At 44.1% G+C, this 143,688-nt stretch overlaps 1 protein-coding gene across 2 annotated transcripts; it reads left to right on the top strand.

The window, feature by feature from the left end:
- The first annotated feature begins 72,350 nt into the window (after positions 1–72,350).
- Positions 72,351–137,532, top strand: NEXMIF (neurite extension and migration factor). Of its 2 annotated transcripts, XM_074882775.1 has the most exons (5): positions 72,351–72,407; positions 79,279–79,413; positions 121,481–121,605; positions 125,221–129,523; positions 130,201–137,532. In XM_074882775.1, the coding sequence occupies exons 3-5, from the start codon at positions 121,530–121,532 to the stop codon at positions 130,376–130,378; spliced, it is 4,557 nt and encodes a 1,518-aa protein (XP_074738876.1). In that variant the 5' UTR covers positions 72,351–72,407; positions 79,279–79,413; positions 121,481–121,529; the 3' UTR covers positions 130,379–137,532. The 2 variants fall into 2 exon arrangements, with proteins under 2 accessions (XP_074738876.1, XP_074738875.1); XM_074882774.1 differs by lacking the exon at positions 72,351–72,407 and having other exon boundaries at positions 79,115–79,413.
- Positions 137,533–143,688: the final 6,156 nt, after the last annotated feature.

Below are 143,688 nucleotides of genomic sequence, written 5' to 3'. Positions count from 1 at the left end.
CTGCCGACAGAACTTGTTACTGAATCAGGCAGAGATTGACAAGACTTTTCCCGTTTGTTTTGCCTCACTTGCTGCTTCCCATCAAACCAACGAGCCGGAGGAGGCAGGGGTCCTGCAGGAAAAGAAGTATGTGATCTCTTAAAGACTGAATAGCAGTGCGTGTACACAGGGGACAGCACTGCATTGCACAAGTGGGCTCTGCTTAGATGCCGTCAGATGTGGAGTCTTTAAACTTGGACTTTTTTTTCATGGAATTCTTCAGGGTTTTAAAAGGGGGGAAAAAATGCACTATCTTGTGGAGCTCTGTGCTAGACAGCAAAAAAGATGCTGTGTTTTAATAAGAAGCTGCTCCCTTTCTTCTTTGCCTCATAGAGTATGCTCATCTCGTGTTGATTGAGCCGTAACTCTCTTGGGCACCTTTGCAAATAGAGTCTTGTTTCGGGGGAATTATCCTGTGCTTCTTCTCATCCCCATCCACTCACCTCCTTCTATATGATGTAGTCATAGAAAATGATGCCTACCCCAGGGGCCGACCTGCTTGGGCCACAAACTACCTTGTGAGTACAAGGCATGATGTGTCTTCAGAGATGTGATCCACATAGCGAGCGAGATATTCATGTTCTGTTATTTTGCAGAGTCTCGAAGGCAGGATGTGCTGTTTCATGTTTTGGAAAACCCAGGCTTCCCAGTGTAAAGGTGTTTACTGTGATTTCTGAGATGCAAATGTTCATGAGATAGCCGTCTTTCAAAAATGAGCCTGGAACAAAATTTCAGGCTAATGAAACCTTTCCATCCCGCTCTCCACCCCAGGCATCAGGCTCCTTCCAGCCTCTGGAGGAGCTTAGCTGCTCTGGGCTCAGCCCGTCATGCATTCAGGGCACCTTAGGGGATGGGGGGAGCGATTTAGTGAATACTACACTTCTAAATTCCATCGCTAGTCCCTTGCCAAGGTTTGTGGATGTACAGGAGAACGGATTAGGAAATAAAAGAGTGCTGGTGAAAATAGCAACTTCCATCATGCTGCAGCTTATTTTGCTGACATGCAGGATGCTTAAAAACAAAGGGTCGTCCCCCCAAGTTTCAAGCATTGCCATGTAATCTTTTCACTGTTGAATTGATTTGCTCCCACGGTCTCTAATGGGAGTTGTGTGGCTAACTCCCCTGCACTGAGCTTTGATGAACAAGCAGGGGTTAATACTGAAGCAGAGCATGCTGCTTTAGATATGGGGAAGAGTAGATGCAAATTACTGTGAATGCTAATTGTTTCTATTTGAAAATTCTTGTAGTGTTTTTCTGAAAACACTTCCATTAAGTAAGCATTAGGTGGATAGCTGAACTGTTTGCAGAAAATCTCAGTCATGTGCAGAGGGGCACGGTTGTGTAAGAAGATGAAAAATACGTATGGAGCCTTCTGGTCTATTATATACTCTTCTTTGGGAGCTTGTAGCTGCGTGTATCACACAAGGAGAGTCTGGACTTCAGGCATTTGGGTAAAAAGAGGAGGGGGAACAGTTTCCTAAAAAGTTGGTGGGGGGATCCAAAATCCTGGTGCAGGCAGGTAGTGCTGGGGTGTCTGTTACTCTGGGGCAGAGCAGGGTAGGGAAATAAGTCTCCTGTTTATGAGAGACACAGGCAGGTATCCCTATCTGAGGCAGCCTTCCCAGTGGCTGCACGGCTGGTTTTGTAGGCATCACTGAGGCTTTTTGTGCAATGAAGGCCTGATCCCAGCCTATTAAGTAAATGAAGATCTCTTCATTGATCGCAGCATACGAGGGTACTGGCCCTAAGAAATGAGCACGATGCTTGTGAGCTCTCAGGATCAATCATCTGGGTAGGTAGGGCCGGCAGTGGTGAAAATAGCTCTTGCTGGTCCCCAAATGCTGGGTTTTAATTGGATCAGAAGTTGGGTCCCATCAAATTAACTGGGAGCTGCCATAGCCTCTCCATGCTCCCGGGCCCCCTCTCTTCCCTCCTACGTGCGCTCAGGTGAATCCGGTAATTAGATTGAAAGGGAAGCGGGGTATTGCTTCTGTGTCATGCTTCAAACCTTTCATCTGGATTGAGCCTTGGCAGCTGTGCTGAACATATGAAAGGTAAGAGGGCAGCTGGCAAGGTTTGCTGTGAAAGAGTGGGAGGAATAAAAACATGCCTGCCTTCCCTCCCTGCGCTCCGCTGCCGCCTGCGAGGGCGGTGCCTGTGCATGCGTGTGCATGTGTGTACATGCATGTGTGCCTGTCTCTGCTCACCTGCCAGCATGTGTGAACGCCCAGGGGTGCTTTTTCTGGCAAACACCTGTCCAGCGGTTACTGTGTTTAAGAGGCAAAGTCGTGCTTTAAAATGCAGACTTCGGGAGAGCGTCAGGCAGCAGAGACGGCTCCAGGATCAGTCTCTCTTTGCTTTAGCTCTCCTCTAATGCAACGGAGGTTGTTGCAGATTGCATTTTCAGGGCTGTTCTGGCTTCCCAGTCCTGAGGCTCTACAGGAGAGTGTTTCAGCTTTGGCCTTGTTCACACAAGTAAAGCTGACAAAATGAAAGGGGGATTTGAATGCAACTGTGTGTTTGCCTTCAGCTACATTGTGATTTAGTGGCGGGTTGGGTTTTTTTCCTGCTGCTTGAATGTGGCAAAGGGCGAGAAGTTTCCCTCTGGAAGAGGGCGAGGGTGGACAGGAGCTTCAGCACTAGTACCTGACTTCTACCCCTGTGGCCGGCTGCTGGATGGAGATGGTGCAGTTTCTTTGGCATTTGCAGTTAAATTAGCTGCTGCCATACACTTCCTACGCTGGTTAGTTTAAACCATAAACAAATACTTTGTTTAAAGCAAGAATTTTACAATCAATAACTTTTTATTGGATCCTCAGGTTCTTTAATCTCCCTGCCATAGTCTCAGATTAATACATGAGAATTAAGTTTCAGGGACTGATGGTTTTGCTTGTATTTATCCTTTTGTTTGTGTTGACAGATAATCCCATTACTGCTCTTCTTAGTAGTTTGTTGACTGTGATTGCTTTTGTTACGGATGTCTTGCTTTAAAACTCCTAAGCCTATCTGAGTGCTTGATTATACCTTTGGTGCTGAACACCTACCCATCCTCCCAAGGAGTGGACAGAATGATGATGAATATTCTTGACTTTAATATATTTAAAAAAGAAAAAGACACACAAAAAAGCACAAAGCATGCAGTTATGTGGTTTCAGGGAAATACTTGCTTTGACTTCAGAGGGTTTCATATCTATTTAAAAATTGACTGCAAAATGGTCTGAGCTCCTGGCAGTGTGTCCATTTAGTGAACTGTGCCTTATTCTGGACATCGAGGGGTGTAGCCCAGAGCATGAAATGATGAAAAAGAGCTCTGGCTCTGGGTTGTCTCTCCTTGCCTCTGCAAGGATGAATTTTGGACAAGTCATGTTAGCTCACTCTCTTAGCTTTGCGGTTTGTAAAATGGAGCTAATGATGCCATCCTCTCTGGTCCCGCCATGCGTCCGGACTGGCAGATGAAAAGCACCAGCTGAGGAGCCGGGCATTATTTTTATCAATGAGCTATGCATGTGAATATGGCTCATGCCGAGTTCAGTAGATGCTGAGATCTCTTGATCTCTGGAAGCAGACCCTTTAACTGAGCAACCTTCATGCAGTTTTGGGATTTGACATCGTATTAGCCTGAGAAAATAGTAGATCGTATTGCCTGGAGAGGGGTGTATCTCCCAGGTAACTGAGCCACTCCAGCTTTCCATTTCTGGTCCTTCCTTCCCCTGCTCTTCCTTGCTCTGTTTGAATTCCTTGTCCTTGGTATGAATTTTGTTTCATCCCCAGGGAGGTTTTATTTTGGCCATTGTGCTTTTAATTCTATACATTGGAAATATGCAAATCATGTATGATCAGCTAATGCTTTGAATTATTCCTGCAAGGGGACTGGTTGTGAAGAAAACCAGTTAGTGCAGCTGAACCAAACCCCAGCAGCCTGTGGCCACCACCCTGCAGCACAGCTCTGCTCCGGGTAGCCATAGCAGTGTGAATTACCCTGGATAAACCTTCGCCACTGGGAGCTGCCACCTGTCCCCCAGGGCAAGGAGAAGGCTGTCCATCCATCTGTCCCTCTGGTGGGGTTAGCATCCAAGTGCTCAGCTTTGGGTCCTTCAGCAGGACATGAGGCTGCACCAGTTTTTTACTCCGCCGCAGAGGCTGGGGAGAGATGATGGCAGTCCCTGCACGGCTGGCAAGCTGAATTTGGCTCCTGCAGCAGTAATGGTAGGGAACCTCTGTAACGTCAGCATGAGTATATAAATGTGCCCTGCGGGATTTCAGCAGGCACCTGCTTCTCAATTAAATTAAATTAAAATGAGGAAAAAAATGTTTTCAGTGCAAGTTTGCAAATACAGGTCAGTGAAAGGAGAGTTACCAGCTTTATGGCTAAATCCTCACATGACTGAATATTGGTGACTATTGAAATGTGTTTCTGAAGAGTTTCCCCTCTTCGCCTCAGCACAAAGCAAACTGGATGTTGTTTGTTTTGTGTGGATGGGCAGGTGATGAAGCAGTGTGTCTATTCTTACAAGCCTTTCATATGTGTGGCACAACAGATTTTGAGCTGTGATACTGTCGTATGCTGTGAGCCTATAAAAATGGAGCTTTAAACATTGTAGAAAAATCCAAGATGTTGCCTTTAAATGAGTTGTAAGGCTTCCTAAGGTGTAAAAACCAAAAAGGTGGTTTGCGGATGGGTCCATCAAGCATGTGTTGCCCCAGCTTCAATGCACTTCCCATGGGAGGGAAATGGGTCCTGGACAAGCTTTTGTGGAGCTCATCCTGGCCGAGCATCTGCTCCAAGGCCATGCGGCTGAGCCAGGTTGGGGCCGTCCTGGAGCACGGGCAGCCCGACCTCAGTGAACAGAGGTGCCCACGTATTTGTGTGGATCTCTGTACTTCCCTGCTGGTTTTCTACTGTTTGAAACTGTAGAGGTGCTTGAAAGGATGGGGTAGGTTTGCATGAAGCGTTCAGATGCGGAAAATCTTAATTTGGCTGGTGCAATGCCTGGGAGAGCCATGTGGAAAGGTAGGCTGTGTTTCAGTTATCTTCTGGCCTCCTGGGATCTCTCAGAAACATAAACAAGAAAAACCTGAACTTTGTGTTGGTAAAACACAAGTCAGTGGAGAAGCTGCTTGCTGTGCCAGAGTTTTGTTCCATGTTAACTGTGGTGAAGTTTCTTCCCTCTGGCCAGGGTTGGTTTTGTTCTGTCAATCCAAGCTGGAACCATGCAGAAGCATAATTGCATCTTCTGTGAGGTTTTTTTGCTCAGGAATAAACTTTATAATTAAGCATTTGGAGGTACCTTTACACACAAAATGGTGCAAAACGATCTTCTCCCTTCCAGCCTTCTGAAAGGTTGGAAGCAAACGGGCCAGAAGCAAACATCTTACTTTGCTTTTGACCTGTCATACTCTGGTGTGTGATATGCTTGTCCTCCATCAGTCTTTTTTTCTTCAAATTCCACCTTTAAATATAGTTTTTATATTAATTTGTAGCTGTTCAGAAGCATACTCCCATCAGTTTAAACCAGTGAATTTTCTTTCTTCTTCTTCTGTCTCCTTTATCTGATTGTTTTACAGACATCAAGAGGAGAACTGCATTTTTGCCTTTAAGTTATGTACCTGCTGTGGCTTCACCCAAAATATAAGCTTACTGTGATTTAAAGAAATTAGCAAGTTTTTTTAATTAGCCAATGCTTTTGACAGCTCTTTTTTGTACAAAATTTTTATTGTCCTGGATAGTCAGTAGGTTTTTTTTCCCTTCTAAAGGGCTCTTATAAAAATCAAGAGAGTCATAAAAACCCTTATACATTTTTTAAAATGGATTCAGGAAAAATAAAACCAGGATTTTTACTCAAAAGGAAATCTTGGGAAAGTAGTTTTGGGTTTTTTGGTTGGGCTTTTTTTTTTTTTTTTTTTTCCAATAGGAGCATTCTTAAAGAAACCAGATTGAGACACCCAAATTTTACTGACACACTTGCTCTGTTCTGCCGATCCAGCCTGAATTAGTCAAAACAGTGTGGCCTGCACTCCCAAAATGTACAAATGCATCAAAAATCTGTGGTGCTGTGGTGGAGTGTTGCATGAGCTGTGATGGTGCCCAGAAGCCCTTCAGGACCGTGGACGTGTTCCTGAGTCAGCGGGCTCTGGGCTTGGGATCTGCGGCATGGAATAAGGAAAGGGAGAGAAGAAGGGAAAAGGGAGTGGAGTTATTTAAACGGCTCTTGAATGACTTGGTTTTCAGGTAGTTTTTTTTTTTTTTTTTTAAATAATAATTTGATGTTCCCTTGTTTCATCCCTTTGGATAATTTAATGTAAAGTTTTAGCGAATGGGTTTTCAGGACAGTTTGTAAGAAAGAGAAAGTAACGGCCACAGAGATTGTTGGCAAGAGATGTCATCTAAGGAAATATAGCTATCATTTCATAACAGAAAGTAAGTGGTGTTTTGTATTGCATCTCTCAACAGAACATTTTTTGTTCTGTCATTGACACCATTCCAGAGTTTTTCACAGAAATCTTTCATGAGTTTTCCTATACTGCTTTTATTAAGCGTGGAGGAGATGGGGTTTTTGTAGAAAGCCTGTGAGTGGACAGATGAAGATGGCGTTTTGGGGGGAATGGAGTGGGTTGGGATAGATGGGGTGTGACAGGAGGTGATCTTTCTTCTTCCTGAAGAATAACATGTGCATGTTATGGGATTGGGTTTTTTGACACACAGAGGAACCTTGTTTAAATGGATTATCAATCTTGTCAAAAGGTGGCTTGTTAACCATTACCAGTGTATTTATTTATCTACCAGTGTATTTATCTAGAGCTAACCTAAAAAAAATGTGAAGTTTCAAACACAATAGGGAGTGATTGTTTGAACAAGAAAGAAAACATGTTCCTGTGTTTCTTCTTAGCCCCATTTGCAAGTCAGCTCTAGCACAATATTCTTTCATAAAGTAGAAAAAGCGTTAGTTTTTTAATGTGCAGTAAGCTCTGCTTATCATACACACGATTATAGTAAACCAGCAGAAATTAGTATCCTTGTGCAATCTCTGCAGATCCATCAGGGATCCCAGACTGGATCGGTGCTGTACTCTGGTGGGTGCTGACTGTGGGGGTGTCAGGTCGTGCTGGGGTCCTGGTGGAGGAGAGCCTATGAGCTGTACTGCTACGGCCAATTCAAGAGGTCCTTCTGCATAGAAAGAAACATTTTGATTTTATGTTTTGGTCTGGTTTGGGTTTTTTTCCCTGATCTGTTGTTGAAAAGCTGGGCAAAATTTTGCAGCATAGAGAAGCTGGATAATGCATTGAGATAATGTCACCAACTTGTTGAGTGGTGAAGTCTTTGGCAATCGGCATTTATCATGCTCCCTCATGCCTGCGTGCTGCAAGGCAGGGATCATGGATTTTGCTATGCTCAGAAGCCACCTTACTTTCAGCAATGTGTTTAAGGGCCTGCTAACAACAACTAAGCTCGTGAGTGCTGGCCAGGGCCATGGTGGGCTCGGCTGGCCTGGAGCTTTGTTTGTAGCTCATGCCCCTTTCCCTGGTCCTGGGGCTGCAGACATAAGGGGACATGGCTGATCTGCTGGACTTTACTGTGTAAGAGACAACTTGTAACTCCCCAAAAACAGGGCCTGAGAGAAACAGGCCTGCAAGAAAAAACAGCCTGAGAAAGAGATAAGAGATTGGGGGGGGAGTGGAGGCTCTCCAAGCTGAGGAATGTCTCAAACACTTAGCAAAACTATAGTCACGGGATGGATAGTGTGGAGTTTGGAGCTGATAAGGCTGCCTGGACAGCACATGATGCAGCTGGAGGAGGGAGCCGTGTGAAGGCAGGATGGTTCTGCTCCGGTGCATCTTGTAAAGTTTCAAGGGCCATCTGTCCGGTGAACGACCTTTGCTTCATTATCCATGAGATGCATATTAAAGTTGACACCCCTGAATATGCTAATAAAGATTAACAAGATCATGCTAATTACATCATCCCATGAAGCACCTTACCCCTCCCCATACATGGGGTATGTAGGTATGTGGATCGACCTAGGGGATGGACCCAAGGAAAGTGTGTCCTAAATTGAAGGCAGGGGTGAGGCGTGAAAGGGAAGAAGGAAAAAAGAAAAAAAGACATGAGGAAGTAAGAAGATGGATGCATCCCTGATGAACTCTGACAGGATCAACGCAGGAGCCCGCACTGGTGATCTCTATTTCTCTATTCTCTCTATCTCCCTCCTTTCCTTTTTCCCCTTTTCCTTCACTATCATTAAGTAATGCAAGGCATAATATATTGCATATATATATATATAACTCGTAATATACTTAGCCAATTATCGTGTATCCAGTTAGTACATTGTGGGAAGTTAATAAATGTCTGAACTGTGAGACTTGTCTCACTGTTGTCCACTCTGTTGGGGATTTATGAATCTAAGTCACTTGTCTCCCTCGCCTGAGCAGGATGTGACATACTGCTAGACAGTGTTTAAGTAACCAAAACTGCTTAAATTGAGTCCCCAGCTGTGAGGTGCCTGGGGTGCCAGTTCTGCTCAGGCCTTCATGAATGCATGTAGTATCAAAGAAACTCCATTTACTGTGCTACCTACAGCCCAGGATGGAGGTAGCCAAGCTGGGTTGGCTATCCAACTATCCTTGTATAGCCTTGAACCCAAGGCAGGTATCTTTCCATGGACTTGCTGTTGTACAGGACAAGCATACCCTTTGCTAGCAGGCTCTGTGTGTCTGCTCAGGTCTCTGTTGTCCAAGAATGACTTCAAGTGTGCTAATAGAGCCTCCAAAATGTACATGTGATCAGAGCTTTGCTCTTGGGAAGAGGCTGACTGCTGCTGTCTTCTGACCCAGCAGCAGAAGAGCCAGGGTGACGTCTCTGGCAGTCAAACCTCATGCTGCTTTGAAGTTGCCTAAGATGGTTGAAGAGATGTCTTGGAGAAAGTCTGCTTTGGTAATTTTGGCCAAGTGCAAGCACCTGAAGTCTGATGATATGATGTTGGAACTGTTTGTGTTAAAAACCTTGAAAATGCCAATCTTTGGCCTGTCTCTGAGTGGGAGGGCACACAGTCTGTGTCTTGTGGCTCAGGAACTGCAGCTGAAAAAGAAGAAAAAAGCATTTGTGTGAATGGGAGGTGAGGACAGAGGAAGAAAGCCGTGTTATCCTTTAGACTTGGCTTATCTAAACAAGCATAAACCCACTCAGACATGAAAACCCTTTCACCTCTCAGGAATATTATCAGGGGTTGGGGGCCTTAGGAAATTGTGTAGACAGTGACTCATTTAGATTTAAAAAGAATAAATGCCACCAGTTTAAAAGATGTAATTCTAATTTTTATTTTTAACCACTGTAAGCATTAAGTGCTACAGTCTCTTAAGTAGGTGAATGTCTCCACGCTGCTGGGTTCCCAGTGCCTTGCCAGGGTAACTAAGTTCTTCCTTCTGTTCCTGGAGGACATTCACGTGCGAACATGAGGAAGGAGGGAAAAAACCCCCAAAAAGTGATTGTGACAGCACAAAAACTTGGCAGAGAGATTTGGGTCAAATGTAGGATCTGAAAAAATCTTTAAAAATTTTTTTGGTGGGATTTCAGTCATGGACATCCCCTTTCCTTACACTTTTACACAGACCGTGGTGCTTTATGTGTGGGGTGATGCCCTGTGCTGCACTTTGGCCGCTTCAGGCGAAGCAGAAGTGCTCAGCTAGAGGGCATCACTCTTGGGGGTGCAGAGGCCAGCAGTCCCACCCTGTCTCCAAAAGCCTTTTGCACAGCCCCTGCTGCTGGGAGCATCCCCAGGAGGAAGCTTGCTCTGGGTGGGACCATGCAAGCCGTGCTGCGGAGGACCACTGCAAGGCAGGCATCCCTCCAGGACTGTCTGCGGCTGCAGTTCTCCAAATACCTGCAGCCAACTGTGCTGCTGCTCCCCCTCCCCAAAGCACCGCATTTTAGCACAGATTTAGTTCTCCAGTCCTGCGTTGTGCCTTGGCCTGTCTTCCATGTTTCTCATGTTTGACTGATGTCACATGTTGCTGTGGTGATGATGCAGGTGCTGTATAGACCACTTCCATGTCTGCTCGTTCGAACTGTTTTGGAATTTTTTACTTTTTAATGGGCTAATGCAGAAAGCATGTATTTATATATTTTTAGTTGATCATATTGTATGTTGCTTCTTTTAAACTAGGGACACTGAACATACCCATTCTTTAAAATAGGGAGCAGCAATCAGTTTTGCATAATTTCTAAATCCTCTGGACACACGTTGCTTAAAAAAAAAAAACCAAAAAAAACCCACAACAAAACCACCAAAACCCCTACTATAAAAGTAAAATGGCAAATCGAGATACTAAACTACAAAGTATTCTGGATAATTGGGGATTATCCTTTAATTTCTTGAATTGAGGAAGAAGTAAATCTTTTTCTTTTTGTGCAAACTCTGTATTTCACCCTTGATGATGATTACTAGGACTGGGGATTAAATGTTGAGAATTTATTCTAAAAACTTTACTCTGGTACTTGTGGCACCAGCATACATGGCACTGTATGAAATCACAGAAACGTAGGTGGCAGCTGCTTTTGGTGCTGGCTGGGAAGTCACGAGGAGGGTTTGGACTCCGTTGGCTTAGAGTTACCGTAAACTGGCCCTGGGAAATGCTGTGGAGTAGCAGGTTGTCAGAAATGTATTTAAACTTTTTTTTGTTTTCTTCCTGCTGAAATCTTGTGTAGCTGAGATGTATTGTGCCAGCTCAAGACAGTTTCAAGAAGCAAAGAATGGACTATTCGGTGAACAGCCATTGATGAAAAGTGAGGTTACTTTTAATTTCTTGTACCATAAGTATTTCGTTTATATTTTGTCCTTAATGGCATTCTGGCTCGTTATAGGAATTAAGCGCTGTGAGTTAAAATAACAAATCTGCACTATGCTTTGCTGGGTTTTAAATCAAAATGGCATTCTCTTTTTGTGAGCCCGTAATCCTTTCTTTTATACAGTTTGATGCTAGCCAGCTCTTGCTTCCTGAGGCAGAACCATTAGATATCAAAAATATAATTGCTCTCTATATGAGTGCTCCTTTGTAGCCCATCCCTTTCATGTTTTGAGGCTGCAGCACTTTTATTTCTTTAAAAATATTCTATTAAGTTCTTCTGAATTGTGTATCCCAGCCTCTGCAGGTAAGAGGTCAGCGCCTTGTTGGGATACAGCGGAGAAGTGGAGGTTCATGGTTAGGATTTGCTTTCTGGTGTGGCAGTTCAGCTGGAAATAGTGAAATCCAGAGACAGGCGAGTATAATTATCCCATCAATGCCAGTTGGGAGTTAATTAATCTATAGTTCCCCACCTGGCATCCAAAGTGGAAACTGTTTTGGGTGAGGGAGAGAATAGTAATGGCTTATCTTGCACTTGCTCAAGTGTGTGAGAGGTTTGGAATACACAGATGTTGAGATATATACGTCACCTTCGTTAATGTATTACAGGAGCATTGCTTTGCCTTATTCTGTACCTAAATATGTAGAGGTGTCTTATTTGTATGGACAGGTGTTTTAAAACCCCAGGGCATTTTTTTTTTCTTGCTTCTTTCCATTCTGTATCTGTAATTAAAAGCTCTGCAGAGACCTGCAAAATACACCTCCCCACCCATCCTTCTGTCCCCTGGGAATCATGGTGTCACTGGATGAGGAGAGACAGAAGAGGGAAGGATGTAGGAAGTTCAGCTGACCTGTTCTGGAGACCCACAATTGCTCCTCGCTTTCTGAAGGTTAGAATTATAAAAGCCCAAATACATAGACATTTCCTTTAATAATACAAACCCGTTTTCTCTAGTCTGCCAGAATTCAGAGCGTCTGGTGGTTTCCATGGAGAAGTATATTTCTTACAGGTCCCAGCTATTTTTGCAGACTATTTTGTAATGTATTTGAACTTGCAGTCTTGTGCCATTTCTGTTCTCCTGCTCCCTGAGCAGTGCAGGGAAATACTGCCAAATTTCTGTTAAGATCTGGGGAAGGAGCAGGCCAAGGGCCTGTATCCCCGATGGTTTTGAGGGTCAAGACACTGTCTTTGTACTGTTCCCCCAGTTTTATCATATTTTGAAGGAAAGTCCCTGTGCAGGTGGGAGAGGTGAGGCTTCTGCTTTGCACCACCAAAGGGATGCCACTAAGACCTCATGAAGTTTTGCTTTGGGAAAGGTAATTTTGCTGCTGCAGTGAAGTTGTATGGCTTGTTCTGAATTTTACATGGACTACGTTTAAGCTGTTTTTTAATTGACAGCTAGGCTTTCTCTGGATTTGTGATAATATATAAAGTTTTGTCTAACAAATACCATTTCTTCTTCCTTGTTTGTCTAATTAGAACTTAAACTGCACTACTGGTGCACAGTTCCTTCACTGCTTTCTTCGTGTGGCTGCAAGAAGAGAAACCTCAGAAAGACGTGACTAGACAACATACTTTTTCTGGAGCTTGTCTCCTATTGCTTCGGTGTTGTCCACTACAAGTTTAATTACTGTGTGAGAAATACTTTTCTCAAGTGGAGCCAAAATCTAGGATTTAAGCCAAAGTAAATTAACAGTTCTCAGAAAACCTGGAGTCCCAAAGCCAAGAATTTCAAGGCTTTTAGGCATCTCTCTGTTATTGGCAGGCATCTTGTGATGTCATGTGGTAGAACAAATGGACACCAAAAAGCTGAAGTCAATGTTGTGCCAGTTTAGCAGGGAAGATTAAAACCAATTTAATTTAGGGAGGCCAAACTGGAAATAATGATTATACACAGAAATGGTGGGTCTATTTCATAAGCCGTGTCCGTTCTTTTCCATTAGTGGCAGATTTCCAAGCTTCATTCTTGGTTTCCTAAATTTGCTCTCTAGTTTTTCTTTTTTTTTTGTTTTGGGGGCAGAGGGACTACTTATTTGTGAAGTTGTATCTGACTATTTGTATTTCCAAGTGTGTTAAATGTAGTATTCTCTCTTTTTTTTTCTTTTTTTTTTCATAAATTGCCATACTACTTAGTCCAAACATTGATTTTTGCATAAAATAACCAGCATTCAAGAACTAAGCAGGAAAGTTGTACTGGTTGATGGAGTAAGGTTGACATGCACATTTTCTTTTGAAGAAAATTGATGATGCTTAATTTTACCTTGTGTGTGCAATCAGGAGGACTGTGTATATCTAATTCAGTGCAGAGCAGGTAATAAAGAGTTCCTCTTTGTATCTGATTCTTGCAATACACAAAGCCCTCAGAAAGGGAGTTGTGGTGCAGCTCAGACTGCGACAGTTGCTTTCTCCAAGGTGGCCAGATCACATCCTGCACAGCTGCTTACTTGGATGTTGTTGGGTGTCAGGGAGGCAGGAGATCTGGTTTCTATGTATTTGTGTGCCCATGAGAGCTGTTAGGAGCTGTGTGGGTCTTTTTTGCTGTTATGCTGGCCATCTTCATGAAGGGGCCAAACGCAGCAGTGCTGGAAGCTCTCCCCTGTTGCCCCTGCTGTGTGTTGGCCCCCTGACTTGAGCCAGCTCCTCCTCGCGGACTACGGTCTCACCTGCAGTGCAGTTCCAAGGGGAGGGAGGTGTGTGTGGCTTCTCTGGTGCTGCTGCGCATCCTTTCCTCCTCCCCAGCATCTCCCGTGTCTGATCGGCTGTCACCTGCCACAGCTTTGCTGCTTAATACTTGCATTGTGTTCTGTGCTAAAGATATACTGTGACTAAAAATGCTTCAGAGGTTATACACATCCGCTATGCCTAGTTGTCATCAGGCGGTAGTAGAGATGCCGAGGCTGGTTAGTGTACTTCCCTGCAGCGGCCCGTGCACCAAGCAGAGACACCTGGCTACGTTTCATTTGTATTTCTGTGCAAGGTGTGCAGCCACCGCATGCATCTGGCTGTGCTTCTCGTTCTGTCCTTGGTCTGTGTGGTGATGTGTTCCTGGTGTGTGTGTGCATGCGTCGTCTTATAATTTTTTAAAAAGGGGGAATTCTATCTCTAAATTTGTTTGTTAAAGTATCCAGTTTAAGCGTTCAAGGAGGGAAATGCTGAAAGCAAAGCAAGTCCTGCTATGTACCAGTTTTGCCCCCTGGGTGCTGGGAAGGAGTCACCCAGCAGTTGGCTGGGATAGTAGCATCCTGTACCAGCCCTGCATGGGCTGACATGCTCCAGGTCTCGCCGTGTGGGAGAGGCTGTGGTGGTGTCTGACTCCTCCACCGCCAGCACCTCCGCTGCCATCCCCAGCATGTGAATGCACATCAGAGCTGCACCATTTACTGCAGCTGGTGGGCAAACGGTGTAGTGTGCTGAGAGTGAGGAGAGGAGGCACCGTGCGGTACCAGAACAAAGAAAGCAGGTAGCTTTGTGTTTGGTCAAGACTAAGAAAGAAAACATTTGCTCTATTTTTTTAATGTATTTTTTCTGTACAAATAAATTATTGAATACATGTAAGTGTATTGTCACAAAATGCCTTTGCTCATGCAGGAAAGCAAGGTGAACTGAGAAGAGTCCCCATAAAGTGGACATGTGTGCCTGTATATATGTATACCTATATAATATAAAAGATGCTGCTGAAGGAGTTTGCTGGGTGTAGCTGTGACAGAATCCACAGAGAAAAGAGAAATTATGTATTACAACCAATGTGAGTGACTGAATTCCTTGTTTTGATGTTTACTGTGGGTGTCAAGGATGTATAAATGCAAACAGCACATTCATGAATTATTTTGGGTTGCTAGTAGGTTTCTGAAGAAAATAATTTGTAATGAGCTTTATTTATGCACTAGAAATAAAGATGGGATTAGGAGAATATTGAACTGTAAATGCACTGGTGATTTTTGGCTTTTGTGCATAGCACAGAGAATCTCATCATCTATCTCCGCTCTGATCTTGAATATGCAGAGCTGGCTGTGCCTTTTATGCAGCAGCTATTTTAGTTTGCAGCAGTCTGGCCTTGAGTCTGTAAGGCGTGCTCGTTGCAGAGTAGGCAACATACCTCCCTGGGCCTCTCCCTGTGGTCCTGCCGATGGCTCTGAAGCTTTGCCGTGCTTTGTTAGCATACGTGACCCAGATAGTTCCTCCTCTGCCTTTGTCGGTGTTCAGCTCTCTAACTAATGTTCTGGTCTCATGGCCTGATTTACCTACTTCTGGGCTGTAGATGTGGTCATGCATTTAGTTTTACTCTCCAGCTTCTTCAAGGCTGGAAGAGATCTTGCAGGTGAGGAGGACAATTGGCCTGTGTGAAGGCTGGGCTGCAGAGGGGATCGAGCCAGAAGCTGCTGAGGCAATTCCGACACAAGGAGTCTGTTTTGGCAGGAGGAGGAGGTATCATACCTGGAGATTTTGCTTTCCAGATCTCCTGCTGGGATTAGAGTGCTGTGAAGATCCAGCAATGACTTGCTAAGGCTACCTTCAGTCTTTCACTTGCCATGTCATTTTAAGGATGCTGGTTTTAGACAAACTGAAAGGCTCATGTGCGGTGAACTGGAGTGTCAAGGACAGTCTTGATGTATGTGAAGAACACTTCTATCTGAGGTGATTTATCATGTGAAAAAACTGAAAATATGCTTTAGCACCTCTAGAATAGCGTGCATCCACACAGTACATGTGGCCGGTGTTCACACTGGGGCATGGGCTAATTTACTGAAATCTTAGTTTAAAGTCCCCATATTGACAAGCCCTTGTTTTGCTGCAAAGGAAATCTTTGGAGTCGTGTCAGATTAGGAAATTTGCTCTTCACTGTCGCATTTTAACAGGACTGCTAAACATCCTTCAATGATTAGTATATTGGTGCCATAGCATGCATAGTGTTGAGAGCACTTACAGCCGCAATCTCAATTTCACACAGGTGCAGACAGCAAATATTTTTTCTTAGCAATTTCAGGCTCATACACTTAAAATGAATGTAGATATGTTTTTCATTGCCTGTTTATATGCACCACGCATACTGGTTTTGGAAGTGCTGGGGTCAGTGGCAAGCCATGTGTTTTGGGCTGACCCATTGCATTGCTTGACAAGATCTGAACTAGTTGTGTTTATATAAATCAGCTTCACAGAGGAAGCAGCTTCTTAAACTCTGCTCATGTCCTTGACCATTAAATGTGAGGTGTTTTGAATGAATCCAATTCAGGAGGTTTGCTGTGGGTTTCTCCTGGCTGGTGTAATCTTACCACTTCCGAAATTACCAGTGACATTCCCAGAGCAGCATGGATGATGTTGGTTTGGGGGTTTTTTTTGGTTTTGTTGTTGTTGTGGTTTGTTGGGGTTTTTTTGTTGTTGTTTTTTTGTTTTTTGTTTTTTTTTTTTAATGAGCTAATTCTTTAGCTTGAAGGTCTGCTTCATCTTATTTAGCCTTTTAGATTTTGCAGAACAGCCTTGCCCCTTGTTGGGCTGCCTGGAACTGTACTTTCACTTTAATTTAGTCACCTTGAAAGGGGACTGCCAAAAACAAAGGCAGGATTCAGTGATACGGATCAGCTTACACCAAATCAGCATTGTTGCCTGAGAATATCTCTTGCAGTGAGAGAAGCTTGAAACCTGCAGGGTGTCTTTTTATGAAAAAAGCAAAATATATACTTATTTGTATGCATAGACCACCTAGGGGAGTTTCTTTTGAATTTTGCACTGTTTTAAACACTCACTGATGTGAGTGCTTATTGCAGAAGCAAGGACAAATAAGATGTACGGTAGCTGAAGGGCCATTTTTGTCTGGAGGCGCACAGGAGCGGAGTAAACAAGATTCATTAGAATAAGAGGAAGGAGGAATAACTGTGGGGACATGTCACCTGCCAGCACCGTGGTCCAGGACCTCAGAAATTGGAGCGGCGTTGTCTTACACCTTTTCATAGATGACAGATCTGCTTTTGTAAGGTGTTTCCTGAGCTATGTAGAATAGAGATTGTATGTGGGGTAAGTATGAGTTTACAAATATTTGTGTATTGCTTATTAGAAGATTAATATATGATAGCTTCTCTTTGTCCTCCGTCCCATCATGGATGTCCAGCTCTAGCATGTTACTCGCTGATGCTTTCACAGACAGCCAGTAACAATTCCTTCTAGGCTTGACTAACCGTCTTGGATGGTTGGACAGGCAGGGCAAGGCACAGTGTCTTGTTGGGTTGACTTTTGGGGTGGAGGAGTTGCTGTTTCTTTGTGATGTTCACAAGAATCCCTGAAACATGATCAGAACGGAGGAAAATATTTAAATCTGGACTCTAATACATTTTATCGAAGAGAAAGTAAGTACTTTATAGCTTTTGTGGAAAGTTTTGTGTTTCAAATTGACCAGTGTAAGAGTATAATTGTTTTACTGAAGTCTCGCAGAGAGATGAAATAGATCTACAAGAATTTCTGAAGAAGTATTTGATGTAACTTCTAGAAATGAGAGGTACCTGTGGTCCTTTTAGGACCTACTTAGGACCTTGGACCACTTAATTTTGCTAGTGCAGTTAAATGTAAAACTTAGGCAGAACTTTTTAACTCAAAGGCTCGCAGGGTGTTGTAGGATTTCTGTGCCCAGCACGCTGAATTGAAACTCACGCTAGGGTGGATTGTAACAGGTTTTTCAGACTTGAGGTACCTCAAAAGTAATTTGATACATTCAAAAGCAGCAAAAGGAGGCAATGTTAGTTCAGCAAATTATGGACACTAATGTGGTGTGAAAAGGTCACTTTATGCCAAGGTAACCTGAAAGTTTTGTTAAAATTTATGAATAGCCTTTAAAAAAAAATATTGTAAGAGTTGAGAGGTTGCTGTGTGCCTAGATGCCCTCCCTAACCATGAGTTTGAATTTAGAGTTTTATTATCTTTCAGTGCAGATTTCTGCTAATGAGTTTAAGAGCAGCTGTAGGCTTTACCTGCAGGTGGAAGCTTTCCTCCCGCCCCTATGCCCTCCCCTCCTCTCTTAGGAAGCCATTCAGAGGCTCAGATTTGAAACACTTTGATTCTTCTTAAAGATGGCTGAGAGCAGTGGTGCCATGGAGTGGGATGGTTTTGCTTTTACACTGAGGGCGAGGCTTGTAGGCTGGATATATCTTTATATCAGCTACCAGTAAGTGTTGGCATAACTTGCTTCCAGGCATTACTTCAGCCTTTTCTTCTCCCCCACCCTGCCCTTTCCCAAGGCCCCTGTAGGGATGATGGCCCTGCACCATTAGCTCAGACCACTTAGCCAGAGTAAGTCCTGGGTCTGCTCTCCTTGCCCTGAAGTTGACTAGAGAGAAACGTTCTTCCAGAAGTAACGTGAAGCCTTGGAGGCAGCAGCTGTGGATTCAGAGTATGTGCGGGCATACAGGGATGGGAAATGCGGCAGTGAGGTGCCAGATGCGCTGCTGCAAGGATGATCTGCTCTTGTGGCTATCAGATGCTTTAGAGGATGGTTCTTTGAATTGTTGTGAAAGGTTTGATTGTTTTTGTTGTTTTTTAAATGGCCTCAATCACCGTGGTTTGTAGAATTGATTCCTTGCTGCCTTTTCCCCAGAAGGTACTATTACACGTGAATAGACCTTTCAAATTCAGCTCCATTGAAAATAATGGAATTAGTCTGTGCTGTTGTTCCCATTAAGGAAATCAATCTTGTTTTGAAAACCCCTGTGCTTTTGAGAAGAGCAGAACTTGACAGAAGGATCTACCTTTCTGCTAGGCAGAATTCCCCTGGAGACATCTGCTCTTGGTGGGCATCCCTTGATGTTTGCTTTGGTCTTTGGGGGGAGATTTGCTGTGATTTTGGAACTGGCATTTCCTTGAGTAGTTTTATGCTGTTGCTTTTGTTAGTTTTTAATGTCGATCTCTTTCCACTCTTCCTTTATCTTTTATGACATTTATGTCAGGTCATGGACAAATAGTTATGTACTCCACGGTTTTATTTTTGGTAGTGCTATCCTCACTGAGCATAACTAGCAGACTGTATTTCAAAATTGTCTCCTGCTTTTCCTCTGCCAGAACTGTTAACTGCTCCTCTCTGTTCATTCAGAAGAGCTTATTACTGCTGTTGGGTCTTTGATGGCCTCTTTCCAGAGCTTCTTAGCTCTTTTAGAGCCAATTCTTTGCTTTCCCTTGTTGGACACTGAGTCGTTGGGATGTCCTCGATGATTTGTTGACTAGAGGCCGTGGAAGCCATGGATTTCTTCTTGACAATCCTGAGTAATGCAATATTGTGTTGGCCGCTTTGCTTTTCTTATTTCCCTATCTGTTCTGCTATATTTTTATATATTAAAAATATACATATATAAAACAAACAAGGAAGTTTCTGTAGAAAATAAATCATTGTTGAGAGAGGGCAAAATGACACTAAATTGGCAGCTTTACAGAAGGTATGATGCCTTTGATTGATTAGTTGTCAAAGAAATGTAATGTACTAAACATGATGAAGATTAAGGATGTTAAGATGGTTAAAATTCAAGTTGCATAAGTGTTTGGTGTTAGGTTTAGAGCCTCTTCCAGAATTTTAATTTTGAAAATGCAAAGTATTTGTTTTATGCTATTCCTTAGGAGCCCTCTAGATGTTTTGGAAAATTTGAGTTCTTAAAAAAAAAACAACACAACAAACAAAAGCCAGTCTGAAAGTATTTAGTATTCACAGTTTATGAATTAGGTAGTGAGACATTATTTTTTTTGTGATTAATAGTGAGCTTCTGAGATGCATTAGACACTATTTACAGAAACTGAGCACCAGAAATAATAGTAGCATTATCCTGAACCTCATAATTACTCTCAGGGTCCGATTTTACATTGTATCTAATGTTCAAGAAATAATAGCAGCGTATTTTTCAGCAAATGATTATTTAGGTATTTAGATAGATGCATGTACAGCAGGAGAAAATATTAGTTAAACTAAACAATGCCTTTTGAAGGGACTAGGAATTTTTTTTTTTTTCGCTTTTCTCTTTCCTTTGTAACCACACCTTCCTCTCCCATTGTCTCATTCCTCCTTTTCTTCTAGGAGGCAGGAGTTCACAGAAGCAAATACCCGAGCTTTGTACCAAATCCCTGTTGGAGTCCTCCTCAATGCTCTGCATAAGTAACCTTTCAGAGCCTTTTATTGCTCTTATCTCCCTATTGGGGGATGCCTGGTTTGGCCTCCATCCGCTCCACTTCCCCTCTTTCCAGCTGCTAATAAATCCTAGTTTACTTAAAGCGGAACAGAAGGGAGCCTGCAGACAACTCGAGAGGTTGCTCAGTCCCCTCTGAGATTCCGGCCCATTTGCCTACTGCAGGGAGCCATCAAGTGTACTTCTCCAGGAGAAGCACTCCTTCCTTGGCCTGGGTGATGTGCAGCACCATCCATCTCAGCCCCTCTTCCCTTACGTGAGGCACGGCTTGCCTCCACTTTAGTGTCCAATTCTCGTCTTGGCAGTCATCTTTCTAACAAGCCCTCCTTGAGCTTGCACTGTCAACTTTCATTGCTCCTTTCCTAAATGCTCAAATAAACATCTTGCTTTCTCTCCTGGGGAGACTTCTCTCCATATCTGCAGTACTCTTTCTTCAGCATCATGGCAAAGGAGATGATTAAGAGGTGAAAAAAATGAAATGCCCCAAACCTGACAACAGTTAAGCTGGTGACAAATGACTGTCATACTGTAGTATGTAGTGTAGTGTAGTCTTCTTGTTTCTATTCCCCTCTCCCTTAAGCAGCAATATGAAGTTGGACTGCAAGCTGTTTGAAATCATCTCTCTGTTCTGTGCTTTCACAGCACCAGTAGCTGGGACTTGTGGTCATCACCGCCACAAGCTGCACGTCTAGGGAAAACCGAGGAATGTGTTTTCAGATGTGTTGGCAGATGATAGGGACCCCCAGGCTTGACTGACCATGGTCATTTGTCAAAAACTGCAACCTTCGTTGGGATTTTGCTTTTGATAGCTGTCCTGCCCTAGTGAAAGTGAGGTGATGAGAGCCCTTGTTTTCCTTGCAAAGACAAACTGAGAAGTTTTAGGCAAGGATTTTGTTGTTAGGCCCTGCCAATGCAACAGGTTTTTGTGCCGTCCAGGCACACTCCTTGCTGTGAAAACACAGAAGGTGAACTTTAAATTTGCATTTCTGTAGCTGTATTTTCTTATTCTATTCCGCATGTGGAAGGGAGGCTTTATCTGCAAAACACTCAGCAGCCCCATCGCGGGTACTTCGTGTGCTGCAGACCTCACGCACAGGGACTGCATGGAAAGGGTAACCCTGAAGGAGAAGGTTGGCTGTGGGTGGAGGAGCCTGTCCATGGGTCCTGCTCCCAGATGTGTCACCAACTGCCATGAATCAAACAATTCTTTGTCCTCTTTTTTCTATCTTTTGCCTTTAAAGTTTTTTGGATGTTGATTGTGTCTTTTGCTTGGGCGGTGGACCCTAGCTGACACAAAAGCCCTTCCGCGCTACCTAAGCATGCTCTACCCATGTGGTCAGCCCTAGTGATGGCTTTTTACCATCGTGCTGGGGCAGAATGAGCCAACTTCTGCATCTGTTGCTGCTTCAGCACGTAATTCGTAGGCAGTCCTTACCACTGTGTTGGTGGAAGTGGCATCAGGACAACTAAAAGCTCATCTTGCACATTGGTGTCTAGGCTGAGTTTGTCAAGGGGCTTCATGACTTGCAAGCAGAGCAGACTTGAGATGGAAGTCACTAAGCTACAATAAATGGGGAGCTCCAAGGTATCACTTTTAGAACTGCATTTCAGAGTATGGCAGCTCTTTAAACTGATTTCAGTAATGAATAATTAAAGCATAAAACACAAGAACAGTAAATACTTAATTAAAATACTGAACAGAAACTACAAAATCTCTTGAAGACAAAGGAAGCTTTATTTTCTGTTCTCCTCCCCTCCCCCTGCCTCATTATTCTCCTACATGGAGAAACCTGGTCTGGGCAGAAGGAAGCAGGGGGATGTGCAGCCATCAAACCACTGTCGGAGATTAGAAATTCCTCCTTACTTATTAACCACTCTCTTCTGAATCGTCCTTCATAGATTAACTTGTGGGTATAATGATTCAGATAATATCACATGTATTCCTTTCCTGGAAATGTTTGTGGACCTTGTAAACACAAGAGGCTGGGAAGCTTTGTAGCTGTTCTATTGAGAAAAAAAATGTGTTCAAGCTCCAGTCAGAAGTTATGTGTTCAATAGTAGTTAATTAGTGGCTAAACCACATGAAATATGGAGTTGCATTGTGTATTTGCTATTAAAATTAATAAAACCTTCACAAGAAATGGCTGATTAAGAAATTGAATGATACCAGATAGTAAATAAAAAAATAAAGCAAGCCCTTAGAGTAGTATTTCCAGATTTACACACACACACCATTTTCTGGACTTTTAAAAAATGTAATATTATGTAGGGTCTCTATGGTTAGAAGTCAAATTAGATATTGGTTGAGGCTGTGTTTATTAATCAAGACTAGTAATTACAAAGTGCTGTTCATTTCCAAGAGGTATTCAAGCAATCCTCGCTAAAGCCCAGCAAGAATGAATAGATAATATGTATAACTGGTAGACGGAGAATGAGCATTCAAGGTTGATGAAGCTCTAATTTCCATTTAAAAATGAAACCAAATCTAATCTGAGGAATTAGAAGCAGTAAAAATGATGTGTTAAAGGGTATTTATAGGTAATGTTGATCTTTCTTCTGCATTGTGAAGTCTCCCAGGCCCCCAGGTCAGGGGGACCTGGCTCATACCTGGTCAGATGTGGCAGAAGCAGATGTGAATGTCATTGCTGACATGGACTCTCTGTCCGTGATGACCTTACCTGTGAGGTAACCTTCTCTAACCACTGGTTTTCTTATATTTGAACAAAAGACACTAGTGATTACACAGTCATCACTCTGCCATCCCTCCCAAGGATCAGTGTGGGTAACATGCAGTGGACCAGGTTTCCACAAGACTGAAATCCTGAGATTGTTTCTGATCTTTTTTTCCCATGATTGTACTGAGTGCTGACCAAAGATGTTCACTGATAATTGCTTGATTAGTCACCATGGTTCTGATGTCAGAGGTCACTTGGAATTAAATTTAATAAAAGACTTGGCTGCTGCAGCATCATAGTTTTAAGTGTTTGGATCCCAGAATGGAGCCCCAAGCTCTGAGATAAATGCAGAGTGCATAGAAGAGTTTTAACACTGGACAAGGTGGTGATTTAAAAAAAAAAAACAAAAAAACAACAAAACAAACGAGCAATGAAACCAACAGAGCTGAATGTGAATGTGAAATCCTGTTGGTCTGACTGCTTGGGGCCTGGGAGCCTGGATGACCTTCTAGAGTTGCCCAGGCAGGAGGAGACCAAGGGGACAATTCTTTTTTTATATCCAGAGGCACGAGGGGCACAGAGTTGAAGAGATGCAAAGGGAAGATTCAGGCTCAACGGCATAGGGAAAGTGGCTGTGAGCCTAGGTGCCTGCAGATCTAGGGGGCTGCTACACATGTGGGCTTTTTGGATCAGGTTTCTTGACTTTTTGTCCGTTTGTTTGTTTCTTATGCCTGAAGTCTGCCCAAGCCCTATTCTAGGCACTGAGTCCGGCTCTGTGCTCAGCCTCTTAACCTGAGCGCTTAAGTTGCTCCTTCAGAGAAGTCCCAAGGGAGTTCTGAGTATTGGCTGATGCTTGTCAAGCATTTTGTCCTGGTTTAGCTAGGATAGGGTTAAGTTTCCCGAGCAGTGGGGGGGGAAGCTCTAGCCCTTATTCATCTACCATGCTGACCTCACGTCCTGGCGCTTGTCCTGGCGCCCAAGCACGGGAAGAATCGGTGAGCTCGTGCTTGTTGATGCAGCCGGTCCTCTCACTGTTGTATCGGTATATATATATATATATCTATCTTGCTGTGTTCATTGTTATTACTGTTATTGTTGTTGTTTGTTGTGTTGCTGTTGCACTGTTGCATTAAACCTTTCCTTATCTCAGCCCCGGGGCTTTGTATTTCACTCCCTTTGTGGGGAAGGGGCAGCGGCCGCATGGTCTCAGACCCTGGCAGGGACTAAACCACCACACATTTGAAGATTAAATGTGCTGTGTGTGAACAAGTTTTTGCTTTTCTTGTACTGAACTTGGATACCAAGGTGATGAGCATGGTATAAATATCTTGAGAGAGTAATGCTGAGCATAATAATTTTTATTGATCTCAAAAGCTAGAAGACCTTTCTCAACTTTCTGCTTTTTTGGTGTCTAATTACTCATTTATGTCCATATAATAGTGCAATTATCTTTTCAGCAGAAGAATTGGGAGGAGGACATTATCATTTTAGTAAAACTGTAATTCCTGAAATAATAGTTAATTTCTTCCAGTTGTTTGGTTTGAGGTGAAAACAAATGGTGGATAGCTTTGGGTGGGTTTAACACATTGCGTATGTTTTGAGCACTTGTTGGCTCTGCAGGAACAGTGGTTTACAGGCTAATGCTTTGTTTTATTTATGATAAACCTCTGTTTAGAAGACCTTTTAGAGTTCTTGGTTTTTTGTTTTTTTTTTTTTTTTAAAAAAAGCTGATATTAAAAAAAAGTCTAAAAACAATGGGCCCTTATCCTTAAGATAAGCTTTTCATAATTTTTTTTTTTTCTCCCAAACAAACAAACCCACCTAATTATAAAGGAGTGCAGCTTTCAGATAGCACTGGTATGATTTAATTTGCCACTTGCTATCATTATCTGAGTCACTCCTAGAGAAGAAAATACAGAGAGTATTTCTGTTAGATATGCTACAGGAAGACTGATACTTCTCTTTTGCACTGTGGTAGTGATATCTTGAAGGATTTCTTCCTGATGTGTTAAGAACACATAAGCCCTTTCAATTTAAGGTATGTGAACAGTCCTATGGTTATTAGTCCTTTTCCTAATCTTTTTTTTTTTTTTTTTTTTGGTATGTCAGTATCTCTGAAGTGAGAACCAGTTTTGGAAACGTTTTGAACTGGTCTTTCCTTTACAAAGTCTTTAGATTAGCTGAAATATAATATTACAAAGCTAGTTCCACTCTGCCATGAGAAATGGTCAGGACTGGATTGCCTGTGAACAGTTTGGCAATGCAGCCCCACGTGGGATAGAAATACACACTTATTAAGGAGGCTCCCATTAAGTATTTTACAAATACCGATGAATAGTTTAATGCTACTCATGGAGACACTTTGTCTTGTGCTGGGAGAGCAATTGTCTTGTCTTGTGCTAGGAGAGCAATCCTCAAGCACCTGTGTTCAAATTCCTTTCAACACAGTTGTGTCTCAGCTCTGCCTGAGGCAAGCAGATGATGCTCCACGCTTGACAAGGCCCTGTCCCAGAGGGACAAAGGTGGGTGAGTGAACTGACAGAGGTTCTAGTTCACAAAATGGGCTGGAATTATTAATTCTGGTAGCGGGAGTGTGAAATACAGAATTCCTGTTTCTGTGGAGAAAGAGGAGGCCACCATGCTGAGCAAGCACTTGTCCGCTCAGAGCTGGCTCCAGGAGGAGTAATGCATTTTCTTTTTTTTTCTTTTTCTTTTTTTTGGTATGTGCTCAAAATATTTAAATGTTGCATGTGGGGAAAAAAAAAACAACCCCACAAAAAAACCACAATTAAAACATTATTTATTAGTGCTGAGAGTATTTTGAGTCATTTTTGTATTCAATCGGCTGTAATTAAATACTCAGTGAACACAAAATTAGGTCATATATTATGTAAATAGGATGAGACATCCACTAGCTCCAGCAACAAATGCTTTGGAGTCCTTAAGGGTACAATTCATGATTGGACTCCTGGAGCCTAATTGGTTCTGTCTGACCCTGATTTCCTTCTCTGCCACATGCCCACCTGAATGCAGAACAAATAAGGAGGAGGGCGCAGGGTGACAGGGATGATAGGTCATCTGCTGCCTCCAGCTGTGAAGCCTCCCCATGCCTGATGTTCTCAGCCAGTTTGAGTTCTACATGGGGTAGACTTTCTCCTTGCTCCCAGTGGACCTCAATTCTCTGCCGTGGTCCAGCCATGTGACTTGAGTGCATCCTTTAGACATGAGCAGAATGAATTTAGGTATATTTAAAAAAAAAAAACTAATAGATGCTTAACCGTTGTGCTGAGGGAGGCTTGGAGCACTTGGCACTGCCCAGGATCATGCTCTTTATTCTCTTAACATGACACTTGATAACTTCTGTTTTAGCATTCATAATTACAAATGCCAAACCTGATTTTACTCCCTTTGAGGATAGTGGGAGCAGTAACAGGTCCATTATTATTAGTCAGAACAATTATGTAGCTCTTAAAGAAAGGAAAAAAAATCAAGCTGTTGGATTCTGCTTTTTTGTGACAGGGACTTGCCTGCTGTGGGTGCATGCTGTGTGAAGCAGAGTTTCATGGCAGTCTGAAGTTGCTTCATCCTTATGTCCTCTACTCATTGCAGTCTTTGTTCTCGTCTCCAGAAGTGGCTCTTGAGGAGCACCACCATCCTCCCCTGTTCCTTTCTCCCCAGCGCTCCAAGTTCTCGCTTTTAAAACCGAACACAAGCCTCTATGTACAAGGCACGTGGAGAACAAGAGCATGTTAGGAGGTGCTGGTGGCTGAGCCGGGAAACAAGGAAAAACTACAGGTAGCTATCTTCCTAATCTTTCCTCGTCCTTCACCACCCATTTGTTTCCTATTCTACCCTATTTTGTTTCCTAGTGAAAGAGGCTACAATTCAGAGCTGACTAGGGGATGATGCATCAAATACTCTGAGTCCTTCAGGTATTAGTTTTCTAGAGCGTGTGTGGTTCAGTGCTGCTTGTGTTCTTCTGGTGATGGAAGAAATAGGGTTTTAGTCCATTGTATTTTGAGTTTTTAAGAGAGATAATGTCTTCTGTAGCCTTCCTCCTTCTGTGCCCCCCCCCCCCCCCCTTTATTTTACAGAATTTCTTGCCTTAGCCCACAACTGTTTCCTCATAGATCCCTGGCAAAAAGCAGGGTAGGTTTAAATCAGTAAGAAGAGATGAGCCTTGTCGTTGGAAGCAAGCGTAATGCATGGAGAGGTGTGGTGAGAACCACGCTGCTCCCAAACCTTAACATGGGGGATCAGAATAAGTCTGTAAAAGGGAAATCAATAAGCATATTACTGTAAGGGAAATGGTGTGTGTTTTTTATACCTAGGTAGCATTTTTCCTAACTTGCCATGAGATAGGAAGAAACTAGCCTGTGTGAGGTCTGGTCTGTGCATCTTGAATTGACATGTCTGGAGTCACAAGGAAAGGACTGCAGTGTTGGGGCTCTCAGCAGCTGAGCACATGCTGGGAAGCAGGCTTGCAGCATCAGACTCTTCTCTCACCTCTTGTAGCTCTGAATGGCAAATTATACACTTGCCTCCCTTGGTTTGCCTTGCCATTATTACCTCTGGAATTGGGATATAATACCTGGCATGTGCAGCCCAATATTTAGAAGTGAAAAGCTTATTTATCTGGCTCAGCTGCAATAAACCTGTGTGGACCTTTAAGGCTGGTTGATGTATTGCAAGGGTGGGCAACTTCTAGGAGGTAGTGGGTGTGATCCTGGGAATGGGATGTTAGTTTGCTTTCAGTAATAGTAACTGCTGGGGAAAAATGAGTCAGACTGGACATGCTGAAGACCTGATATTTCACTTTCAAACTTCATTCTAGCTGGGTGGGTCAGGCTTGACTGCTTTCAGCTTCGTACCATCAGGAGGCATGGATTTGGCTTATCAAGCAGTGCTGGGCTTGCTAAGTGATTGGCAGACATTATAGAAAAGTGAGATGCTATTCATGCTGCAGTGGATAAGACGTTGGAAAGCATTGGTTTAAGATTGCAAGAGGCTGAGAGGAAAATTGAAGTCATGGAGATAACGATCATTGGACCTAATGCTGCTCTTGCTGAGAATGCCAAAGACCAGGTTGTAAGGCGTGCAGAAGTCCAGTTGATGATCTGGAAAATAAGTGCAGATTGAGTATTATCATCTTGGTGGGAGAATCTTGTGAATATATTGACAGAGAAGCAGAGACTCATGTGCTTGTGGCAGGGTGCTGGTCAAGCTGCATAAACGCTAGGTGAAATTTTTTAAGAAGTGCTTCAGTATGCTGTAAGGGCATCATGTTAATGAAATACCAAGCTACTAAGCAGTGACTTCCCGGGACAATAAATCAGTGAATATTATTAAATGGCATAGCAACTTGAAACAGTTCCGTATGTTGCAACTCCAACAAAAAGAATATGTGCTTTTTTACTAAGTGTTGGGGGATTGTTCAGTCTAAAATCTCAGGAGGTAATTTTAATGCTCTGTGATTTCTGTGTCATTTGCATTTAGCTCTTCCTCATATATCCTTAAAAAAAAGGTTTAAAATTGTTGTCACTGAAAAGCATCTAGGGTACTCTGCCTTCTTATGGCCAACAAGTTATCATTTAATAAAACACTTTCTATTTATATACAAATTGGTAGAGAGAGAAATCTGGACTGTAGTTGTCCATAAGTTGTCCACAAAAGACTGTACATCTTTTCTTTCTTTTTTTAAAGAGAAGGAGAATGAGATTTTAGGTTGAACTGTTTTTACCAACTGCGTTATGCGCCAATAGGAAGTGAATAGATAACATCATCTCAGTTGTACGCACAATCAGATTTTATCCTCCAGAAACGGAGATTTTGTGTGCAGCTGCTGACAGAAGATTTTATTTGCCTGACAAAGGCCTCTGTGGACAAAGAAATTTTTCCCCATCAACAAGAGTGGTCCTTCAGCACATTTTTGGACTGTCCTCCTTCGGAATTGTTCCTTCTTGAAGGTCCACTGATTTCCTCCAACCCTTTAAACATCTCCTATTTTTAAAAAAAAAACCATTATATATAATATTAAAATTACCATCCTGACCTTTTCTTCCATGTTTCTGCAGTTGCCTTGACCTGCTTTCCTCTCCCTGGGATGCCAGTGATGTGTCCCACTGCCCCGGCCTGGGAGGGAGTTGGGAGGGCAAACATGACATTGTTCTGGATTGTGCCTACTTGTGGTTATAAGCTTGCTTGGGGAGGGGTATGGAGAGGGGTAAGTGGATTAACCATTCATTTTTCTGTATGATGCTTTTGTGTCAGATCTGTTGTGTGCTGGTGAAAGGGGGTGCGCTGGCTGCTGGACCAGCCGGGGAGATGCTTTGGGCCTCAGAAGTGTCTGTGGTGTTTTTCATGAGGTGGTCGGTGAGATCCTCGCTGTTTTTTGCGGACTCGTGGTTGGCCTGCAGGGAACCGGACAGCCTGGCGAAACAGCCGGGAGATGGGGAGGAACAGAGGAGGAAGAGGAAACGGGGCAATTAACTAATCTCAAAAAGGACAAAACGTTTGTTGTGCTAAAAATATGCAGCCACATTGCTGATACTACATTTCACAGCAGTGGCACTGAGCTATTTCAAGATGATGAACGGGAAGAGCAGTGATACAGATCTGCTTGGAGAAATGTGGTGGCCAAAAGTGTACCCAGGGTCCGTGGAGAACAGTAGGGATAGTGAGCATCTGCAAGGTGGGGTCTCACCAGGCAGCGTGCTGGAGCTCTGTCTGCCTGCGGTGTGATTTCAGCAGTGGTAGTCACCTGGGTTTTTGTTGGGCTGAGCAGATGTTGTTTCACCAGGGAAATGCGAAGAGAGTTCAAGGACATGTGGTGCATGGAGGTGCACATCATCCTGCATCTGTGGGATGCCATGGATGCCTGCCAAGGAGAGTCATGTAGCGTGCAAGGGCTGAGCGTGTAGGCTGGTGTCCAGCCTCAGAGTATTTTCTGTTTTCAAGCAGTTGTTTGCAGGACCAAAGGGGTGGTGGGGGGAACATACCACATGGCTACCCACCTCCTGGCCTGCGCTTCATTGTCTGCTTCAAAAGCTTCGCTTGCCAGCAAAGTTTCCTATCTTTCTACTACATGTGACTTGTGGTTTAACTCCTCCATGCTGTACCAACAAGCGTAGGAATACATTTCTATGTGCCGCTTAAAATGTGGAAGATCTTTTTGATTACCTGTGAGATTGCTTAGGAAATTTCTGTGCTTTGTGGTATTGCACATGCTCCTAATACATTTACAAGCAAGCCACACACTGGGACAAAACTAGGTCACGGATAGACTCCTTACTGGACAGATGTTTAATTTTCCTAATTCATCCCCTATATTAAGCAACATAATTGTGATTTTAGGGTTAGCGGAATCTTGCTGACCATAGCTAATTTTTATTGTGGGTCCATCAGAAGGTTGAATTTTGGAGGCACAAAATGAGAGTTTTTCGTACATGGGAGAAAGCCGGGATATTTTGTCTTTGACTCTCAGTGGGAGGTCACAGCCTTTTGTGCTGGCAGCTCTGAAACCAGCACAAACTGGGGTGATTAGCTCCCTTTTCTAATGAGTACACAAAGCTGATTGTGAATGAGCCAGTGGGTTCATTGTGCAGCCTTGGCCTGCGTTTAATCCTTTATGTGAGACCCCCTTTTACACAGGGACAGCAATTGGAATCCAATTTACACCAGCTCGGCATTAAATCTCCTTACACTGGCGATACTACTAATCAATGAAATTGAAATTCAATTGCCGTTAGGAGTCTCTTCCCTTCAGTTATGCCACTTGCTTTCTGCTACGCCGTGCGTTTTAAGAGAAATGAAGCCCTTAAGTGGGAAACACTTTGTCTTCCTAATACACGAATAAACAATGTCTCGCTTCTTGGCAAAACACATCCGAAGTACTGTGTAACAAGCAGGAGAGATCTTAAAAGTCCATCAAGAGACGTTATGGTAATTTTGCAAGAACGACCACCTTGCTTTTAGTGAGAATTATCTAAATATGAAGATAAAAGGAAGAAGAAAGGGAGCTTGACGGGTAGAGAGACACATGAAAGGTTTTGGGAGAGGCTTTCTGTGCTGCACAGAGATATTAGCAGTTGAGTTTTCTGGCAGGCACCTTAATAGCAAGAAGAGTTTCTTCCTGTCTGGTTTTCACTTTAATAAGCAGGACTTGTTCAATCAGTTTTGGGGTGCATCAGAGATAAGTAAATTACAAAGAGGAGTCTCCATATGCATCACTTGTTTTCCTTTCAGGGAACATTGTGAATGCTGATTAATCAGTCCCTCCCAGCAACCTTGGGAACTGTGAAATTATAGTTGAAGAAACTTCCCTGTGTTGCAATGGAGAAACCAAGACACAGAAAGATAAAAACAATTTTTTAAGAGTGTCAGTGTTTGGGCACCCATGTGTGATGGGGAGGAATGATTTCAGAAGTGCTGAATGCCTATCCTTCGGAAACCAAGCAGCTGAAGTATCTCACCTGGGGGTGTTATAAATGGGAATTCTGCGAATTGTGGCTTGCTCTTGGAAATTTTGGCCGGTCATGGCTTTTGAAAGCCAGGGCGCTTTGTGGCTTGGAACTGCTCAGTTGCGGAGTTGCTCAGTTCTCATCCCCATCTTTTACTCTTGCTGCCTGCAATCCCTTGAAATATTCATTCTGCCTTTTATTCATCAGTGCTGTTTAATACCCCAGGCATAATGATGATCTGGAACGTTTGTATTCTGTTACAGTCATTGTTGGGTTTATCTAGAAAGCTGACACTGGACTGGAAATGAATGAGTATATATTCCCATTGTAACCAGTATGCCAGATGTATTTATTTAAAAAATCATGAAGTGGCCTCCTCAAAATCAGGTGATACTTTTTACACAATTAACTGAGTTTGCTTTTTATTTCTCACCTAGATTCTGAGCTATTGGGATGCACATTTATTGCTTTTCCAGTCTTTTATTTGCAGCTACGAGAGTTGGAAATCTAGCTTGGGGGGGGGGGGGGGGGGAAGTATTTTTTAATACAGCCCAAGGAATTTGCGAACAGAAGCATCAAGATGAATACTATAAAATTCATGGTAAAAATCACAGGAACTACCATTGCTGCTAAACTGAAAAAGAGTTTAGCTATTCTTTGTACTTATGCAGTGTTCCACCTTGGTTTTGCTGTGAAAGCACGACACTACAGACCTGTGCAGGTGATCTTACAGTTATGGAACCTTTTCTGTCCTGAGGAATCTGAAACTCAAGCAGAGATGGCTTCAGGGCCTCCCAGGACAGTCTGAGGGCTGTTGGGTCAGATGACATGGAATCATAGAATCATTTAGGTTGGAAAAGACCCTTAAGGTCATTAAGTCCAAGCCTAAACTTAACACTACCAAATCCACCATTAAACCATATTCCTGAGCACCGCATCTACAGTGCTGGAAGGAAGAGGAGGCCTTGGGAAGCAGAGCATTACTGAACTTGAGTTATTTTTTTTAACCTGGCAATTTCAGATGATGAATGCATCTTTTCCTAGCTAGCAACCAAACGTACCGAGGAGAAGACTGCCCACCTTCTGAGCTGAAAAATGCACTTTTGGAGGGTGGTGCTTTGGGGTTCTCAGACTGATAGATCATGTTGGTATGTTTACATACCACCTTGATTTGGTTATGTATCAGTGACCTTTCCTCTCTGATCTGAGCCTCTGTGCTGTCCAGATTGAGTTATTGCAGAGTTTTCTGAACAAGGCTAAGCTAAAAGGCCAGTGAGAAGTTATAGCTGGTACAAAATGTAGCTGCCTGCCTGTTTGATGGCTGTAGCTGCAGGGAATGTGTTTGACTTGATCTTCAGCAGTTCACGCTTATTTCCACATAAAAATAAAAAAAAAACTTTTAAAAAATACCCAAACCAAACCCCTGCAGTTATTACTTTAAGCTGCTGCTATCATTTCAGAGATGCCAGTTATCCTTCCACGAGCCACTGAGAAAGATGGGTTTTACCTGTAATGATTGCAGGGTAATCGTTGCATATGTAATAGACACAAGCTTTAAACCATTGGGTTTTTTCAGTGGGCGAAGTCTTGACTTTGCAATTGATTGAGTCAGGAAAAGTCTGGTTGACCTTTCAGGCAAAGTTGATCTGCTAGCCTTTAAGGTGAGGGTATTTTATTTTTATTTTTTATTTTGTACAAATACAGCAGTCTGAATTAAGGCCAAATGCCCTAAAGTGTGCAACTGAGCCTGCTTAATAAGTGAAACATTTTGGGGCATTTGATTTTGTGACCTCTTTTTCTGTGAGCACGTTGAACTCCAACATTTTGCAGGGAGTGTTATTTTGTGGAGAGAGGACACTGATCTTATTTGGCAGAAAATAAATTAATATGTGTTATGGTGCCTATTCAAGTACTTTCTTTTATGTATCTGCAGGATGCTCTGCCCTGAAATCAGATCTCGTCTGACTGATACATTTTAAGCAGGATGATTCTGACTCTTTCACAACTTTCAAGTGTAAATGTGTTAATGTTTTGCCCAGCACATTATTTCTAACAGGCTGAACTTTCATTGTGTTTTCGCAGTTTGGGTTTACATTTAACTTGAGGCTTTCATAGTTATTTAATTCTTCATAATTTTTGATGCCCTGGTAGCCTCACAACTGCCCCAAGATTGCAAAGAAAAAGACAAACACCCAGCCTCCCTGTCTTTATTTTCTGAAGATCTTCCTTTCTCTCCCCAACCTTCAAGCCCCCAAATCTGAGCCCCAGGGGAAAATCGGAAGTTGCTTCCTCAGACCTGTCAACTCTTGTGCTTTCAGGATGAGCCTAATGATGTTGAGCCCTATATGATTCTTTCACACTTGTCTACTTCAATCTCACACCGCAAGACAAGCAGTGGATGTGCAGAGAGAGGGATGAAAGTCCTGCTATGGTAGAAATCTGCAAAACGTATGCACTGGGTGTGAAGGAAATTTGGGATCAGATGCAAATCCTGTGTGTAGCATAGCTGGTTGGGTTTTTTTTTTTCCCCTGCAGTTTAATATGATTTTTGTCTTGATGCATAGGAAATCCAATCAGGTTTTGGAGGGACATGGGGAGGGATAAGAGTGAAGAATTATGCTGAGTGTTTCCCATCTGCATGATGTTATGTAGGTGGGAGTAAACAGCAGGATTTGACCATGGAGGGAAGAGAATTAGTGCTGAAATTGAGTATATAGGTGGTCACAAGCCTTATGTTTCAGATATTGACCCTCCCTGCCTTTTTTAACCAATTATGAGACCACTTGTCCTAAGGATATTTTGTGCCTGCAGGCACAAAATACTGGGGTTGCATTAACAGACTAATACAGTCCTCTCTCTAACCACTGCATGCAACCTGCCATGTAACGTGTGCTTCTTCTCATTGCAGATGGATAAGAAATGATACCAGGGTAAATTTTGGGAGCAACTGGTGTGCAGCATTACTGGACTGCCTGGACTCTGTAGCATGAAGTCATCCCTTTTATCTCTGTGTTTGCTTTTCAGCTTAGTCTGTGAGTGGTTTCCTCTCCTTGTATTGTCTGGCGACTCACAGAGGGGCAGAGAAACAGGCTAAACACAGGTGGAAATGAAATAGCTGGATCACTGAGCCTGCTGCCTCAGTTTCTCTCCAGAGTGCACTTTTTGCAGATAGTGTCTGGAAAATCATGTGTAGGTGCTACTAACCCACAAAGTCAAGTAGAGACAGGACTTGCTTGCCTCTTTGCTGTTAAATGGATTTTACACACCAGTGAAATGTAGATCAGATTTATGTGGTGTGTGGACAGTGTGCCTGCCTCTTTTCTAACTAGTATCCATTGTCTTTTTGCTCCTTGTGGGTATTTACAAGCTAATTTTGTACAGGGCTCTGTTTTCGGTGTATCAGAACAGTATCTGAAGTCACATAGAGAAAGCTGAGCATCAGTTCCCCTACAAGAGTAGCTGTAGGTATGTAAGACATAGTGATGGAGATCTCTCCCATGCGTGGGATACAGATGAAGGGTGCACACTACTGAGTGACAGTCCCCACTCCAGAGGAGCAACTGGTGAATGAAATGGATGGGAAGAAACAGGATGGGAAGACAGAAAAAAGGGGTGGGGTATTGCACATCTTATTAAAGGTTTTACTGCTTTATCCTTACTTTCTCAGTTCTAAACAGATCTAGGTCTTTTTTTACTTATAACTCATTTGTAGTGGGGTCCCCTGTCAAAAACCTGGATCCTTGAAGCTCTGCTGAATTTGAATCTTTTATGTACACATGCAGCTGCAGCACACCAGGTACTCAGGCATTTTTTTTTTGAGACTATTTTGCCAGCAAAGGCTGATGTCAGACCTCTGGGTAGTTAAAAAGCAAATTCAAGCAGCCCATTGTGAGGAACCTGAGAAAGTGCTGTTGCCAGCCAGGTTCTCAGTGAATGCTGGCCCTTGCCCAGCGGTCAAACGGGTGATTTACTGTGTGCTTTTCCCCATTGCTATGCAGCAGGCCAGAACTGTTGTGTGGAATTTAAAATTTTTTTTATTTTTATTTTTTTAAACACCTCTTTTATTGGATTTGTGAGCTTTCTTTGTGGTTTGCCAAATGACCAGCGTTAAAAATGACAGTCTTTGGCTGTAGGTCTAAAGGTTGTGATAGCAAATCAGAATTCCAGCGTCGGAAATTGGGCTTCGTAAGAGGCAGACATATAAATCAAGGCTGAGCTGATTAAATGTGTTCTTTTGCGAGGCTCTGCAGTGGGGCTGACAACGTTCAGCTTCTCGTCTGAAGTTCCTGAGGGGTCAGGAAGTGTCGGCAGCGAAGGAGGAAAGCATGTACTTGGGAACGGTGCTAAAGTGCTATTTGTCATCTGGGGGGGTAAAGTGATGTAATGAAGACCATGAGCAATGCAGGATGGATGATACCAGCTGAACCTCCTGGCCAGATGACCACTCTCCTGGCTGAAATCGGGATGTTAAGTCAGAGGCCTTTGCGTTCAGTACTGGCTTCTTGAGATATTTTACAGCTGTACTGCAGGTCCAAAGCTATGCTATTTCTGACACACAGCTGCGATCTCATGGTGGGCCATGTGGTGATGTGCAGCCTGCTCAGTTTGGGTGGGTCATGCCAGTGTCTGTGGTAGGAGAAGCCCAGTGGACCAGCTGGCTGTAGATGTATGCGTGGTCTGGATCTGACACTGGTTCTCACCCTCTGGTGTGACCTGGTGTGGCTGTGACCTGCTGTCTGAGGTGGCAGCCGCTCTCCTCCAGGTGCATTTCTCCCCAGGGGCTGCCCAGCACTACGGGTTCTGCCTTCAGGGCTTCAGACTGCTGCCTTACTGCAGCAGACACTTCAATTACAACTTGCAACTTGGCTAAACGCAGGTTTTAGTAGTACTTTCAAGTCAAAATGTGTATTAGTCCCTCTTTTTTTGTCTCTGTTTCCTCATTTCTTTTAGCAGTCGCTCTTTAGGTGTTGAAAACTGCAAGTGTTCTCCATTCCAAAATACTCTTTCCAGTTGGACAGTGAAAACCAAATGAACCACTGCTTCCTCTTGTAGCTGAGACACCTCCTTAAGAGACCCATCAGGCATGTATTTATGAAAACAGGGTAGAAACAGCGAAACACATTTTAAAACGTTTTCAATAACATGCTGTCTTGAAGATTTCCTAAAAGCTTCACTGAGGGCAGTTCTCCCCAGCCAGGGCTGTGTTGTTACCCCGGGCAGTGGTGGGGCAGCTGAGAGGCATTTAGAGATGCGCGTCAGTCCCAGTCTCCCTATGTGCTAAACCAATATTGTGTTAGTGCATACCTACACCGGTGACTGTGCTTTTAATGAATATGCACTATGCTGAACATAAAATCTAAATAGATCCCCTAGGGACTTTTTCTTTTTTGATTTGCTCCAAAATCCTGTTCAAGCGCATTCAAGTTAGTCATCCAACATCTGCTTGCTTTTCGTTCCTATCAGTATTCATTCAGAGGTAAACTTCTAGGCATAACCTTTGCCAGCACTTCCCTAAATACTGAGTAATATACAGGGAGCACAGGAGAGTGCTCAGATGTTTTTAATACAATCCGAGGACAGCAGAATGCAGCTGCCACCTGCAGACCAGTGTTTGCAGGGGGACCCTGACATTTGGGCTGTGCCTAAAAGGTTCTCTGTGAACCCTAAGTAATGGGTTCACTGATTTTTTTTTTTTCTTTTTTTTTTTTTTTCTTCATCCTTCATCAGCAAGAGCTTGATTTTGAGGTTGGTGGCACTGGAGGAAGGGAAGGTCGGTAAGCAAGGAGGGTGGATGTGGCCAGCATGGGAGCTGCAGTGGAGTTGCCTGTGGGGGGACAATGCCTTGATGCCAGCCTCACTTGAGAGCATCTTTCAGGAGATTCAGCACAGCAGCCACGAGAAAGCTGGCTCTGTCATTATGATCACTGTTTACTCTTCCTTCTACACCTTCGCTCTTTTGAGTATCTTTTTTGAGAATTCAGCTTAAGCTGCAGACTTGCTTGCTTCATTAAAAGTTATCCCTATTTGCCCTGGTTAGTCACTATAAACGAGCTGTTGCATTTGATGCTAACACAGCACTAATCTACTACTTCATTTAATAGTATTCGAGTCGCAACAAATAACTGCCCTGCTTGTATAAATGGCCCTTCCATCCTGCTACACTTTTTTGAAGATTGTTTTGTAACCTTTTGTTTCTGTCCCAGTGTAACCCCATCCCGGGATTCGAACGGACAGGTTTTTGTTGTCATAAATTTGACAAGTTTTACTGTGAAGAATGAGGAGATGCAGCAGGCTAGGTGGAAGGGAACACATGGGTTCTTTCCTTAGGTGGCCCATTGTTTCCAACTAGTGTGCCCTTTCTTTAGGTGATGGTAGATATAAATGTAAAAAAAAAAAAATAAAATAAAATCTCCAAATAGCGGAGGCATTTGGAGTCAAATAAAACAAACCTTTATTTTGCTTTGTTTGTTGATACGTCATTAGTGGTTTGGGGATTTCTTAACTTTTTTTTTTAACCAGTTGGGTTATATGGTGACAAACTCAGCATACTGATTGCAGTAGCAGAGACTCTGGTCCTGGAGCAACGCTTGCAGCCCTGCAGATCACTTGTAAAGAAGGCAAAACATGGCCAGAGCAGTTTCCCCTGTTGCACCCTGACATCTCTGTGTTTGGTGCCTGTTCCCCCTTCCATCCCAGGCTGAGTCTGATAGCAAAGAAGCCAGGTTATAACAATTCAAGCAGCAACAAAGCAAGCATCTCTGTTTTCAGTTGATGCCCAGTAGCCCTTGGCCTAACTTTTAGTAGAGGGTGTGGTTTGCCCTGTGTTTCAGTGGTAGCTATGTTGAAATTAATTCTTATTATGTGTCCTTTGTTCTTGGTCACGACTATGTGATTTTTTTTTTCCACTGCAAGTTAAACACAAGACATTGTGGTGGGTTGCAGTCTCAAGGGATTAATTCTGCAATTTTCAGCCTGATGTTCTTTTGTCCTGGAATGAAAATGGTCGTCTTAGGTAATGGCTATTTTTATACAACCGTTTGTTTACCGAGAACTGGGTTGAGACCTCCAGTAGCGTATTACTGACTGCTAAAGAGCCATCATGTAATTCAGATCACTTCTGGACTTGGCTACACCATTGTCAGAGATGGAAAAGCTGGTTAAGAAAATGACCTTGTATGGTCTTACTAACCCCACTCAAGGCCCCTCCCTTTCAATTCTGTCTCTTTTTTTGGTGTGTCTCAGGAGATCTTCATTTTAGGTAGAAATACTGACATACAAATAAGAAGTTGTACCTTTGTTGATTTTTGTTGTGAAAAAAAGAAAAATGTAAAATATTGCTGCGGTATCTTGTGGTTAGCTGGAAGGACCACAGTGCTTGCTTGGGTGCGTACAAATGTTTTAGTTTTTGGAGGTGATGATAGAAGTTGGATGGTTTCCCTCCTCCAGCAGCATATTTTTTCTAGCACAGGCACAGCATCAGGTGTTCAGATGCGACTCTGGGAAATGACGCTTGGATTGCACACATGTAGACTTAGGCTTGGACTGAGTGCACTTCTGAGCTAGTGCAAACAGCCGAGATGACGTGACCCTACACCACTCCTAGCTGGGTGCCTTGTTCCTGCCAGTCCAGAGTCTTTCTAAGTCATCACTGCACCCTAAAAAAGCCCTTTAAGAATTTGAAGGTGCTTCTGCATCTTATTTTCTTTGAACCCCATCTCTTCCCAACCAAGCGGTTCTGGCCAGGCCCACCAGTGGGTTGGGACACTCAGGGGCAAGGTGCCGGTGAGAGCTGCCAGAGCTGTGCTGGCGCTTCAGTGGTGCCAGGCGGGCTCCCGGTCCTGCTGGGTGAGGGACGGATGCTGTTGTGCTTCCTACCAGAAAGTGACATTACACACTTTTTAAGTGTTCAAAACACTTCCCTAGCATTTTTGTGGCATTGCCTTTACCTTAGGGAAAAGGAGACTGAGGCAAAGAGACTCACTGAGTGTCAGAGGCTCATTTAGAGTCCTGATGGTTAACTGCGCAATCAGTTCGGTGGACCAAGCTCGTTCTAAATTAAACTATTAAAAAGCTAATAGTGAAAATACTGAAGCAAGCTGAGATCAAAATGCAGAGTGCAAAGTAGAATTCTGTAAACTATCCATACATATTTTTTAGTCCACGTACAGTGGAGATGCATACAGTTCTTTCTCAGGAATCATTTTATTTAGTTAACACTATTAAATAAATGCCATTGTCATTTTTTCAAGACCTCTTTTTTTAATAAACCCAGCCAAACCGCTTGGACATTGCCTTAGTGCTGAATTGGCTCATGGATCACTATGCTCTGAAGTTTGTATTAATCAGCGCTCCGCAGTCAGTGTATTGTTGCTTCATTAACCTACTTGTTTTTAAGTATCTGTAAATCACAAAGAGGAGAAGTCATGCTGCTAGCTGAGAAATCAGCCCTGTTTGCAGCATCTATCCTCTCTGAATCACATTTCTGGTTAGCACTTAGGGTTTGGGGTTTTTGGTTTTTTTTTTTCCTTTTTCTTACCTGTGAAATTTGTGGTGTAGCCTGGAAGGATGTTTCAGATGTGTATATCCAAAATTGCAAGTGCTGTTGCTTTTAACATCCAAGCTCCCTGGGGATATTTGGTTCTGGAATACATCTATTCTCCAAGTGTTATTTCACTGCTCACAGTGTCACAGCTAAGGTCTTGTTGTTCAGTAGGTAGATTTTATTTGTCAGTGTGCTGTATCTTCCTAAAGAGGCAAAGAATTGCAATAAAAATTATTTATTTTATTTTTTAGGCGAATCATTACAGGAGTTGTTAAAGTACAGTAATAAATGTTACTAATAGAGAGATTGTTACAGGGTCTACAGGAGGAGAGGTTGGCATCAAGTTGTACAAACTAACAGTGATTATGTATTAATATTTCTCTGGCTAAGAGTGATGTTGTTCAGTGGTCATGTCCTGTACTTCTGAAGAAGACTTTGAGAGGATGGAAGGGAAGAAGAAAGGGTTATTCTTGCTGTGGATACTCAGGTTTGCATATTGATGACTGCAGATTGGTGAACTCCTTTAGTGGCAGAATGGACCTGGTACTCATTGTTTTCGTCTTGATTTTTAATGTGTCTCACTTTTATGTGGTGACATCCGAGCATCTCTTGGGATCATTAGTGTGGAGAGGATGTGGGGAGTCAGCTGGTGCCACTTGCACATCCAGATTTGGAGTTAGGAGTAAGCAACTCATGAACTGCTTTTTTTTTTTTTTCTTATTTCTTGGAATTGCAATGTCAAGATAATAGGGAGAAGTGAATGTTTTCTGTTCCGTAGCCTCTATGAAGTATTTTGTTGGTGTCTGGCTTTTGTTGTCAGTGCAAGAGCTGTTGAAAACTCTATTGTTTCAACTTTGGCAACTCAGATTTAGGGCATAAGGCACCTACGTGCAATCGAACCCAAAACATGACTCATGTTGGTAATTTGTAATTGCAGGCACTGAGTGTGCAACTTGCTTTCCTTTGAAACATGGTCTATTATGCAACATGAGCTGACAAGTACATTTTTGAACATTTTCTCCGACTACACATAAGCATCAGTTCTGAAATTTGGAGAGCTTTCTAATTAAATGATATTCTCTAGTAGAATCAAACACATATTAACAAAATTTTTTAAACATAACAAAGAATAATTGAACTTCAATAGTATCTGATTACTTTTGGTGTGAGTTTCAAAAATCAATTTTTCTTACAGATTTCAATTGCAATTGCATTTCTATATTTGTATTTTTGTGCTTTGTGGAAAGTACCAAATGCACTATTGGCACTGCAGTGCCTGACTTCTGGATGAAGGACTTACATAGTATACAAAGTAAATGTGGATGGTTTCAGTAAGGTGCCAAGTACAGTCATCATTTTTGTTGCTGTATATCAACCTATCCTACCTGTTGAGAAACAGAACATAATCTGTAAACATACACTTTGGGTTTTAAAGTAATCTTCCCCAAACTCCTAAAGCATGTAAAACTTTTTCTAGATTAATATTTAGACCAAATTTATTAAATGAGTATGATTTTTCTAGCATGAAATTTTAAAAATTAATTTATCAGTCTCTTGCCTCATGCTGCTAAAAGAGAAAAGGGAATCTGTCTCTCGTATTTAGTTTTATTTTGCAGAAATATTTTTCCATTTACGTGAATAGATGCTGATCTGACTTCATCACCATTTTTAGATGTTCTGTAATGCCAAACACAAAATATGAGCTGCCCTTTTTAGAAATAGTCCTCAAAACACTCTGTACTCATAAGTGACTGCTGTAACCCATTTGTACAGCTGGGCGAATGGAGGCACCCAAAGCTTTTAGCTTGCCCTAAGTCGTGTGGAAGCTCCCAAGCCCTGGCAGTGCTGACATCTTTTGTGGACTTGGAGAAGAGAACAAGCGCTAAATGAGCATCCAGAAGATGGACCTGGCTCCGTGGAGGTTGATACCACTGTCGTGAGCGTAGACTGGACTGTTGCCTCTTCCCCGCCAGCGTTACCCGTGGTAGGCTATGTTAGTGCGGAGATGCTAACACACATTGCTGGACACGATGGGAAACTGAGCCCTGGTTTGCGTCCTCCTCTGTTTGGATGTCCTCCTTCCCCTTTTTGCCAGGTTTTTATCTCCTCGTGTGAGACCTCATCCCTTCTGGGAAACCCATGCACATGCGCCTTCCCCACCCATGAGCTGCAGGGAAGAGGGAGAGGTGCTTTGAAAACATGAATTGAGGCATTTTCTGAGCTCCAGGGTGTGTTTTGTGTTTGTTTAGATGAGAATGGGGGAGAGCTTCTTTATGCTTTTTAAAGGGCAGAATGACTCCAGTGCAGGAGTCTGTTCTGGCTTAATGGCCCCACTTTCCAAGTGCCCCAGATCAAACCACATGTTGCTGAGCCCCAAAGAAGGCCCTGAAGTAGTTTTGGGGTTTGTGCACTGAGAAAGTGATCAATTCGTAAAGCATTCATTAACTTGTGGTTAATGCCTCAGAGGGGTTTTAACAACTTACATGTTGCCTTTTGTTGTTGCTACATAAAAAGAAACAAGCGGCATCCCCTGCACCCCCAAACCCTGTTGAATTGGGGACAAAATGCACTTAACGCTGAGGCTGTTTAGCATGGACTGCTTGTATGGAGACGCTGTCGACTCCTCTGCTCTGCTGCACCAGCCCTTCTGAGGCAGTCCAAAACCCTGCGCCGTGGATGTGCGTGAAGCTGCAAGGCACTGGAGCTTCTTTTGATATATCTGCTTTCAGAAGGCATATGTACTGATTCGTCAAAAAGGTGACAGCTCATCATTAGCCAGTTTGGTCACATATGTTACGGTGGTGAATGATGTTTGATCAAGTGAAGCCCAAGGTAAGACGTGAAGAAACATGTTGTAAAGCATGCTTTGTTAATGCAAAAACATAGAGGTGGCTCCCTGGAATCTAATGCAAACATCTAATAGCTCCTATTTTATCCTCGTCTTGTGAAATGTGCTAAGCTTAAGTGGAAGCAGCTGCCTCCTGCACAGAGAAAGGGAGGCAGACCCCCCTCTCCGTCCCCCCCCAGCCCCTGCCTTCAATTAGCTGCTGTTTTGCCTCGGAGTGCTGCATTATGACCACTCCTACTGTCAGAGACATTAGTGAATACGCAGTACAGCGATGAATTTGTAAATAGAGAGTGGGGCTAAGAGTGTCCTCAGCTCAGGAATGCAGTGGGTATATATTAAGCCAGGTGTATGGGGGGAGGAAAAAAAAAGAAAAGCAAGCATCTCCAGGCTGGATTTTATAATTAGGGCACATGGTGTAACTCTTTTGTTTTGCAGAAGCCAGCTTTATTAATTGATGTAGAAGGTTGCTGTGTGCTATTCATTGTTTGATTAAAATGCCTGTATAAATAATTAGGCCTCTTCTGTTTGTTTTATTTTTGCACCCAATTTACATTTTCATACAGAATAAAAATGAATTAGCAAATGCATTTATTTTTCTTTTTTTTTTCTTTTTTTTTTTTTTTTTTTAACCCGTAGCTGTTCTCCCCTGGTCACCAACTGCTGCAGTAATGACATGACCTTTGTGCCGTGCTATTTCAGACGCTGGGAGCTCCACCGTGGTCCTCCTCCCTTCTTTGTGTGTGTGCTGCGGGGGGCTGCGGGCAGGCAGGTTTGGAATCCCTCTGGAAAACAAAAATAAACATGTATATTCAGTCACTCCTGGAAACATCAGGTCAGCTCTATATCTGGCAGTATTTTGCTGAAAAGAGGAGGTTTCAGGCAGACACAAATCTGTGCCTGTCTACTTTCAGGGCTGTAGAAGCAGGTGAAAATGCTGCTGTTTGTGCAGCAGCTGGAGAAACTGCTGTACGGCTGGAACTGGAGTTGTGAAGGACCTTTTCAAAGTGCCAGGAACTGTGTTATTGTTATATCAGGGACCGTCTTTCTATGTTGATATATGAAAAATCTGCCTGTCTGCAGTACCTGTGGAGCAGTCTGTAAGTCAGTAGGAAATCTTTATCCTAGGATGAAATCACTTTGAACTGCAAACCGGTACAGTTAATTTCTGTGCATAATTTGCTTTTTCCTTGAGAAAACTGTTGAGGGGCAATGCAAAACTTGTTCACCGTTATTCCCTCGTTGCTCCCTGGACTGTGGTGGGCATCTGTGGTCTTCCCCTGCCCCTCTGGAGCCAAGCAAAGCCGGAGGCTGCAGCAAGCATGGTGGGGAGATGGCTCGCATGATGCTCTCTTCTTGGCAACGTTTGCAAAAACCACTATGGACTGGTGCACCTTAAAAATGTTCTTAGTCACCTGAGGTCTCAAAACCAACATCCTAAACCTTGATCTCCTATATTTGCCTGTTTGTAAAGTCAAAAATAAGAAGTGGAAAATTGATGTAGGCTCTTGGTTCATTAAGAGTGCCTAGCGAGGCATCACACCCAAAATGATCTCTGCATAAAGAGCAGTTCAGGTAGAAAATGAGGAGAACTTGGTTTTTCACTCATTTTTTTCCCCTCTCCATCTCTCCCTGGCTTACAGGTCCCGTGAACTGTCCCATAGTGTAGGAAGAGGGTGTCAAAGGAGCTTTTCTTTGGCAGGACACGGAAGGTCCTCCCTCCTTGCAGGGCTGGCCAGGAGCGCATGCTTCCTGAAGTTTTTTCAGGCATGGATCGATCACTGAGCACAGTTCAACAACAGCTGCAACAACAACAAGAGAGCTCACTCCGTGTGGCTGATCCCCAGGGAGAAGTGGAGAATTGTTGCCGTAATAAGAGAGACTCAGTTAGGAGTAAGTATCTCTCCCCAGGAAACGAAGAAGCAGGGGCTGCCTGGCTAAGGTAGAGGTATAAAGTACTACTCTTCATCTCTTAGCTCTTAAGCCAGGTTTTGGTGCATCCTGCATTATTGCATTCTCACTTTGTTGGTAATGGTGGTGGCATCTCTGATTGCCCCCATACAAAGAACGTAACAGAGCCAGAGCCTCCTGCCTGGAGGTCTGTGGCACTGGGGACACTAATATGACAGTGAGTCACTTTGTAATTACGCCACTGTGATTTACACCACCGTTTTGTGCCTTGCCTGTGTGTGGGAAGCCAGTTGATTTGTGGCTGGAACGGTCGCTGGCTCAGTGCAGCACATCCATTGCCGACGTCTTTTTCTCACCTTTCCTCATCCTTTTCAGTCTATCTCCTCATCCCCCTTGCCTCATCCACCCTTCTCTGGTTTATTTTGTCCTCTGTGTGGTGGGACATTGTCTGATGTGAATGTGACCATGGCTGGCAGCCCTGCGACTGCGCCTGGGAGAGGTGATAACTCAGACCTTCTGCCAGCCAGTGTGGATTTCAACTAAAAAAAGAGCTTGTTGCCTTATAGTTGAGGTTTGCTATCCATTAATAGTTTGCTTACCTGTGTTGTAGAATCATAGTATGCACAAAAAGGGTAACAGAAACAGTGACTTGCAGAGTGTTGGCCAAGCTTTGCACATCTCTCCCCTGCTCTATGAGGTAGCGCAGTATTTTCTCCCTACCTTGTTGCTAAAAACTTGTGTTTCTTTGCTTGACTTTGCTCATTGCATACTGAGAAGTCCTTGGAGGGGTCTGTTAGTAGGGTGTTAGTCAGGCTGTGAGCTGCAGAGAGCTGAGGTACCTGTTGAGCCTCAGAGGGATTGCTGGGCTCAGGCTGCAGACCCAGCCTGCTGGGAGCCAGGGTTAGGAGCTGGCTTCATGATGGTTGGAAAGACTGGCAAAGTTCAAACAGTTATAACTATTATTTAATTTGGGGTGGTTTTAATTTGCAATATTCTATGAAAACTATGATTTGGAACACATAGTATTTTTTTTTCCCCAACCTAAATGCTGCATCCTCTATTTATTCCTTTTGCCTTTGCTGCCAAATACAGAGTAGTCAATGGGTGGAATTTTTTGCAAGAAATTCAGACTTTTCAATTTTAAAAAAGTTGAGAACACAGCATAAAGATTATGCATGTGTCAGTGAACAAGTTGTAACGCACACAGCCAAATCAAAATGATCCCACCCTCACTTTTTCCTATCGTTTACATAAAACCAGCCGTAGGGAGTCAGCCAAGCAGGCTGTCTCTAGCAAAGGCTAGCCAAAGTGCTCGGGAAGTGTGTATAATGTCATGCCCAGTGTAATCATTTCAGGGCATATCTACTGGTTGGAAGGACTGGAAGCTTGGACATCCATGTCTGACTACTTATTCTGCTATTCTGCATTGTTTGGTAAATCACTTAATTTCCACCTGCAAAATTAAGTGAGTTATACTTGTCTGATTTTGAGGTTGAAGGTTTAGAGTCATGTGTAGTGTATTTTAACATCCTTATGCTCAAACATTTCTATAAATATGGTCTATGATTATGTATCAGGTGCATGTCCGTTGTTGTAAATATGCATACTTCATATAAAATTGCATATAATGAATAAAGTCTTACAGTTTTACTGTATGTGTTGCTGTTTTAAAAAACTTCCCAGATAAATAACTTTGATGGAAAAAATTTTCTTGTTTGGGCTCTCTTCTAGAGGGAGACCACCTGGAAAGTCTGAGTAAAATACTGTCATTGCAAGTTGAATAGCAAGGAAATGTGTATGTCTTTAAAAGAAAAATTATAATACTTTTTGTGGGGTTTTTAAAAAGTCTGAAGTATAAAACTTGAAACTGTTGAAATCATTATTTTCACTTGAGGATGCCTTTCATTTTCCTTTGTGCTGTAAGCCATGAACAATTTGCTGTAGCATAGTGATGTGGCACTAGGTTTCAGGCCACTGAAGTACATAGGGTAATTCTCCCTTTTATACACCAAGTGACACTTCTCCTGCCTTTATATCTGAAAAAATTACGATTTGTTATTGCAGAAAAATAAGATGATGGAGGCTTGCTGACATTGCCCTCATGACTGTAACTTGCCCGCATTGTCCATGTAGATGACTAGTGAGGATTTGAGTTGCTGTCTGATGCTTTCACCCTCTTCGTGGCATGCATGGCTCTGTTTTGAGCTGGTGGGGTAGGTGTCTGCAAACAAATATTTCATGTCGTGTCCTAGGATAATGCAAACAATTGAGGAATAAGTCCAGGGAATTGAACAATGTGTTTCAATCCTGTTCTGTGATGCTTTTAGAAGCTTCTGAGACTGCCACTGTACAGGGCTTTTTTTCTCTGCTCTCTAATCCAATCCATTCACATTAGAGAGGGCAAACCCCAGAGAAGTTCAAATCCAGAGCTACACTGTACAGCTTGGAGCCATCTCTAATACGTACAGTATATGTCTAATAGATGGCAGATCTCTGGGCTGGGTGTGTGTGATGCAGCTCAGCGGGAAATTGTAGGGGTAAAGAGTTTGAGTTGGTTGGAAAGATGCTTGTTAATTTTATTCCTTGTCATTTCAGACACGGTTCTGTGATAGTCTTTATGATCTTTAGCCATGCATTAATCTCAGCTCTGCTGAGTTTCACACCACTGCTCTTCCACCATTATAGTGCAAGGTTTCTGTGCATTCCAATTGGAAATAAATTTCTTTATTGCACATTCTTTGACCTTGGCATGTTTGTAACCCTTGCGATTGTTAAAGGGGAAAAAGGAGGACTTCTGGGAATAATTGCCTTGTTTGTTCTTTACCTCTGAAGCATTGATACCTGCAGTTCTGTGCTGAGATAATTAAATCTTAGAATCACAATCGCACCAAGAGAATCTCTCTATTTCTGCAGGGAACGTTTTATTTTTTCTGTGGGTATAAAAGTGCATTTTCCATTTACAAACTCTCGGCAGTGACTTTTGGAAAACGGTTATGCTGAATGTCCAGCTGGAACTGCTTTGCTTTGAGGTAGGAGTACTGTGAAATAGATGCTCAAGTCACCTTTAAAAATAATCATATGAAAACATGTGCACAAGAGAGTAGTCAGGAATCAGGTGGTGCTTCTTGGTATCCATAGTGAAAACAATTTTAGAAACCACTCCTCTCATAAATACTGCATTTTTGGGATAGCTCTTCTTGTATTCTCTATTGCCAAGTGCATTGGCATGAAAGCAGCTTTCCTCAAAAATTAATCCGTGCCTGCTGTCTTTTCCCGATGGGTTGACAAGCGCTGTTGTAAGCGGAGCTGGTGAAGCTCCATGAGAAATTTAAGGGAAAAAAAAATATTAAGAACTCAAAAAGAAAATGTTTAGATATTTTGAAAAAATTTGATCAAACAAAACTGCCTCTTCCCATGGCAGCTGCCGTTATGTTGGGTGTAAGTGACTGTGCAACCACAGCCCAGAGCTTCACACTCCTATTGCCACACGCCACATCGCTTAGTCTGGAGAGCATCCGTGCACAGCTCTGCTTCAGCTTCGGGCCTTGCTTCTCTTCTGTGGCTTTGCTGAAAATTTTCTTGAGTAGGAGAGTGGAGCCTCTAGCAGGAGTCACGTTCCTCCCATTTGAACTTGCACAAAGGTTTGTTTGGTTTTTTTTAAAAAAAAATTTTGCCCCCAGTGTAAGAGTAGGTTTACGTAGGAGCCAGTACATTTTTTTTTTTAAATGTGTTTTCTCTCCTCTGTCCTTTCCCTAAGGACGCAGTAGGATATTCTTTCAGTGTAATCGAAGTCATTTCAACATCTTGTTTTCTAGCACCTACAATTTGTACAGAGAAACTTGGTTGTGCTGTGCGGAATATCTAGAAAAATAAAATAGAAGCAGAAAGAGTCTTGTTAGCAGCTGGGTTAGAGTTGTTGTATTTGTTGTCAGGATGAAGGCCGTGTTTGCACGGAGGCAGAAGCCTGTCTGTGGGTGAGAAGCCAGCCTTGGGAGACAAGGGTTTGCTGGTGGTATACGTGGTGTCGTCTGCAGTCTGACTGTGAAAAGCAGGTACTCTTCCACAGCAGGGCTCAGCTGAGTGGAGAGAGCATCATCGAGGGGTACCTGTCCACTTTGCGGGTACCCATGTTGAAGGTGCAGCAGAGATCCCAGATCTGGTCACAGAAACCTCCTGCAAAATCCTCCCTTACATAGGCAGAGGGTCTTATCGTATCCTGAAGTAATGCTGGAAAGAAGCACATATATAATGTGTAACGGTGAGACGCCTTTTTCAGCTCGGTAATGTCTCAGGTGTAAGCTTTGTGACTGGACATTATTCTGTGGAGGTAAAGCATTAGTCAGGGAGGCTGTCCAGAGAGGCCATGGGACCTTCTGAAGTATGGCTGGACATCACTGCGGAGATGCTTCTGGAGTAAGGAGATGGGATGTCCATGGCAGGACAAAGGCTGTACTGTAGCATCAATAACAGATGTAGCCCCAGAGCACGCTGGGGGCTCAGTCTGTGAGCTGTGCATGGGCAAACTGGTGAATAACGCTTCAGGTTCACGTCACCCTTGAACTTCATTCTGGGTGCAACATGGGAGGAAATTAGAGCCTTTGTAGAGAGACTGATTTGACACACATGTGGTAGCAGAAAGCATGGTGGGACAGAGTACCTTGCAGAAAAGAGAGTGAGCAAGATGTGTTTCTGTTTGCTTGGAGACTGCTAAAATCCCATCTGGTGAAGATACCGCCTTACAAATCTAGAGGTCTGAAGGTGTTGTGCTGAAGGCTCTTCCAAATGAGATCAGCTGAAAGAACCTCCCTGGACTTCAGGGCTGGAGGAAAAGTCAGGGAGCTGCAGTGCTAATTGTATCGCTTACCTGCGGAGTACTGGCTGCAGAGATTGATGCAGTTTAACCAGGCTCATCTAACCCACAAAACCTATGCTCAGGATAGCAACCTCTTAAGCATGATTATTTCATGTGGTGTTACCTTCCCATCAAAGGTAATACAGATCTATTCTCATCTCAGCATTAAGTTCACGTTAGCCGAAGGATTAATGGAGGAGTATGCCCTCTGAGGGCTCCCTGGGTTTGCCTGCCGACCACAGCACCTGTTTCTTGCTGGCTCTGTCTTTACATTGAGTGATGCTTTAGTAGAATTTCAACGTTTCTACCTGCAAAGTAGCACACAGTACCATAATATAGCTACCAAAATCCTATTCGTTTTTCTAAGGACTTTCTTCTTTGTTGTACTGTTCTCCTGTGTATATTGAGTTTCCAGTGATATTCTTTGCAGGCTGCGTTATGAGGCAGTCTTCCAGACAGTCATGCTGCAGGGAGCAGCGAGGTAGAGTTTTCAGTTGACCATTCTGTATTGGGTACAAAATGCTTTCCTTCGGGAAGCTTTCACAGCTTTGCATCCGTGGTGATTGACATATCTGTGTCTGCTTCATTGCAACTCTGGGCCGCGTTTTCCAGAGGAGAACACTGTTCCCCTTAAATTTGAAGGTGTGAAACAAGCTGCTTGGCTCAGGCTTGCTGTAAATCTGGCCTCTGCAAGAAACAAACATTGACATTTTCACATTGTAAAAGCTTGCCATCCCTCCTTGTAGTGTTTTTGGGAGGGAAGAATTGATTAAAAAATTCATGTCCTTATTGTGACCTACCTGAGGGACTGCAGCATTCGAGCTGCTGAAGGTGGACCCAGGACTATTGCAGTGGTGCGAGGCTGGGAGGAATCCTATCAATAAAAAGGCAATTCAGTGGAAAACTGCAAAAGGACCTAAAATGTATTTGATCCTATTCCTTTGCCTGAGTAAATAGGATATGAGGAGCTGGAGACACTCATTGCCAGATTTTCAATCGGATGCTAGAAGGGAGCCATCATGTTTGCTGAAGGATGTTCAAACCTCCCTTTGTCATGATAATGAGGCAGTGCCTGGGCAGCACACACTGCCAGCCACTGCAGTGGTTTTCTCTTGTTCTCGTTCAGACTGTTTGGAGAAAGGGAGAGAGACAGGCCGCTGAACACGCAGTTGACCCAGTCTGAAGCACATCAATAAGCTATAAACACCGCTTTGTGCAGATAGCCAGGAGAGAGCTGTTAGATGACCTGTCTTGCAGATTTTTCTTCTTTTATAGTTTAACCTTTTGTTGAAGTTCCTAGGAATACAAAAAAGGGAAATAGTTTAGAGAGAAATAAAGGGGTGTTTTATGGTGTGGAACTGGGTATCAGGGACCACAAGCTCCAAGTCTGTCTGTGACTTGGCTCCGTCTGGGACTCTGGTTCTCAGGTTGGATGAGGAAGCTATGTCTGCCATCCTTTAGGAAGGAGACATATATATCTCATGTTATCACTGCTCTTGACTGCAGAAACGCACACCAAGGACGGTCTGACAGTGCAATTTGCTGATGGAAAGGTATTGCCTAGATGAGAATTGCTGCTGGATCAGAGAGGGGAGGATTACAGTAGGCTTTCTTGGTGTGGGTCTTCTATCAAGTTGGGTGTTTTGTTTCTGTTTTGTTTTTTTCCCTGCTTGCCACTCCGAAAGACTTTTCTTTAAAGAAAATTCCATGTTTTAGTCCTTCAGATAACAACCTGTGAGATGGGGCACAGCTACCCAGTGTCAGTCCAACTTCAATGACAGCAGTCATTAAAAGATGCTGTGGGCTTGCATCTGGCTTAATGTAATTTTTTAAAATTATCTTCTTTCAATATAACGTTGACTTAAGTTAGTTGGTATACTGTGTGGTAAGTAGAAGAGGAGCAATATGTTGGTATTGAACATTTCCTGCCACAAAGGCTTAATCTGGCCCAGCAGGATCTCCTTGGGCAAAGTCTGTTTGACTTGAAGGCAGTGTTTGCTTGACAGAGGTTTGTGGCACTGGCAGGGAGGTATACGAGCAGTTTAGGTTATTTAAAGCATCATCAGTTAGACATGGTGATAAATGGCTGAAATGCATCAGCTTTCATTACCTCTTCATGCACGTGGTCATGCACATTGTTGTTTTCCCCTTTTGGCTGCCTTTGCAGTGTTCATTACCATTAGAGACCTGCTGCAGTTTTGGGAGAACAAGTGAGGACAGGATTGAGTCCTTTAGTTTTGATCTGGTTGGGGCTGCCATGCATATATGACTTGCCTTTTCTTTTTATTTTTTTTTTTTTATATTGCTCCAGATCCTTATAAGGTACTTACGTGAAAGTCCACAAATGGGTTTTGTATCAGTATATAAAATAAGAGGAGAAGCAGACATCAGGGATAAGAAGTTCCCAACCCCACTTCTGGTTGGTGTGCCATTATCCGAGCTGTACATTTATTAAGAATTTGTCCAGTCTAGTCTAGTTCTCTTGCACTGGTATGTTTACTGCATCCCTTGAGATTAACTGTGCATCCTAATTGTACAAGAAGATTTTAATCTTAAGTTTTCTTTTTTAATAATTTCATTCCATTTTTCCTACTAATAGCCCCCCATGCTGTTTTTTCTGCTTGATGTTTATGTCTTTCAAACACATATAGATATATATCTTGTCCTACTAAGCTATGTTCTTGCTTATAGCTGGACGTATTCAAATCTTTTGATCTTTCCTTAGAAATTTTTCCCTTCAAACCCTTAAACATTTTTGTTGTTTTCTTTGTACTCTGTTCAATTTGTCAATGTCTTTCTGGTAATGAGGTGTCCAGAAGTGAATACATTATTCCATTTATGGATTAATTACATCTGTAGAGAGAGGAGACTGTAACATCCTGCAATACGTGTTCCTGTGTTTTCTGTCTCTGAAATGAAACTGTCTTTTTAGCTGCCGCATCCTTCTGCAATTTCATCTCAAGCTGCTTGCCCTCTGCCTTTCCAGGGCTCTGTTTGGATGGATGCATTCCCAACATCTCCTCAGAGCATGGCTGTGTTTTGATGATAGATCTCTTCAGTATCAGTTTTGTTTTTTTCCAAACAGAAAAATCTTTGTATGGTTTTTCCATCTTCTTTCAGATCTGGCAGGTTTGTGAGGGCCTCCTGAAGAGGATAGGGAAATTTCTTCTTTGAATGTTGTTGACAAGGTGGTCCTGATAGGTACCTTTCTTAATTTAAGATGTCCCAATCAATCAAAGCAATACTTTCTTTGTATGTATTTATTTTTACTGTCAAGTCCCGCAATGCATTTCAGTGCACAGTAGGTGAAATTTAATAAACTGTATTCTTTCCTCTTCCAGATTGCTAACAAAACTGTTCAGATTAAATCTAACGCAGATCCATGTTTCCTCCAACTCCTTTGTTTTGCGAGTTTTTAATCAGCTTTCAGATGTATAAATACATTGAGTTTCGAATTGATGTGGATCTGTTTGGGGTCTAATTTGTGTCTCATGGAGTGGAGTGCACAGGCAGGGTCCTGTGGCTGTCCGTAAGCTTTGAGTCTGGCCTTGGCAGGAAAAAAGTGTTTTCAGTTGGTCTTGAGTCTTGCAGGTGCTAAATCCTAATCCCTTCTAAAGTAGGGAGAATTGAGGCTGCTCGGATTTTTGCAGGACTACTGCTTTTAATTTCAGGACTGACTCTTGAAATTGCTACCCTAATCCATGTGGTATTTCCTTTCTTCTTTTCATTAAATAAATATTTTGTGCTAACAAACCAACTGTGCATAACAAGAGGTGTTCTCTGCAAATCTGTACATCTTGCAGCTTGCTGAGCTGCTATCTGCAACAGATACTTTTTTTTCTTCATGTTTTTTCCATTCCTTTGCTAGGAATAGAAGTTAACTGCATCCATCCATTTAAGTAATTTCCAGAATTAGGTATTAGACTTATGTTTTGAAGGAATTTGCTAAATTTCCTTTTTAAAAAATAATTCTTCACAAATAACAGCACTTGATTTCGTTGGTTAATTGCACAGATTGAGTGATTTGGCACATGTCTGCCTTTTCCAGATACTCCCTTTTTCTCTCCTTCGGTGGTAGCTATTTTTATAAACTCGCCATCACTCTCTGATAGCGCAGGCATCTTTTCTTAATTTACTTTTGAAGACAAATTTAATAAAGGAATTCCCCTTCTTAGCCATATTTGAATCATGCTTTTTATCTTTTATTAATTCCCCTACTTCTTCTTAACCAGGTTTTCATTTGTATGTTTATAAATAACTCCTCCCTTATTCCTTAATCCTTTTGTCTAGCATTAACTCACTGTATTTTATTGTTAACATTTAATTGACTCTGTAGGAATTAAATGTCCATGTAGTACTTGCTGTACTTGCTTGTTTGTTCTCATCCTTGTTCACGATAATATTCTTCTTAGCACTTCAGCTCTTATGAAGACATATTGAATGCTTAAATGCTTAGGGTTTGGGGGGGTGGTTCTCTGCTTGTAGGTGTTTTGGCTTGGTTTGGGTGGGGTTTTTTTGTTCTGGTTTTGTTTTAGCAATGTTATGTTAATTGTGGTATTCTTCGGAAGTTGCCAACTGGTACAGGTTGGATGATGGGGGTGCCTGACCTGGAAAGATACTGAGAAAGTCTTACAGAAGTGGAGCTGAAGTTTCCTCTATGGCTTTACATTGCAAATAGCCTGATTTACCTGAATTGACATAGTTTATGACCACTGGGCCCAAATTTTAGTAAGCCTGTGATGGAAAGCTAAGATCCAGTTGAACTCTTTAATAGCTGTAATGCAAAATTATATCCTAGGTAAATTTAGGCTGACTTGGAACTGTCCTTAGTCACTTGAACCCTCTGCAATGGATTGCTCTGGGATTTTTTTTTTTTACTTCTCATTATTTTTCAATCCACCTTTGGATTTACAGCAAAAGGCTACAGCCTCTTTCAGTTGATTTTTCAGTGCTGATAACTCAACACAATAATTTAGTCAACCTGATCTTCCCCGTTGAATTTCAGCTTATTGGCATTATAATTAATTTTGACACGTAACACCACCCCTCCAACTTTCACTCCCAAATCTATTAATGTGTAATCATGAAAAGTATGCTCTATGCATAATATTGTTTGGGAGTTACAGATCTTACATCCTTGTTTGAGAGTAAAAGTATTAATGCATTAACTGCCTGCTAGCTGTAGCTTGCTGACGACTGAAAATGATCTGAAGTTTCTTAGTTTGTGGTGACAACTTATCTTAGTCTAAACCAGGAAGTTAGTGATGTATTTTATTAAAACTTGAGCTCAAGTTTGGAGTCTTTTCACTGTACTTTCTAATGTGCTAATTATAAAATACTGGACTGCATTACATCACATCCAGCCTCACTGCTTCATAGTATTTATAGGACTGCAGCTTCTTTTGCTCGATTTTCATCAACTTTGAAAATTTGATGAAGGCCATTGGTGACAAAAAAAAAGCATCCAAAAAAAAAACCCCTTGCTTGCATTTGTTACAAAGGCCATTAGCGATTACATCACTGCCATGTAGTTAGATTTCATTTTCCTTCTGTACTTAGTAAAACTCCAGAATTGAATGCCCATGAGGAATTAAGCTATAAAGACTCTGGCGGAGGAAGTACGTTAAAAGCAATTAGCAGAAATTTAACAAAGTAGATGAAAATCAAATCTCGACGCTCTCAGAATTTCCGACCTGGTGCTCTGCGGTCCCGGTGGTGGTGTTGCCAGGAGGAGAGCGTGGTGCTGGGGAAGGGGAAGCTGCGCTGCCGACACCACACAGGGCTTTATCCTGGCTCCTGCGTGTTGGGAGCGGGCGAGCTCTGCAGCCCCAGGAGCCAGCGGAAATTCTAGGAAATGCACGTTTTCACAGCCAAGAGTCTTTTTGTCACTTTTGGTTTCTTATGTTACTGTCATGACAGTGTGTTTGATGGAGATGCCAATTCCTGACTGTCTTTGGTTTGGGGTTTTGGGGGTTTTTTGTTTGTTTGTGTCCCTCCCCCCTTTCCTTTTTTCTTATTAAAGGCAAAAGAAAATGGGCAGATTGTCCTGCTTTGGGAGCAAAACAGAACAGCTGGTGTGGTTTTAGATCAGAAGGGGAGAAAGCAAGAGTAAATGAGTGCTTGGAGAGAGAGAGCGCGCGCAAACGTTTAGGGGAAAACCCATTTCACTTTATTCTGCAAACAAAATGGAAGCGTTAGCAAAAGCAGAGTGTCTGATCCACTGAGGATTGGGGTGATGGGCTTAATGCTTTTGAAAATAACCATTTAGAGTGTGCCCTCTTCCTGGCGTACAAGTGAAGTATCGCTCCAGCTTCAGCAGTCTCTGAAAGACGAGAGGTGGAGGAGACTCTTGTTATTTCTTCTAACAGCAATATAATATAACCCATCTATTGTTATCAGCAGATTCTGAACTGGAACACTCTTTGAAAGGAAATTGAGAATGAAAAGGACCAAGATGTAGCAAAATGCTTTGGCTCTGCTAAGTTCGGTGTGCCAGTGCCTGACCGGCCTTGGGGAGGAAGATGGGGAGCTGCAGACGGATGGGTGCTGTGCATCTTCTGCAAACCCAGAGGAGCCCTGGGGAAGGGATGGCTGAGAAGCAAAACCTGCCGGGCTGAGCAGGGACCCACTTGGGCTGGGTCATCCCCCACCCCCTGCCAAGGAGTGGCCGGGCTGCAGGAGGCATGGGGTCTAGGGGTTGCAGGTGATGGTGGGATTTATGTTGCTGGTGATCAGGGGACTCGGCTGAGGTGGGGAGAGACAAGTGGGGGTCTCTGCTGGTTGGATTGTTCCTGAGCGAGGGTTGCATGCCCACTAGTGATGACCTGAGTCCTGTCAATTTGTGACAGCTCTGAGGAAGATTGAGACCCTCGGATGGTTGTAGAGCTCCTGCTCCCCAACTATCAGTGGAGAGCTGGGCACCGGGCTGCCCTGGACATGCACAGCAGAGTGGCTCTAAGGTCACCTTAAGAAACAACTGGTAGGAGGAGGAGGGAGTTGTGGAGGCAGGGCGATGTCTGTGCACAACCTTTGAGCTTGAACAGTCATGATTCATGGTCATCCTTTGCTGTGACACCGCACAGGGCAGGTGCCACTGCATGGTGTGCTGTGCTGGGAACCTGGTCCAGCTGCAGGATACCCCAGGAGGGCAGGAGGAGTAGCCGTGAGCTGGCACTGCTGCCAAAATTGTGTTTGAACTGTGCTGCAAGGCTGGTAGGTCTGGCCAAATCGGGGAGAGCTTCCAGGTGGGGTGAAGGAATGGGCAAAGCTGGGTTTTTCCCCAGCACTCAAACAAATGTAAAAGCTTGAAAACAAATTAACATTTGAAGCAGTTCATCCATTGCATGCTAGCCTTTGGCAGATGCTCAGAAGGGCAAGGTTTAGTAGTGTACCCTTGTTCACAGAGCACCATCATGTTTCCTCCTAGCCTTAGCAATTGGGATCAGCTCCAGGTACCTCCCCTGTTGTTGAAGACAACCTGCCGACTGTGTCCTCCGGCCTGGGGGCCACGGGGAGGAACAACCGCGCCTCCCACACAGCCTCAGGTTTAAACATTAATGGGGATGCAACTGCTTATCATTCCGATTTCTGCCATGAATCCTCAAAACTCCCTGCCTTTCACCCCTGGTTTTTCTGCATTGCCAGTGAGGACTGAAGCAGGGAAGTAAATTCTTCACTTTATCTATAGCTGATCACAAAATCTGGGTGTAATATGTAATCAGGTTGTCAGGTGTGCTGTCAGCTAACTATGTGGTTTTTTTACATTCTGCTAAGCTGAAAGGGATGGTCATCTTAAATGGCTTTCTTGCCCCAAAGCTCTTTATCATATTATCAATTAATTTTAAAGCTTGATTCCTTGCAGTGATAGATATTAAAGAGCTTGCCGGCATTAAATAACAAACTCCTCCATCTCCCTCCTCACAGATAGCCTGACTATTGAAGCAGCTCAGTGATTTATTCCCGTTTTATTTGAGAACACATGGGCACAAAGAGAAGGTAAATGTTGCCCGGGATCTCGGTTTATGCAGCGTAAGGGTGCTGGAGTTGCAAAGAAACTGGCAGCATCATCAGGTCCCACAAGCGTGCCAACGCTCCTTGCTCTCCCTAAAAACTTTTGAGCCGAGAAATCGTTTTCAAAATGATTCAAAATTTTCTCTGCAGCTGAGAAATGATTTTCAAAACCGCACCTCCTGGCAGACATCAGGGTTCTCAGTCTGGCTCGGAGCTGCTGCTGTTGAGCAGCGTTTCTCCAAAAACTCCTGTATTATACGTATTGTGAGTTTAATGTAAAGGTGTCAGGTATCTCTGAAGAGAAATTAAGAGAATGTCAAAGGTAAAACTAAACAAAAGGGCAGACACAAAAAGGCTGTAAATGAGGTGGAAATTGCAGGCAAATAGACAATAGAAGAAAGTTTAAGTAGCAATTTGTTCTCCTTTACACAAGGAAATGCACTTCATTTAAAACAAAAATCTTTCAGGAAGCTGCGCTTCTAAATACAGAACTAAATACACCCTGCAAAAACTGAAACTTGTTATTGTGCAGCCCCTCCAAACGTGTGCACAGGAAAACAAAAGTGAATATTGATTGACAGAGTTAATCTGTTCTTAATAAATGTTTTGTTTAAATATTCATTTTTCTCATTTGCATAACTTTTGCTTCAGGCCTCTCTCAATACAGTACCTTTTCCTGGGTCCTCGTCTGTGAGCAGTGGTGGGCCAGGATCTCAGGGGTCTGGAGCACATGTCGTATGAGGAGCGGCTGAGGGAACTGGGGTTGTTTAGCCTGGAAAAAAGGAAACTGAGGGGAGACCTCATTGCCCTCTACAACTACCTGAAAGGAGGTTGCAGAGAGCTGGGGATGAGCCTCTTTAACCAAGTAATGAGTGATAACACAAGAGGTAATGGCCTCAAGTTGTGCCAGGGAAGGTTTCGACTGGATATTAGGAATAATTTCTTTACAGAACGGGTTGTTAGGTGTTGGAATGGGCTGCCCAGGGAGGTGGTGGAGTCCCCATCCCTGGAGGTGTTTAAGAGTAGGGTCGACATAGCGCTGAGAGATCTGGTGTAGTTGGAAACTGCCAATGCTAGGTTAATGGTTGGACTAGATGATCTTCAAGGTCCTTTCCAACCTAGACGATTCTGTGATTCTGGGTGTCCTGGGTCTGTGGCAACCAGTGGCTCCCAGAAGGGATCCTTCCCGCAAGTGTGGAAGCTGGGGAAGCCAGTTCTCAGTGCAAAATCATTTTTTCCTTGAAATAATATCCCACCATTTTTCTTAAAACTTCATTTGAGATAAAAGCAACAGGGCTAAAAAGTCGTGAGGTGAGAGCAGCTGCTGTATGTTGAAGTTTCTTGATGATGGTGATAGAGAGAGTGAGAGACGAGGCACATTAAGGCAGCATTTCCAAAGCATTTCTCACAGTTTTTCAGGGAAAAAAAAAAAAAAAAAAAGAGAGACTTGTTTTTTGCTGGCTGTACCAGTGTGATGATGCAAGTTCGTTTCCAGTTATTAAATTCTGTAATTGGACTGGAAGCCCTAGCTGGAGCCAAGGCAGTTCATCTCTGTCCCCTGGTGGCATGCCTACTGTCTCGCTATGACTGGCTGCTGGAAGCATCATGAGTTAACTCAGCACCAGCAGAAATCCACTTAAATCGGTAATTGTCCAAGTGTGGCTAAGGTGGTTGCTTTTCATGCAAAGAATTGCTGGGTTAGATGAAATGCCCATCAAAACTGCCACTGTTGGGGGATTTGGAGGGTGTTTCTAATTAAAGGACGTTTGTATTTGGTTCATGTGCTGGTGGGAGAAGAAGGAACAATTTCTTCGTTACTTTTTCCCCTTCTCAATTCCTAGCTGAGCCACATCAGGGCAGGTCCCATACTTCTGGGGTTGGGCTCTGGTGGCATGGATCTGCTCACAGGCAGAGCTGGCAAAGCCGCTGTGCTTGGGAGGCCTGCCCCTGCGGAGCCTGGTGCTCTCCTTCCCAGGGTGCCTGAGCCAGCAGAGCCAGCATGGTGCTGGGACACGCTGCTCTGGCCAGCTGAGGAGAAAGGAGGATGTAAAGCTGGCAGTACCTGGTGCCTACCTCCACAGCATGCTACGGTGGAGGCTTTGAGTGCACACCACAATAGAAGAGTATGTGTTGATGAGTGAAGAACTTCACCCACTTTGTTCAAGGCATCTTGGAGTCATCATCTCAGATCTGGGCTTGGCCAGGGCCTTTCCAATATTTGCATCCCGGGGGCATGGCATGGATCTGATGCTGCCTCCCTAGCAATGCCCACGTGCACCGTTCTCTATATGAATTTCTTTCATCTCATTCTTCTCAATGGGAAATCTGTGACTACTTGCTCTTCATTGCTCCCAGCTCTAAAAAATTCATTGGGATAATGTCTGTGACATGAGGACTTCCTCCCAGCCTCCCATTTCCGTGGCTCCAAACCTCCCTAAATGTGTCCCTGGGCCAAGTCCTCGTATTTCCACAGGGATTTTGTAAAATAGATTTTGTAGAGCTGGGGAATAGTGATAGAGACAAAACATTTCTGTGTAGTAGCACAGAGATCTTCTTGATTTAGGTGAGAAATAAGTAGCATAAACAAGGCTAACTTTTGCATTAAAAAGAAAGCCAGAGAAAATGCTAATATCCTCCCTGTAAAACAAAACAAATTTAAAAAAACTTAAACTACACCTCATCTATGTAAATACATGAACTTGAATATCCACCATTTCTTACGTGCCTGTGTAAATCTTCAGGTGTTCTTTAAAGCTCAGATTGCTTTCTCATATGCGAATTAGTGATAAGATTTCTGTACTGCTTGTACGGAATGATGCAAAATTTGTTTAAAAGATCTAATGAGTCCTGGGTTGTCTGCATCACATAACATCTCTGTGCTGCGTGGTATGCATCAGGCCCTGTTTAAGTGTGTCTGCATTTTTCTTCAGAAGATGCCATAATCATCAAAGACACTTCCTATAAATGATTCTGAATGTGTGGATTTTTTTTTTTTCTTTACAGCTGTATCTGCATATCCAGGATATTAAAGGGAATGTGTTTTCCTTGAAGGAGATAGTTTGTATGTTGGAGTTCTTAGGACATCTGCAGAGCTCATTTGTTTTATCTCAAATTATTTTATCCATTTGTGGTTTGGTGGTGTGGATTTTTTTTAATGAAGTTTAGCGCTGAGTGACCTATAGAACTGGAATAATGCAAAGCTGAATCCTGAATGATGATAAATACTTTGAGGAGAAAGGATCCCATGTTGGTTTTGCCATGAACAGCCCCTCCACACTGAGCAGTTCAGCTGGACGATGCTACCTGAGAAGCTGTAGCTAACCCAGACGCTGCCTTTTCTTTTTCTCCAGGTGAAAATCCCATCTTGTTATTGATGTGAGGATAAAGAGCAGATGCATACAGTAAAATATAGCTTATTAAACTGTGGTTTTGATTGGTTAATTACTTTCTCTGCATTAATAGAGGATCAGGGCTGTCGTTTTCAGAATTCAGCAGGTTCTTTGCTGCTGCTGTAGAAGTGAGTCAGTACAGTTCCTGCTTTGATTTACAAAATTGGATTTTAATCTCTTTGAAACCATTATGCTAAATCAATTTTTAACATAGCAGAGCATGGAGGTACAAAGCCCCTCTTGTTCTCTAGTTGCTAACTCTTTGGATGAGTGAGCACCAGATAAACAAGACTTAAGCAGCATCTATGTGGAAGAGCTTTGCCAGTATGGAAATACAGTTTTGCTCTATTACGACGATTAGCTCCTGTGGTGCGGACAAAGAAAATATAGGTAAAACTGTGTTTGCTACTGCTACTAAGAAAGCCATCCTTTGGTAATGCTGTGAGTGTGCGGGAGAGATGCAGCTTGAAGCAGTGACCGTACCGGCATTAGTGGTTTCTGCTGCAGCAGCAGCCAGGCAGGATGTGAGAGGACTCCATCACAGTATTTGGTTTTTTGGGTTCCCCTCCCCTCCTTAGCCCAACTCCAGAGCTGTCAAGGCATCAGATGAATCACCCCTCTGATGTTTTGGATTTCTGGCAACAGTAGCAATTGGGCAATCATCCAAATCTAGCAAGAGCACTGATAGTAATGAATGGGAAGCTCATATGATTCCATATGGAAAGCGGGGCAGGAAGAGTTTTAAGACAACTCTGTATGCACACATGCCTGCATTTGTCCTTTATCCTCCTCTTCCTTTCCAAAATCCATGCTATCCCACTGTCTAGCTTGTAAATAAGTCTTACTGCAGGCTGTGGAGGGGACAAAACCCGTATGAAATACTATATGTAGATCCGAGCCACAGTATTTCAGACTGCTCAAAACCTCTGAAAATTCAGGTTGATTTCTTCTGGCCTCATGGCCATTTTGAGATGCCAGTTGCACACCCTTTTTGTAATGCTCACCTGGTAGCTTCTGCCCCAAACTCTCCAGGGAAGAAAATCTGAGATAGATCCTTTATAGACAGGCTTATGACTTTAACTAAAAACTTGGAGCATGAGACCTTTCAGAAGACTTCACTGACACTTTTTAACAGCCCTGTTGCTGAGCCTGACCCCATCATTGTTTTTCCTATTTTCTGGAAATAACCTGAAAGATTCTGTTCTGTTTTACTCCTCAAGTGAAGAAAGGCATGTGGTATATTATACTTGGTCAAATTCACTTTTGTAAAACCCAAAAATAAGCATAAAACTTAATTGCAAAATAACTAGAGTTATGTAGGACAATGAAGAGAAGATAAATTTCTTACTCCCTTAAAATCTCCTTTAGGAAAAAAAAAAAGTCTGTTGCAAGATTTGGGCAATTTGCTACATAATAAGTCTCATTGCCTAAAAGCTGAGGATATTAGTGAAACAATGATCCAGAAATGAAGTAGTTGTGTTATCTGTATGCGATGGGTTAAATCCATGGAAGGCCTGCATTAGCTCTGTTTTTACAATGTCAGTGGGTCATACCTCAACAGTCTGTATTGGCTAAAAGCAGAGAGCATGAGCAAGTAAAGCATCCCTTTGCACTTTCTTTTCTCTGCCCTGCCACTGCAATTAAAAGCGACATTGCATTAATTTTTCTCCTTGTTAACCCAGGCAGCGCCATCATCTTGGGGGTGCTTGTAGTGCATTCAGGGTAGATGAGAAGAAACAGCATGGTTTGAGGGGCTGGGGAACGGACAGTGAAGGCTGATGTCAGCGTTCAAAGCAAGGCTAAAGGCTTTATTCTTCTGTGGCAAAGCTGCCAGTCTAAGTTTACGGTGTAGTACGAAGCATGTAAAACAAATACAAGAGTATAAAACTGAGAATATAGCCTTGACTCATGGAAACATAGCACTTACATTTATTTTCTCATAATGTTATTAAACTATCAGGTAGTTCCTGCAGAAGATGGTCTCCTCCATAATGTTGAGTATCCTTTGTCATCGATTTAAACCACTTGGAGAAGACTCTTCTGCCATTGGGTCTCCACGTACAAGACCCCAGGGGTCAGAACTGTGCTTCTAATGACCAGGCTGATAGCAGGAGAGCTGGTTTGGTGGTGTTCTGGAAATACACAGCTTGCCTTCTGAAACCCTGCTGGAATGCTTTTCCTTTAGCTCAGCTTTAAACTAGGTCCTGCCAGCTCTTCTGAATTTGGCCAAGGACATGTTTGTATATATGTGTGGCAGGGCAGATGTGAGGCGATGTACTGAGCAGCATGGGGATGTTACCCTGGGAGAGATGCTCAGAGCAGGGCGGTCTCCAGGGCCAGCAGCCACAGCAGCCAGGGCACCTGGAAGAAAACAGCAGAGGAGTAAATTTAAGAGAGGGAGTCATCAGAAGAATACACAGGATTGGGAAGGGATTTTGCCTTAACAAGTGAAATTTGGGTCCAGTCAAACCAGACTGTGGTCGTCCTGATGGCAAGAGGAGAGTCATGACATGTTGGATTGTCCTGTCTGTGGTATGACACGTGGTGTGCGTTTCTAGTTTAGTCTTTATTTCTGATTGTTGGGCTGTTCCTGCCTCTGCATACTCACTTCCTTTTGAATAGCATCATAACTGAGGTCCTAGGGGCTTTTGCTTTGTTGACAAAACTTGTTTCTGGTCCCCATTTTAGGCCAAACTGGCAACTTCCACTCCCTTCTAAACAGCATTGGTTTAACTTGATGGTGAGCACATGAATTTGCTAATAATCTGTGATTATTCCATGTTAATCTTGCAGTTGTAGAGGATGGCTCCCGCTGACATTCAGCAGATGAGTTATTAATTATTTTCCTTTATATCATCTGCCCTTCAGGCCAGATTTCTCAACACCTTTTAGTCTACGTTTGTTAGCTGTACTGTTTGACACTGATTAGTTCTTTATGTTCTCCTTTCCTGGTGTAGGTAATATTGTAAGCATCCCCTAAAAATGTCAGTTTCTTTTACTTGGGTAACGGTTTTACCAGATAAATCACCACTGCCTTGTTGTTTTGCAGGGATGTGGATGCCCTTTTGAGTAGGCGGCCCAGCTCCGGCTCCGGAGCAGCCCAAGCTAAATCACAGGGTAAGGCATGGCAGAGGGCTAGCACAAAAGCTCAGGGTGACAGGCAAACAGGCAAGAATCACTGTAACTTTGCAGTATTGCCAGTGCTGGAATATAAAACATATTTCAAAATGCTGCACTGAACTACTTTGTTATGAGCCAGGATCCCAAAATAACCACCTTTCAGTTGGTAAAATAAATTATAAAAGTCTTTCAGATCCAAATGTAATGGTTGGGCAAATTAATCCATTGTTGTATTGTTATAGTGCTCTAATCATATTTTTATATATCCCAGGAGTTGGAACTAAGAAGCATTTTGCTGTCATTGCAAACACAATAATAAGAATAGTCTTAACAAAGTGACATGCACTAAGTTGACTTTCTGCAATACATTTCAGCGGAAATTACAGATGCTTTTTACATTTCATTATCATTAAGGTACAAATAACTTTCTTGTATTGAAAACCAGGCCTACTTTATCTGGTTTAATAATTATATTGAGGCTCATTATGGACACCTTGTTTGTAATTCTCGCTTTTCTTATTGAATTCTGAATGTGTTATTACAAAAGTATGTACTTTAACAGATGGAGTATATTATGGCAATGTTTAGTTCCAGTTGATCTTTTCTAAAGAACATGCTGAATGATCTCAGGCTAAATAGAACCAAGTCAATGTCTAGCTCGATTTTTTACTACTGGCATTTTTCAGGCTGCTTGGAGGGGAGCAGAAATCAAGAAATGCTTTTGAATTGAGCAGGGCAGCTGGAAGAGGTGGGATGATGGAGACCTTGTGATGAGGAAGAGGTGTGGAATCTGCATCACAGGCAGGGGAGACTTTTCCAAGAAAATATCTTAGTTGATGTCAAGGTTGTCTCATTTGCCAGTGGGATATTGCTTTAATGGTCTTCTTTTTTCCTCTCCAGTTTACATAATGAGATCAAGCTAATTAAACCATGTCTAGCTCTGGGAAAAGATCAAAATGTGAGCTCTTTTTATTTCTTTTTATTAAAACCTTCACCCTGTAATGGAAGATTATAGGAAGTACTTCGCTATCAGTGCATCTTGCTCATCCCCCCCAAAAATTATAGCTCCTCTTTTTTACTGATACTTCCTTGGTTTTAATTGTTTTTTTCTTCTAGTTGATCATGTTTCAGGAACTTGCAAAAGGTGCATGCTTGATATGGTTGGGTAGATTAGGTAGAGAAGTAATAATAAGTAGATGCAGTGAGGTGTTTTATGCAAAAGCCAGTGACAATAAAACCTACTGAGAAGTGCCTTTTTCTGTGAAGTTTTAGAATGGTTACTTAGACCAGTTTATTCAACACATTTCTTGTTATACATAGGTGACTGACCATTGCCATGTAGAGACTCAGGGGTCTCCTTGGACCTGAGAACACTTTTTTACAGTCTCCCCAGATTTAAAGATATTTTTTCCCACCCAGTTTTGTTTTCCTCAAAAAAAAAGAAAGAGGGGAATGAAAATACAGTGATTTTTATTGCAGGTTAAATGCAAATAAGCACTCATCACACTTCAAGTTGTAACTGCAGTTCCAGCTGTTGTAATGTGTTTTCACTGGGTGACCATCATACACCTGTGGTTGCATCTTGTAGGGATATGGTGATTCAGCATAGGCAATCCAGCTGCTGGCATCTGCCGGGCAGCTTTTCCCCTCTCTAAGGTTACGGGTCTGAGTCCTCCCCCTGGTGTGAATACCTGCGAGCATGCGTTGGTGGCATCGTCGTCGTCTTTCCATTGACTGCAGAGATCATGAGTCTAGATTATGAGAGGCTTTACAGGCTGATATTAAGGCAAGGAGCTATTGCCAATATTAATATATTACTGTATTAGATCATGCTAATTATATTTTAAGCTGAAGTGATTTCAGAAGGATTGAGAGGCAGTGAGGGCTCTCCCATGCCTTCTCCCCCTTGCAGAGGAGGCACGGTTCAAGTATTATTTTCCCTTCTACAGGGGAGGAACAGCTGCGTCAGGGCTGGGAAGTAAGTTTATACTGATTGAGTTGAATTGCAGAGTGCCTTTTAGGTTGCATTCAAATCACGGCAATTTCGCTTCCCTCTGTGACAGAGCAAGGAGCTCTCCACTTTGATCGTTGATGTAGACTTGGAGAGAAGGGGGGAAAAAAGAGAAGGAAAGCTTTTGTTTCAGGCATGTCGTGTTTTCCCCACCTGACAGCGTGTCAGTGGTAGCTGTGCTCTGCCAGCGTTACACACCCTGCGCAGAGCCCCCCGCAGAGCGTGGGGGGGGGGGATCGGGGCGCGTGGGGGGACGGGGTTGTGTATCCTGTACGTTCTTCCCGACACCGCGCTCTGCGTCGGTAACTGTGCCGTCTCCTGATGAATAAATTGGCTCCATGTGGAAGCAGAGCTCCATCCAAAGCTAGCAGGGTTCAGCACAAGCCTCCCTTCGCCTTGATGGGTTTTAGATGAGACTCTGTAAAGAAACTGTTTTGTGATTGTTTTTTCTGTGTAAGATCTTAAAATATATTAGGGTTAATGAAATCAGTGAAATTGGGAAGCGCTGCCTGTGACGGACAGATGGCCAAAAGCACTTGGTACTACAAGTGGTTTTGCACCAGAAGGAGGGCCGGGATCTGGCTGATGGATGGCGTGTGCCATGGGCATGGACCAGTGATGCAGGAGGAGGGAGCACCGAAGCTCCCGCCCTGCTGGGGCGATGCCGGTTTGCTCCACCGCAAGGTTCCCTTTCTGCTCTCGTCCCATTGAATAGATTTGATCCTTTCCTTGGAGACAGCATTTGAGCTCCCAAATAAAATTTCTTCTTTTAAATAAAACAATCTTTGTCATAATTAAACATATATGTGTGCTTTCTTTTCTTGTACAACTTCAGCAGCTAACTGAACGCACTTAATAATGTTTTTAGCTGTATTTCAGTGGTATGAATGTACATGAAAATTACAGCAAAGGCATCATTTTTTTAACAGCTGTGTTTAGTTGAATAACAGATTTAGAAAGTGCAGACTTTAATTAATCTGTGTTTTCTGCTGGGATTTCAGCACCATCTGATTTACTTTTCATGGCTGAAAAGTGTAATTGTAGTTTTTCCCTTTAGCTGCAAGTTTATCCTCCCAAGAAATTGATTTGGTTCTTCTTTTTCTTAAAGCAAACTCAGTATCAAACTAATGGTACCTGGTATGTAGTATGGATAATGCACTCACTTGGACTGCTGTCAGGTGGGGATGGAGAACAAAAATCTGTCAAACAGCACAGTTTGCTCACAGACACTGCATTTCCTCCTTCCTGCCTTGCTGTATGTTGCAGCAAGCCAGGCTCCATCAGCCATGCAGCCCTGAAGGCAGGGTTGGAAGGGCTGTGTTTGCTGTGAGCAGTCCAAATCCTATTCTGTACTCTAGGGCTGGGGGGCAGTTAGTTGACTAGAAGGTAAGGACAGGTGTTACAGGAGGAACCGCCGAGCAGGAAGGATTTTCCCTGTGTATAATGTAATTTCTTTAGTTGGAATTATGGTAAGAAGACTCTCCCTCTCTGTGCTTGTTCTTCATTGTAAAAAAGCGTTTGTGTGAGACCGTTGCCGTAACTCTTCAAATGTTGCTCAAAAAAACTCTCTGCAGGAGGTGCTGGTGGATGCCTGGGGTTTACGTACACAACAGTGAAAGCAAAGTCATGGGTTGGGGAACCGTGATGATAAATTGCATTTTATCATGCACTGTTGATCACTCATTACTCCACCTCTGTTGGGATGAATATGAGTGTTGCAAACACGGAGAGAGTTCAGTGGTTCTTATTTGGGAATTTTCTTTAAAAATCAGCCTGCCATGGAAATGTATCCTTGTCCCACCTCTACTTTTGCCCTGGGACAAGGTTTCCTAAGCTGAGGATGAGGACTTGTGCCTGGAGCCCAGCACGGGGTGGTCAGAGTTGCTCAGTCAAGTTGCTCATCTTGGTGTCTGCCAGCTCCAGAGAATTTGCAGGGTAATGTCCTTATTGTGCAAACCCATGTGTGAACCAGGCCTTTTGCTGGCAGCTTTCTCGTGCAAGAAGAGGAGCTGCTTAGACCCTACATTAATAGTGGTGTGCGTCCAGGAGTGCTTGCTCTGAGCTGGGTTAGGGGGAAGGAAGTTTTTTACAAAATAAGGGCATTACTTGTATTCTTTGATGAAGTCTATGTAATTTTAGTTACTGTCAGTGTACTTTTCCCCCATTTTTATTTTATTAGGTTGGCAAGAGTTTTTATGTCTTAAGGGCTTTGTGTGCAAAGCCCACAATGTCTGAGGAGAAGCAGTACATTTAGATTCAGAGTGTAATCTTAGGATGGCTGCTAATCTGAATAAGATAAAAAAAAAATCTTGATGGGTTTTAAAACTTATTTTAATTAAGGTTTTTCCTTTCATCTTGCCAAAGCCCTGAATTAGCTTCTTCATTCTCCCACAAATATGAATAGTCCCCACTGTGTATAGACACTCTTGCATGCAGGGAGCTTCAGCAGAAGGGCCAAACCCAGATTCAGAAACACATGTGCCCGAAATGTTGGGGGAATTAAAGCGGGGTTTGTGCAAAGTAAAAAAGTCCAAACTAACCAGCTGCCTGTATGGTAAGCTGGAGGATGCTTAGACTCCCCAGCACAGTCTTGTGCTCTCCAGCTTTCTCTGTTGGAGTGTGGGACTGAGGTAGCTGCTGTTACCAGCCTGTGGAGCTGTGGATTTGACAGGGCAGTTTGCTGCTCTGTAGTGGCTTGTCCGTACACTTGTGCCTTTTTTTGATGCTGAGCCCCCTTGGATGGTTTTACTCCACTGGTTTTGCTCCATGTGCTTTGCCCCCGGAGGGGTGTGGGAGATAATGCTTGGTTGGAGCTGGACACAGCAGGGACTTGGACCCAGGTCTCCCTGGCTGGGAGATGATGCAGTGAGCTGCTCTGGGCATCTCAGGTTTACAAGACATTCCTGGTGAGATTTCTGCTAAAACTGGCATATTCCCACACCACGTTCTGGCCTTGATGAATTAGTGTTTTTCTACAGGAATTTTTCTAATAGCTCCAGTTGAAAGCTGGAACACAGTTCCTTGCTGTGTGAGGTTTTTGCTAGGACATCATTCGATAAACGCTGGTGAGGACCCCTCACTGGAAAGGCAGTTGGGACTGCGGTCCCATCCACCGCAGGGCAATCAGGGCTGCAGCCATGCCTGCAGGCGCGGGCTATATGTTCCCTTCCTGTGGGTGCATGAGCTCCGAGAGACCATTTGGAGAGGCTGTTCGGTGGGGTTGACCTGCTTGCTGCAAAGTTTGGCCTGGGCATGATGCCAGCCAGAAGCAAGGCTGACAAATAATCAGAAATCAAAGGAGCCACCTGCACGCCACGGGGAGCTGCTCACCGGGTGGTAAGCGAGCTTTGCCAGCGCTCATCGCCGAGCCTTGTTCTGCAGCCCCGCTTCCCAGCGCGCTGGGGGAGGCGGCACAGGAGGGGGTCGCTCCCTCCCTGGCTTTGCCGTGCCCTCCTTTGAGATTCTGAGAGGGATACGAGGCGAGATCATGGCTGGATGGATGTGCCAGGACACTGCTTCATCTGGGGGAGAACCAGAGGGGAAATGTTGAGAGTGATAGAGCTGGGCTGGAGCATCTTTGGGGATGCAGATACTGCGGCAGAGAGGGGACAGCCTTGCCGAGCCAAGACTGCCACTGTGACATTCCCTTTCTGAGCGGGGAGCGCTCCTTTGGCTGCGTGAACCCGTGGGCTGCATTGCCAACAAATAGCCGGGGAGGAAAATTAGGTCTTTTTAAGAGCATTTTTATCCTCTGCTGGTTGGTAAGAATGGACCCGGCGAGCGGGAGGGAGGGAGGCAGAGGGGTGGCGTGATATGCAGATGCCTGTGTCACATGCACACGCACCGGCTGCGCTCCTCGATGTGTTTTCACCCAGCTCAGAGGCTGGCAGCTCGCGATTCTTACTTCAGAGGGCAGATAGTATTTGTTTTGGAGGGAGAGCGAACGTGAAATCTGTGTACACCCATGTGAATGCACATAGTTGCTTGGTTTTTATGTCTAAGGAAGACATATTCAATTGCAACCCCTCTCCAGCCTCTAGCCACCCCACGTCTGTAACTCCCGGAAGGATCTAGCCCAACATATCCAATTTTTGGTCTCATCAGCCTTGATAGGATCTCTTGTAAACAGCTGGCAAGGGAAATTCACTTGCTTGACATTCTTCTGAGGGTGTAATAGTAATAGGGGATTTGGAGGAGTCCCTGCCCTCTCCCCGATGTGCTGGCTGGAAGGGAAGCGGAAGCCTGTCCCCAAAGCACAAGCAAAACACTGGAAAGGAAACTTGTGCTTGCAAAGCTGGGCCAAAAATAAGGGGATTTTTATAGCATACAAATGTTACCTATAGCTATTTATACACCCTCCTTAAAGGCTATTTATACCGTCTCCCTGCTTTTATGCTGCTGGCTGGAGAATATTCTTATATGAGTTTTTTTCAGTGACACGGGGATGTTCTCCAGCCATCACCTGACTGCAGGACCATACATTTCCAACGCCATTCCTGAAAGAAGAGGATGATTCGTGGACGACGACCTCTGTGTTGCTTTTCATTTATTGTAGTGTAAAACGAGAAGCTGCCATTGGAACATGTTATTTTTCACACTCACGTAAAAGGTAAACAGCGGTGACTGCAGTCAGGAGTAAAGGGGTGAGGCTGAAGCACTGGAGTGCTCCTCTAATTGGGATAGTTAATGTAGTTGGTCACTTCGGTGCCTGACAAGCAGTGCAATGGTACCTTTGTCTCTTGTTAGAAGAGATGATGGTGTTTTCAGGGTGGATTTCATTTGCTGCTATCAGAGAAATGAGGTTGTGTTTAGTGACCATTGTTAAGGCATAGCATCCCTGCCCGTGATGGTGATTACGCCTGGGCGCTGTCTGGGACGTAGATGCTGACCGGTATGTTGCCACCGTGCTCCATCTTTGTAACGTGACAGTGAGAGGGCCCTTCTTCCCTGCTGCTGAGCTGGAGGTGATGCTGTTTAATTTCCATCTATCCTGCTTCCATCGTACTAGGATAGATGGAAAAGCCAGGTAGACAGATGAAAGCCAGGTTTGCATCTCTCATGCCAGTCATTGCAATAAAGGGGAGAAGGGAATGAGTATGTCTGATAACAATAGTGTTAATAAGAACAATCAGTTCAGCTGAAGGAGGCAGCTCGTTGCATCAAGGGTCAGGAGTAAATGTTTTCCCCATTTCCTGCATTGTGCAGTTGAACAGGAGCAGTGTAAGGTTATTTTATTGTTTCCAGGAGTGCTGGACCCAGCCACCCTGCTGGAGGTCGCATGCTTGGCTTGCTGCATCATTGATCCAGCTTGCTATAGCAAATTCTTTATTCTTCTTAAACGTGGACTTGCACTTAGAAAGCAAACAATCTTTTAACATTCCTGAGGCTGAAAGCGGCAAAACTAGTGGCTTTCGTCATCAGGGATGCTGTCTTTGTTAATCACTCCGGGAATAATTTGTGAATCCAAGGGAATGTGCTATCCAACAAAGAGGGTTTGAGAGCAATTTTTTTTTTAAAAAAAAAAAGGGGAAAAGGGGAAGGGATTGCAGTTTCCTGTGCACTGGATAATTGGGGCTGGCTTCTCTGCAGTCGCTGCAGTTACATGGCACTCCTGTGACTGGGTTTGGAAGCTGAATGTGGGTTTCCCTGATTCACACTGTAAAGTTTCCAGTTTGGTCTATACTGGCTAGCATCGGTGTGTTAAGTTTGTCAGCTACCTCTTATATGGTGGTTTTGCAGTCATGGATATTTGCTTATGACAGATAAACAAAAATAACTGCATTGTCTTTCAAAAAATGTCGTGTCTCATTAAAATATCAGCATCACGTACGAGATTGGTTTTGTTTTTAGAAATGCTGAAGTAATGGATTTTTGCATGAGGCTTTTCCCCGGAGGAGTCTCCGGGAGCGCGGAGCATGTTTTAGCTCAGTCTCTTGCGTTTGATTTTTGTTTTCTTGCAGTTGTGGTCTCCTCTTTTACTACCCTTTATTTAAAAGGTGTTTTAGTAATCCCACGTCGCGTGTGGTGGGTCATTACTCTGACTGGTGGTGCAGGTCTGCAGTGCAGAGGAAGAGGTGCTCCTGGGTGGCTCCAGAGCATTTTCAACGTTGACCTGGTGGTGTGGATGGGACAGTTTTGATGCCGCTTTTCAAATAGCATGAAATTGGGCAATAATGCTTGCTCTGAGTTAGTGCTTGGAGTTGTCCACCTCCTGCAGTTCAGCTGCTGAAAACTGAAATAACAATGCTACGCTATCACAATTTAGACTGAGAGTTTTTCCTATCCCGAGCTGAACTTTTCCCAAGTTGCCTGCAACTTTTCTGTACCTCAGGCTCTTGCTCCCCGTGCTCACAGAGGCAGAGCCATTGGATGCTGCCGATGGGGGAGATTCAGGCGTGTGTGCAATGTTTGTAAAGCCTCGGCTTTTCTGTTTCCCTTAGTATTGTAGTTGTCCCTTTTGCAAGGACTACAATGAGAAGATGACTTTCTTATCATTATTTTTTGCAGAAAGAGCCTTCCGACTCCTCCTGAACCTGCGAATGGATTTCTCAACCTCCAGTCATCCAAGGTGTAAATGAGATAGGAGAGGGGGCTTTGCATGAATCCTATCTCCCTGCCGGCAGCCCACTGTCTGCCTGCTTAGTTTTGCATTTTTCTTCCATAGCATGGATTTTTATTTTTTTTTTGTAAATGCCCACCAAATGTGTTGCTAATTATTGCTGCTGCCGAGCCGGTGCTGTTGTTTGTGTTGGGAGGTGCAGCCGTTGTGCAGCACGAGGGGCAGGGACCCCCAAATTCCGAACAATCATGATTTACTGTGCAGCTTGGGCAAAGTGCATTTGTTGCCTTGGAAACAAATAGCAGCAGTGAACAACTAAATGAAATTTATGGAATCAACTTCAATAAATCTTGATGATAAATGTGCAAAAACATACACAATTTGATGAAGATCTACAGTATGCAGATGTGAAGGATGATAGTAAGTTATATAACTGCTTCGGCTATGGTTTTGGACTGCCACAGTCATGTTCCTGTAATACGGGCTTTTTTGTTGTTTCTGAGGAAGCTGTCTGTTTCTTTTCATAGATATGGCATTTAATTTTAATTTCCAGGGTATCTTTTAGTTTAATTGGCATGCTGGATGATTACAGTGTGTTGTTTTGTCTTTTGCAAATCCTGATTCATATCTAACTCAGGATAAAAATAAAATTGAGAACTGTGGCAATCTAAGGGAGCAAAAAGTGCCATGTCGCACGCCTCCAAGAAGGGTGCAAAATTTCACAAATTGATTAAAGCTTTTATGTAGGACATCTCCCTAATTCCTTGTATGAGCCTTTGTGTTTCACAAGACAGGGACAGGTTAGTGATTCTGTAGTTACAGTTTAGCTCTGCAGAAGATTTTTTTCTCATGTGGAAAGGTCTCTGTATTTACCCGTGCAGAGGGACAGGGTGGTTTTTTTGTATCACAAGTGATATTTTCTAAAATTGATATTTTTTGTTTCTGGTTTGACCTGTGGATCAATAAGGGTTCAGGAATATCAGTGGACTTGTCTGAAGACTATGTTGTAAACCTTTAACACAGCCCTTAATGCAATTTGATGTTTTTCCATTAGTTCCCTTACCTCTTCTCATTACAGGGTCTTATTTTCACAATTTTCTGCTTGGTCAGGAAGCACAGGGAATCTTTGTTTCTTCCTTTCGTGGGGCTTTGGACCCCAGCTTCACGCTTCAGTGGCGGTCGAGCGGGTGGCAGCTGGCAGAGGGTTGCACAAGGAAGTATTGCTCCCTCCTGCCTGTGGTTTCTGCTGCAGCTGCCCCATTGGTGAACTTGGGGGGTCCCATGGGTGGGACCCCAGTCTGATGGGCAGGGCTATGGACATTATTATCTTTAGGAGATTGCCTCCCTATATCTCAAGCCAGTTTCTCTGCAGAGGCATTTTTTTCCCACTGTGCCTAATTGACGCTTTGGTTTTGATGAATATTGAAGGTCTACCAGATGGACTGGTCATATCTTACCCTTGGCTCTCCCTTTTCCTTCTCTTCTAACCCTTTCATCTTCCTGGCTTACTCCTGGAATAAGAGATTGTTTCTGAGAATAAAGACTTCATGTTAGTGCTATCCTCGGACTATCAGCAAGTAAAAAAAAAAGCAAGTTGTAACGCAGGATCTTGCTACTGCCTCAGTGTGTGGTTTGCTGCTGTTATTTCAGATGCACCAGTTTTTCTTTGTTACTTGGATCTACCCAGATTCAGAGCCAAGCCCTTAAGTTGCTAAGTATCTTCCAGCCCACAAAGTCAGCGCTTCACCATGTCAGCCGTAATATGTTGTACAGATTTAGAAAATCCCTACGCATGTTAAGTATCTAGCCTGCAAATCATCCCAGGTCTGCACTGGTACCGGCGTTTGCAAAGCGGCTCTGCAGAACCCAGCGCTTGCACAGAGATCATTGCGATGCATTTTAATTTATTTTATGCTAGACGTACTCATAACCTTGGCTGGGATCAAAATTTGAGTTTCCCTTAGATCAAGGTGTGGAAGGCTGTAAACTTGAAGGGCTTCCTTCAGAAACTCTGTGCACGTGTGACGGTTTCTAAGATGCGCTCTGATGTTTACAGAGCACTGTAGCTCTTCCCATTAACATACAACTGTATAAGACAGGTTGAACTCCATTAGGAGCTAAATTTAGTGACTCGCTAACTTCTTTTTGATATGTTTTTATAATTTCATTGTATTATGACACTTGGTTTTAAATTTGCATGAGTAAATGAGCCTCTCACTAAGTCATGTAAAAAGATTTTTCACTTATCTACCATGAAATAAGACATTAAAAAAATAGTGAGAGTAGAAAGCAATGTATCCTTGACATATTTAGTTTACATTTTTTTCAACTGTGCTGACTGAACATTTCTAACTATTAATGATACAATAAAGCTGTTTGTACTGCTCTAACAGGCTAAATAATTTCACATTATGAAGACATTTTGTAATTAATTTAGTATTTTGTGAGGGAACTGTATTTTTGGAAAATAGAAATTTACATTTAATTACATTCACAATTTGTATTGTAAGATACAGCGAGTGAAAACCGGCGTTTTACGGTTCACCTCGAAACAGTAAAGTCCAAGGACATGATTAACACTAGCAATCAGCTTTAACTGGGATTTCCATAACTTTTTTAATAAGCTTCCTGCAGCATTGCTTAAAAATACCCCTTGGTCAGTGAAGCTCCTGCAGCTGTTTGAAGATCAGACCGCACGCGTTCATCCCTGCCATCACAGGGAGTTCCACCAGCTTCTGTTTCACTAACAGGGATTTATGGTCTTTTTTTAAAATATATCTGAACTTTTATTCAGGATAACCTTGGCAAGACCTGAGCAACTTTGAGATCTGCACTTTAAAGGTATTTTTCCCCTGTTCTTTCCTATCCAAGAAGAGGAAAGAGACCACCCAAGCTTCCACCACCGGTGGTTTTGGGGGATGTATCTGGGAGAAGGCCAGGTGGTGATGGGGCGAGAGTATCCCTTTGTTTCAGATGGGCAATGAGCAGCAAGGACATGGTGCTGATGCTTTTTTGGTCCTGACCTGGGCTGAAAAGGTGAAAGTCCCTCTGTTAATTACCCAGCTTCTTTGCTCTCTCCACCTCTTGACGCCACCAGTTTTAATCTGTGTTATTGATTTTTTTTTTTACACCCCCCCCCCCTTTTCATTAATAGTGACAGATGCTTTTAATTAAAAAGAAAAGACAAAACAAAATCCTGAGTAAAACAAAAAGAGAATATTCTAATTTGGCATGACATTATGAGGCAGAATGGCTCCTGGCATGCAAGGTACGGAAAAGGTCATCTTCCACGGCTACAGCCTTTTGCAACGGTGGAATTAAGTTCAAACTCAGGCTGGTTTTGAAGTCTTAAGTCTCTCCAGGGATTCCTTTCATAACATCTTCGAACTGGATAACACTACAGTAAATGAAATACACTGCACTGGATTAAAGGGTTATTTCCCCTGTGTGTCAAGCTGACACAGAATACCAAACCTCAGGTTGCCTTCGAGTTGTCTCTATCTGCTGATACCCTCTCTGCTTTACATAACAGCTCGGAGTTTTTGCAGGGAAGTTTTGCGATTATTTATTCGGCTTCGCCGCTTGGTGAATGCAGTACAATTTTATGCAGCAAGGAGCCAAAATAAAGCAACTAAATGGGAAGAAATTTAATGGGCTTAAAAACGTGAAGGAAGCAATTTAGGGAAGAGCAGAGCTGCCCCTTCAGGTCTATTATGCTGCTCTATAATTTATACTGAAATACAAAGTATAGATCTCTCTGCATTGCCACTCATGTTTAGCAGCACAGAGCTTGCAATAACAACAAGGTATGATATATGCTACTGTGCTCTTATCTGACTGTACCAACAGTTAAAATTTGTTAAGGATCATTTGCAATGTGTTTTGTTGTAGAACAAATGTTCATTTTGACTTTGAACTTGGTGTATGCTGTAGCTTGTGCAGATTGCGTTTAGCACCGGGTAACCAAACCACTGCCATCTGCACAGTGCCAGGGACCACTGTGGCTGAGCTCCAGAGCACGTCCCTCTGCCTCCGCACTGGGGAAAAGATGTGTGTCTTTAAATATTGGAGCATCGGCTCCTCCAGCTCCATCGTGGCATGCCACAGCCGGCCGCCCCGTACCTGGGGAGGAGCAGTGGGGTGGCAGGTCAGTCCTGGGGAGGGCACCATCTCCAAGCTCAGGATGGCAAACTGTGGCAGGCATATATTGAACCCATTCTGAAACTGCAGAAAGTGTCATGGTTCTTCCTTTCCCCCACTGAAACACTGATTAAAGATCACTCTGAAATTATGGGGAGCCTGTAAAATGCTAACTGTGAAATAACTTTTCTGAAAGTGAAGAAGAAGAAAACTATTTCTTCTCCCTCCTTGCCTCCTCCCATTTTATTTTGTCCCAGGCAGCCCAAGGCTGGTTGTGTCATATGGAAAACTGGAGTTGTCTTGTAAAATGTATATATAAAATAAAATGCATCCTCTGTGTTGTTGATACATTTGGAGTTGGTAAAAATAGGGCACTGTGCTCCATATGTCAGTGTGTGCCTCTGGTTTCTGTTCTCTGTATTGAATCTATCTTCTGCCTCTGTGGCTTGGCATCCTCCCACACGGTGGTTTTCTCTGGATGTACTTATGGCTACCACTGGAAAAACCACCACCAACTGCTGCTCCTCTCAACCAACCCCCAAAGCCCTCTCCTGACAGCTTATGGGATCGGTGAGGGCTGCTGCCTGTACTGCCTGCTCTTCACGAGGATAGGGAGAGTCTGCGTTTCCTCTCCCCAGTCATGCTCTTGCTCTGCTGGGCTAATTAAAAGTTACAAACGTGGTTTGTCTCTGTTAGCTTTTGGGATAAGGTGCAGTCTGGCCGGGACCTGTACATTGACCTTGGGCTCTGTGGAAGTTGTTCCAGCAGGAACTGTGTGTGCTGGCCGGGGTTTCTGCTGGTGCGCTCCTCAAGGAGGTGTCTCTACAGGCATCAGGTTCCTCTGTTTCCAAGTGTTATTCACATATAAACACCCACACACATTAAAAACATGTGGGAAATGATAGTTTCAGGTTTCTGCTGTCCGTGAGTAATTCAAATCAATGGCATTTTTAGATTTACCTCTTACTGAACAATCCGGGAGGAGAAGCAAGGGCAGGGGGGATTCGCATGTGCTGCTTTTCTGGGTTGGTTGGAGGTATCCTCACGCTCCCCGCGCTGCAGCCTCTAAGACGGTCTGTGTCTTTCCAGGAGGTCTGAAATCTCTCTGGAAAAGCTGGGACATATTGAAAATATGTTCAGAGCTTTAGCACTTCCTCCAGATTATTTCTTCAAGTATTTAAAAATATATTTTATAACACTAAAATAAATGTTAATGAGTCTGCATTGCTTATGGCTAACAATAGTATTTCTATTTAAATACAGCAGCCTAGCGTTCAGTGGTGGAGGAGCTGGATGAGATGACCTGGCTTTTTGTTTCTGACTTGGTCCTTGATGTCTTGAGCAGTTTTATTCACTTGTGCTTTACTTTCTCCATTCTGCTAAATAGCAATGAAAAGCTTGCTTGCTTTGTTAAAGCACCTAGGATTTATCAAAGGCCACTGGGCAAGTGTTAAATACTGAGCTGGTTATAAAAAGTGTTATTTAGTGTTGTGTTTATATCTCTTCAATGTTACATGTATTTTTATATACTACTTGTGGTGACCTTTCTGCTTTTCCAAACAAATAAGGACAGTCTCCTTGACTCAGGGATTTTATTGTTTTTTTCCACTAGCAGGCGTGGCATCTTCTAAGTAATTTTGTAAATACTCTTTTTTGGGGGTGCTTTCAGTGTTTGTGCTGGGGCTTGCGGTGCTGGAGATGCCAGTTGCATACAGAAGATGGGAGAGTTGTCATGAGTAAAATAATAGCATGGAAGTCCGTTCCTCTATCTTCATTCTTTTTTTCAGTTACTTACAATGAAATTTTATTTTAAGGATCTCAGCCTGTCATGTTACATGGACAGCGATCTGGGGAGGCAAGCAGAGGGGAGCTAGCCCAAGGCACTTCACCTGATGAGTCGGCAGCCTTAGAGAGTCTGCACAGGAGCAGGGCATAGAGTCAGTGGGGAGAAAGGTGTAGGAGTAAATGGGATGGCAGGAATTCAACCTTGGCATCGTGTCAAAGGCACCGAGCCCTTCTCTGAGCAGCTGCGTACCCCGTGACTGCGGGAAGCCAAATGGTTTGTTTGTGTGTTTACATGGATATATGTGGGTCTGTGTAGGGAAAAACCACTTAGCAGAAATTCTGCTGTTAAAGCAGATGGTGGGAGATTAATCTGGTTTTTAGGGGGGTACTTACTGTTATGGTGACCAAATTATTATTTTCTTCCTGTGCTGGGAGTCCTTTCATCATTACAGGGTATGGGTGAATTGTGTTTCTTGAAACTTGGCTCCTTCCTTGCTTTCTCAAAAGCAGTTGAACTGATGTAGTATTCTGGGAAGTGAAAGAGTGTTTGTCAGGTTTTGTTGCTGCGGTTTTGCTGCTCAAGCCTTTTCCAGGTGGTCCCGTGTGGTCTCGATCCATCTCAGTTTTGCATGCAGCCCAGTTTGGGCAGCTACCTTGTGGCCTGCCTGCCAGCCCTCCTGCAAACCAATGGAAGCCCCTCGCTGCTGTTCAAATGCTGGTTGTTATGCTAGATTTATTTTTTTTTTCCTTCCATTTTAGAAATTGCTCTTTCCCCCCCCCCCCCCCCGCTGTATCACTGACAGCTGCATTCTCCTTGACAGTTGTGATATTTGTATGTGTGCATAAAAACAGTAGGAAGCATTTATGTAGGTGTCACTAATTTAATTTAATTTAATCTGATATGTATGTATAGAGAGGACTGTTCTGCACTAAAGTGCTTCTCTTTATTTTACAGTCTCCATCGTCATCAAATACAACTCCTTTCATTCTCCTCTTCCATTCACCTACCCAAAGACCAAATCTGGAAATAGTAACCAAAAGAGAAGCCCACGTCATACACAAAGCAGGGAAAGGTTGAAATAATTTAAGGGTAAGTAATTTTTTTCACCCTTCTTTTAACCTGAAGCTTCGTGTGTAAGTGCAAGGCTGCATAAAGAAGCTGTTAAGCATATACACAGCTGCTTTATGTGCAAAGTGAAAAAAAATGACTGACGTGCTGATTTGGTGATGAAAGAAGGGTATAGCAGCACCTTTTTCAGGTGAGAAGGTGCCCAGAAGGGCAGTGTGCTGGGAGTTTTGAGTGTTGGTACTATTTCTTCTCGCCCTGGTTTGATCTGCGCTCCTACCTGGGTGAAAGTGGTGGTTCTGCACAGGCACGTGGTCGTAGGCTGTGCATGGGTTTGGCTGGTCTGAAAGAGCTTTCCAGTTGAGAAAGAGCTGGGAGTTCAGCTTCCCTAATCTACTGAAGAGCTCTTTTGTCATTTCCTTATGGTTTTTTTCCACTTAAAACATTACTCAGCTATGGTAGCGAGCTGCGGTAGATCTGTTTGCGTGGTGCAAGATATTTTGGCTTGCTGTTGCTTTCTGCAATCCCCTTGGTTTTGTGGGCTCCGTGAGCTTTTCCTGGAGAACAACCTGGCGGTGCCTGCGCCAGCATTTTCCGAAGGAAAACGTTGATGGGGGCTGGAGGAGGGACAAAGCTGAATGGCAGAGCGAGGAGGGCCTCTCGGTGGAAATGTTTGCCTTAAGGCTTTTCTTTTGCTGCGAGGGTGGAGAATAAGCTAGGAGGAGATAGAAAATCAGCTTTTGTGAAATTCAGAACCCTGGCTGAAGCATTAGTAATCTCCAAATGTTAGGGAATGCGTTTTCCCACCCTAGTCCCAGATTGGTGCCTGCATATATTGCATTTCCACACATGTTCTTTCGTAGATGGACAGGATATGCATCCGCTTACATTTGAGAACTTAGCTTTAAACATCTGGGTTTTCTGGTTTATTGCTGCTTTTTTTTTTTTTTTTTTTTTTTACCCCTGCAATGTTTGTTCATGCAAAATTCATATCTGGGAAGGGCATCTTAAATCCTTGCTTCTGAGTCAAAAAGGGAAAGTATGGAAGTGAAAAGAGAGATTGTATCATTTAAGAAATATGATTCATGAATTAATCCTCGTCTGCTACACCATCTGTGGCATGTGTTTCAATACAAAAATCCTGTTTTTATATCTCTTTAAAAAGCTTTCTTCTTGCTGGCTGCCTGAGTTTTCTGCAATGCTAATGGGGAATCAGCTTCTTTTTGGGGAGAGAGTGGTGATTTTTATTTGCAGCCTGAGCAGGGGGCCCCAACCTGTGTCCAAGCCATAGGTCATCGAGGGAGACACAAAGCTCTGGTTTTTTGGGGGGTGCCAGTTTTCTGTGTGACGCCGTGAGCCTGACTTGCAGGCAAAGCCCGTATGTGACTGCTTTTTGCACTGGAAGCGTGGCTGGGTCTCCTGGTGCCGTGGCAGGGATAGTGCGAGGGACGGGCAGTTATGGGCAGGAGTTGCAGGCAGCTGTCTAGATCATTCTGCACAGGAGTGAAAATTAAGTGGTTGTTTCTAAAAGTGGGCTGGCTGGGTGTTTTGTACTTGGTGCTCTGGAAAACAAAGGATTGAGGTAGTACCTATCCTCTGTTTCCTAGTAATGTTTTTATAATCTCTTTGTAGATACAGAAATAGGGGGGTTGCCCATCATTGCCCCAAAGAGGAGCTGCTATGCTTTATGACTTCATGAGAAATGGGGAATGACGGGGCACTAGTGTTTTCTGAGGGTGTCTGGAAAAGGGTCTCCTTTTTCTAATTTGATTCCTTGAATTGTTCTCCAGCTTTTTACAGGGAACAACTTTCCTTTTTAAACATATTTCTCAGGTTTCTATTCCTTAAGCAGTACACCTGCTTTGCTGCTGGAGTCAGACCCGAGGTGTGTGAGCCTTTTTCCACCTTCACAGACAGGATCCCCGAGCAGGACAGCATTTCAGCACGTGCATCCATCATCGATCCCTTTCCTGGGTTGATCCCTTCCCTGGACCAGGGCATCTTGCTACCTGGGATTGCTCCATCAGTTTTGTCCTCTGCTACATGTGGGATGCCAGTAAAAGCTTGAGTGTTTTTCTCTTTGTTCTGGAGGAAGATCCTGAGGTGCTGCAGATGGTGTATGGCCATTGCCCTTGCCACAGCTCATGGTGGCCTCAGCCCGTGGCACGGTGATGCACCCGTGTGGCCACAGCCTATTCTCTGCCCATGTCACTAATGTACTGTAAGTACAGCTCTGGTGAGCTCCCAGGCACTGATAACGCTGATAGATGGAGGTTATCCAGGAACTCAGTACCAATGGTGAAATATTGCGGGTTTATTGCCTTTCCATTCATTTTGTTTTCACGCCTTTCTGCCTTCCTGACTCATTGCCATTCGTCCTCTGCTTGCAATTTCTATTTGCTGCGGTAACACCCACTGGACAAGACGAGAGCATTGCAAAGCACTGATGCTTGCAACTGCTTTTGGAGCTTTTATTTTTTTAATTGAGCATCTAAAAACCAGGACAGGTGACAAAGGAAAATGCAAGCGATGCCTTTTGTCGGAAGCATGAATAAAGTATTAAAATGAAGGAGGAGCAGAAGAAAGGCCTCTTACATTGTACATAGCAGGCTGGCATGAGGAGTTGGGCTGAAAAGACCTGCTGCCATCCCTGTGTCTGACGTAGGCTCTGTCCCCAGAGGCCTCCCGCCTGAGACTGGCTGCTGAGACGGGGTCGATGGTGGGAGATGCTCTGCCCTGTACCCAGGTGCTGAGCCCATTTAGGTTCTTGCGTGGTCCCTGAGAAATGTTTTCCTTTTTCCCTCTTCTGCTTACTCTTTGGGGAACCCTTGGATGTGTGGGCACTTCACAACATGAAAAGTAAACTCCGTAAGCACTGAGTACCCCAACACTACTATAAATAGCTGCATGTTAAGGGAAGATAATGTCACCGGTGGTTCAGCAAATGTTTAACCCAAATTGGAATTAGGCTGAATTACATGCTTCTATATGGAAAATACTCGCAGGAGTGCAGACCAGAATCGGCACCCAGCTTTCTGTCCATCTCACACACAGACACACCTTGTCTTTCCCAGCTTTTGCTAGTAACTCTGCCTAGTTTCTTGTATGCCTTTACAATATTCTGCAATTTTGCGTATTCCTTAATTGCTTCAGTCATTTTTTTTAATGAGTTCCTAAGCTTGTTGGCCATTCTTTGTCTGCTCCGTGCTATAGTCTGGGAAGCAGAGGTTGTTTCCTTGGGTCTGTTCTGCAAACCTCCACCTCTGTCAGGTGTGCACTGCTCCCTCCTCTGCTGCTGCACAGGCAATCACATTGCCATGGTCTCTGTAAAATGAGGGTTATGGACTTTGAACCTTGAGAAGGTCCTATGCTTACTTACGTGGCCAGCAGTAGCATTTTACAAAAAACTTTCAGACCTCACAGAAGCTCTGCTGGTAAAAAAAAACCCAACAAAACCAAATTCTACCAGGAATGGGAAAAGAATAGCAGTCCAAGCATTTTGATAAGCATATTCCATTAGCCATGGTTTTTACTTTTTATTTTAAGCTCTGATTAAAATTCAGCAGCTTTTATTTAAAGAAAAAAAAAGAAATGTTTATGCTCAGCGTAGGCCCTTATTTCCACCACAGCGTGAGTTGGTAAATGAGGGGCTCCAGTGGATCCCCCCCGGCTTCTCCTCCCTCCCTCTGCAAGGTCCCCCCTCATCAGCGAGGGTCCTCGCTCATTAGTGGCTGTGGCTGGGTGGGTGACGATGCTCGGTGGCAGAGGACACGTGACGGCAGCCGGTTTCTTGTGGGAAGCTAATGAAGAGATGAGAAGCATCGATTCACCATCTATTTGTTAGGACCCCAGTGAAACAGCTGTTTGTTTCTCATAAACAATTATGCCAAGACGGAAATTGGCTTGTGTCTGTACGTACTTTTTGGATGGGGAAAATTAAGCAGTAATAGCTGGAAAAATAATATGGGCTATGAGATAATAGATGCCTAAGGGATAAAATTAAACAGTACTTTACAACGAAGGAAGAGGTTTTGGCAATAAATAGTTTGCGTTTGACTTCCTTTTGTTTGCCAGAGGACTGATGTTGTTTTGGAGAGGTTGTCCTGGGATGTATTTTCCAAACAGACACAGGAAAATAGTGAAGGTCTTTTTTTTTTTTTTTTTTTTTTTAAATTCCTCCCAAGAAGGGTGGTGCCAAGGCTGGGGTGCAGCTCACACCATCTCACTGCCAGCGTGTTGGCTGTGACAGGGACGTGGACACCAGGTTTTTCTTTGAGCAACACTGCCAGTGCAGGATGTTTAAAAGAAAACAGCAAGGTTTACCAAACAGAGCAGGAACAGGAGTTGTTTTAAATGCCATAGGGAGCCCAAAAAGCTCAGGAAGGAGAGGTGGGATGTTTGACACCCTGACAGGGTCCGAGCAGAGTTTATTCACAATATGCATGTGTGCTGGTGTTGCTACTTGGCTGGCTTTGGTCTGCTGCAGAAGCCTCTTTCCGATAATGCAGTGACAGTGGGATTTTGTTTTGTTCTGCCATCCCTCCATTACATGCTTTTCTACAACTCCTCTGTGAGCACCTTGCTAAGGGGGGATAGTTTGAAAGTGCCATTTTCTCCATTTCAGAGGGCTCGTACTGCCATCTCCTTCAGCTTGTGCATAGGGGTTATGCAGAATTTGGCCAGGCAAACGCCTTGGTTGCCTCCCAGTGCCAACGGCAAACATCCCCGCAAGCGGAGGGCTTGCCCTCTGCTGCAAGTTGCCGGGGCTGCCTGGGCGCTGCCACAGGCAGGACTTGGTTCCTTTTCACTGCACAGGGAATAAAAGCATGGTTCAAACGGAGCTGCAAACCCTAATCCCACCTGCCTGAGGATGGATCTGGGTGCAGCAGGTTGAGATCTGAGTCTTTGGCCCAAGCTCATCCCTGCTATCACCTTTTAATTTCACAGAGCTCAGGGAAAGCCTCCCCAACAGGTAGGAGAATTTCCCAGGTGTGTACGGGGCTCAGGGGAGAGTCCCGAGGTGCAAAGTGCCTGCCGTCCCCATTAGCTGAAGTGGGACTTGGGGGTGCTCAGCACCTCTGCAAATGAGGCCAAACAGTCTAGTGCATTGAAAATGAAATCATTAAGTTGCTGTTGCATTAAGACTGTTTTTATTCATGGAGTGTAATGTGATTCATTTGCCCTTTTGCTCTCATGTTGAGAAGGCAGTCATCTAGTATGCATCGCTGGCTGCAGGGAGAGCTGTATTTATTTATTTTTTTAAAATTTTTTTTGTGTGTGAGGGAGCAGACATTTTCATCAAGTGCAAAGCAGCCACAGAGTTGAGACTTGTCTGTTTTCTCATTGGTCTCAGAGGCTGGTGCCTGCCACGCTCTCGCAGCCCTGTTTGTGGGAGCATTTAGCTCAGCTCATCTCTCCCTCTCTAAGCCTCACGGCAACAATCCTTTTTCCTGCTCCAGCCCCCTGTGCTGGGGCAGCGCTGGAGCATTGCAGGTGCATTACAAGAGCCCCTGCACCTCGTCCAGGGCCCGGGCTAGAGGCACGAGGGACACGCTGGCTCTGGGGCACATTGCCGAGGTCTGGGGGCAACAGCATCCTTTGGTGTCCCAGTGACACCAAGTCCCTGCCAGCCCCTTGCAGAGGGGTGGGTTAAGCTGTTTACCAGGGATCTATAGGTGCCTTGGCACCCACAACCCCGGGTTTATGGATGTGGCACGGAATCTTGCCAATACATGGTGGGATGCAGGATGGGACCCTGCTCCCCTTGATGAACTGATTATAAACAGGTGAAGATGATTGTGGGTTCTTGCTGCTGCAGGACGCTCTTTGCAGTTAACTACAGCCAAGGGAAATCATTCCTCCTTGGGGTTAAAAGAAGAAATGGACCAAGTGAGGGAAGAGTATAGAATACAAAACAATAGAAAAGATGCAATTTTTAAAATGTTGACATGAGAAGCATTACTAAGTCACTAATTCCAAAAGAATGATAATGATTAAGCTAGTTTGAGTCACTACTACTTGTTGTGGGACAGGATTGGAGCAGTTCAGCTCTGCATGTTGGATCTCCACCTGCAAAACAAGAAGAAATTCCTTTTCAGCCCCAACAACTGCAGCCAGCCCTTTTTAAGCACAAAGCTCTGAACTCTGTCTTGATGTCTAATTCCAAGCGGTCACAGCGCACGGCACAGTGACTGTCTCAGAGTCCTCAGGTGACCCTGGATTTCTAATGCTACATGGTCATAATACATATAAAAATCAATAAGGCATATTGTAGAGGCAAATTGCAGGAGGAGGATAGTTAACTCAATGTGTTTCTTTTCTTTCTTGCCTTGTCCTTCTCTTCCTTTTTCTCCCCCCCCGCCCCCCCCTACAGTCTGTAGACCAAACCCATGCTAGGAAGGACCAGCTACCCAGAGCACAGCTCAGCAGCAGAAAACAAGCAGGAAAGGGAGAAGGCTGTTCTGTGGGAGGGCACGAGCTGGGCACTTAATCTGGTGATTTTCCTACACTATGTCAATGGGGAGGCATAAGAAGAATGGGTCAAGTGTGGATAAAGATATGAGAAAGGGTTTTCAAGAGAGCTTGGAGCCCAGAGCTTTTTGGGAAGGGGAAGTTTTTGCCTCCAATGATTTTGGTAGACAAAAGAGGAGAGGTGATCTGGAAGCAGGGAGGTAATAATGCCGACCTTCTCTGCTCTTTGTTTTCAACCAAGAAATGCACAAATCGCTGCTGATATTACTGAGTGGTTTCCTGCTGCTTTGTGGCTTGATTTGAAGCTGCAGCCGTTCCTCGCCTGGTTCCTGACTTTGCGGTGCTGTAGCACAAAAAAAGCAAGCAAATCCTCACCGGCAGAATCATAATTGTTCCCTATGTGGTGCCTGCCAGGAGGACCTCTTCGCCAACACCTTCACCTTGCATTGTGCTTTAGATCCTGGATGGATTTTGAATAGATTAATGCCTTTTGGAGAGTTCTAGAAAGGTCAAAAACAGGAAAGAGGCTCTAATAGCAGTATAGCAACCAGCTGGTTGCATTGGGTTTCATTTTACTGCCATAGTAACACCATGAGCCACAGTGTTAATACCATGCCCACTGAATGCCATTTCCCCCCCTCTTTTTGTCAAGAGACAAGCCCATAAGAAGATATTTTCTTCCTGAAGGATTTCTACAAGGCAGTAATAAGCTTTTTGGAGGGGACGGTCCTCGTACCCAGAGATGTAAGGTGGGTAATTTACAAGGCAATGTACAAATGCCAAATTGTTAGGCAGAACTGCTGCTGATTTAGAAGGCAGTTAATGCTATAAATGTGCCAAGTGCCAGTAGAGTGTTTCTACAGATGGAATAACTGGAAATATTGGAGAGATTCCAAAGGTTTAATCAAATTCAACCAGGTTTTTTTCTTTTTCTTTTTCTTTTTCTTTTTTTTTTTTAAACTGCAGAATTCTCTAAGGGATGTGAGTTCAAATAGTAGATTATTCCATTGCTTTTAGTACCATGGGGGAGATTTTCGTAGATGAACATAAAGCACATACTTTCAAGCAAACACGTAAGTGGGTATACAAACGAGGGCTGGAGCAGCAGTGCTGTGAAAGCCTGTGCTGGTCGAATTTAGAGGGAGCATCACCTTTAGATACCCTGACAAGAGGCTCCTTGGAAGCAGACTGGTGGGTTTTCAGCCATGTAGCACAAAGAAAGCGAGGGGAAAGGTTTGTGAAAGTGGCAGCAGCAGTGTCACTGGTCCTGCACCATAGTTCTGCTGGACCCAGGCAGGTTTTGGTGGGATTCTGGGCATGAGCATCCTTTTTGTGGCTCACTGTGCAGTGCTGGGGCATGCATATGTTTCTGCACAGATGCACACCTTCCTCTAGTCTTGTTGACAGCCTTTCTAAGGCTTCTTACTTAGCCAGACCATATGTGCTTGGGCATGGAGATAGTGTGATGTGGAAAGAGCATCACATTATCCTTGGGCTGCAAACACCAGCAGGAGCAATTCAGAGCAAATTTTGTCTGCAAGGAGATCCAGAGCTCTTGAGCTTGCATCACAGGACATGCGTAACGATCAAATGCAATTTTTTTGCTCGTTTGTCAAAACCAAGTTCCAGAAAGCCATCTCCCTTTGTTCTATCCCAAAATTAGCTTTCCCTGTCCATTCTTTAAATATTCATCCAAACATGGATGAAGGCCACCAGGGAGAGGGGATATTGTGGCATGTCTCCAGGTAAAGCTTTTCTGCTGAAGAAGTGATATGGAACCAAGCTGGGGAAGGGGTTGGAAATTATTCCATGGGGTTTCCCTTGTCATTGGTACAGAAAATGAAGAGCCCATCCCCATTGCTGGCAAGAATATTTTGTTTCAGGGTGAGGTGGCAGGGCCACGAACCCCAAAGGGTGCAGACTAGGAGTGGAAGGACTGTGCCAGGAGCAATGCTGTGACAGCTCTGGAGCTTTTATCTTGCAGGGGTTCTTTTTGTGTGACTCTTCTTCAACACCATTTTTTTTTTTTTGCAGATGGCCTGATTGGATCCATTAATTGTCATTTATTTTTTGTAAGGGAAGAAGAGTTTCCTGCTTTTCCTGGAGTGTTTGGTATTGATTCTTTCTGCTCTCCGCCACTCTGGAGTCAGGGACCATCTCCCTCCTAGGCATTGCTGTACTCTCTGCCTACTTTCTGCGCAGACCCCCATGTCGCTCTGTGCAGTATTTCGCACTGAATAAATTGCTACAAAGCTATTAGCCTCAATGCCACAGTCTGCTGCTCCTGCTTTCCTGCACCCACCTCCACCCCGCAATTGATCCAGCCTGCTGTCTGTTTGCTGCAGTCAAGGCTGCCTACTGCCGCTGCGCACAAATTGCTTTAAAATTGAATTGTTTAAAAACGTTTTATAAACATTCCCTCCCCTTTGTGATACTGTCCATTGCGCCAGCCAGAGCTGGAAGCTTTTGTGTGTTTTACTTGGCTGAAGGATGGGGAAAACTTCTTAATTTTTTGTGTGGTAGGTTTTTTTTTTAATTAAAGTCAATGCAGAAATTAAAAACTATGTGATTATGGGAATTGGGTCCCTGAAGAAGCCGTTGTCTATGGATCTGTGTCCTAGATTGTGTATCCTGCTCAAATGATGCACTGGTGTGCCTCAGCTCCTAGCTATGGATCTGTGTCCTAGATTGTGTATCCTGCTCAAATGATGCACTGGTGTGCCTCAGCTCCTAGCTAGCTCTTGGCTTTGCAGGGACTGGGGTTTGCTCTGTGCTGTGCACTGCCAGCCCTTCGCAGATGTGAGCCTCCGGTGCTCGTCCTGACTTGCTGTGCAGCGCTTGCTGGCAGCTTTGTCTCAAGAGGCATCAGGATGATTATTTTTCTGCTGACGTGGTTGTGGTCTAACGCAGAGGCATTTCAGAGATGTATCCTGTTGCGGTCTTCTTGGAGGTGTTTAACCATTGTAACATGCTGGGGTACTGGCAGCGTGAGGTTCCTGATGCCCAGGATTTCAGAGTGCATCCCTCTGAAGAACCTGGGGCTTGCGAGAAGGAAGTGAGTGCAGCGCTCGCCTACACGGAGCTGAGGGAGATGTGCTCACCTACACGGGCGCGGATGCGAAAGCTGCTGTGGATGCCTCTTACCCGGGGCTGCTTGGCTGCAGGAGTACATTTGAGCAAATTGCATAGGAGCTCTCTTTGTATCATCATCCACATCCGTAGCTGCCTTCTGTGTGGATGCAAAACAGCTTTTGCAAGTGCTACAGAAATAAGGTTTGGAAATAGGAAATAATTTTGCAGGTAGTTGTAAGTATCACCCCGAGAAAGGTGTGTTTGTACGAAAGATGGTACAGTGCTTCCAACAGCTGGTGTTGTTCCTTTGTTTCTCATTCGTCATCTGTCCCTCCCAAGCTCCTCTTCACTTCAAATACTCACACAAGAGCCCTTCTGAAGCAACATTTATCTCAAGTGCTGCTATATCAGGATTCATCGATCTTGTCATAAGATCATCCACACCAAATTGAAGCTCTAAGGGTGGAAGAGTGACACATGCACTCAATTCCTCTAGGCCTGTCCTTTGGTGTTACTGAGAGACAGACTCTGGGGTAGGACTTGGTTGGATCTTACTTTGCAAGATGACCCACCTCAAAACCTCCCCACTGTGGAGTGGCTCAGTTCAACATGATCATCTGTCTCCAGGAGATGCCAAGGACCCAGTTAAGCAACTAGAGCAGATTTGTCCTTAGTCCCCTGACACACTCTTAGCCAGTCTGCAAATCCTTGTGGAAATCTGCCTGAATTCAATCTTCTTCTAGGGTTCCTCCGTCCTGCCCTTGTCCAATGGTCCTTGGTCCTGCAGTCTCTGCCTCTGTACCACCCATTGTGTCTCCTGGGGAATATCCTGGCTGTGTCTTTCCAACACTTGCAATCCTACTCTTGTGTTGTGCTGAAAGTGGCTTGGACAGGCTCCTGCAGGAATATCTTCTGTGCCAACAGATCCTCCTTGAACTCTAACATCTTGTCTGCAAGAGGTGATGGTATAAAAGGGCAGTAGACATACCTGGCGTTATGAAGTCATTGTGTAAGCCTGTGACCTCACCTTTGTAACTTTTCTACCCACTCTGACCTCCTCCCCCATTGTCTGCTGATGGCAAGCTCAATGATGCTGCACCAAACTGAATCTAGGATTGTATCATCGTGATGTCTGCATGTGTTTCTTCTTTGGGAATACGTTTGGGCATTTGACATACAATAATGATAATATGAAGTTAGTGTGGTTGATGGGTCTTAGATTGACAATCCTTGAAGCTCACACAGAGAACTTAGCCCAGGTGGTGCAAATTTATTTACAAATTTTTGTTCAGAACCACCATTAAGTGGACAGCAATTTCAGTCTCTGCTTAGGTGGTGTAATTTCTGTTGTACTGTCAAGCAGGAGGCTATCATGCTGCTGTTGTCTACGGCAGGCTTAAAAACAGGCTCAGAAGTAGACCATCTATCAGGAAATTCTTGCTTCACTACTGATCTGGGTCTAAATCTGGGCTAGAGGTGAGGTGCTCCTGTCATCATGTTGTGGTTCCAGCTCTCAAACTCTTCCTTTGCATCTGTTTTTAAATGTTATTACCCCAGGAATTTTATTTCCTCTCTTCTCCTAAGAACAAGAGAAGTAAATTTGCACAGACAATACTGTATATCTGTATTTTACAGTGCTGACCTTGTGTGCCACAGCTAGATGCCATCCCGTGGTTGTGTCATCCTCCCCTTGTTGGAGAGGACATGACAGGGAATGATAACAGATACAAGCTGAAACCCATTTGCCTGAGGGACCATCTGAACTTGGGCAAATTGAGCACTCCTTGTTGAGGTTTTCGAAGACAGTATCAACAGTCTCTCCAGGAGAGAGCTGGAATCCCGCCATCAGCCAAACTAAGATTATAAACCAGAATCTCCTCTTTTGGGGGAAATGCCCCGAAAAACAAGGTTTTGAGGCTCCCCATCAGGTTTTTCTGTTAGAACTTACTCATTTTTCTCTGAATGCTGAAATGATCTTTGGTCCAGAGAAAAAAGATGACGTTGCAGGCTCTGGTTGCTTTTGCTGAGTGCAACAGCTTCAGAATATCTTTTTCTTTTGGTGCTTGTGACCCTCTTCTGAAAGAGTGAAAAGTGGGTCCGGGTCCCTTGGTTCACATGAAGGAGTCCCTCACCATTGCTATCACCTCTTACTCCCCCAGGAATGGTGTTGCAGGTCTGATCCTTCACATGTCCAATGAAGGTCTGTAAATGACATGTTTTCTTCAAACTGAACAGAACATTACTTTGCAAGGAAATATAAAAAATACGTAGGAGAATAACTATCTCTTCCAGTCTGTACTGATTTTTCTTTTTTTAACTCATTATGGTTGTTCCCCCTGCCTTACAGCTGATTGGGGGGGGGGGGGGGGCGAAGGGGGGCATTGGGGTGTCCCTGGGGCCAAGTCACCCACCTGGGACCTGCTTCTCCTGCTTCTGCTCCTCGCTCCTCTCCTTCCTGTTTGCACACCATGTGGTGCTCGTCCTGTGGCTCTTGGCCAGACAAAGATTTTAGTATTCAGGAAGTTGGGAAGTTTGGCTGTCCTTGGTCTAATTAGTTCATTAAGCATAGGGGAGCTCAGATCACAGTTCAAATGGCTGTAATTTTGAGTGAGCTTGAGACGATGTTAGAGGATTAAGTAGTAAAATTGTGTCTATTACTTTGACCAAAAAATAACTATTCAATTTGACTTGAATATTTAATTTTCAGAATGTAAGGGTTAGATATTAATATTGGCTTGGCAGAGAGTTCATCACTTGTAAGACTGCGCTGAGAGTTCTTCACGTGCTGAGATCAACGCTTGAAGTCAAGCACATCTTTCTGGAAATTCTCCTCTGAACAAATAATTGGCCTCAGCAAAGAGGTAAGATTTAATTGCTTGTTATTGTAGGAGGTCCTTGTAAGTGGTCTTCTGGTCTTAAATCCCATGCATATCTATAAAATTTTGGAGGTGGCTTTGCTCAGAGAGGGGAACTGCAGATGTCTGCCTTCCATTACCCAGACTTTGCATGCGCTGAAGGAGATCCATGTCCATGGGTGGCTTCTGCTGGGAGGGTGGCCATGGAAAGCCCTCCCTGAATGAGTGTGGTAGAAATACAAAGACCCAGGGGATTCAAAATAATGCAATCTGGAGTGAAAGCCTTTGCTTTTCTCTCTCTCTCGGTGACAGATGTTGGGATACAGGTATTGCATGGAGTGGGCTGAAACGGCCGCAGCCTGGTGCACGTGTTGTGTCCCTGCCAGCCCCAGCAAGGAAGCCCTAAGCATCGTTTTCATGCTTTTAGTGGTATTGTGCAAGGCATGGCTGAGGGAGAAAATAATTCTTTGCCTGCCTAAGATGGATCAGTGGAGTATTTTATCTTTTTTCATTTTTAATATTGTGTGCCTGCATCTATTCCAATAAGGAAAAATAATGCTAATTGGAATGTTTTAAGGGGTTTGTAGTAAATGAGAACAAACATTAGCAGCCTGAGAAATTTAAAAGGAATTTGGTCAAAGTACTAGTGACAGTTATAGTCAAATATCTGAGTTTAGGGACTTCCGGGAGTGTTTTTAATTAGCTTAAACTTATTGAGCATGGTGAGAATAAAAGGCGGTTGGTGGCGGATTTCTGCGTTAGCTGAGATCACAGGGTAGTATGAGCATGGGTTGAAGGCAGGGCTGTCCTGCTAGTGCCTTTTATTTTTCCTGTGAAAGAAGTCAGGTTCAAGCATCGCATAGGTAATGGTTCAAAAATACATAGTTTTGACCTTTCTTGCTTGCTAATGCATCGATGTCTATGACCTGCGTGGGCATGATAAGGCGTCGTATTAGCAGATCCTCCCTGGAACCAGGTTCTTTATGCGAACCAGCCAGCTGCTTTTAGGGAGCACCAAATTGAGCCCTTTCTGCTGCAAGTAGTCATGTTGCACTGGGGGACATGCCAAGGTACCATGCAGCTGTGGCTGCATTTTCTGGATGGATAAAATGGTTCCTGTAAAGGCATATTTAGGGCTTAGAAAGCTTTTGGCTGAGAACATGCTGCACAGGGCAAAGGGACACAGAAGCATCATAACGCTGACTCCAAACTTCTTTGAAGTCTGGGCAGAGGTCATGTTTGCTGGTGTTTTTTTCATTCTGGCCTATTTCTTCAGGTCTGCCCTTTTTCTCCTCTAGCCTGAAAGCTTGTGCTTGCTTGGTTCTCATACTGGACACCTTTAAATCAACCAGAGGACGATGCATTGGTTTCGCTGCCATTTCATTTATTTCTTCTGTGGTTGCTTCTTTGCTTGGAGACCCTCAGTAGGCAAGGGGTTAACAGCATCCTCACGGTTCTTCCAGTTACCCCATCAGGACTGTTTAAAAATTAGCTTCTCCCCACTTACAGCACTATAATTAGGATACAGGAGTTGTGGGGAATGATTTCACAAAGTGACTTGGTGTACTCGCCCAGGCACCCCAGGGAGCCAGGCAATTATGCATACATAATTCTACTCTTTGAATATTTTCTCTTTCTCTGCATAATTTCTCTCTATTCATCTTTCCAGTGTCCTTCTGAGATAAACTTAGAAGTCTCAGCTTTCAGAATTTAAAAAAAGATCCTATGCCTGCATGTGCACTATTTGCATTTAAACCAGCAGCCGTTCTCTGGGATGGAGCGGAGGGGTGAGGCTGGGGAGGAGGGTGAAGGAGCTTACGAAAGAAGCAGGAGAAGCCCTTCAGTACAATAGCACAACCACCCTGGCCAGCGAATGATCAGAAAGAGGTGGTGAAGAGTATTTCACTCCTGAGCTCCTAACTCATTTGTCATTTAGGCTTTGCTAGGGCAAAGCTGCTGTTTTGCAGGGGCAAGTGCTTTGTAAAGGTTTCTCTGGTCCCCACAGACATGGTCTTAAACCCTGTGCTTTCAATTCCCACATGAGGTAGTGAAAGGTCCCTTTAGCTGTTCTTGGTTTCCTGCCACCGTCCTTGGGCCAAAAAATGTGATGTGGCACTCAATCACCCGTACGCGGTCAATATTTTAGCCATAAGCTAATAGCATTATTGCACTTTGTATTGGGAGACTTCAATCTTTGCTACAAAGAAGGATGTCTTGACGTTTTGTAATAGCTGACGTACGGAGCTGCCCTGTTTTAAACAAGAGCCTGAATTTAAGCCCACTCAGCTTTGCTCGTCAGGGATTGCAGTTTGGGAGCTGGGGTGACCCGGAGGAGCAGGCTGGGCACTGGGCTGTGTGCTCTCCCCGCGCACACTGGTGCTCAGCAGCAGAGGCTGGTTTGGACCTTTCCACCTCCGCAGGCTGTTGATGCACGCCAGGGCTGTGCCCCGGAATATTATGAAGCTGACCCTTTTAGGTGCAAGTGTATTTTTGTTTCTAATATCCTGTTTATGCTGTTCTCAGTGAGTTTATTGCAGTGTGATAAGCAAAACACAAGGTAACTGCCAGCATATTTCCACTGTCTTCAGAGTCAGTTTATCTTCATAAACTTGCTGTTGACGTGATGCAATTTCTCCCTGTTGCAGTGTAGCTGTATAGCAGCAAAGTTGTGATAACAGACAACTTGTTGAAGGGATTCTTTGTCATATTCCTGAATCATCTACAATTCCTTTTTTTCCCTGGTGCCAGAAGTGTGCTGGTGCTTTGCAATTATACCTACACTTCATGCCTTTTTCTTCTTTTTTTTTTTTTCCCCTCCCTTTCAGTGATTCAAGTTCCATATCATACCCTCATTCATTCTTTCTCTTTTTTGGTTTCTTCTTCTCCTTTTTTTTTTTTTTAATTATTTTATCCACCACCTTCTCAAGGCACTGAAGCTGTAACTGCCTTACTGTGGTCTAAGGAAAAGCTACTGTTCTACTTCCCAAAGAAAGCTCATTGTGTGGTGCCATGAAAAAAGGTTTAAACAACACAAGGGAATAAAGGCACCACATTTCTCTGAAAGTTTTTCTTTTCTTTTCCTTTTTATTATTTTTTATTTTTTAAGGAATAATACATAAGCCGCTAGGAAAGGGCAGAAATGTCTCCTGCTTCTCTCTAGTCGTGCCTGTGAGGCTGTGAAATTCTAAGGAAACCTGGTTTTTACATAAGAGCTTGAAAGCTAGACCACCCCACCTCCAAACCTTTGCTGTTCTCTGCATTACCCTCATAAGCCTAACAAAAAATCGTAAGCTTGTTCCCAAACAGCACAGAATCAAAGCTCACAAGGCAGTAGCGTAATTACTTGCTTTCTTTTTTGGTACCAGTTTATAGCAATCTTATGTAAGACGCTCAAATACTTTCAAAGAGGCCTTTTTAGCAGCGAGAGCTCAGTTATTCCACTATCAGCGGAGTGACTGGAGGCTCGCATCAATACAAATGCATGATGGGTTTGGATCCTGGTTGCAGTTCTACAGCGGGGACAGGCCCTAGATGTGCTGGACCCATTGTTGCTTGGACCCATTGCTGCTGGACCACTCCCAGCCGCTGAGCCCCTGGTACATGCTGCACCCATCTGCACCACCTCCCTCCTGCATACATCCATCCCTTCCTGGTCAAAAAGGCTTTGAGGCATCATTTTAATTTTTTTAAGTTATTATTATTATTCCTATTCTTCTCCTCGTTGGCAGAATCTCATCCAGCTGTGTTGCTGCTACCTGGGGTGATAAGTAGAAATCCGTGTGTGTCTAGGGGCCAGCGAGTGAAGCGCAGTGCTGCCGCCTGGCTTGGTAGGTGACAGTTGTTCGGCACCGGGCCTTCGCCTGTGTCTGGCATCTTTATTTGCAGCAATTCCCTCCAGTGGGACTGTGTGAAAGAGCGAGTCTTGTCCTCTGCTGAACACACAACACTGGGAGGGAAAAAAGGGGGAAAGAGGGAGTTTTGTCAGCTCTTCCCATCAGTGCTCAGCATAGCCATGATGGCATCATGCTGTTTAAATAAAAGGAATTTTAAAATGCAGTTCTCTTCACTACTGATGGGGACTGATTACTGCTGGCACTTTGCTGGACGTGGACAATGAATATCCACTAGTGCCACTTCCAAGTTTTGTTGTTTTTCCAGCGATGTCTTTCCCACTCTTATGACTGTACAATGCTGCGGATTTGGTGCAACTTAAATGCAGGGGAGGGAAGTTCAAACAAAATAGCTATTTTAATTGAAGCTAATAAAGAGGAAACATTTATTTTGATCATAGCTATATAAAACAATGCTTTTCCTAAGCCTGAAGTTGCACCTAAACCTACTTGTGTTTCCCTGTGAACATTTATTCTTATTTCTGTTGTGCTTCGCTTCCCCAATACTACATAGGCATGGTGCAAGTGTAAGAATGTTTCTGTCTAGCAAAAGACACTTTTCTGGAGTGAAATTAAAATGTTATTGTTCTGTTTCCAGTAAATCTGCAGGCAGTGATCTCTAGTTATTTTAGTAATAACAGAAGGAAATTCACCTTATACATTGGCATCCTTGATAAATACAGTGAAATAAGTGTCAACTTTAAAGACGGTAGTAATCCAGTTTGCAAATTAGGAAATGACGGAAAGTTTGTGTCTTGATAATGTTAGGGAGGAAAGCTAACGTGGATTTACAGATGTAACTGCAATCTCTCAGCCATCTCTCTTAGCTTCCCATGAAATACCTCTCTTCCTCTCTCTGCACAGGAGCTACAGAACTGTTGTTATGATCTAAACCACAGTAATTAATCTGTGCTTAGAGATACCACGAAGTGAGTGAATTTCTGTAATTTCTCCTGCTTTTCATAGTGGATTCTCCAGCAGGGCACTAGAAATGCCCTCATGGAGCTGAAACACCTTCACAATGCATTGGCTCTTCCCAATGAAAAATAATTTTATGAAAGCAAGCCCAAGCAGCTGCAGTTAGGCTGTGCGATGCTAACAGGCAGAATGCATCCTTCCAACCATGGCATCCACTGTACTTGTTGTCCTCTATCTTCCTGGGGGGTTTGGAGACCTACCCCTGCCACCCTGAGGGGAAGCTGCGAGATGTCCTTTGGTGGAGGAGGTGCCAGCATGTTTGGGACACGGGCATGGTGTCCAGGCTGCTGACATGCGTGCGGATCGCGTACCCATGCTGCTCTGGCCACGCTTGCCCAGAATTGCCAATCTGGACTCGAAGAAGTACTTTGGATGCTGCATCTTGGCAAGCGAGGGCTGGTGACAGATGCTAACTCTTTGTTTTTTAGTTTTCCCCAGTATAAATACATTAGGGCTTTTAGAGGTTGCTATTATTAGCATCATCGTTCAAGTCTTTTCAGGACATAGTGCCCTCTGCCCAGGAGGGAGTGTGGACCTCAGCTTCTCTCTCTGGCTTCTCAGTCAGTGCAACCCAGGATACCGCACTGCTGGCTTTTTTGCTGCCTTCAAAACCATTCTCCTCCTGCTTTTGCCCAGCAGTGCAGATTCCCAGGAGGTTGTAAGGTCTGATACAGGCAGATGTGTCCCAAGCGCACGATGCTTTTCAAATGCTTTGTGTTGCAGTGCCGGCACACACGTGACCCACACGGGATACGACTTTGTGGTTGCAGACAGACCCCCTCCTCTGCAGCCAGCCTAACAGAGGGAAAGCCTCTTCGTGCAGTTACTAACGTGCCCACAGACACAGCCTGCCTGCTACAGCTGCCTGTATCTAGCAGATACACAGCCACGTGGGGTTGTATGTGGCATAAATAGTATTTCATTATATGCTTTCATTATCTGAACTTACGTGACCTATTTCTGCCGAGGTGTCTCTCGGTTGGTGGGAGGTAGGAGTGCGTTATTTGTTTCATCGACTTGTTTGCTTAACTTTTAACTGGCATAGTATTTAAATAGAGCATTTCCCTGTGCATGTCTTGTCTATCTAGGCACTTGTTCCCGTTGGTGTTACTCTCCTCCTCCTCACATTCCCCCGCCTGTGTTGTAGCACCTGTTGCATTTTGTCACAAATCAGACCGTAAAATTTTCACAGCAGGGATAATTTGCGCCTGTGCGGCTCTGAGCATTGCAGGGCTGGATCCTGCCCAGGGTCCGTGGGCACCACGTGTGGCAGCGGGGAGGGCGACGGCAGGGATCTGGCGAGGGGAGATGGTCGTGGGCAGCTGTTCTTTTAAGCCCAGACAATGTGGTGAAATACCATCAGCGACTTTGAAGAGTTGTTGCTTCAGTTCCTTTTAGCTGGGTTCCCTGGCTTTAGCCTTCATGCTGGCTTTTTGCTTGGGTGCTCTTACCTACGATGATGGTGAAACCACCGGTGCTCGGCTGTGTGGCTGCGGCTGCCTCCAAACACGCACTTGTGTTTGGTATAACGCGGTGTGGAAATCCCACTCTGTCACCCAGCGGCAGCACTCTAGTTTTGAAAAACGCGAGGTCAGTGTGTGTTAGTAGATGTTTAACATCTCGTTTCGCCCAGTGCAGCCTCTCCTTCTAACAGCAGGCAGCGGTTCTGCTACAGGGAGGGTAAGAGGGGAAGGAGCAAGAAGCAGCATTTCTCCCCTTGGCTTCCTGCTGACTTTGGGGTGTAGAGGGATAACCTGAAGTTTCAAAAATATTGAGACTGCTGCACAGGTACCCTTTTACTAGAGAATGATTTAGGGAGAGATTTACCATAGAGGGAAGTTTGCTTTTCCGACTGCATCGTGTGAAATCTGGACACTGATATCTAGGATATGCCAAAGGCAGTCAAACCAGAGTCCTTTTTTTATCACAATACTCTTTGATTAAGATCATTATAGCAACTGGTAGCAGCGCTACTGTTAAGATTGAGTTGGTATTTCTGTCTCACGGGCTGCAACTCAGTGTTCAAGCTGTCAGCCCAGATGTAATTTAAAAAAAAAAAAAATTGAAAACCAAAAATGGTTTTTGTCCATTGAGCCATTTTAGAGCTGTGTTTTTAAAAGATAGATTTTAACTTGCTGTGGAATATTTTTATGGATGATACACGTGTACACGTTACAAGGCTTTCAAGAATATGTGACTTCCAAAAAATCCCCTGTACTTTAGTTTTTCTTTAGCTTGTAGTGTGAGAAAATGCTCATGCATGTAAAAGGGACCTTTGCGTAGTGAATTGGTATCAAACACAACTATTATTTGCATGCTATTTTAAGTCCAGTTTCATTTGCCATCCAAAAGCTTTTTTTGTTTAGTTTGAACCTTTGTAAAAAGGGGAAAATAATACAGTGTCTTGTAGCTTTGTATTTCCAAGCAAATCAACATCATTTAATGCAATTTTGACATCATGTAGGTAAACTAGAACAGGAGCTGTAGTAACTGTGAAGTGTAAGTATGAGCTCAGGGTGAAATATGAACAGAGTGGATAAATGGTAAAAGATAAGGAACATGGCTAATCTGTACATGCTCAGAAATTGCAAGACTGGCTTAAACCACACGATTTTTTAAAGAAAAAAAAATCTTTATTTCTTTTATGTGCCTGTTGTTTTTTGAGCCTCTAGGTCATTCTCGTTCATATTTTCAAGTATTTCTTTGCAGTCTGTTGCGCTAGACACATTCTTTTGTTTTAGGTGAGACTGTCATGTCATCGCTTGACTCCAGGAGCTCAAGCATTCGGAAAAACACCAGTCAGAGCTGATCACATTGGGTGAGCTGGAAGCATTAAATTTAGATCATTTAAAATCCTTCACTTCTACAGTGCTGCTAGATTGTTAACTGAGGTGAAAAAAAATTGAAGTACTTTGTGAGTTTCAAATTGATAGCATCCTTTTAAATCTTAGCATAAATTCAGTGGCACTTCACCTCCCTCCCACAATCGCATCTAAAGAGTGAGAGTAACGATGTCATTTTTTTTTCCCAAGCTATACAAAGAACACATATCAGGGATATATTAATGAAATATTAGCAAATCAATGCCAGGAAAAGCAATAGTAAGCTGGAAGAGAAATCTGTGCTGGTAGGCAGAGGAGTTACAGCAGTGACCTGACACGACTGAGCCAATTCAACCCAGAGATCTGGTTGCTGTTGAGAGAAAATATTACTCGTTCAAAAGAAAGGAGGACGAAAGCCCTTCAGTACGATGGAGTTGCACCATCTGTGACACCTGCATTCAGTAATGGGCACAGTGGATAATAGGCAAAGAGACTGTACAGCAAAACATGCGTCATTTACCTTGGAATAAAGAGGTTTAATTTCTGAAAGGCTCTCAGCACATCTTGAAGTAAATGGAAGCCGAGGGCATTTGTCACCTGGCAGACTGAGACACGTAACCAGACTACTCACCCCCGTGTAAATAAATCTTACGGGGCTCGGGTGTGTGCATGGAAATTTCCTGCTTGTCTGTGGGCTAACGGAGCATGGCAGATTCCTGCAGGAAACTGGCTGGATCTGGAGCATCAGCGCAGAGGTGAAAGGTGGATGAGTTGCCAGAATCACGATTGAGAGCCTTTTTTGCCCAAGGGGATGCTGAAAAAATCCGAGTTCCTCCCAGCCCCCGTTTGCACTGCTGTTGTCTGTGTGGTTGAGCGGCAGCTCGTTGTTGTTGCCTATGTAGAGATAGATGTAGATTGAGCTCCGAGCATCCTCTGCACCACTGCCCTTATCCCCAGTAGTTACAGCACCCAGTTCTGTGGGTTGCTTCGGGTAAGAGAGCAAATGTTGTCATAGGTTATTTCCTTGATGTAAGCCTCCTTATTAAAGAAAAAGACCAGGAAATGATTAATATTCTCAGATTTTAAAGATGTCTTCAGTCAACATGAACCTTGAAGATCTTCACCCTGAGCTGTGGTTCCTCGCTTCTTTGGGTTTGGCTTTTTTTGCTGCAATACTTGGCAAAAAACCCTCTAACTACATGCACGGTGATCTGAGCTGTATCTGTTTGCTAGCACAGATTTCCATTGTTTCAGATCTCTTTTTTCTGGGCACAGTTTTCTCCTGCGCAAAAGTGCTTTGCTCATTCCTGTCGGACAGGGTTTGCCTCCCAGTTCAGCTTTGCAGCAAAGGTGTCAGTGCAACCTTTGATAGGTCCTGGGCTGCATTTGATTGCAAAATCACGGTGCTGCAAGGATGCCTGGTATCTCGTCCCATGGGATTTCTACAGCTTCCTAAACCTATTACACATAAGTGGGGTCTGTCATTTCTATCAAGTTATTCCCAGACAAATAGCAGTGAAAATGTTTTATGGACTTAATCATTGTGAGTGGTTTAATTGCTTCTTTTCTACAGCGCTTAGTTTTTGCTGTGATAAGCCACTCCTCTGTCAAGACCTTTGTGTTTTTTCAGGTGGGGGTGAACCTGAAGCAGAAGCCCTAAAACTGTCACCCATCCCATAAAAGCATTTTAAACCAGGGGTGAGCGAGGCTATAGCTCTCGGGGTGCTACGTCCCACTCTGCTTGCTGCTGAAAAAGCTCTGTTTCCCACGCAGTGTTTTGAAATACCAACCAACTTGCAAATAAACCTTTTATAACACAACCCAAGCCCTTCAAAACTCTGCATCCAGGAGTGTGTGAGGGACTGGCCGGTCCTGACAGCTTCTGTTCTCATTTAGGTGGTGACAGTTTCCACCTCACTGTGCCCAGGGCAAATTGGTTCTTTTTGAAACAACTCACATTTCTTTGGGTCTAGTTTCAGCTTTGCAGCCCTAAGCTTACTGCAGCCCATTTATCAGTTCCTGCTCAGAGATTTTTAGCATGCACCAGGATATCATGTCGGTTTAACAAACAGGCTGAGAGACATGCCGTCCAATACCTTCTCCATTAACCTCTCCAACGTGGCAAGCCAAAAGCCATCACTTTAAATTGCTGCAGGCCTTGTCCTGCTGTGAAAGCAGCCTGTCCCCTGTGCTTTAGGCATACTTTGACATGCCAATGCCCATTTTTAAGATCCAGGTTGAAAAAACAGGCTCTGCCTGCTGCATCATTCATGGTGTCACCTCTCCATGGTAATGGACAGGAATCCTCTAAGTGATTTTAAGACATTGTGGTAATGTCTTTTCCTTAAACAAGAGCCATGAACACAGCTAGAGGACTAGTTTAAGACTTAGTTTATGCATTGCTCTTAAGTTTCTTCAGTGGGTCATCACTCTCATCTTTCTTGCTAAGATGTAGGCTGGCTTTTTCACTTTGCTGGCTTATGTCAGTGTCTGCTAGACCATGAAAGAGATCCTCTTCCATTCTTCAGTCAGGAAAGCTCCATTTAATCAGCAGAAAGCCTGCAGTGGCAGCAAATTGTTGTATTTGGCTGCATGGTGCTGTGGCAGCACAAGACCAGGTGCCCGGTGCCTCTGCCACCTCACCTTCACTCTTTGTCCCCACCATGGTTTTCCTCCATGCTAGAGTTCACCACACTGCTGTGTTGCAACTACATTTTGTTCAGCAAAGAGGAGATTCGATCAGTTCCTGCTTTGGAGGTGTAGACACTTGTGCAGATAGAGTTCATCAGAGGTCCTGGACCATGGCAAAGGTTTCTGTTGCTTCCCATCCCATCCCTGGCAGAGTCTCAGCCTGCCCCCAGCTTTCCTTGTAGCCTCCGTCCCCACCATTCCTGCTCCCAGAGGCAGAACTGCTATTTGCTGCAGATCAAATGCCTGCACATCATTTGCTTAACTATGAAAGAATTTCTACAGTCTGAATTTGTAATGCACGTTTGGGAGCATATTTTTTCCACAGTTATTAGCCCTAATGATATCCCAGGTCATTTTTAGGCAGCCTGTTATCTTTGTGATCTGGAGCTCCGCACTGATTTCGACAAGTCTAAATCTTCAAAATGAACTTTGTTGTTTTGGGGTGGACGTGGCATTTCCCCAGCACAGATTCCCAGGACTCATTTCCCCTGCACTGCAGGAAGAGTTTGGGTACAAAACCCTGGCTCTTCTCCCAGACTTCCCAGCCAGCATTTACCCAAAACACTTTTTACCCATGTCTTTGGTTTTAAAAGCTTGCTGCATGGTTTGAGTTCATTTTGGTCTTCAGCTCCATTTCCATGTTGGCTTTATGGTAGTAGGGATTTTGTTGTTATTTCTTTTTTTATGCACGTGTCCACCTGCAGCTCTTGGCAGTGGTACCAAACCTCTTTCTGTCAGCAAATACATGCATGGTCTTGAGCTTCGAACAGAGGCTGCTCTCGTTGCAGGTTTCTGGTTTTGTGTAAGAGCTTAGTGGCATCGTGGAGCTATCTGAAATGGTGGTGCTTTGTGCTGCATCCCTTGCTGCCCATTCCTCGTGTGACATAAAAATGCATGTAGAATTGAAGCTGCACCATGGAGCTGCTCAGGTCATTGTTATTATTATAGGTAAGGCCTAAAGGGATGAGGGCAGCCTAAGCGAATGATTTGGTATAGTATTCCTTAACTCAAAAGATATACTTTGGTGCATGTTTAGGACTGTGCTTTGTCCCTAGATACCATCCCCGTCTGTTAATTTGATTTAAATGAGGTTAAATAAAACCTGCACAATGCATTTTACTGGTCTTCCATCAAATTGCTCAACAATAGCACCACTTACACTGCATACAGATATGTCTTTCCATTCTCCAAGTGAAAGTAATTTATCAACAAGTGGTCCTTGTCCCTGTACCATGGAAAGTCTTTGTGAAATACACTTTTTACAGCAGGCTATGATTTGTACAGCATGTTTCTTCGTTACAAATATGCTGTATTTCTTTTTTAAATGTTAAGATGCAGAAGAATGAAAAGGAAGCATGCAGTTTTGAATAATTTTTGAAGGGGAAAGCTATCCATTGTACAGACCCTCCTTGAAATGAATAGATCTGCATTAAATGTGTTCTTGAACTTGGCGATGGACTTTGATTTAATCTATTGTAGAGGATATTTCACCAGTGTAAGTGAAAAGCATGGAAGGGGAGAACTGGGTGATTTATCCTTCTGTATCGACCTTTGTGTTTGTCAGCCAGTGGCGAGGGTATTGTTCCCCTTCCCTTTTTATCTGTTGTTTAGGACAGTCAGTAATTGGGACACCCTTCAGCATATGGGAGGCAGATTCTTCTGCCTGAAGGTTTTTGATCCACATCTACTGAAGAGCTCTTTCCCCCATGCTTGCTGATGCCTGTCCCATGCAGACAGCCTGTATGCAGGATGTCCCCTTCCCGAGCAGGGTCCTGCCCCCTTCTCCAAGCTCAGAGAGCACCATGCACTGAACCCAAAATGATAATGGCTTGGGTGACCCCTGGCAGTGACCAGGACCAGCCTTGGGGGTGTGTCCCTTCCTTGGAGTCTGAAGGATGATGTTTGGTTTATCCGAATGAAACTTTTTAAATTTCTTTTTTTAAATCTTAACTGATGAGCTGGAAAATACACAGAACACACTTTTCAAAGCATGCTTCACGGTGTCATCATGTCTCCACAACAGAAGAGCTCTTACCTCGGAGTGGGAGTTAGTGCCCCAAGTTCTCCAGACCCTGGTGGGAGATGCTGGGATCTCACCCTGCCCGTGCAGAAGGGAGGGAGCCGGCTGTCTTCACCGCAGGGGATGGAAACCCGGTCTTTCCTCCCAGGCTGTTAGGAAACAGAGGAGAAGATCATGCTCCCTAAGGCTCTTTTGGTTTAGAGCTGGGGGAAGGCAGAGCTGCGCAAGGCTTGAGGGCAGACGCAGGCACCCACGTGCTTGGAGCAGATTGCCAGCTTCCCTGTCTTGTCGATAAGCCCTGTCTCTGCCTATCTCCGGTAAAAGGATTTAGAGGCAACTTGGCATAAGAGGAATTTTAAATCTTCTCCTTATTCTGCGTCTGTCAATGTTTCCTTGGAGGGATACATTATTTTTCAGCTGTATGAGTGGCCTTTTCCAGGTACAGTTGACACTCACGTTTTAAAAATACAGGGCTGCAGCTCTGCATCAGTGAGTGATGTCTGCCGGCAGCGGGTGGCATCGGGCAGATGCCTGCAGCCTGGGAAGCTCAATACCCACCACTTGAGCGTGGCTGCTGCAAAAACACTCACTTTTCTGAAAACGCGCCCCAGTGCTTAGGAAACATAAAGCAGTGTCGAAATACTAAGTGTTATTATTGTTGAGTTGGTGCGAGCAACCATCTGGAATCTGGAACCAGATCGCTGCGGAGGGGGAAAAAATAGGGAGGCTGCAGCATCCCAATACAAGCAGGCAAGATGAAGGATCCAGAGCAGGCAACCTCAACTCAGCATTTCCTAGCTGTTCTTGGTTTTCTGTCTCAGCACCGATGTTATTTTAATATAGTTACATTGCTGGAGTTGCTGTGATTAGCAGAGCAATTTGCAGTGCGTTCTTCAAAATTGCCAATCAATTTGAGCTTAAAATAGATGAAAGCCCTGGCATAATCGACAGCTGCTGCCCAAAAAAGCACTAGTTTGGAAAGTCCGAATGGGATTCAAGGTGCTTCTGTATGATGTGCAGGATCCCCAAGCTCCTGCCTTGTGCGCCTTTTAATTGCAGATTGGTGAATAAGATTGTTAAGCCTAAAAGGGAATAAGGTGTTGTATGGTTTTTGCTAAATCCCTTGAAGATGGCCACGTCTCCTTGAGCTGCCACGGGATGTGGAGGTCACATCCTTCCCACCTCCTTTTATCCCAGCAGTAGAGCTGGCTGTAAGGTTTAGAAGAGAAGCTACTTGTTCCTCCTTTAGATAATAAATGTGCACCCCTGTCATCTACTAACACTTACTCTGAGGGGTGGAAGCAGCTGGATTTTGTCCAGATCAGGCCAGTAGCCTTGGCAGCAACTGCTCGAGCTATGAGCGCGGCAGGGTACAGATGGCACTGTGCAGCCACCTCGATGACACCATTCCTCCCCAGTGATATTTCTACTGCCAAGCCAAAGCCTGTAGGCTCCATTTTCCTTTGTATTTCCCCTTTTGTCACTGTTTGCATGGATCTGTAATGAATGTCAGCCATCATTTTCTTAGGTGAATGGAGAATTTGGTTCGGGTAGCACTGGGTGCCCATCCACCACTTGCGTCCTTCTCTTGAAAACTGAGATGTGCTGCCCCTTGGGCAGCCATTTATCCAGGCACTCCCACGAGGGTGGTCCTCCCTTAAATCTGTGCGTGCATTTGAGGGCCAGGGTGGCGTGGGCAGGTGACAGAAGGGTGGGTGATTCCGGGGACACAAGCAAAGTGCACCCAAGAGGAGAGCCTCGAGGTGCATTGTGTGTGTCGCTTTTGCAAAATACTGTGTTTGTAGCGGTTGCCTGCATGTCTGCAGCAATAGTAAATATCCTCACGCTCACAGTGTTCATGTAAGAGCTGGATTCCTTCCTCCAAGCCCGTTTGATTCAAGGTGAGGGTGTCGGTGGCCCTGGCGTGCGCGCTGCTGGAGGGCTGTAATGCTCAGTCGCTAGGCAGAATTCACCTTATTGGACTGCATGTCGTGACTGCTTGTCTTTGAAGAGCAAGCCCTGTTTACAGCCAGGTCAGGATCTGCAGGAAATTCCGGCAGTTTCATTTCTGTCACAGATGATGAGTTATCTGTTGATCTGGTCTTGGTTTTCCAGGGGAATGGGTATGAAACTATGAATCCATCCTTTGGTTTGCATTTAATAGTCTGCTTTTGGTTTGGTTTTGACTTTGTTGCAGTCTCATTCTTTATGGTGTGAGGCTCAGAAATTTATCCAGAAATGAGAGGGGGTTTTGACCGGTTTAAAATGGTTTTTTAGCTTTACCAAACAGAAGGTGTTTTTTCTGTATTTAGCAGTTCCTGTGGTTTCCATCATTGCTACCAATTTAGCCAGGATACTTTGGAAACTACAATAAAGTGTCCTTGAGAGGCTGGGAACATATCACTGCTGACTTCTGAGAAAGTTTAAAAGAAGACAGATTGTTTACTTTTGAGAAAGAATGACAAAAATCATGTTTTGTGGAAAACAAAGTACTTGGCCGGGCTTTGCATTAGGCAAAGACAAATCGGCAGACTTAAAACGTACAGCAAAGACAAGGTTTCCCTCCCCGTTACATTGTTCCTTGCCTCACTCATATTGTGAGCACAGATTTGGATACAAATTTTTTATTTTTACTGAAGAATTGATTTCACAGCTGCCCTAAGTGAATAAAACTGTGATGTATTAACTAATGTCAGGCATAGGATGTTTACCTATTTATCTTTGCTGTAGCATTGCCCGTAGTACTTTTTTCTTCTGTTCTCCAAGACTCGTTAATGTTGCAAACATAACTGAGGTCCTCCTAATGAAACAATTGCAGCCGTGCGGCTCAATATGCAGAGTAACACCTCCAGCAAAAGCTGATAAATGCCTTTGTTTATGATTTTTTTTTTCTTCCTGCTATACTCGCATGGAGAAAGAATGAGGAAACATGTTGAGTTCCTCTGAGTTTAAAAAAAGTTTAACAAAAAGGAAAATAGTGGATGCTGTGGAGGGGAGATGGTTGTGGGACCTGCAGAGCATCGCTGGGACCAGTGGCCTGTGTGTGGCCAGGCAATGCGAGACCGCTGCAGTTGCAAGGGGGCTGTGCCGAGGCTGGTGCCAGCTGATGAAGGGTCCCCAGTCCCCAGCAGCTCCCCAGTGAGGATGCTGTGCTGGCGGGGCTGCACATCAGGCAGCTCAGCCTGCTTTGCTGGGCACCATGTTGGATGGGGAGCGGCACTCGCCATACATGGGGCTTGTGAAAGAGGAGCCCAAAGCATCAAGCAGCTTTTCCATTCATTCATAAATTGAAGGAATTTGCATCCCAGGAAAGGCCACTGTGCATGGAAAAAATAACTCAAGTTTATAACTTGCATGGAGGTGGAGAGCTGGCTTTCCTGGTGCCATACAGCTGTACGAATGCAGGCCCTTGCGCATCTCCTGGGCCATGCCCAGAGCTGCCAGTAGTGAGCCGGTGGGATGGGTGGGCAGAGCTGCGGCAGCAGCAGGTTGTGCTGGTGGCCTCTCCCCAACTCGGTACTTCGGCTCTTTTCTTGGGCAAATGGCTGCTGCGATTTGTACCTCTTTGTGTCCCCTGTAAACCAGTGCCGGGAGCATTCGGGTCCTCTGGCGTGGTGGTGAGCCACGTGGTTTCTGACACCGGGGGAGCATTTTGGGAGTCCCAGGCTGGTTGATTGGTATAGTGGGGTTTGAATTCTGCGGTGAATATGACTAATAATCCATGACCTGGCTGTGATTATAGATGAAAGAAAGCTGATGAAGAGACCCTGCAGTGGCACAGAAAGGAATTAGACATTGTCTAAAGCCAGGGCAGTACCGGAGCATTTGGATTTCACATCTGAGATTCACGGGTGAATAATTCAGCACTTGAAAAAATGCTTCAGCCGCAGTGTGACATCTCCACATCTTCTTTCAGTGATATCCAAGACTTTAACTAAACATCGCTTCCCAGGGAGTTGGGGCAGCTGTCCAGATATTTTTCCTCTTAAATATCAACATTCCAGATTGTTACCTGGATACGAATGGAGATTTGGACTGATATCTTAGGAGCTGCAATCTCTCTTAATGCAGGATTTTTGCCTTCAGAAATTGCCTTCAGCAATTGGCGGAACCCAAAATCTTTCCAAGTGAAAATTAAGAGACGTAGCTTTATATTTAATTGATGCTTTCGTCTAATCGGGTGAACTGCTAAGGCATGCAGAGTTGTGGATGGGGTTGTTTGGGAATTTTAAATAAATGAACCAGTTCTCAAAGGAAAATGTTGGCAGATTTATTAAATGTGAATAGGAAAGTGGAGGAAAAGTAGAATGCCTATAAAATGGCCTTGTAAAATGGCTTGCTGTTTTATAAATGCAGGAGCCCTATAAACTAAACCAGCCACTGTATTTTAAAACTAAATACAGTGCTATTAAATCTCTGCATTTGAATGGTAAGGGATAACCATCCAGAAATGTAAGTGTTAAAGTGTTCATACAACCTTAACTCTGCTCCTTCCAGCATATACATTAGAATAAGTCTTTAAATAAGTGATCACATATTATTCCTCAAATAATTCATCCTTTTTCTGAATTATTAGGTAAAAATCGATGGTATCTTATAATTGACATCAATTCAGACTCCTTATTGGGCTTAAGAAATTCTTTTCTCACTGTGATAAATGTTTTGATCATTTGCTTTTCCTACCTACCCTTATTCCCTTTTTAGTCAGAAGCATTCACTCCTTCAGATGCACATCATGGGATGAGACTGTGAAGCTATTTTACCCATAAAATTTGGTGGTCTGGCTGTGTCAGCTATAGGAAACTACTCACTCTACTATGAAAATATACATAAGTCAGTAGGTACTGTATAGTTTCTATAAGTGTAAGTCACTTTTAGACTCGCCTTGCCTGGCAGACCCAACACACCGAGGTGGTCTCTGGGAAAAAATTATGATGATAATGTATTTAAGAGCTGCTACCCGGTTGTGTAATTAAAGGTTTTGAAAGCAAAAGCAAATGAACAGAAGTTACCCCAGCTTTGTACTCCAGAGCTAAAAGCACAGGCTTTCCTTTCCCAGCACAAGGAATATGCAGGAATTGCATGAAGTTGAAAGTTTAAAAAGGAAATCATATGGAAGAGCCCATCTGCTACCAATACAGTCATTTATATGTATATAAAAAGGAAAGATCCTTATAAAACTTCAAGTTGTTCATGAATATTCAAAGAATCTGGCTAGGACCATGGATTTAATGGCTATGGGATTTTTGTCTTCCACATCCATGAGGAATGTCACCCCTTTTTGGGGGGGGTCTCTCACTTTTGCCTCTTTTCTAACAGTCTGCTTTCCTTAGTTTCCGAAAGCCGATGACAGCCCCCATTTTAGCATTTTATCATCAATGCAGCGAAAATATGGGAGGAATGAGCCCTTCCTCCCATTGCTCTAGCTTAATTTCTTCCTGTGCCTAAGCCAAGCACTCAGTTGTTTGGTCTTACTATCTGTGCTTTTATGAAAATTATGTATACTTTAGAAATTAACACTTTTTATCCTGAGTCCATATTGGCTAATTGCTAATAAGAGACAAACAAGCTTTACTAACATTTCTTTCTTCCTATAAAATTTCTAATTTGAAGATATTAGAAAAGAGAAATGTTTACCCCACTAGGGTTACTGCAAATATCCTGATGAGCTTTCATATCCAACACCAGCCAGCTTAATTGTCCTCCTTAGTCCAAACTTTAATATATTACGAATTTGTACAGAAAAAAAGTCCCTCTTTTCTTTCTTCTTTTTTTAAACCTGGTGGTTAACAGGGACGAGAAGAGTATTTCTGATAGGGAACCTTAAGAAATCAAAACAAGAGGTAATCGTAAAGTTTAGGACTGAGTCTTTTCTTCAGCATACCTCTGTGAAATCCATTTCCTCATGCTGTTCTGGCTCCATATTAATCCGTATCTTTAAACAAAATTTTACACACCCTTCTTCAGCTGAGTTATCTGATAATATCCAGTGTGCAAGAGACTGTGAGACATCCCCTTTCTTAGTAAGCTTCTGTAATATTAATGCACTTGACCTTGGTGTCTCATATTTCCTTATTAGGTTCATAGGAAGAGTTTGCTAAGCTTTTAAGATACTGTCTTGTAGACCTATCCGTAAATACAGCAGCAGAAGGAGAATTTTTGTAATAACTTCATTTAAATGAAGCAATTCTGCCCATCAAGAAATCTCCATCCCGAACTATTCCTTAATGGCTTTTGTTATTTTAGACTAGACTGATACATAATTAGCTCTGGAGAGGTCCTCGTGTTTTTGTAAGGTTAATACCACAGTATTGCACTGAATTTTCAACCTTTGCAGATTTATGAGAGTTGGGGTTTTTAATCATTCCAGCCTAATTTTCTCAGAAGTGCAGGCCCTTAACATTTCTGATTTATCTTAACTTTATATCCAGAAATTGAGTGAAAACTACATGTTTGGAATACAGTTGCTTTTAAGGAGGAAAGGCAAAAAGCAACATTATGGGCTGTCTTTGGGCATCTTTTCTTCTTCTACCTGTCATAGCTGGCACGTTGGCAGACAGAGCATGGGGCAGTGGCAGCAGTGGGGACCCCGCTTGCTAATATTAACCCCATCGAGGCAACCCCACATCCTAGCACAGCAATGCCAGCTCTTCTTGACAAAACAAAAATGTAAATTCTCAAGTCATCTGTAATGAAAAATGCTTCTATTGCTCTCTTCCCATTCAGTGTGGCCCAAGACTTTGCTATGGTATCTTGAATGTTACTTTTGTAACTACCATGTAGTGCATTAAGTGCCCTCTTAATTTTATCAGCAGTTTGGGTGCCTGCTATGAATCCTGAGTGATCTGGAGTCACACACCCAACTCAGACACCACGTGGCCATCTGCCAGCATGACAGCCAATGCTGGGTGTTGACATCTATTGATGAAGTGAGTCTATAGGACAGAAAGTTGGTACAGTCTGACACCTGTATGCTTACTACAGCTCTCTTTGGTCCCTTCCAGTGGGAGGGAGTATCCCCTAAGTGCCATTAAAACATTTCAGAGCCCTTAGAATTCAGCTGTAAACCGACGCGGATCTGCTTGCTTATCAGTCTTTGGATAGGTGGCAGTATCTGCTTTCCCCTCCACTGGGGGATTGTTTAAGGACTTTCTCTCCTGGTTCTGGCTGAGGCAGGGTTTTACCTCTCACACCAGCTAAAACAGACAGAGGAGATCGCTTTTAAAGTTGTTCAAAAGTATCTGTTAACTCTCCCAAGTCAAACATCTATTTTCCTTAGTATCTCTTATGAACAGGATTGACAAACTTTTTTAGCTTCTTATTGGCTCACCTAGTATTTATTTCAGAGGATAAGTTTATTTGCTTTACTAATTTGCGCAACAGTCTATTTACCTCTAATTTCCAGTATTCAGTGATGTTTTGGACCACTCAGTCAGTTTTTGACCTCCAGGGTTGGAAGGGCCTCAGTCCCAGGCTACTCTGTTTTGGCTCTTGTTTTGTTTTTTAATATATTGCTGATGGTGGTGGTTTGTGTTCTTATGATTCGTTAATAAGCCTTGTTAATGAGCTATTCACTCTCCTCATGGCCTTGCCAGCCTCCCATAACAACTTATTGATTTGCTTTTAGATACTCCTGAAAATCTTTGTATACATCTTGGGCAGAGAGGCATCATAGGGTAGATGAGTGCTGTTCCTGAGTATTGTTTATATTTGAGTTCCCTGCTACTGAAGTCAGGTCTGCTAGAAAATAATGAGACCTGCTGATTTATGACCCTCATGGAGCTATATAGAGTGTATCAAGTCCTAAAACATGTGTTTGTGCCGTGGAGTAGTGATATCAGGATTCTTCCTCTTTTAGATATATTCAGGTCTTGCTCTTCCAACAAATACTCCCTTTTCCTCTGTTCTTTACAGTCTTGATGTATCAAGAGCTAACTTTAGGAAATCCCTAAAATCCTCTCTTGTCTTCCCCTCATCCCATCTCAGACCAAGATAACTTCTGCTTCTCTAAATATATTGGTAATCCTAATAAGCTGTAAAAAGAAGGAGCTAACCTCTGCTGGATAGCTGCTGCTGTTAATTTTCTTCTGAGGTGACCTTTGGTCACAGTGGCCCAGAAGTCCTCATCCAGCAGCCTGCCTGCTAAGACAGAAAGGATGTATTTAGCTCATGAAATTACAAGCCTGTCCTGGGGAGCAAGGTGGCAGCTGTACCTGTCACAGTTTTTCATCACTGAGTTTTTTAATAGCCTTGTACCAATGGCTTAATACTGGGTCTGTCTGTTGTCAATTGTAAAACCGTCTTTCTTTGGATAAGGCTATTCATCTTTTTTAATAATTATCAGAAATGTTTTTACTTTAGGCCATCACAGCTAAACCAAAGTTTGTATTTTTCATTTTCAGGAGATGAAAATCTATCCCTCAGCTTGCCAGTGCTTTTCAAAACTGTGCAGCTTGTGACACTAATTATTGCTTAATTTCCTTCCCCTTTTATAAGATGAGAGAGGATGACCAAAAAGAAACCCAGCAACTCTTCTTAATAGTCCTCCCTTGCTCTTGGTAGCCAGGAATCCTCTTTATGCTTCTTGACCCTAAAATCAGGTGTACTCACTGAAACCCTCATGAATCTACCTGGGTTCCTGCATTTCTTCACCCTTGTTATTCCCAGGGGAAATAGTTCCCTGGCACCATGGTGTAAATTCATCCCATGTCTGGTGAAAAGGGATATTTGTTTCTTCCTTAGCTGAGCCATCAACTTTCGAACAGGTTCTTGACTGCCATCTGGGGAGATGGCGTTGAGCTGTGCTTGTCCAAGGCCCGTGTCCGTTGCTTTTGGACTTGGACCGTCCTTTTTCCTCCCATTTTCTTGGTTGCTCTGTTCTCTGCCTTACTACTTGGACTGTTTTTTTCCCACAGGATTCCCCCTCTCCCCACTTACTGCCCCATCTCACATCCATCCTTTGCACACTGGTGGTGTGGATTCTTCACTCTCTTTCTTTGCATTTTGGTACTCTCATCTTTTGGGTTTAGCAGCTGTCCTTTCCCTAATATGGTACAGTATTATGCTGAAATACACCGTATTTCAGACATTCCCTCATGCGTTTCAGCTTCTCAAGGATTTTAATTGCCGCCTTTTTCCCTTTATGATATACTGCTGTTCTTGATGTGTAAGAATACATTTACAGAGAAAGCTCCTTCTGTATTTTACATGTGCTTTGTCAGAAAGGCTATAATTTTGTTCACTTCCTTCCTTTTTCCTTAAAGTTGTTTGTGACAGGTCTTGAAACATTTGCACCTTATGTCCTCCCAGAGTAAGGTCAGAAACTGTCATTTATTTCAGAGTCTTCTCTAAAATAGTCTGCTCTTAATATCATATCTCGGGGTCTGCTGGAGTTGGGGCTCAGGCTCTGTGATAATTGTTGCATCTGCTTTCAGCTGAGGAAAAAGTGGAGGCTTGCTATGAATATTAACAAGCCATCCATCCTTTACACCTTCTGGGAACACACTAGTTCTTAAATTGTTTCTTCTTTTCATGGTTTTTGTGTTCTCCATTTTCTCTGCAAGCTCTTTTTTATCAACTTAATTTTTTTCCTCCAGCTTTATTCCTAATTGGAGACTTTTATCTGTATTTATACCTAGGTTGCCAAACCTATTCTCAATTAGTGTTGACTCTGTCAAACCTTACCTTCTTGAAGGGTTTTAGATATCTCACTGCTGGGATTGACCCACAAAGGCTGCCTTTGTTTTCTCTTTCTCCTTCACTTGGCCTTTTCTCCCATGTACTCATCATCGTTGATAGGAAAAGCCCAGGGCACTGCTGGGAGATAGGATTTCCTCATGAGATTTTTCTGGGAAAATAACCTTGAAACCAGAACCCTTAAGTCCCAATCCCTTTCGTGGACCGGAGCAGTACTTCATGACGGGCAGAGTGGGAAGATGGTTTTGCACTGTACCTTTCCTTATGAACTTCACCTTTCTAACCCTGTCAGTTCTGGAAACCCAGTGTACTCTTTGTACTTTTTTCTTGTGGTAGGGGACAAAATTCAGAGACCCTTGGCCTGAATAAAAATATAAATTCTTGGAAAAACAGGTTTACTTGGAGAGGTACTTCTAGAGACTTAGTGGTAAAATACATCCCCACCTGCTGGCAAGTGAAAATTGTTATCACTTCACCCACCAGTTATCAAATTGTAGTGAAAAAACAAGGATCAAATGGAATCCCTGGAATAAAAGGGATTTGAGAATTTCAGAATCTTGTAGGGAAACAGCATCCTTCAGGTCAGTGAACAATGAGCATCACTGCAGCGGCTCCTGGTGCATGGTGGGATCGCAGCCCCACCACCCTTTCTGCACGGGAAGCTCTCTATCCTATGTCCTGCCCAGGTTTTGTCAGGGCTGAAAGAAAAAAAAGCAAAAAAAAAAAGCAACAAACAAAACAAACCGAAAACCACTTGGATATTTTCCTCCGCAGAGGTCTTGCTGCCCACTTCGGCGCAGGAGGAGGCGTGTGATGTGATGGCCTTGCTTTGGAGAGGAGCTGTGTGCTCAGGGACGCAGCCTGGAGAGCAAGAGAAGCGGTTGTGGCTCTTCAGCAGAACATTGTTTCTGTTTATGGCTGAGTCCTGGCAGATGCCCCTGAACTCTTGTTTTGTGCTTTTGCAGGAGAGTTAATGAAGTCCTGCAAGGGCAGGAGATGTCGTTGTTAGGAAGAGCACAGCATGTTCAGCATCCATTCGTACCAAGGATAGAACTGAATTCTTTTCTACTATTACTCCACTGAATGTAAATATCTCAGAGACATTTACATGGTATTTCTTTTTAAGTATATAATGTTTTCATTCAAAAGTATCATAATTCTTAAAAGACCTGTCAAAGGCTCTGACATGTAATTAATTTCTCTAAAGCTCTTTTTTCGAAAGATACAACTGCATATATAGAACACCTGCGCTTATTCACAACTCTGTAGGAAAAAAAGCCACATCTTCTTCTTCACTTTCTTCGCCCACTTCTCCATAAAAAGATTTTCCTTCACTTTGGATACTCCTTCTCCATCTACCCTCGTGATCTACAACAAATAAAATCACTTGGTATGTAAAAGCTATGTGTAAATAGGAACTGGCACATTGGGTTTTGTCTGGGTGCTAGTGACCTTTTGTTTATTCAGCTTTAAGCGAAAACACTCTTGCATCTTTAATTATAGAATAGCTATCACTAACCTATAATAGACTCCATCTAATATAATTCCCATATGTATAGGTGGGCTTTCAGTCAGTCTAGTAGGCTGTTTATTTTTACCTGGTAGATTTTTTTTTCCCTCTTCTGCTTGGGAGGAGTGTATTAAGCTTCAACAGTATAATGCTGGTGCCCAGGAAATACAAACAAGGAGATGTTCAACTAACTGTGGATATATATATAAGCAGTCAAGCACTGGATTATGTGGCAGTCATGGCTAGCTGGCTGGCTTTATCCCTTCTAAGTGCTTCCAGGGCATTACTGCGACCATCACTGCTTCTGCTGGAAAATGTCATGAGCCAAATCACTGCTTCTTCCCAAGGAAGAGTCTGCAGAGTCCCTTCAGCAGGAGGAAATCACTCCAGCAGGTCCCTTGGCACAATTTCTCCTTGGGCCAGCATCTGGGGAGCCAGGGCTCTCCAGCTGGGGAGGCTGAAGGGCATGTCCTCTCCCTGTGGCACCTCTGACAGCAGCAAGGTGAGGGACCCCCACCTGTACACTTTGTAAACATCTACTGAGGACAGCTGCATGCAATACTGAAGGGAAATGGACATTTTTCTGTCTGAAGAAAGAAGCAAAACAACTTGTTGCTTTCTTTGTAGAGGACAGGCATCAAGCAGATGCATTTTTCCATCATGGTTCTATAAATTGGTGGTGTTTCCCCTTTCACCTGTGTAAAATTAATGTCAGTAGGAACATGCTTAAATCCAAGCTGTACAAAAAAAGTGCCAGTTTTAAGTGATTTTAAGGCCCATCATTTACGTGACTGGAGATGAATGTGGGAACATGTCCAGATGTTTTAGCTTTGTAATTGGGGCGTTTCCTCCTCTGTTCTAGGTAAATAACCGGCACGCCTCGATTTCATTTCCTATAGGGAGCATTGCTTGTGTTGCTGTTGCTTTGCATACCCTGTTGAATTTATAGGAGAAGAAATAATCTGGTTTTACTCCAAAGAACTGATGAAGGGATGTTCTACCAGGATATTGCCTCTAAATATTGCTGGGAGCAGGGGGAGCTAGTGGGGTATCGGCTGGGACATCGGCTTTCCTTCTCTGACCACATCTGTCTCCACTCCAGCAGCACCAATGCCCATAAAACTTCTCAAATTTCATGTGGGTTTTTAAAACAGAACAAAAGAGTGCTTTGGGTTACTTAGCCATCTGGGCTGAGGACACCTGCTCACAAGGCAACAAGAGGTTTACAGTGGAGAGTCCATTTGAGGTGCTGCATTTGTATTCTTGCAGACTTGTGCACATGATCTGGACGGTAACAGCTTTTGTACAACCCTGTTAGCACAAGCAGTGGGAAAATTGACAGGAACCCTGAGGAATGGAGAATTTTCTCAGCTGGGATGCTGAGGGTTTTTTTGAGGCACTTGCAGTCTTTCACCTGACGTGAGTCATAGAGCTGAAAGAGATTTCTCCAGGTCACCAAGTCCTGGGTATTGCTATCACAGGCAACTGCATCCTGTCCTTCTGTCCATTAATTTGTCTGTCCCATGCTTAAAACTAGTTGGATTATTTTTTAGCTCCACTGCTTGATTTCTGGGACTTCTTCCCTTTGATCTCCTTTCTTAGCCAGTATTTTTCTGTCATGCCAGCTGTGATCTTAGCAGACCAATGCCCTAAAGTACGTGGTGCAATCAAGAAAAGTCCTTCTGAATTTTTCCCTATGACTGAACCACCTGTGACCGTCCTTGAAGCACAGCCTGCCAAGCTGTGCTCCTGCCCTCCTCCTCCTCCAGAGACCTGGAGTTCATGTGACTCCACATCTTTGATCATCATCTTCTGCCCACCATCCTCTTCCTCAATCCACTCCAGCTCCAGTCAAGTTCATAAACTTCAAGCTGGTGACTGATTTTCCTCCTGTCGGTTCTTCATAAAAGCATGACCCCAGTCGAGTATCTCTTCAATGGCCTGACGCTGTCTGAAATCCATATTCTTTTCCTTTTATATTTCTGTCCGCAGATGGCTCTATGTTCTGTGCTCTCCTGCTACTCGGTGTATTCTCTGACCATCACCTTTATACCCCAGACCTCTCAGTTTAGTTTTTCTTCCCAGGGACCCAGCTGTTCTTCTCCTCTTTGTTATTCCCAGTCTTTGGTTTCTTCTTGTTCTGCATCGCATCAAGCCCCTTTGTCAGCTTTTCTTTCTCAGTCACCAGTGTTTCTCCCTGACCCTCTTGGGATCTGACCTTTCATGGTCACACCACTCCCAAAAGTCCTCTTGTTCAGCAGGTCTCTGCAAACTTTAGATTGTCTGTCTCATTCGCACTTCATCTGTCTCTGACGGTATGTGAAGATGTCCTGTCTGAACTCTTCTCAGTTCTTTCCAGCTCATTTCTAGAGCTCAGCTCTGCTCTCTGAGTTACTGGGGTCAAAACAAATAGCCATCCGCAGGCACACCCCCTTTGTTCTTGCATTTCATTGTTTTCATTGTCTTCTCCAACCTCTGGATTGCATCCACTGGAAATATCCCCCCTGCCCATCCCTCCCCCTTATGCACACACATCCCAGAAAATGATAAGGGATTAAAAGTCCCACAGGTTTCCTCACTTATAAACTCTATCTTTCTGCCTCCATTGGCTTGGCTGCCTGCTTGCCCATTGCTTGCCTCCTCAGTCTGTTGCCCAAATGAGCCCTCTCCTTGAAGGCTGGCCATTGAGTACCTGTCAGAGGTAACAAATGGCAGAAGCCTCCCTCACGTACCTGTTTGCAAACTGCAGTCAAACCACCAACTCCACAAACTGAAAGAGGAAGAAGGAAGCAGGCAGAGAGGCATGCAACCCACGCATGAGACCCTGCTCCTTCCTCCTCTGGTGGAAAGACCAGCGGTAATAGGATGATGCCTTCTTTAAAATACTTGGGATCTTTCTTGGTGAGCTTGCTAGTGTTTTATGTCTGCATTGTTATTTTCTCTCTAGAGATGTTTTGTGTGCTGGAAGTGACAAATTTATATTATGGGAGAATTATTGTTTCTGCTTTTGTCCTATGTTTTATTCATTGCAAGCCATTAATTTAATATGGCTGTGATTATGTTACCGGTTGAAAACAGGCCAGCTGTGGCATTTTTCACCAAATCGCTATAAACCAGTACACCCAGGTGAAAATGAGATCAGCAAAGCTATGCAGAGATGATGCTTGTGCTTCTGAGCTTACAACTGCAAGTCTCAAGTTACCGTCCTGAGAAAAGAAAGACTTGACTTGCAGGATGAAGCTTTCTGCAGCAACACTGAATCAGCTCTTCCCCCTCAACCTGGTTCCTGTGGGTTAAACATTGAACAGTGAGGAAAAGTTCAGTAGTACCCTGATTTGGCTTACGTACTTGGATAACTTGAAATGTTGCCATGATTCTTCTGTGAATATAGATATTATTAAATATTTAAATGATGGTCATACTCTCAAGTCCGTTCTTGGACAGAGGCTGTGTTCCTGTGAGAAAACACGTCCCATCCTTTGGAGGACAGCATGTTCAAACCAAACAAAAGCAGGTCCCTTTCACGCAGAACAGAAGCTGCCATGTGCATTAGCACAAGGTGCCACAGGGGTCAGCAGTGTCAACTGGGCTGAAAATAATTAGGGAAATTAATAGAATAAATTTTGGATGTAGTCTCCAAATGCTGAAGCCCCTCAGCTACAGAGAGTTGCAGGCGAGGTGTGATGGCAGGGCCTCTCCCCTTTTACTTTGCATCTGCTGGTGACCATGCATGGATAAGCCTCTTATCAGAGCGCCACCTCTGCACTTCAGAAAGACAGTGGAGATCAGAGTATACAGAAATGTTAATTGTAACATTCTGTGTATTGAAGATGATGGTCCCGTCATCCACACTGAGGGCATGAAGTGAGCAACAGGTTCAGATCTGTAAACGTGCGTAGCCAAATATTCCGTCCTCCAACCCTGCCTGCCCGCAGCTAATTGAAATGGAAGGTCTTTGCACATATTTCTCCCACCTGGCAAACCATGAGGGTGTGCAAAACATATCTGCCAGGTCCCAAGCTATCAAAGCTCCTAACTCAACTCAACTTTTCCTTCTCCCAGAGCTTCCTCAGGCAGCAAACAGGCCCCTTCCCAGAAGTCATGCTGGCCCATGTGTGGGGCCAGTGGTGGTTCTCTGGTCTCCTGAGAAGCCTCTGCTTCTCCTGAGGCTTAAGATATTTTATTAATATTTTCATTAATAGATATTGTAAAAATGTATTCATATTTATATTACAATAGGTTTAATAAGCAGGAGATATTATCAAGGAGGCATGAAGTTGTAGACTGTTACTGGAAAACGCAGAGCAGCTTTCATACTTAGAAGTTAATCTTCATCAAATCGCATGGAAATAACTCCCAACGATGCCTGATCTGTGCTTTGGTGTTTCAGGTTGCTTGTGTTACAACATGTCAGTGATGCTTTGGCTGGAGCTTTTCTCAACTGTGATGGGAGCCTGGGGTGGTGGGGAGGGTGCAGGTGCTGGTGGGAGAGAGGGGTCTTACTGCAGCAAACCTACTTGCATTTTAAGAGCTCTGAAATATGGATTTGCATCAAAGTAGAACTCTCAGGGTTAGTTAAATATTCCTCTAAATATGCAAAGGAATTGAGTTACTGATGCTTGTTATTCTTATCTTACTTGGTGTCACAACATCTTTAAGTTCAGGGAAGGTTTCACTTACTAAGACAGTTGTAAAGATTTCATGTTAATTAAGAGGACTCCACTGCAAATCCGAATATGAATGAAGTTTGGCTGCTGAACCCTGGGCAGTGAATACTGTGGGAAGATCAGACATTGACAAATGTTGATTTAAGAAAAAAACAAACAACAAACAAAACCAAACAAACACCTGAAACAATGCTTCAATCTAGTACCTATTTTGTGAGACAGGAAAAAGTTGAGTTCAAGTTGCCAGAAGGAAAAAAGTGGGTTCTGACTTGAATTTACAGTCAAAGAGGTGAAATTCTGTCCATGGGGAGCATTGCTGAGGGTTATCCTATGCCACATGTGCCTGGGGACTCAGCCACATCTCTCTGTTGCACGGTCTCCCTCTCCTTAGGCAGGTGGGGGGATCTTCAGCAGAGGAAGGGAGAAAATCTGGGCTTGATTCTGATCTCCTTTTGTTGCTTTGGAGAAGTACCATCAAGTCCAGTCAACCTCAACTAGTGGTAATACTACTGAGATGAAGCTTCACCTGAAGGGGATGGTGCAGGTGATGGTAGGTGTCAGGAGACTGAGGCTTCCAAGGAAGCTCTCGTGATGAAGTGAAGAATGAGACTAGAGATATTTTTTTCAACAAAAATCACTTTTTTGGGGAGTTTTTCATACTTGCCAGTGCTTGGAAGACTAGAGCAGTAGCTGGTAGCTAGGGCGAGCAGTTATCACTTAGGATATATGCATTTCTCTTGCAACTCCAATGCAGAGTTGCTCCTGTCTGAACTGGGGCAATAGGACAAGTGGTAATGGCCTCAAGTTGTGCCAGGGAAGGTTTAGACTGGACATTAGGAAGCATTTCTTTACAGAACGGGTTGTTAGGTGTTGGAATGGGCTGCCCAGGGAGGTGGTGGAGTCCCCATCCCTGGAGGTGTTTAAGAGTAGGGTCGACATAGCGCTGAGGGATATGGTGTAGATGGGAACTGTCAGTGTGAGGTTAATGGTTGGACTAGATGATCTTCAAGGTCTTTTCCAATCTAGATGATTCTGTGATTCTGAGTTCTCTCCTCTTTATGTCTCCGCTCACCCATCTGGAGATAATAACAGTTACGTGCCTTTGCAAAGCAGTTTTGGGTGATGTGAAGGGTGCTGCAGAGGTGCAGAGCACTGCTCTGCCTTCTAAAGACGGACTTTGGGAAAGGAAATGGTGATGTATAGCATTTTAACCTTGCCGAAATATATTGGACTTGGCTTTTGGAGTGGAAAAGTGAAAATACAATAGTCTAAATAAATAGCATTTGTCCTCTTAAGTAGGGTAAGGGCAGCATGTGAGGTTGTGTGGGGTTTTTTTATTGTTGTTATTTTTTATTCACGGTTCCTTGAGCTGATTCTGGGAATTGTACTGACTGTGGTTATGTTTCTGGAAATGTGCAGGTTGGCCAGATGCAGTGGGGCATGGAGTGAACAGAAAGAGGTTAAATTGATGGATGACCAACAAGAGCAGGATTGTGCCTCAGAAGACCAAGAAACTATCCTGATTAATGGGGTGAAAGAAAATGGTAAGGAATTTAATTACCGTACATGAGGGAGCAGTGACAAATCGCAAGCCAACTTATTTTCCTAATTCCTTTAGTGTATTTAATTTTAGGGGCTTGCAGGTATGTCTGCAATGTGGAGCAGTAGGGTAAATGGGTATTTTCTGCACAGATGTCACTCCGGCTATGAATCTATACCTTTTTAGGTCTTAACAAATATTGCTTTTGCCCATGCATATGCATGGTTGGAAATGTTTATGTGCACATGCAGTTTGAATTATGGATTTTAGTTTGGTTTATTAGGGAAAAAAGTCATACAAGATTATGTAGCTTCTCTGTCTGTTGGGAATCTTTCCCTCTCTTGGCAGTTACTTACGAACCCACTAGCCAATCTCAGCAAAATTTGACTGAACGATACTTAGTCCCTACAAACTGGGGAAAAACTAGAGGTTGGGTAGAAAAAACAAACCTGGATTAGCACCTGGGGAAAGGAAAGGTTGGACTTGCGAGCTCATTATTGCCTTTTCTGTGTGGCCCGTCAGCCAGCACGTGGGATTCCCCAGCCTGTAACACTGCTTCTGCATGTGCACAGGTGCTGCTGGCCACTGTTGTGCTCCTGGGAGCCACTAAGTAATTCTGGCTTTCATCGACATCAAGAAGGATCAGCCCATTCCTGCAGCCTGCCCAAAATACCTAACTTTGTCTGTATCTATTTAATCGATTCAATACTTGCTTTCAAAAGCAATAACTAATTAGGAGTAACAGTGCTCTGCTACCTGAAAACCTGATTGAAATAAATATGCCTCTGAAAATCTGACCCTATTAGATATCAAGGACATGGTCCTCTGACGTCTTGTATGTTCAAATCCTTCTGTCATCTCAAAACAAGGCACGTAGAGGCAAACGTTGTTCTTGTTCATTACCAAAAACCTGGAGCAACTCCAGACATACAGGTACCTGTGAGGACCCTGCAATGTGTTCTGGTGGCAGGTGAAGTGTGTGCTTGTGCTTGCCCCTACGATGTAATTTTAGAGGTATTTGTCAGCCCATCTCCTTCATGACCACACATGGTAAAGTCACAGCTGATGACAGCTGCTGGAGGTACAGGGAGATTTTCTAGCCATGGTCCCCTTGTCTAATCCAATAGGCAGTAAAATCAGCGCTTTCCTGCTCAGTAAAGATAGGCGATTTCTAGAATCTGATACTGCTTCCATGAAATTCAATTAAACAGGGTTTAAAAAGCACTTTAATTAAACCTTGCTGTGTAGGAGTTGCTGCTGAATCCAAAGCAGTGAGCCAGCAAGTAGCTCTGATGCCACCACTTCCCTGTTGATGGCACTGGGGATGGAGCTGATGCTTTTTGCCTCCTCTCACCCTAACTATAAATGGTTGCTGGCTTCAGTGAATCCAGAGCAGCCCTTGGGCTGCTGGAGTGCCCACTTAGGGCTGATTGACAGTGGGATGGTTCAGTATTTTTCTGCTCAGGTTGCCCATGTGCTTTTGGATGGCTGTTGAGTTAAACCGGAAAGAGTGGTTTTGCTTCTCCAGCATTTTCTTTTTTAGCTGTAGTCTTTTGGAGTATTGTTTACTTTAGAGCATCAATTGAACATGCGCCTGATTTTAGGATGATACAAGCCCTAGAAAATCAAGTTTTGGCATTTGTATTTGTATTTTCAAATCAAGTTTTGGCATTTGTATACTTGTGTAGTTCACTTACACAAACATAAACCTAAAGAAACACCCAGAGACAGTTTAGTTTATATAATAGCATCTCTGAGTATTGAATGCAGCATTTCAGATTAAATTTCAGCTTTCTACCTCCCCCTTTTTTGAGTCTTACAGCATTCACAGACATTCTTCTTTTATCCTCAAATTTTCCATGCTTCCTGTCAGCTCCAAGCTGATTTTTTATTTTATTTTACTTCTGAAGTGGAACTGCACTGGTTAATTTGTTTTGGTGCTTAAGGAAAAAGATACCACCTCTGCATTTCTGATCTAAAAACTGGTGGGAGGGACTCAAAAATCATCTTTTTTTTTTTTTAACCCTTTTTGAGGGAAGGGAAGCAGCACAGATTTCAAACAAGTCAGTCTGGTCTTTTCCAAGCCACACATGTTGGGGATGTTTACAGGCATTGCATTGCACTTCTGGTTTGATTTGTATAGTGTCTGGAAAATTGTTTAAAGTCCTTAGAGCGCTGCATGGCTCTGACTGCAGCTTGCTTGTACTGGCTTAAGACTTTACCAATGGTTCCGTCCCTAAGGTCCCTGTAGCACAAAACTGCCAGGAGCTTTTGGGATGGGATTAGGGGGATTTTGACCTCCTCTAAGTTTTATGCAGGCAGCCCTCCATCTCACCCCACTCCTTTTCATATTGCCCACCTGCAGGTGGAAGCCCTGCTCTGCTCGGCAGCACCAGTGTGGCAGCACAGTGGTGTCTCATCGTGCCGGTGGTACATGTGCCTCCATGAGCCTTCCCTTACCAGCTGGTGTCAGTTGGCATAGGTGCAGGAGGAGGCTTGCCTTTCTATCAGTTTTGAATAAAAACACTTGTCACAGAGGGTCGTAGCAACTGTGTAGGTGCCAGATCCCTTCGAATGCCCCATTTCTTGCAACAGCCTGGTGCTCCAGTTGCATTTTAAAGTGCTTGTCCCACCTCAGAAAGTCTGCGCTGCTTCCGCTCCCACCCCTGCAGCCTTCAGTGGAGCCACTGAAAAGGTAAGACATGAGCCACTACAAAAGCACCAGGCTCAGCTCTGAGTCGGCAGAGGTCTCCGGCTGGTGTGAACGCACACATCGGTATATATATTTTTAATACAGAGATATCAGAGCATGTTCGTGGATGAAAAGACATTGTATTTAAATTTCAAGAGTCATGTCGTCCGTTGAGCCAGAAGTCAGATAAAAGTATATTCATAACTTTATTCTGCCATAGAAGAATGCAATGAGATAAAAATAAAAAATCCTTAGGTTAAAAAAAAAAATCTTTACATTATTAAAAAGGCATTTTTAGAGATTAGGGAAGAATGGCAAAACCTGCAATAATTCTAACAATAATTGCTTTAAACTCTGTGTTGCCTTCTACTTTCCCTTGGTGTGGACAGTGACAAAAATACTACTGGGTTTTTAAAAATAGCTGTAACTTTCTGACTCTCAAGTAGTAATGCAGTTCAGGTATGTTTAAGCTGCAGACACTGCAGGGGGGATGCTTTGTTTCTTTAAGAATCTTATTTTTCCATTAATTTTTTCAATGTTAATGGGAACATTTTTATTAGGCTTGTTTTGTTTTTTAATAACCTTGTCAGATTTGAAAGGCAGTATCCAGGTAACGGTATGTATATGAGGAGGAAAGAACGGATGGTTTTGGTTTTTTATATGTAGTCTTGTACCTCTTCCAGCTGGCTGCAGGGGGGAGAGTGTTTACCTCTCCCTTGCACATCACCACATTAAGTAGATCCCCAAGGGAAGGATCGCGCTCTCGCAAGAGGGGCATCTGCCACTTCCCAAAGGAGCGGTTGGGAAAAGTCACCACCAAGCCCTAGGGAGAAGGGGAGTAGGGTGGTGAGCCTGAGCAGAACTGCAAGGGTTGTAAACCCTCTCTTTCTTTCTTTTCTCCCTCCCTTTTCCTTTACCCCCGCCCAGAATCGCACGCCCTGGATGGCGATGAGAGGCCTTGCACCGCCGCTGAGGCCGCGGTCACATTCTCAGCCTTGACGACAGCTCAGAAGGAAAACCACGCGTGCCACCGGGCACTGCCTCCCCTGACTTCAAAGAAGCCCTGTTTGCTGAGCCCCCCGTCGCCTCTGAGGCTCACGGATGTACCCGAGCACGCCTCGGATGACTCCTCTGCCCACGCCATCTCCCTCACGTCCTGCGTGACAAAGGGCATGAGCTCCTGGTCGCTGCCGGGTGACTGCGAGAAGGCTCCCTTCACCATGATGGAGCCTGGAGGCATGTCGGCATTGACAGGAGACTGCTTGATGCAGCCAAGCCGGACCTGTCTGGGCTGCTTTATTGAATCAAAGGACGGCATTGATGCAGAGCCGGGAATAAGCTTGAAAGTGGGGGATATAAATAGGGATTATGACACCTGTTCGGTCTCTGATATAGGGATTCACTGCATGAGCACAGGAGAAACCATGAGATATGGGGATCAACTGCTTTCAGACCAGCTTTTAAGCTTCCCTATGCATAAATCGAGGGCAGCGGACAAAAGAGATGCAGAAAAATCTGACAGTGATTCAGAGGACCCCACTCAGAAAAATTATTACGAGGGATTACTATTAGACAAATGCAATGGTGAGGAACCTTTACTAACAAATCCCAGCCAGGAATGGGGCTATTTTGAATCTTTCATTAGCGAAAGTAAAATCGAGCTGCTTGACCTCTGCTCCAAAAATGAGCTTTCTGTAAATCTGTTTTCTGAGGAAGACGTGGATAATTACATGTTTGATGACGACGATTCCACCTTGGGAAGCGATGTCTGCTCCCTAAAGATTAGATATGAATCTTTTCAGGACAACGTGCGGGAGAAGACCACCACCCTACAAGAGGATGCCCAGTTCAACTTCTTCCCCAGCGTGTTCGGCAACTGCACCAAAAGGGACAGCAGGAGCACCCTGAAAAGGGGGCCCAGCGGTGCCACCGACCCTTCTCAATTCAAATCTGAGGAAGGCATCATCTGGGGGGAGGAGGAGGAGGATGGTGAGGAAGAGGATGGTGAGGAGGAGGAGAAAGCTGCCTTAAATAAATCTTGCAACAGCACGGAGATGGTGCAGTACGTGGGCTCCAAGAGGAGCCACTTCTTGGACTCGGTGAATTCCACGGAGGATTCCGGGGAGTTCAGCGATGACAGCACTTGCACAGAGTCCTCCTACGACGTGCTGCGGGATATCAAGGACTGCAGCCGGTACCTGTCCCGGGACCACTCTGGCTCCTTCATTCAGCAGAACTACGGGTTGCGGGCAAAGAGGAAAGTGCGATACAGCGATGATTACCTGTACGATGTGGACTCCATCGAGAACGAGAAGATCCTGGACAAGAAGGAGTGGCTCCCAGATGGGCCCAAGGAAGAGGATGATGATGAGTGGTGCCCCAAGAAACGGCGAAAAGTCTCTCGTAAGGAGCCCCCCGTTATCATCAAGTACATCATCATTAACAGGTTTAAAGGGGAGAAGCATATGCTGGTGAAGCTCAGCAAAGTGGATGCCAATGAGACAACTGTTACCCTAAACGAGGAGCTGCTCAGCAAATACAAGAAGCTGGCCCCACTGAAGGGCTTCTGGCAAGAGAGACAGCAGAGCCGGCTGGATTTGCTCAGATCGTCTCTCTACCACAAGCAGAATTTCTATCTTAACGGCTCAGATGCTTCATTCCTCCCTCACCCACGGAAGCGAAAATGCAAGCTAGCAAACAGGCACCGGATTCAAAGAATTAAAGCCATCGAGCAATCAGTGAACAAGCTGGGCTCTTGCTCCTCTGATCACAAGCAGCCTTGCAGCAGTAAAGAAGATGCGGGCCTGAAAGGGCTGCCGGCGTTAGCCATCGCCGCCCCCAGCTGTGCCAACGGATTACATGTACATGACATCACGGGCATTGCCGCCGTGAAATGCAAATCGCAGGAACGGGAGCACAAGGGGACAGAGAGGAAAGTGCTCCGCAGAATCAAATTCAAAAGTGAAGCCAGGTTGAAGTGCAAGAAGATCAAAGCTGCTACCAGTACGGTGGAGGGCTCCCCAGCGCTGGAAAACCAGGACTCTGCAGCGCGTCTGAAGGACGAAAACGTTCCTTGTGCTTCAGACAGCTCCCATCTCCCGGAGTGCCACGAGGATAAAGTTGCTAAAAATTCTCCTTTCCTACCATCCACCTCCTCTTCAGACAAGCCTCTGCCATCTGCTAATATCACCACCAATGTACCCCTGATCCCCGGAGGGTATCTGCAGACGTTGTTAGATGCTTCTGATTTGTCAAGCAACACCGGTATCTCATACTTCGCCCAGCATCCCTCCGAGCAGCAGCAGCACCCGCTCCCCAGCATCGTCCCAGCAGAAAAGCCCTTCCCAGCTCTGCAGCCAGCGCAGAGCTGCGTGCTCTCCCCACCTTCTGAGTCGGAGTTGCAGCAGTCACCCGGTCACTTGGAGATGGAGCAGAGCAGTTTTGGTAGCATGTGGCCAGCCAGCAAGGCTGCCGGCAGCAACCGCCAGGACTTCCCCGGCAACGTGCGAGAGGCGGCCGGGCTGCCGAGCGAGTTCGGCACCGGCGGCGGTGCTGCGGGTGCAGACGGCCTCCCCGCCTCTGGATACACTCAAGTCAATCTGAATAGCAGCAAATTGCTATACCAAAAAAATTACATGCCGGATAGCCAACAAGTGCAGTCTGATGATTCTTATCAGTCATGTCATTTTAATAATGGAGAGGGGCGCTTTCATTTCCAACGAGGTACACTAAGTACAGATGATGGCAGGCTCATTAGTTTTGATTCAGTGGGTTCATTGTCAGTTAGTTCTAGCAATTACAGTTCTTTAAGTTTAAAGTCTTGTGAAAAGGACGGCGAGGATGATATTAATGATGATTTCTTGGCCCACTGCAGTCCCAAGCTAGTGATCCAGCAGAGCATAGATGAAATCACCCCTTTGAAGGAGTCCACGGACCTTTTAGATATTTCCAACTTCACACCTGATAAGTTCCGCCAGTCGTCGCTTTCAGAGATGTCCCCTCCGGACACTCCCAACCTGTCCCCACAGATAGCTGGCTCCGACACCAAGCCTCTGGGCACCCTGAAGGGCTTTCAGGAGAGCCCCCAGGCTGCCCTCAACAGCTCCGAGAAGGTCAAATGGAACTGTGGGGTCCTGCAGACCGAGGATCAGGCAGATAATGGGTTTGCTTTAAATAATCACCAGTTCCAGTTCCATATGTTCAACGATGAAGATTCTGTCAGCCTTCTCGAAAAGAGTCCATGCTTGTCAACATTTAATGAGCCATCTGGTCAAATTAGCACCAATAGCAAAGTGTCAAAATCGAAGAGGAAAAGTTCATCCAGCAAGAATGTGGGTACAAACCAAAGCTCTTCCCAGAAAGCCACCCGGAAAAAATCACCCAAAACTAACAAAGGAACCGATAAGCCGCAAGGGAAAAACTCCAGGCAGGCACCCAAATCAACCAGGAAAGGGAAGAACGCAGCGGGAGTCAACAATGAGAAGGCTCCAGCCGTTGGCAGCAGGGCAGTCAACCAGCTGAGCAATGTGGCCACCACCACCAAGGGTCTTGCCGAGAGCACTCAGCATTGCAGCCCGGCTGGGGTGAAACTGGGCAAGCACAATGGGCTTTCCGGAGAGTGGGCACTGGGAAAAGAGGGGGGCACGGGCTGGTCAGAAGCCAGCCTGGGCAACGCCACCAGCCTTCTGGACGACGATCAGAGGGAGTTTGAGGAACCTTCCAACATCCTGTCCAACATCGCGTCGGGAATGGCGGATGTCCAGAGGTTTATGATGGCCTCCATCGAGCCCTTGTGGGGGCCTGTTGGCCACAACAGCGTTCCAGACATATTCCGGTCACCGGAGTCCAACAGCCTGAAACTGAAAACTCTTAAAATTTTGGCAGGGACATCCCAAGAGTCGAAGAAGAAGGCGAACGGCGGCTCGCCGGGAGCGGCAAAGAACCACAAGTCGAACAACAAGGGCTCAAGCAAAAATGGCAAAGCCGCAACCTGCGATCCCGGTCGCCCTAACTGCTCAACCGGGTACACCACGGACCTTCACGCTCCCTTTTTTGATAAAAACTATAGTAACCTGAGCACTTTAGGCAATAACGGACCTACCCATAAAAAACTCTACCGTCATAAATCCAGTTCGAAATCACTGAGGGATGAGAACTGTAAAATAAAGCGAACGGACCGCGAACAGCCCCACAAGGACCCCCCTGTGACAGCTGCTTTTGAGAAACTGAGGTAATGCTGCACCAAACTGGCTGGAATGCCCCTTAACCTCCCTCCCACCTGCTAAGCCTGCTGTTCCTCAGTTTTTCCTTACTGAAAGCAAAAGTTGCATGAAAAAAAGACATTCCCCTTTTACAGTTTTGGTTGGTTTTGGTTTTGGGGTTGGTTTTTTTGTTTATTTGGTTTTTTTAAATGCATGAAAATACTTATTACTTGCAAGCTACCTAAAAGAATGACCAATTTTCTGGCTTGGCTGGGGTTAAACAAACTAACAAGGCTACTCTTTTCTGCTGTTTGGCTTCTTCAGTTTTTAATTACTTATTTATTGGGGCAAAAAAACAAAACAAAACATGATTACATGCTCTTTTTAATGATTTTGATGAGGAAAGACTTTTTTTTTGGAACATTTTGTAAAAAATAAACCACAAAAAAAAAAGAGGTTATGCATCCAAAAGCCAAGATCTCGAAACCTAAAAGGCTATTTACTTTGCAAATGAGAACTCGTTCCTAATTGAGCTTCACGTGGCAATTTTGAGTGCTTTCTGGCCCCCTCTGCTGTTTTATCTCCTAACCTGCATCATCTAAAGCTGCATCTTCTGTACCCGCCCGCCTTTAGCGCGTACGCTCCGTCGTGGTGACTCCAGACGAGCATACTAAGATGGCATCAAATGTTTGATTTTTTCCTGCAGGGAATCAGACTCCATTCTTCTTAAAGCAGAAACAACATTTTTGGGTTTTCCTGTATTTGAAGAAGAGACTCCCTTTTCTAGAAAGACAGTTGATGTTTGTTTGTTTCTTTTTTTTTTTTTTCGGTTGGGGTTTTTTTCCCGTCGGTTCCTTTTCGAAATCTGCCTTGTGGTATGTTGAAATGTAAGTGCTGAAATGAAAAGTTTGAAATTGTGGGAATTTTATTATTTGAAAGCAAACCTAATCTGGTATTCTCTGTGAAAGACTGTTTTAAAAGTCATACTGTTGTACAGTAGTTTATGCACTATTACCCACAACAACAAAAATTGTGCCAAACTATGAACAAGTGACTGTATTGTATATATTTTTACTTCTCTATCAACATTGGGTTGTGAGTGTTTTCTGCAGCTATGCCTTTTGGTTTTACTAGAAACATTCCAGTTGTTAAGTACTAACCACCCCCCTTTGAAAGCACCTGTAACTCACAATGAAAATGATATTGCTCACTTATACAACTTACCAAAAGTTTTATGGACATGACTAAAAGTGTGCCAAATTTACTTACCTCATTTCATGGATTCACCCTGTGGTTTAAAGCTCATAAAGGGAAAAAAAAAAAAAAAAAAAAAAAAAAAGAAAAAAAAGGAAAAAAAGGGGAAAAAAAAAAAGAAAAAAGGAACTTTGAAACCGATGCTGGGAAATGGTAATGTCCTCTCTTTGAAACCATGAGCAGAAAAACTTAATGGTGAAATGTTGAGTTTCATTATAGGAGAGAGTTGAAATGGTGGAGGAGTTCAGAAAACCACTGACGGTAAGTTTGCCAGGAACTCAAGTGTCTGCATCTAGAGACTACAGAACAGCTGCTTTTCAAGTGTCTGTTTTCTTAAAGCAAAACCTGTAGCTGAAGATCATTTGAAATGCAAAGTTACATTGCTAATTCTTTGTATCTCAGTTTTATATATTTTATAAGAACCTGGGATAAATTCTAAAATAGTTATAAAAACAGAACTAATACATTTCATACATTTATTGCTATTTACTTTTCCTTTGAGTAGTTTCTTAAACATTTTTGATGCAGAGCCTGTCAAAAGCGCTCTCCTATCATAGCTTTGGTGTTTCCTAAATGTCTAACCTTGCGATGCCAATATAGTTTGAACTTTCAAAAGCAAAGTCATTAGTTTTAAATACAACTCTGAACCTTTTCTTTGATTCAGTTCATAAGATAAGAAAAAAAAACGGAGCTATTTGTGATCTCACCAATCAGGGCCGGATCATACATGACTGGACTTTATTAAGACAGCATTAAATATTGAATGCTAAATGTATTCTCAGAAGGCCTTATTTGTAACCCTACTCACCACACCCTCGCCCTCCACGAGAATAACAAACCCAACAAATATCTATTTTCCTTGTGCAACTGAGAGCCTGTGCGTTTTGCTGCTGATTTCTTATGAAACCTTGATATGCAAGAGCCCTGCTAACTGGGAGCTATTGGGAGCAGAGGGATGCGAGGCTTGGACACGTGGATGCAATAGAAAACAATGAGGAAGAGGAGCCTTAATAGCAGTTGGGCAGGTCACGTTCTTGACATGGTTGTGAGCATAGAGGTGGTGTTTCACAGAGGACAGGACTAGACTCGGGTTTCCTTACAAGTAGGGTTTTTTTCAGGCCAAGCGCAAGGCAAAACAGCAGAATTGTTTTAAGTTAATTCAGCAAATAAGCAGACTGAACGCTTAAAATTGAAGTGGAGTTGCAGAGTGTCAATGTAGAATCAAAATGTTTTCAGCATTTGCAGATCTTGAGGTATAGCTTAGGCTCAGCTCTGCAATCCCAGAGAGAACAGCACGGTAATTGCACTGCATTTTATTTAAGAGATGAAAGAAGGAACTCTGAAAAAATAGTAATTCTGAAAACCATCCTATAAGTTCATTTATTCCATGAAAAAATGAAATGCTGGCATTGCCCAGAGTGAGTTGCTCCAGATGTGAGCAGTCCCTGGGTGCCACATGGGTTGCAGTGTGTGGGAGCGGGGTGCAGCTTCCCACCCTGGCTCTAGCTCCAGGAGGGAGATCCAGAAGATGCTCAGGATTTATCTGGGAGACAAGAGCTGTGCTAGGTCTCCATCCCTGGGCATTTGGCTTGTCTGCAGCCACTGTGCTCTCCCCTGCTTCCCCAGCAGCTGTCTTTTCTATTCATAGGGTCATCAGATACTACAAGCTCCAGCCACTGCTGTGGTGTTGGTGTATCCTGTTTTTTCAGCGTTCCTCCCCCATGCTGCCGGATGAGGGGCTGCCAGCTCCCTTCTTTCAGATGTTCAGGCTGCGGCTCCTACGGAGACAGGTCAGGTTCAGGGCTGGGGTGTAGCACGGCCCTTCTTTTTGACCCAGAACCATCATTTGAAAGCACATTTTGACTGGCCTGCACTGTGCTCGTTATGCTTAATATTATGAATATGGGACTCGTAATAAAATACCTTGTACTGAACCAGATAGCAATATTTATTGCATTCGAGAAATGTGCAATAGGGCATGAAGATAAGGCATAAAACATATTGACTATTTTATTGTATGTTGGAAATCCATGAATACCCAGCTAGGTGTTTCAGGACAGTGTTAATCACAAATACCAGCTGCCTTGTTGAGCTCTCCTTCAGTCCTTCTGTCACTCCAATTTTGCTACCATCTTCAGTGATCATCTCATGTCCTTCCCAAAAATCTCTGACCAGGGAGATGTTAAAGAGCCCACATCCCTCATAGTGTGGCACTGGCCCTTCTCTGTGTGTCTGAAAAAGTGATCTCTCTGCTGACTGACCCCAAAATTCAGAAATTGCCTTGAGCCCTCTTCCCTTCTGATCTTTATAGAATTATAGAATGGTTTGGGTTGGAAGGGACATTTAAAGATCATCTAGTCCAACCCCTGCTGCAATGAGCAGGGACATCTTCAACGAGATCAGGTTGCTCAGAGCCCTGTCCAACCTGGCCTTGATTGTTTCCAGGGATAGGGCATCTACCACCTCTCTGGGCCACCTGTTCCAGTGTTTCACCACTCTCATCATAAAAAATTTCTCCCTTAAGCCCTTCTCTGCAGGGCTGCTCTCAATCCCTTCATCCCACAGCCTGTATTGATACCAGGGGTTGCCCCGACCCAAGTGCAGGACCTTGCACTTGGTCTTGTTGAACCTCATGAGATTCACACTTCTCAAGCTTGTCCAGGTCCCTCTGGATGGCATCACATCCCTCAGGTGTGTCAACTGCACCACTCAGCTTAGTGTTGTCTGCAAACTTGCTGAGGGGGGACTTGATCCCACTGTCCATGTCATTGATGAAGATATTAAATAGTACTGGTCCCAGTACGGACCCCTGAGGGACACCACTCGTCACTGATCTCCATCTGGACATTGAGCCGTTCATTGACCGCTACCCTCTGGATGTGACCATCCAACCAGTTCCTCATCCACTGAACCAGCCCATCCATCAAATCCATATCTCTCCAATTTAGAAGGAAGGATATTGTGGGGGACCATGTCAAAGACCTTACAGAAGTCCAGATAGATGACGTCCGTAGCTCTTCCCTTCTCTACTTGTGTAGTCGCTCCATCAGAGAAGGCCACTAGGTTGGTCAGGCAGGACTTGCCCTTGGTGAAGCCATGCTGGATGCTTCAGATCACATCCCTGTCCTCCATGTGCCTTGGCACAGCTTCTAGGAAGATCTGTTCCATGATCTTCCCAGTCACAGGTGAGGCTGGCAGGTTGGTGGTTCCCAGGGTCCTCCCTACGGGTGCAATGTTTCCCTTTTTCCAGTCACTGGGGACTTCACCTGACTGCCATGACTTTTCAAATATCACGGAGAGTGGCTTGGCAACTACATCAGCCAGTTCCTCAGGACTCTGGGATGAATCTTGTCAAGTCCCATAGACTTATGTATGTTCAGGTTCCTCAGGTGGTCACGAACGTGATCTTCTCTTACAGTGGGAGTGACTTTGCTCCCCCAGTCCCTGTCTTACGGTCCATCCCCCTGAGAGGTGTGGGAAGAGAGGTTGCCAGTGAAGACTGGGGAGAAAAAGTTGTTGCATACCTCAGCCTTCTCCTCAGCTGTTGTTACCAGTTTGCCAGTCTTGTTCATTGGGGGGGTACGCTTTCTTTGGCCTTCCTTGTCTGGCTGACATACCTGTAGAACCCCTTCTTACTATTCTTTGCATCCCTTGCCAAGTTCAGCTCTAGCCGTGCCTTGGCCTTCCTGACCCTATCCCTACACAACCGGGCAGTGTTCCTGTACCCCTCCCAGGATACCTGTCCCTGCTGCCACTGTCTGTGCATTTCCTTCTTGCCCTTTAGTCTGACCAGCAGGCCTCGACTCAGCCATGCCGGTCTCTTGCCTTTCTTTCCTGATTTCTTCTTACACCTGGGGATCGAGAGCTCTTGCACTCTATGGAAAGCATCCTTAAAAGATCTGCCAGCTCTGTTCTGCTCCCTTGTCCCTGAGGGCAGTTTCACAGTTAGTTACTGACTAACTCCTTGAACAGCTGGAAGTTTGCTTTCCTAAAATTCATCACCTGCCTATCGCTACCTCAAGGTTTTCATCACTTCCCACCTTTGTCTTGTTCCTTGCCATATGAGCTTGCTTTTTCCACTTGCCCTTCTTGTTAGTACTGGTGAATTTTTGTTTTTCACAGCACTGCTCCCAGCTGTGGGAGGACCAGGAACGTTGGTCCCATCCATCCCTGCCCATCATCTGCGGACCCCCGGGCTCCTGACATTGGCTCCCATCTCAGCTCATCCTCCTGCCCAGTCCCAGTGCACTTCCAGTCTCCTCACATCTTCTAGTTGGGCTCCTGGCTGCTTGGAGTGACTAATCCAAGCCACACAAAAGATGTTTATGCTGTAGCATCCCTTAAATTGTCTTTTCTACTTTATCGTTTCACTCCTACTCTAGAGGCGTCCTACCAGGCGCTGTATGAGAGGACCAGTGTCAGTGATGCTGCTCTTCTAAGCCGCACTGTGCTGGCACACTGTGGTTTGGGCAACTTATAATCAGCAGCAAAATTAGGAAGCAGAAACTGGCTGCTTGCAAAGGAAGGTCATAAAAAACCATCCAAGAGGAGACCAATGTGGGGCAGCTCAGCATGAGCCCCTGGCTCTTGCTCTACCTCCAAACTGGAGGCAGGAGCTGCCTGCGAGCAGGGGAAGGTGGCACTGGCCACCCTCCTGCAGGGGCGCAGGTCTCCCATGCATCTGTTTCCCTGTGGCAACCACACTGTGCTGAGGGTGTCCTGCAGAAAGAGACCCTACAGCAACCTAGCAGTAGCCAGCCCACCCCCAATGGCCATAGTTTTGCTGGAGGTGCTTGCATATAGAGGTTTTGTAAATAGAAAAATATCAGTGATGGGGATTTGAGCAATTGTTTTTTTAAAAAAAAAATCTTATCAGGTTTACATCTTGCTTTTCCCTTTTTAAGCATGAGGGTGGTTTTTTTTAAAAAAACGGCTTGAGAATAATGATTTGTAGACCAGATTTAGCCAGGCGTTTTGGGAGGAGGAGGTCAGCAGCAGCATGCAGGGCTGTCCCTTGCTGGTGCTGCACTGTCCTGCTGAGGCTGGGTCTGTGTGGAGAGAAAAAGTCAAGGCTGGCTTCAGCCCAGTGGTGGCTGCTTTCTGAAACCGTTGCTGCATGGCTTCTTTTTTAAAAAGTCAGGATTGCTGTTATTTTTTTCAGCATTATGGCTCAGATGAGCCACAAACCAAAATAAAGATGTTTTAAGCATTTTCATCCTTTACCTGCTGGACCATATTCTTCTTTCCCTAAGGTCCCGATCCAGCAAAGCACTTAGATGGGAGCTCGCTCCCAGGGGCTCCTGCTCCCTAAAGGCTTTCCTGGAGGCAGCCGGCCGTTGCCGTTAAGTCACAAGAAAAAACTCCCTTGAAGTCAGTGTAAGTGAGGAGAGGATCAGGTGTGTGGCCTTCAGTTGGTGCAGGATCAGGCCCTCAGTTCTTACTTTCTCAACTCGGTGTGTTGGACTTTGCCTATGCAGCTCCCAGGGGGTCCAGTGGAAGTTGCATGGTTCAAGCCACTGACATCTATTTGAGAATGTGCCTCTTTATCTCTTCAGTGTGTGAAATAATGCAAAAAAAAAAAAAAAGAAAAAATATAAAATAAACAAAGTACAATGTCTGTGGTAGAAGCAAGGCTTTTCAAATCTGTTTCTCAGGTAAACAAGTGACACTAATGACAGTGGAGTAACAGCCATCTAAGGGAATTGGGATCTAAAGCAGGAGGATGTCCTCCATCTCGCAGGATGCTTGGGTTGCCAGACACGTTTACTGAGCCTTTGAACACTTGGTGCAAAAGGAAACAAGAAATAGAATTGGTATTCACCACTACCCTTCGCTAGATAGACAAATGTCCATTTCAAAAGCACAAAGGGAAGACTTAAACATAGACTAAACCACACATACACACACACACAAAAGAAAGGTACCAGTTAAACTCCTTTTGTCTCTTACTCCCAGTGGGAAGCAGGGTAGAAATCCAAGGAGCTGCTCTGTTCCGCTGCCCACGGCGCCAGCCGGGGCATTTCGACTGCTGCCTCCAGAGATGTGAATGTACTGCTCCTTGAGTTCCCTTCCATAGAACTAGAGGCACCTCGTTAGGAAGTTGCTCCTGTTTTATGGTGCTAAAGAAAACTTTTATCCCCCCTTGAGCATTTAAGAACTATTAAATGGCCCTTTTTATGAATGTAACATATCCATTTCTGTTCCACATTTTACACTGCAATTTTAACATGTTTGGAAATGATTTGCCTTTTTTCTTTTAGAATAAGCTTTATAAATATTCTGTAGAGTCAATTGAAGTATAATTCTTAAGGATCACTCTAAGACGCCTACAAAATCTTGTATATTTTTAAGTGTGCCAATTTGTAAAATATTTTGTAAGTGTATATTTTTCTTAGAAAAGTGCTGTGAAGTGTTTGTATGTGTGAGGTTTCCCTTTTTTTGCACCTTCGGGTGTTAATAAAAGGATGTATACTTAAAAGTTTCTGGTTTTAAAAACCAAAATACAAAGAAAAAAATTAAACTTTTGTTGGGAATTTTGTAATAAAAAGAAATGTTGTGAAAGAGTGTAGTGATATTGTGTAAAGGAAACTGGAAAATTTGTGAGCGCTTTGCTGTTTTATAGATCCTCTTGTAAATTATTCTTGTAATATTTTGGGTTTTGTTGTTCTTGTTGCAAAGGTTTTAAATATTTGTGACTGACTCTGTATGGTGAAAACGTCATATTGTTAACTTGCTGAGTTTTGTTATATTGTTTATGGAATAAATAAAAAAATTAAAAATCTCATTTTAAGATCATATATGAAGAAGAAATTAAAACTGCCATTTATTGAATATTAGGAATTGTTTCTTTAAACAAATTGCTGCTACAGATGAGGATCAGTCTGGGTGCCCCCTGTGCACACGCTCCTGATCCCAGCCCACCAGCTTAATTGGGCTGGTGCTCGTTACTGTGAAGCACATTAGGGATGGAGGCACAGCTGCGGATGGGAAGAAATGGGGAAAAAGTGCTCGGATCGCTTCTGCTTTAAAGAAGTGTGGCTATTTTTAATGGAGAAATGGAAACGTCATCAGATCGACAGAGACAGAGTTACCGGCTCACCTTCTGAGGGTGCAGAGATGGGGCAGGGCAGCGCAGCCAGGCTTGCCAGGAGCGGAGGCTCTTCCCAGCCCACCGTGCCCAGGGAGAGCGGGGTCCCCGTCACCGGCAGCGTCCCAGCAGCGCCTGGAAGCACACCCCTGGACCAGCCTTTTCCTGGGAAGGAGCAGGTGGGTGCAGTGAAATGCCCTGCAGTTCTGAGTGCTGCTGTCTTCATTTTCTTGTGGAAAATGTTTTAAAAAATATCTTTTTAAAAAATTACCATTCCTTTCATTAGCACTTAATGTTGATAGGATCAATGGAGGCGGGCATTCATTCAGTCTGAGGTCTTGCCAAGCCCTGCCAGCAACAGGACACAGGCACCGTGTTCAGCAACCAGATCCCTTGGCAAGGGGGTGGGAAATGATCCCCCAAAAGCAGACCTGGTAACCTCTGCAAGCTGCCTAAGTTCACAGACGAGCGCTGCCTCCCCAAAATTGTGCCAGATGGGCGCAACAGGGCACAGGATTTTAGTGCTCCCTGCCAGTTGTGCAGATCCTGATGCTGAAAACCTGGAGCAGCGAGCGGGATGAGCACTGGAGTGGGGCCGCCGGCTGGGGAAGGCTGTTGGCAGCTTGGCTTTAAGAAGGACTGAACCCAGTCTGGCGCTGGAAGGGTCTGCTCTCTGGTAAGTAAAACGTGTAGAGGTGCTGGGTCAAGCCCATGGCCACCAAAACCATCCAGTCTGCTTGGGGTTGGTGGGATTGGTCCCGTGACCTGTGGACTGAAAGTAATTCTAGCTCCTTAGTGCAAGTCTTGGGGACAGACTTTTTAGTAGGGTCTGTTGCAATAGGACAAGGGGTGATGGTTTTAAACTAGAAGAGGGTAGATTCAGGGTAGATATAAGGAAGAAATTTTTTACAATGAGGGTTGTGAAACACTGGAACAGGTTGCCCAGAGAGGTGGTAGATGCCCCATCCCTGGAAACATTCAAAGCCAGGTTGGACAGGGCTTTGAGCAACCTGATCTAGTGGAAAGTGTCCTTGCTCATTGCAGGGGGTTGGACTAGATGATCTTTAAATGTCCCTTCCAACCCAAACGATTCTATGATTCTATAAAATCGGTGCACACATAGTGGCATTGCAGCAGTGCAAGGCAAAGGGTGGCAAGTCAACACAACGCTTCCCCTGAGCATCCCCAGCCTGGCACACCCAGCGCTGCAGGGAAGGTGCCAGCAGGAGCCCTGCGAGCAGGTGGTGTTGGGGTGAGGGGCAGGCAGGAAGGCTGATGTTTCTCTGGGCTATTATTGCAGGTTGTCTCCAAAATCTGGGTTATGTTGCTCAAAAACATGCTTTTGAGTCCCTGTTGCAATCTTGTGCTTTGTGCAGTGAGACCGAGACACTGACACAACCCCGCAGCTGGCCCGGCCACCTCTCTGTGCGGTTGCAATGCCAGCAGGTACGTGTTCCGCATAAGTGGTACCAAGATTTGGGGTGTGGAGATGTGCTGGTGTGTCCTCGCCCTCCCCAGGGAGGACTAAAGTGGCTCTTTCAGTTTCTGACCCCCTAGGTCCCAATAAGATGGGCATTTCTTAGGAAATACCCAATGTCTTGGGCTCTTTCATAGCTGGCTTGCAAGCTACAAGCTGGCATGGCCACCAGCACCCTTCCCACTCGGAAAAAAAGCTCAATGCGAAAGCCTCAAGCTTCTCTGGCTGCAATCCTCCTGCGTGGTGAGGGCAGTGCCTGTGGTCTCACTTAATTCTCATCAATGGGAATTAAGGCTGTAGTTACCAAAATCTCAGCTGTTCCTCAAAGGGACTGTACCATCTCAGGGGCTCCTCTGCTGCTGTCACAGATGGCGACTGCTTCTGTAGAGACTTTTTTTCACTTGCTGCAGCATCCCGCCCTCTGAACTTCCCTATGGGTGCAGAAGTTGCTGGGAATGGGATGAAGCAGCCTGTTCAAATTCCTGATTTTTAACTGCAATCAAGCATTTAGAGGTCAAGTGAGTGGTGCTGCCTAGCATAGGGACCAGCCAGAGGTTTAGCATGGGCATTGGGCTGGGGGGAGTGAATGTACGTAAGGAGTGGCGATATGGTTGGAAGAGGGATGCTCAGGGATCAGCCCAGGAGCGGAGGAGTGACAAGAAATGCACATTAGTGACTAGTTTCACATCCAGCTGCATTAAAGAAAATGGGCATTTGCAGCTGGTTTCCAGCTACCCTACCTCCAAAGTCTTAACTCTGCTGAACTCGGTGAATAACTACCTGGTATAAACCAAAGGTTTAGTGTATTTACCAGCCCACTGATTCGATAAACTTAAAAGCAGGTCCCTGAAGAAGGCTTGCACCAGATCCCCTGAGCCATTCAAACTAAGTGATCCCAAAAGCTTTAGCAGCCTCCTGCCATGGACAGATTGAAAATTCAGCCTGGTACCGATGGGCACTTGACACTCGTGCCAAGCCATAACAAATCTCACTGCCCAGCATCCAAACCATCAAAACAGAAATCAATGCTTGACTGCTGAGCTCCAGCAGTATTTCTGGAGCCACCCAAGGCATTTTCCCTCGGCAAAGCCCAAACCAGCTTGCACAGGTTAATGCTGCTGTTCTGGTGCCTCCCGTGCTTTTAGTTCAGCCATTTGCCTGCTTCACTTTGGTAATTAGGGCTGGCGACCCCAGGCGTGGCTTGATGGAAGGGACCATCACAGGGATGCACTGGCAAGTGCTCCCATTTGGGGGCTTCCCAGGTCAGTGGTTCGTTGCAGAGCTGAACAAAGCTGTGATTGTCCATACGTGTCCTTCAGGTGAGCTGCCCAGAGCTGCTCAGCAGCTGGAGCAGAAATTTTTCACCTTGGTTTTCCAGATAAGCCCCAGCTCCAGGAGCTCGTGCACTGCCATTCTGTAGGAGGGCATTGCATGAATCCTCCTAATTTCCAATAAACCCCCATCTTCCAGTGTTGTTTGTATAAGAACTGTGGCTCTAGAAAAGGTGTTGAAAAGAGGGACTTAAGTAACTTCAGTTCCAGCTGTACTTTTTCTGGAAGGCCCATCAATACAGATGTTTTCATGATTTGCTTCTCAAATCCTGGGGGAGCTATTTTTGATGTGCAGATTCCTCTGAATTTTGAGCAGGATAAATGTAGCAGCCTCTGCTACAGCATTCAAGTGGGACCAAAGCTAACCAGAGCTGGAGAGTACAGCTGAAATGGCATTGCCTTGGCAAAGCAAAGTACTAAAAAGAAGACAAACAGTCCAGATGGGATGGGTAAATTAGGGTTAAAATTACCCTCCACTTCTATTGCACAGTCTTACCTGTGTAGGTAAAGGCAGAAGTTTCTTCATGGTAGTGCTCCTTTAAAGGGATAAATTCCCACATTTAAAAAATTAAAATACAGTGAAAACTACCCTATAAAATAAGGTACCCGTTAACTGTATAAAGTCTCCATCTTTTACCCAAATAAAACACATTTAATTCAGCAGTGGAGCCTTCATATATTTGAGTAATGCTACAGAAAGGGCCCTGTTAAAGTGGGTTTGTGTTTCTCTAGTACATTTATATTATATGCACATATAATTAAAATGCTCATAACTTCTGGATGAACCATCATCCATCTATGCGTACAGCCCAGTGACTTTTCCTTGTGAATGAAAGCAGAGTCAGATTTTAATTAGGATGTAATTTAATATCACCAGCTTCTCTGTCTTGCCAGCGGGAGCTGCTGTCTCTGGCTGGCAAAGGCAGGCTGGGGACAAACCTGCCCTAGGTCATACCAGCCTTTCTTCAGTGGCTCTTGGTTTGGTCTAACTGCCTCCACTGAGTCCTGAAGCAGCAATACAATTTTGCATCTGATTCCATAGGATAGCTTCAAACACCTTCACCTGCACTCAGGAGGATTTTGCACAGTGGCTTTTCAACCTATTTAACGCCTTCACCTCGTTAACAGAAGGAGGAACAGCGAGGAGGACAGGAGGCAAATACCGCTGCGCTGCCAAGAAGTCCTCCTGCACATATCCCAGGAAGATTTAAATTTGGAATCTATTTCCCATAGCATTTTCCATTATGAATTTACCTCTGCTTAAAGGCTACTCTGCTGTACTTTGAATCAAAGCCACCTTAATACCCAAACTAATCACCCCAGCCGCTGTGACGCGAGAAACCCTGCCCCTCCACGCGATGCTTTCTACAGACAATTCAGTTATTTAAACACTTGGGAAATGGGATGCATTAAATCACTTTTCCTTGCTTTCTCTGCCTCTCCTGCAGCCAGCAACGAAGCGGTGCATGGCTGCTGGTTGCCAGGGAGGGGAGAGGAGTGGAGACGCTGGTGGGGCACAGACTTGCCCACATCCCTGTCTGGTCACAGCAAACCCGTGTGTTTAAGCAGGGCCTGCTCATGAAGCTCATCCAAATCCAGGTGGGAATTCACATGCAGCTTCCCGAACTTCTGGAGTGGTCTGAACAACGGCATCAAGCCACTTCAGTTGATTGACAGCCCACTGCTCTGTTTGTCTTTCTCACCCTGTTTAATTATGCCATAGGTAAACCCCGCAGGCCTGGGCGTGAGTTTCCTAGAGCAGCATCCGCCAGAGGATGGGCAGCTCAGCTGTGCCGTTCCCCTCCGGCTGCTAACCCAGGGTCTGGGGTCACGCCCAGGGAGAGGAGACGTCCAGTTTTAGTTCAACCAGGTTGGATTGTGGTGGTTTTTACCTGATCAGAGCATGGAAACGGGAGAAGCTGATCAGTTATCCGATTAATTTGGTGAGGTTTTTTTTTCTTTTCATAGTGCCAAAGCTTAGAGGCTCTTTTATTTTGAAGGGTAGGGTCAGTATGGTTTAATTTATTCTTACCAGGGCATATGCTGAGAGGAGTCAGAGATTCTTTGGGTGCCGTTTGCATGGGTTTGGGACTAGAAGGGTGCATTACATGTGGTTATACCCATTTTGGGAACTGCAGCTGTGCCATTTTCCAGCTGCTAGAGTACCTGCTTTGGCTAAGGGCAGACGAGCCCTCATGCCCACAAGGAACTCATTCGGGCCTCCCTGTGCCCAGGTGGCCATACAGAAAGGGTGGGATATCACCAGTGGGGACGTGTTGGTTGTTTCCAGGCTCAGGGTGTCCCTGATGCTATGAGCTGCAGTTCAGTATGGGCCGAGCCCTCAGAGGGATTAATTTGAGACATGTCTGATCTGGGAAGCTCAGCGATAATGAGATCTGAGATACTGCTGAACTGCTCAGCACCAAATCACCTCAGGCAGGTGCCCACAAGATTAGGCATGAATTTTCTGACAATGACACATTGGGATGGAGGCAGATAAATTCTACTGTGGCCCTCCCAAAGTCCTTGGACACTGCAGGACATATTTGACTTACCAGGAATTGGATGGTAAACATGTGATGGAAGGGAGATTAACTCCTCCATCTCCTGTGTCCCTGACTGGTAACAAAACTACTAGATTATCTCTCTGTAAACGTACAAACCACATTGAAGCCTGTCAATACCATTTGAGTCATCCCTTATGAAGAGCAATGAGTAACTGTGAAGCTGAGACCGCTTTCACCCCATGCTGTGAAGTTGCACTACAAGCAACGCACCAGATCGTTGTGCGTGGATTTTCACGCATGGGGGAATGGCATGGACTTGAATTACATGTGGAAGCTGAGCTTTCACTGTACATTTTCTTACTTGGTTTTTGCTTTAATATAATCCATCTCTTGGTGCAGAGCATGCCGGGGGAAGATTTGCAATATGCTAAAACCTAAGAAGCTGTAGTGTGAGAGAAAAAGCAATGGGAAATATAATCCAAAAGCACCTAACTATGTTTAACTGCCCTGTGAGGTTAACAAAAACCACTCAAAAAGG

The sequence above is a fragment of the Strix uralensis genome, chromosome 13 (assembly GCF_047716275.1).
Source record: "Strix uralensis isolate ZFMK-TIS-50842 chromosome 13, bStrUra1, whole genome shotgun sequence".
Lineage (NCBI taxonomy): Eukaryota > Metazoa > Chordata > Aves > Strigiformes > Strigidae > Strix > Strix uralensis.
The sequence above is the reverse complement of the archived record's forward strand: the minus strand, read 5'-3'. Positions and strand labels throughout refer to the sequence as shown.

Bases quoted from the DNA above. Each gene is read 5' to 3' on its own strand.
- NEXMIF (XM_074882775.1), top strand. From the start codon at position 121,530: ATGGATGACCAACAAGAGCAGGATTGTGCCTCAGAAGACCAAGAAACT. The intron at 121,606-125,220 runs GTAAGGAATTTA...ACCCCCGCCCAG, and splicing joins TAATGGGGTGAAAGAAAATG to AATCGCACGCCCTGGATGGC. The intron at 129,524-130,200 runs GTAATGCTGCAC...TTTTTCCTGCAG, and splicing joins GCTGCTTTTGAGAAACTGAG to GGAATCAGACTCCATTCTTC.